We start from the raw sequence: 144,179 nt of genomic DNA on the forward strand, positions 1-144,179 counted from the left end.
AAGGCTCGTCTAGGCTTATTGATTCTTCGACTGCCATAGGGTGGTGAATCAAGCATTCGTTACCCCTTTTTCTGAGTTAGCGAGAACTAGGCCCAAAGCATCCTGAGGGTAGTACTCTGTTCTTCTTCTAGCGGCTGCGTGTTTTGTGTTGATGTTTCCGGCAGCTTGACGAAGAGTTAAAGATGACTTGCTGATGTTGATATGAGATTATATGAGCTTCGCATGAGAGCTTGGAGTGCGGGAGCTAAAGATCCACAAGTTTAGCAAATGAGAATGCTTGTGCTTGGCTTGGTGTTTGATATGCTTGAGTTTGGGTGTTGAGAATTTATTGTTTGTGGCTATCGCTATGGGGATTTAAGAGTTTCAAGAGAATGAGGATGGGAGGAAGAGCTTGAGGTTTGAAGGCTATGGTGTTTATAGCTTGGAAGGAAGGAAAAACTTGGAGTTATGCTTGGTGAGGCTTTATAGAGAAGATGATGGATTTCAAGGAGAGGAGATTATGGTTGGGGTGCTTGCAACAGCTAGGAAGGAGGTGTGATGATTGAAGAGGGGGTTGATGGCTGCTGGGATGCTTGCAGTAGCCAACGCAAGAAGTTGTTGTGATGCTCCAGTAGCTAAAGGAAGGGCTTGATGGCTGAAGAAGGGGGTTGATGGCTGCTGTGTTGCTTGCAGCAGCGGAATGAGGGGGCTTGATGGCTGAAGAAAAATTGGTTGATGGCTGCTGGGATGCTTGTAGCAGTCGAATGAGGGGTGATTTCTCATGGTTTTTGAGAGGCTTGGAACAATCAAGAGGGGTTGGTTTTGCTTGGGAAATGCCTCCCAATTTATAGAAGGTGAAGGCTCTCTTTGGTTTCCAATAGGTAAAAGCAAGTGTTGGAGCTAGTCTATTTCCAACGGGTAAAAGGGAGCATTTGGACATTCTTATTTCCAACAGGTAAAGCTAGGCTTTCAAAAATGACTATTTCCTATGGGTAAAAGGAAGTGTCGGAATTGACTTGTTTCTAGTGGGTAATAGGGAGTGCTTAAAGAATATATCATTTGCTTACCCACGTTCGAGAACTCCAAGTAATAGGCCTGGACTTTGGTGCTCCCGAGTAGCTAGCCCAAAGTCTCCATTATACAAGAGCTTTCATGGGCCTTGTGGACCTCTGTAACCTTCCACACCACAATCCTTCATGCAAGCCCCGTAAACCACATAACTTGGGTTCTTGTGAGCTTGATAGGTGATTGACATATGAAAAATGTATTATTGGCTTCGCAAGGCATGAATAATATTATTTATTTAATGAATTAATTCCCAAAATACAGATTGGATTAATGCATGACCAACATTATATGTTATATTGGGCTTTAAATGTCTTTGGGCTTCTCATGACTTTTTTGGGTCTCAACACATATATATATAGTCGTCTTAGTGGCATAGCAATCAATTGTACTTACCATGACAAAATGAAATGTATTTCCAAGCAAAAGTGAAAGCTATTGTTGAGGTAGGTAGGTGTATATGCTTCACTTCTAACAGAGATGGCTACCACCCTAATAGAGTGAAAGCTACCACATCAATGGCTTCCTATATTGTGAAGCTAGTACACCAATTTAGTAAACATGGAGAGGGATACCCATTGGGATTGTGTGAAAGCTACTATTAGAGTAGGTGAGCACTTAACTTCCAATGGAGAGGGCTACTGCCCTTATAGTGTCTCTAGTATTGCAATTGGAACTGTTTTGTGTCTCTAATATTGCAATAGGAACGGTTTTGTGTCCCTTGATGTTTATAGGGACGGTTTAATAAAGTTCCATGCCAAATAGCTGTTTTTACGGACTGTTTGTTTATCAGTCTCTAAAAAAGGGTCCCTATTGCCCAAATTTCTAGTAGTGGGTGACTTGGAATTCCAATGAGTCCATCCAAGAAACTTGGCCAAGCTCTACATGACTTCTTAGTTTCCAATATTGCCACACACACACATATATATATATATATATATATATATATATGTACATTTATATATTTAGATAGAAAAAGAGAGTTTGTAGGCCACTTAGTTGGCCTTTAATTCTTGTCTCTGATCTACCAGGCTGTAAGGCCTCCACAACATATAACATATATTTGAATGGATCAATAAGCTTTTCTAGCCCAGACTATGGGCAATCAAGTTTGGTTGGCCAAACAGCCATCTAATCGCCAATATGGCTTTTAACATTTCAATATCACAAATTCTTTCTGTCAGCATATTATTTAATGTCTTATCTCAGGTCAGGAATCCAAAACAACTTTCTCACCAATCCAACTCACCTTGGATTGTCAAACACGCACCCTACATATATATAAACACACACACACATATATATATATATATATATATATATATATATATATATATATATATATATATATATATAATTCATATCCAAAACTGATGGTTCTTTATTCAAACAGCGTGGGACTGCAGCATCTTTCATGTTTTCAGGGAGGTTAACTTTGCTGCTGACTCTCTGGCTAAGATGGGGCATGAGATGGAATTGGGTGTTCATTGCTTTGTTTTGCCTCCTGGTGGTATTACTGGTGTCCTCCAAGAAGACAGGGATGGCCTTTTAAGGTCTAGGTTGATTTATGTTTAGTTGTTGTTTGGGCTTAGCCCTCTTTGTTACCAAAAAAAAAAAAAAAAAAAAAAAAAAAAAAAAAAACAGCGTGGGTCCATTCAAAGTACTTGGTGTAGACTTGTAGAAGCCAAAGAACCTCCCGATAAGTGCATCTGTATCGAAAAGAATCAACAGCTACAACAGCCTTTCTTCTTTGTTCCAAACCATGGTCAATTTAAGGGGACTTTAACCCAAATCCGCCAAGACTTTATGTTGATAATTTCAACAACCTTCTCCATTGGGATTTCGATCCTTCATCTGTATTTGAGACCAATTGCAAGGTCTTCTAACGAAAAACCACGTCAGCCACTTGTTAGCCATCTCCAACTTCGCTAGTGAGATTTTCGACCAATATTGAAAAATCAAGTTGGAGAAGTTGCTTTGAAAGCTAAATATTGTCGCAGCAAGGTTTCAACCTGCGTGGAGGCTCCAATCTACACTACTACAAAAAACGAAATAGACGACGGGGATCCACAGTCGTTGTAATGCTTTGAAAACCGTCGTTAAATCGACCGCCATCTTTTTGGGTGTCAAACTACGACGGCTTTTCACCGTCGTTATTTATCTATAAAGACGACGGTTTTTAAAGAAAATCGTCGTTGTTTAGAGGTAAAGATCGTTAATTATATGAGGAAAGACGACGGTTTTTAATAACACCGTCATATATTGTAGGTTAAGATGACGGGTTTTTATGAAAACCGTCGTGTATTGTAGGTTAAGATGACGGTTTTTTATGAAAACCGTCATCTTTACATATAATAGACGACCCTTTATTTAAAAAACCGTCATATTTACTTCACAATAGACGATCCTTTTTTTTTAAAAACTGTCATCTTTACATATAATAGACGATCCTTTTTTAAAAAAACCGTCATCTTTACATATAATAGACGATCCTTTTTATAAAAACCGTCGTTAATTATCTGTAAAGACCATGATTTATTATGAAAACCGTCGTCTAATAAGTTCCCAAACTGCTATATTTTAGTTCTTTTTGATTTCATATGATGCTATATAACGATTTTAACTGGAAAACCAACCATAATGCTTTATTAATGAATATATACACTCAAAAATAGTTTCTTTCATAAAACTTGAAGATTCAATAGTTATTACATAGTTAACCAATCTTTATTCTACAACAAACATAATTCCTACCAATTAAGTAGTACAATCTTTTCCTAACAAGACCTACGTACTCCTAATTCAAGCCTTCCTCATCCAAACAGAAAAATGATGCACAACTGAAGTCTCCTCCATCATCCCTGTAAATAAATCAAAATGACAAAGAGAGAAAAAAAGCTAAGATTATAAACATATAAAATTAGGTGGAAGAGAAATTTTACCATTGGACCATATTTCCATAGAAAACTTGTAAAATGAGCATAAAAAAGACCATCGAGAACCTGCAAAAGGAAAAATATATAAAGAAAATGATGGTGAAAAGAGAAGGTAACAAATTTTCAACAAAAAAAAAAATACGACTCACATAGAAAACCTGCAAAAGAAAAAGTTATAAATCTGCAAGCTTCCTCCTCATCTCCTAAGAACAAAATAAGAAAATCTAAAAAGAAACCAGAAATAAAAAAAAATATGTAAACAAACCAAACAAATCAAGAGAGACAGAAAATCTGAAATCAGGGAGACAAAGAACATACCAGAAACGCAAAGAGACTAATCCAGAATTCACTAGCAAGATATAGAAGGGTATTGAGAGATTAGGTCACTTTCAAATCAAACCTTTCATGAGGGTGTTTTAGAGACCTCAGGAGGGTTTCAAGGAGGAAGAGATTAGGTTTTCAGAGACGGGGGAAAATCTGAAAATTTGTCGAGCGTGAATTCACTTAAGCGGCCTTTTTTTAGCGTGCTTTAAAAGACGACGCTTGTTAATGAGAGATAAGGTTTTCAAAGACGGGGGAAAATCTGAAAATTTGTCGAGCGCGAATTCACTTAAGCGGCCTTTTTTTAGCGTGTTTTAAAAGACGATGTTTTTAAAAAAAAAAGTCATCTTTACATATAATAGACGATCATTTTTAAAAAAAAACCGTCATCTTTACATATAATAGACGACCCTTGTTTAAAAAAACCGTCATCTTTACTTCACAATAGACAACCCTTTTTAAAAAAAAAACTTCATCTTTACATATAATAGACGACCCTTTAAAAAAAAACCGTCATCTTTACATCATAATAGACGACCCTTTTTATAAAAAAAACCGTCATCTTTACTTCATAATAGATGACCCTTTTTAAAACAAAAACCGTCATCTTTACATATAATAGACGATCCTTTTTAAAAAAAAACTGTCATCTTTACTTCACAATAGACGACCATTTTAAAAAAAAAAACCGTCATCTTTACATATAATAGACGACAGTTCTTTCAAAACAATCATGTCTTTACCAAAAAAAGGACACTTGATTTTTAAAAGACGACGCTTGTCATACCTGCTGTGGTTGTTTTTTGGTCAGATTTTAACTTTGAAGAAAACCTTTTTAATAAGACGACGCTTTTTAATTTGTGTGCGTCGTTATAAAAAAAAATTCAACAGTACCTCAGTTTTTTAGTTGTTTAATTCACTTGTCCACAACGGTTTTTTGTTATACCGTTGTCTTTTTAAACACAACGACGGTTTTTTCTTCTATCGTAGTCTTTTTCTGGTCGTCTTTTTCACTTTTTGTAGTAGTGCTATCTCAACCTATCTTTCTACCCAGCTGTTTTTGGGTCTCGTAGGTGGCTAGTAAGACAACCCAAAATCTTGGATTTTCGTAGCTAGTTACCTATCCCAAACCAAGACTACTTATTCTTTCACTTATTTATTGGCATTATAAATAATAATTTCTTTGTCTGGCTAGACCTTGTGGAGTTGAGTCCCACTTGACTTGGTTTGAGATTGGGACCATTTGACTTGGCTTGGAATTGAGACCACTTGACTTGGTTGGAATTTGGTTTCCTTGACTTGGCTTGGAATTGAGACCACCTGACTTGGCTGGAATTTAGTGACCACATCCAAACACATACCACAATCCTTGTATAACCAAGGTAATCATACTCAATCATCTCATCACAATTACAATTCTTTTAATTTATAAGAACTGTTTGGTCCTTAGCTGACCCAAAACCTGTTTCAAATCCATTAGAAACACAACCCATAAATGTCACTCTTGGACAACAGAAGTGAGAATACGCTCGACTCTCTCAACTCACAAACACTAAAGTACACATCCATTAGTGCCTGTTCACAAATCTACGGCGAAACCAAGTAACTATGTGTTACCCTCATGAACATCCGCAATGACGACAATTAGAGCTCTAATTGGTTTGGAGCCTTGCACCCCAGAGCTATAATCCCTAATTACTTGCCACGGTCAAAACCTCTCTACGAGTCCTCTTCTAATTGAAGGAGTCAGTGCATTCTCACATCTATCCTTCTAATCACAACATCAACACACGTCGAAAACAATAAATATGTCTTTCCACATCAATATTATTTTCTATCTCAAATACATCCGTCACATCAATATATATTTAATTATATATATTTACGTGACCATTCACTTATGAACACCACCATTCAAACACAACATAATATGGGAATTCCCCAGAATACCATTCATTTTGCAAAGACCTGCAAACTCATTTAAAATCAAAGCACATTTAATTGATTTTACACTCACACCAAAACTGTTTCTCAAAATCCACAACAGCATGTTAATTATATCAATTAACATTATTAGAACCACATTATATTAAATATAATAATATGTGATTTTACACACAATTGAGATGGTTTTACTCACCTCTCGTCCAAGCTGCATCTTCAACAGCTCAACGAATCCTTAAACTCAAAACTCAACTAATCGTGCACTTGCATGCAAAATGAGGCACACGTCACTCGGGACGCACCTCTCATGTGAATCGCCAACGTCATCGACAACTTCAAAAATGTCACTACCAACCATGTTGTCCACCTTATTCTCAATCTCACACAAATCCAAGATTTTGCATTCAATGACGAAAACGCCCTTTGGACCAACCGGGGGTCCAAAGCGATCAAATCTCATCCAAACAACAACAAAACTATTAAGTATGTATAGTCGACGTCAAAACATGACCAATGACCCGTATTGTCCAAAAAGTTACTATTTAGGTCATGTGGATCCCACACGTCCAAATGACACTCCAAAAATCCGCCCCATGCCAGCAACCTCATATTTCAAATCTGATCGCACTAATGGACTCCAAATAGTCCCGACATCACCCTACATCAATTGAAGCCTGATCCAACGGTCAGATCATTCTAGATCGCACAATCACGCACGCTCGAATGATGATCGCTCACCACAATTTTGAAACATAACAACTTAAGATTGGGACATCCGATCATCAATCCGTTTGTACCTACAGACTCATTTGAGCACACCACGATGCTTACCACCTCGTGTACTACAAACAGTCTCAACAATTTCGACTCAGAACCCCCACACGCACCACGACGCTCTACCACTCTGTGGTGGTTTGTGGTACTATTCTAGGGACGGACCAGCCTTAGAATCGCCGGTCAAGACTTATATCAAATCATTCGTAACACTGAGTATAGAAACTTTAATTCTTATCTCAAGGTCCGATTCAAAGCTGAAGTGGCTCAAACCGATGGTCGAAGTTGTTGACTTCACTAAACACAAGCAAACTTCACAGCGTCACTATGCCTTCACCGTTGCTTGGATTCCTTGGATTCTTATTGGGTTATGTTTACGGGATACCCTTGAAAACACCCTAGAATTCCCTCTTGAATTCTCTTGTGTCTCTTTCTTATATTAACCTAGCCCTAAAAGTCCTATTTATAATGCATAGCACTTTTGCTACAAGTTAACTAGGAATAGGAAACTTAAAACCCTATTAAATTAGGCTAGAAAACACCAAAATAATAGGAAAACCAACTCAAACATGCCAAAACGTCGAAATCATGTGTGACACTATTCACATGACGACCAGTCATCGGGATTGAGCGATCGGTCGCCTGGAGTTGAAGACTTGATCTTGTGCTCTCTGCCAAAAGCAACCGGTCCCCACTGCAACTGCACCCTTCTTTCAACATCTTCTTCTTTGCTGCTCCTCCTTACATCCACTGTTTGTTTCTACTTCCTTCTTGCATCATTTTGGCAAACCTATCTTCAACACATTGTGCATGGGTATGTCATGCCATAAGCAAACATTCATATGGTGGGGTTGAATTTCTTGCAATTCCTATGAACCAGGACTGCTTACAACCACTTCGAGAGGAAAAAAAATCGAACACAAGTCACACATTCCTCCTCACAATCCTCTTAGTTTCAAATTCACATTATTTAACTGTAACTTCTGAAAAAGCACGTGAGTGTGATTTCAATGAGAGTTAAAAATATTACATATATACAAGTGGTGAGTATATATGCTTGCGTCTCTGACTGGGAAAGATAAAGCGATTACATCATTATAATAATCTCTTCCACGTGCCTAGAAGAAAAATCCTCCTTATCAAACAAAAATATTATGCAGAGCATGCAAATCACAATTAGAGAAAGACAACATAGTCTCGTGTGTTTGTGAAAATATAAAGAAATACGGCATGCATTTGAAGTATTTTCAACAACATTTTTTGGAAAAAGAAAATCAAATTGCCTTATCAAACAAAAAGACTTGAACTTCATTAAAATTACAAAAAAAAAAAAGGGCAAATAGGTACTTCATTAAAAGCCACATACGAATGTACATAGTAAGTACTAACGACGGCCTCATTACATGAAGCCTAAAGGACAATAATTTTGCCTTACGTTTTAAATTTGGGATTTGTACTTAATTTTAGCTTTGGGCTCCGTTTACAGTCTTTAATAAAGACACTTTGACTAACGGATCCCGCCTATGACCGAAATAGTTCATCTTCACTAACGGAAACCCTTTGCTAACTTTCATTGGTGGCTGGCCGTTGCCCGTTAGGGTAGTAAAGCTAAAAAGACGTTGACCAAGGGCAAAGTGACAACAATTTTACTTTTGTTCGGAATACCAGAGTACCTTTTCTCAAATACCTTTCATTATAAATTTTTGTTTGTAAATTTTGATTATAAATTCATTTTCATAGGTCCTCATTCCCAAATTCTCATTGCATTCTCCCTAATTTATTTTCATAGCTCACAAGTCATCTTCCACTCAAAAGTAATTTAGAATAATACTTAGACGTTTATTATTCTCTCAATGAAGGATATATATACTTTACATACATAGTGAATACAAATAGAAAATATATACAAAGTTTCCTAATTCTACTCTTATTAGGCAATTACAATAAATACAAAATCTACTCCTAATGAATAGTTGTCTCACACCAACACTTCCTTTATTATTTAATTTTAGGAAATTGTGCATCTAACTGCTATATAGATGACTTTAGCACTTCGAATGCGGGATAATTGCCTTAACTACTTGAGCTAACATACCCTTACCTTATTGATTTTTAATTATTGTAACAATAAGAGAATAGAGAAAGAGGTGCATACTTGAAGGAGCAATTTTGTATTCCAGTAAAACTTATCACCTCCTAAAATAAGTTCTTCTGTTTTGATGATAATAGAGTATGATTTAGAAACTGGCAATGAACTAGGTAATATATATGTATGAGTAATGCTACTTAGACACACAAAATTGACCACCTTAGCTGACCACCTTATGTGGCAGCTGAGGTGTCTTGCCATGTCAATTAATGAATGTTGACATGTGTATTCTATTTTTTTATTTATTCTTTTTTCAATAATCCTTAAAAAACAAAACAAATTAAAAATTAAAAGACAAATGAAAAAACCCTAGCATCCTGGTTAGTTCCTCACGTCTGTTCTAAACTTCTTCCTCACGTCTCCATAGCACTCCCTTCCTCCATTGTTGCTGCACTCTAGTAGGAGTATCGCTAGAACGTCCTCCATTGTTGTTGTATCCTCAAATACCGTATTCTCTACTCTTCTTCTCTCATTGCCTCCCTTCCTCCACCAAATTTATCCATCCCCATCCTCCACTGTTGTTAGTGAGAGTTACAGTTTTCTCAATAAGAATGAAATTTGCAATCCTAGGAGATTGGGTGGGTTGAAGAATGGAGAGGTTCACTTGTCTATTCTTCTCCAACCGATAGAGAGGTTGAAGATTGAGGTACATACCCAATTTTTAGTGTAATTTTGTTGTAAAAATTGTTGTACAGGTTCTTAGTTTGTGTTTCTTGAATCTGCAATTTGTTTGTTGTAAAAATTGATTAGTGTAATTAGTTGGGTCTAGCTAGCGTGTGGTTCATGGGTACTGGGTGGCTATAATGTCAACTGAATGTGTATTACTGCATATGTATTGTGGGAGCAAATTTCCTCCCACGAGAATATTCGCCTAAAGATTCCTTCGTCTTCTTCGCACCTCTCTCTCCCTGCAAAACAGATCGGAGTAAAAGGACCACACCTGGGGGGTGTTGGCCAAAGGCCCTCCGATGCCTAAGTTAGGATGGGTGTTTCAAGGGAAACCAGGTGGCCGGAGCCGTGTGTGGAGGCCGGAGCCTTGTGTGAGAGAGAGAGAAAGAAGATGGTGGCTAGGGTTTGTGAAGGATAATTTCTGCAGAGTTTCAGTAGGAATTTAGACGTACCTGAACCCTTGTGTGTAGCTAGGTATTTATAGGAGCCTCGGAGGCTAGGGTTTCAGAGGAATAATTACGTAGATGGAAAGGAATTATTCCTCCCCGATTAGGCGAGATTTGATTAATTAGGGATTTGATTTAAATCAAATCCCTAATTGGGGTAGGAATCAAATCAATCCCCATTTCAATTAGGTAATTGCCAATTTAATTGGGTAACTCCCAATTAAATTGAGTAACTCCCAATTAGGGCAAATAATCCCCAAATGGAAGGAATTATTTGACCTAGGGTGATTTAATTCGGTTCCCACAAATGCCCCCCCAGCTTCTGCATGGCACGTGGTGGCATGTAGGAGATGTGAATTATCTGTTGGGCTGTCCAGCTGTAACTGGGCTTCCTTCTTGGATTTGGGCTCCTGAGTTGAGGAGGTATTTGACTTGCTAATCTTTTGACAATATGAGTCAAGGCGATCATGTGTGGCACACGAACGTGCTGGAAGTCATCGGCAGATGGGAAGGGGAGGTCGGCGACGGTCCGCTCGTTCCTCTCACCTACTGTGATGGTATGTTGTACCCCTTTGATCTGCCATAGTCTTTCTGAAACTTTACTGTGTATCTGACTGACTTCCGTCTTCTGCTTGCAGAGAATGATATCTGCAAGAAGCTCGATCTCGGCCCGGACATGACCAAGGTTCTGTGAATGGAGCTAGTTGTTGAACGAACATCGGAAGGAGGTTGGTGGTCTGCCCCCTGTTGAAGATGTTGGAAGATAGAAGCTGTATGGCTCGGACCTAGATGGTCTGCTAGTTGAGCAGAAGGAGTCCTCAACCAAAATTCCTCCTTTTGCCACGAGAAAGTCTTCCTCAAGGGCAGTCTCGTGTGCTGAGAAGACCCCATAGGAGTGGCTCCTTCTTCATCTGCCGGGATCAAGCACTTCGCTAGTGTGAACAGCAAAAAGGTGAATGCCATGCAGGAGGTCTGGATATTATGCTCAAGTCTCTGCCCAAACTGCTCAAAACCCGTGATCTACCTTATAAAGAAGCTGCAGAGAAGCAAGGTTTGGGTCACCTGCACCGATCCGGGGATCAAACTGAGAGGAATGTGCCTCTGTTCAGCAGTCACGACTCGTCTGCAAAGCTACAAACAGTCAAGCGCGGAGCTAACTCAATGTTGCAAGTTGCAGTCAAGAGAGGTAAAGAGTCATTTGCTCGAGCAAAAAGTCCTTCGGTTGCTCAAACTACCAATTTCGGAGTTGGTGATAGCTCGGCTGGTCAAGTTTGACACTCATGTTGAAGCCACGGAGGCATCCAAGCATGAAATTGCAGCTAATGCATACAAGCTGGGATACTTGGACTACATGAATGGTGCTTCTCCTTGTTGCCCTCTCGAACATGAAGATGGTGAGCAGCTCTATCTTGACTTGCCCCCTGCTCAAAGTGAGCAGATCAATGCTGTGGATGTAGAAGCAGTTGAAGAGCAGGTAGTTGATGAAGCTGCAATGGAGGAAGACGACACTAAAGGTGGCACGGCTGATGAGGTTAGGGCAGATGCGAAAGGAGGAGGCAGCTGGGGTTTCTGAGCAGATGGTGCCGGTTGAGCAGAATGAGGCTCATTTCTTGTTGAACTTGGCTGGTTGGCCTCTTTGCTATGGAATTTTCAGTTCTCTTTCAAACTTCAATTCTCATTGTCTCTTGTAAGTGTATGTCCGGAGGCATAGCTCTTGAAAAAGACTCCATTGAATTTGTACTCGAGAAGTAGCTTGCTTACAATGGAGGTAAGGCTTGTAGCCTGCGTGCGCATGTCGGGGACATAGTGCTTGAAAAAGGCTCCATTGAGTTCGTGCTTCGAGGAGCAGCTTGTCTGAAATGCAGGTGGGGCTTGTCGCCTGCGAGTGTATGTCGGTGACATAACACTCGAAAAGTGCTCCACTGAGTTCGTGCTTCGAGGAGCAGCTTGTCTGCAATGGAGGTGAGGCTTGTCGCCTGCGAGCGTATGTCGGGGACATAACACTCGAAAAATGCTCCATTGAGTTCGTGCTTCGAGGAGCAGCTTGTCTGCAATGGAGGTTCCATTGAGTTCGTGCTTCGAGGAGCAGGTTGTCTGCAATGGAGGTGGGGCTTGTCGCCTGCGAGCGTATGTCGGGGACATAACACTCAAAAAATGCTCCATTGAGTTCGTGCTTCGAGGAGCAGGTTGTTTGCAATGGAGGTTCCATTGAGTTCATGCTTCGAGGTGCAGCTTGTCTGCAATGGAGGTGGGGCTTGTTGCCTGCGAGCGTATGTCGGGGACATAACACTAAAAAAATGCTCCATTGAGTTCGTGCTTCGAGGAGCAGCTTGTTTGCAATGGAGGTGAGGCTTGTCGCCTGCGAGCGTATGTCGAGGACATAACACTCGAGAAATGCTCCATTGAGTTCGTGCTCGAGGAGCAGCTTGTCTGCAATGGAGGTAAGGCTGGTCGCCTGCATGTGTATGTTTGTGGGACATAATGCTCGAAAAAATACTTCATTGAAAAGCTTGCTCTTGTATTGATGTCGGTGTGACTACATCGCTTTATTGAATAAAAGAAATGGACAACGTAGATAACATCGAAAGCAGTTTGTCTTCAATGGAAGTAAGGGAGGCCTGTCGCCTGGTAGGAGCCCAGCTGGTGAGCGAAGGGCTTCATGGATAGTATCTCTGAAGGTGGTGTGCATTCCATTGTCTTGGAATTTCCTTTCCTTCTAGAGTGTCAAGGGTGTAACTTCCTCTGCCCCCAGGTCGGCTGATCACGTAGGAGCCTTCCCAATTGGGATTCATCTTCTTTGACCCTTGCCCTAGTGCTGTGATGAAACTCTTTCTGAGCACAAGGTCCCTAGGTCGAAACTGTCTGATCTTGGCCTTCTTATTGTAGTAAGACGTCAGCTGCTACTGGTAGGCTGCCACTCGAACAATGGCCTTTTCCCGTTCTCCTTCGAGCAGATCAAGGTTGACTTTCATCTGTTTGCAGTTTTGGTCAAGACTGCCCACCTCAATGCTCATGGAAGGGACTGTGATGTGTGGGGGGATGATTGCTTCTGTCCCATAGGCTAGAGAAAATGGTGTCTCGCCGGTTGATCTCCTTTTGGTTGTGCGATAAGCCCACAGGACTCCTGGTAACTCGTCGACCCGTTTTCCTTTTGCACCTTCCTCTCTTTTCTTCAAGCAGTCCAGCACGATCTTGTTGGATGCTTCTGCTTGGCCATTGCCTTGCGAGTATCTGGGGGTTGACAAGTGCTGTTTGATGCCATACTTCGCAAGGAACGCAGTGATCTGCCTGCCCACGAACTATGTACCATTGTCGGTGACTATCGACTGCGGGCATCCGAACCGGTAGATGATGTTCTTCCAGATAAATCGTTCGACATCAGCTTCCTTGGTAGAGGATAAAGCCTCAGCCTCGATCCATTTGGTGAAGTAATCCGTGGCGACGATCATCATCTCCTTGTTGGCAGGTGCTATCGGCATAGGTCCCACCAAGTCGATGGCCCATTGCATGAAAGGCCATGGACTGTTCTGCAGATGGTATTCCTCAGTTGGCAAGCCAGGGATCGGCTTATATCGTTGGCACCGATCACATCTTTGAGCATACTCCGTGGAGTCTTGGCGCATGGTAGGCCAGAAGTAGCCTATGCTGAGAGCCTTCTGGGTAAGCGATCTGCCCCCAGCGTGATTTCCACATTCGCCGTCGTGTATTTTGCAAAGAACCTCGAGCGTCTGCGGGTACTTGATGCAAGTATGGTGAGGTTCGAAGTATGATTTGCGAACAAGCATGTCACCTTTCATGTAGTACCTCACAGCCTTCTGTTTGATTTTTCGAGCCTCGGACTTGTCCTTGGGTAAGTTTTCGTCAACTAGGTAGTCAATGATGGGGTCTTGACAGCTAGGATCCTCGTCGATCTGCATCAGGTTTGGCTGTTCTGCCTCTTCTATGCTTGGCTGGTCAAGGTGCTCGACCGGGATAGAGCGTCTGAACTGGGTATCAAGCGCTGATCCTAAGCTCGCTAGTGCGTCTGCGTGTGCGTTCTCTGCTCGAGGCACTTGTTGGATGGTGAAGGTAGAAAACACCTTCAACAGCTCTTGGACTTTGTCAAGGTACAAGATCATCCTTGGGTGCTTCGCCATGTATTCTCCTGAGGCTTGATTTGTGATTAGCTGGGAATCTGAGTAGATGGCCAGCTTCTTGATTGACAGCTCCTTTGCCAAGAGCAAGCCAGCGAGCAATGCCTCGTATTCTGCCTCGTTGTTTGAGGCTGGGAAGCCAAGTGTGATAGCTTGCTCCAACAAGGTTCCATTCGGAGTGATGATGACAACACCTGTTCCAGCTCCTTTTTGGTTCGACGCTCCGTTTACGCGCAATTTCCACATGTCTCTAGGTTGGTCAGGTTCATCGGAGGTCTTGTCTGCTATCGAACTTTCCTTCTTTTTGCTGACCAGCTTCTCTTCTTCGGCCGATGGCGTGAATTCTGCGACAATGTCTGCCAAAGCCTGTGCTTTTATTGCAGTCTTCGGCCGGTAGAGGAGGTCGTATTGGCTTAGCTCTATAGCCCACTTCATGAGTCGTTGAGACGCGTCAGGGCTGTGCAGGATTGACCTCAAAGGAAAGTCGATCATGACGATGACTCGATGTGCTTGGTAGTAGGATCGTAGCTTTCTCGCGGAAACTACAAGGGCCAAAATGAGCTTCTCCAATTTTGGGTAGCGAGTCTCTGCATCGAGAAGGGCTTTTGACGTGTAGAATACCGGATGTTGGGCTCCCAGTTCTTCTCGGATGAGAGCTGAGCTGACGGCTGAGTTGGACACCGCCAGGTACACGAACAAGTCTTCACCAGGAACTGGCTTCGAGAGCAGGGGAGGTGAAGTGAGGTAAGTCTTTAAATTCTGGAAAGCTTCTTCGCACTCCTCGTCCCATTTATCTCTTTGCCCCTTTTTTATAGCCTTGAAGAATGGTCTACACTTGTCAGTGGATCTCGAGAGGAATCGGTTGAGGGCCGCTGCTCTGCCCGTCAGACTTTGTATTTCCTTTACTGTTGAAGGTGACTTCATCTCGAGAATGGCCTTGATTTGGCATGGGTGCGCCTCGTACCTCGTTGAGTTACTAGGTATCCCAGGAATCGGCCGGACGATACACCGAACGTGCACTTACTTGGATTCAACTTCATGCGATACTAGCGGAGCAGGCTGAACGCCTCAGTAAGGTTCTTGATGTGGTCTGCTCGCTTGGGGGCTTTGACCAGCATGTCATCCACGTAGACTTCCATGGTATTGCCGATTTGCTCCTTGAATTTTTTTTTTTCACGAGCCTTTGGTAGGTTGCTCCGGCGTTCTTCAGCCCAAAAGGCATGACCTTGTAGCAGTAGGTCCCTCTTTCTATGATGAAAGAAGTCTTCGCCTTGTCATCTTCGTACATTAGGATTTGATTATAGCCGGAGTAGGCGTCCATGAAGCTGAGCAGCTGATTGCCGGAAGTTGAATCCACGAGCTGATCGATTCTCGGCAATGGGAAGTTGTCTTTAGGGCAAGCTTTGTTGAGGTTGGTGTAATCGACACAAACTCTCCATTTGCCCTTTTCTTGCTTCGCCACCAGTACAACGTTGGCCAGCCATTCTGAGTAGGAGACCTCTTCAATGAAGCCGGTAGCTAGAAGCTTATCGATCTCGGCTTCGATGATCGCAACTCGCTCTGGAGCGAAGTTGCGTCTCTTCTGCACCACGGGTTTGCTGGCAGGGTTGACATGGAGTCGGTGGCAGATGATGTTCGGGTCGATGCCAGGCATGTCAGATGGCGACCATGCAAACATGTCTTTGTTCCTTTGGAGGAAGGTGGTCAGCTCCACCTTCTCGTCTAGGCTTAGGCGCGAGCCGATCCGCGCTTTTTTGTTTGGCTGGTCAGGATCGAGGGGTACTAACTCAACGTCTTCCTCAGGCTTCCAACCTTGTTCAAGGGAGCCTTCCGGGCAGATTCCCTCGTCTCAATCCTTCTCGTTTGGATTCTGGCACGAGCCGATCTGCGCTTCTTTGTCTGGCAGGCCAGGATTAGGGGGTACTAACTCAATGTCATCCTCAGGCTTCCAACCCTTTTCAGGGGAGTCTTCCGGGCGGATTCCCTCGCCTTGATCCTGGCTCCTTAATTGCTATTTTGAGATAGCAACTCCCTTCCTATTCGGGCTTGCTTGTCTGCTGGGAGTGTTTCCTGCCACGTCAGTAGCTTGCATTACTGGTGTGAACTGCAGCTGTTTGCTCTTCTTGAGCCCTTGGGCTGTGCATCTCCTTGCCATGGCTTGATCACTGTTGATCTGCCCGATACCGTATCCAGGGATGGGGTAGCGGATCTTCTGGTGTAGAGCAGATGTGATGGCTTCGATCTTGCTGATCCATGGTCGGCCCATAATCCCGTTATAGGGAGAGACCTCGTCGATGACCATGAAGGTTTGCGAGCAGACCACTGGGGGTGAGTAGACGTCTAGGTCAATTGTCCCAACAGTGATTGACGTGGCCCCATTGAAGCCAGTGAGTGATCTGGGAAGTTTGCTGATCTTGGGCTCGAATCCCATCTGTTGGATAACAGATAGTTGCAGGATATTGGCTGCGCTGCCCTAGTCCACGTGAACTCGCTCGATCACAGCTTGTTCAATTTGGATGCAGATTACTAGGGCGTCATTGTGCGGCAGATCAAGCCCGATCAAGTCCTTCTTCTGAAAGCCGATGATGGGTGTATCTGCAATGACTGGTACGCCCGTTGTGACTTGGGAGACATAAGTCGCCTGCACGATCTTTCTCTTACGCTCCTTGGTGGTCAGCCCGGACTCCTGGGAGTTAGCTAGAATGGTGTTGATCCGTATGACCTTTTGGGGAGGTTGCTTGGCAGCTGCATCACGATCCTCGATCTGCTGGATGACCTTCTTTGCAACGAATTCTGTGCAATGGCCGTCTCTGACCAGCTCATCAAGGTGCCTTTTCCAGGCGTTGCAGTTGTTTGTGTAATGACCATGCTCCCTATGGAATGCGCAGTACTTACTGGCGTCCCTCATAGAGGGATCTCCCCTCATAGGTCGTGGTCTTCTCACCCACGGCTTATTCTTCACTTGTGCCAGGATCTTGTGGATCGGGATAGTGAACTCAGTGAAGGTTCCTGTTTCCGAGCCTCCCTCTTGGGGCCGCGATCTGCGCTTGTCTCGGGCTTTATGCTCGAACTTGTTGCTTTTTTGGCTTGCCTACCTTGTCGGGTGATCAGCTTGCTTGCTGGCCTTCTTCGCCGCAGTACGGTCATCGTCCCAAAGTGCATAGCGCTCTGCCGTCGCGAAGACCTCTGCCAATGTTTGGCTTGGAGTTATAGCCAGCTCACGGTATAGCTCGTGTTTGGTTAGCAAGCCTTTTTTGAAAGCTGAGGATGCAACTTGGTCATTGCATCCTATGATGTTCGCCTTCTCAGCCTTGAATCGTCTGAGGTAGTCTCTAAGAGACTCGTCTGGTTTCTTGTGCAGGTTGAACAAGTGGTCTGTATGCTTTCTGACCGTCTTGTAGGAGATGTACTCCTTTGTGAAGATGAGGGCGAACTCCTTGAAGTTGCCTATCGACCCGGACGGTAGAGTGTGGAACCAGTCTTGAGGTGCTCCTCGCAAAGTCATCGCGAACACTTTGCACATTAGGGCGTCGTTTGCCTTGTACAGGATCATGGCACTCTTAAAGTGCCTCAAATGGCTCTCAGGGTCAGAGTCTCCCTTAAACGGAGTGATGGATGGCGTTGTGAACCGTTTCGGCGGTGCAGCTCTTTCCACCTCGTCCGTAAAGGGTGAGCAGTCGACTTGAGCAATTTCTTTGTGCAGGGCCTCATCCGTGCTTCCTTTAAGTTGGAGACTTTGGAGTCGGTCATTCACTAACTTCTCGACATCCTCTGCCCACAGGGCTAGTGGTTCGGGTCGATGTCTTCGGTGTCTCGAGCGCCGCTGGTTAACTTCCTCCTCGGTTCCCAAGGGTCGATCCTCTTGGTTGTTCTGCCTGTGGGGCAGATTAGGAGATTGAGCTTGTGAGGAGTCCTCTACGGCTTGTTGCCGTGTGTTGGTCCTCGAGCGGGCTGGTGAGCGTCGATTGTTGCGCTCGTCACGCGATTGTTCACGAACTCGAGCTCCTTGTGAGCCTAGCCTGGATTGGTTATTTCCTTGTGGGCCCAAGCGGGCGTGGACATTGGACTGTGGGCCCAGCCTTTTGCGTACATTGGTCCTTAGACCTAACCTCGAACGAATCGTCGACCGACTCAGAGTATGACTTGCAGATGTCTGTGTCTCTCCAGCACGATCTCTTTCTCTCTCCTGCCCGTTTGCCCTTGCTTGACCAGCTTGGGACCTCTCGAACTGTTCGCTGACATGCTCGTGCGTCCTCGTCTCCTCGTCATGGGGTCCAAGGTTAGGGCCTTGGTTCAAGTTGATCTGCCTGAGTAGCTGGCCAATCAGGTTGTTTTGATCGTCGACTCTTTGTGTAAGTTGATCAACCCGTGAGTTAAGGTCCACCTGACCAGAGGTGTGCATCGGGCCCAATGGCATATGGGCTAGGGCTCCATTAGACGTGTACACAGGTGCATACGTCAAGTGTGGTGGCAGAGGAGGGAGGGGATGGATCTGCTCCAAGACAGGGGAGGCGTCAAAGTAGCCGTAGGGCTGTGTAGCAAGTCCGGCAGTTGAGTGGTGTGGCTGCTGCTGTGTTCCGACAGTAGGAGGGCGCGGCAGAGCAGCTCCAGTCGCTGGCGCTTGCAGCTGCAAGGCTGTGCAGGTCACAAGACCACGTGGTGGCTGTTCTGCAATTCCAGCAGCTGTCTGCGGCGGCTGTTCTATAATTCCGGCAGTTGGAGGTGGCTGCGAAGCGCTTAGAGGCGGACGCAAGGCGTTGGCAGCCACAACACCGTGAGGTTGCAAAGAGGCTTCCACCACGAAACCATGAGACGGGCCCGTCGTGGTTGTGTTACTCTTCGAACGTCTTGTATCGACCATGGTTGATTGGAAAAAGTTGTGGAAAATGAATTTGGAGCACGCTTTGAGTATAATTTCGCGCTCTCAATGAAAGCACCAATTTGTGGGAGCAAATTTCCTCCCACGAGAATATTCGCCTAAAGATTCCTTCGTCTTCTTCGCACCTCTCTCTCCCTGCAAAACAGATCGGAGTAAAAGGACCACACCCGGGGGGTGTTGGCCAAAGGCCCTCCGATGCCTAGGTTAGGATGGGTGTTTCAAGGAAAACCGGGTGGCCGGAGCCGTGTGTGGAGGCCGGAGCCTTGTGTGTGTGAGAGAGAAAGAAGATGGTGGCTAGGGTTTGTGAAGGATAATTTCTGCAGAGTTTCAGTAGGAATTTAGACGTACCTGAACCCTTGTGTGTAGCTAGGTATTTACAGGAGCCTCGGAGGCTAGGGTTTCAGAGGAATAATTACGTAGATGGAAAGGAATTATTCCTCCCCGATTAGGCGAGATTTGATTAATTAAGGATTTGATTTATTTGATATAAATCAAATCCCTAATTGGGGTAGGAATCAAATCAATCCCCGTTTTAATTAGGTAATTGCCAATTTAATTGGGTAACTCCCAATTAAATTGAGTAACTCCCAATTAGGGCAAATAATCCCCAAATGGAAGGAATTATTTGACCTAGGGTGATTTAATTCGGTTCCCACATGTATTACAGGAAGTTTATATTAATATTTGGAATTATTTAGGGTGGAAGAATCTTCAAGAAGCCATTCAAATTTGGAGATGAGTGAAGAAAATGATGAGGTTGAGATTGGACTGGAAAATACAATGAGCCTAGAAGAAACAAAACAAGAACCTAAGGTAAATATGATTTTTAACACAGCTGATGAGGTGCTTGATTATTATAAAAAATATGCAAATCGAGTAGGTTTTCCAATGAAGAAGAGATCATCGAAGAAAGGAGATTGTGGGGAGTTGAAATATGTGACTTTATCATGTTCTCGATCAGGGATCCCACAAGGTATTGTAAGCAATGTCCTAAAGCCATATCCAAGCATAAAATGCAATTGCAAGGCTCAACTTAGGGCAGGTATATGCTTGGATGGAAGGTGGAAAGTGAACTCGGTCAAACTTGTTCATAATCATGGATTGAATCCAGATGATGCTCGATATTTTCGAATGAATCGTGCAATAAGTTCGTATATGAAAAGGAAGATTGAAGTGAATGATAGAGCTGGAATAAGAGTAAATAAGAATTATAATTCAATGGTAGTTGAAGCCGGAGGGCATGAGAATATGTCATTCATGGAAAAGGATTGTAGAAATTACATTAACAAAGTTAGAAGATTACAGCTTGGGGAAGGAGATGCAACTACAATTCAAAAGTATTTCTTGAAGATGCAAGCTCAAAATGCAAATTTTTTTTTATGCAATTGATCTAGATGAAAGTGGTCGGTTACGGAATGTGTTTTGGGCAGATTCCAGGAGTAGGGCAGCATATGAGGAATTTGGTGATGCCATTACATTTGACACGACCTACTTGACGAATAAGTATGACATGCCATTTGCTCCATTTGTAGGTGTCAATCATCACGGGCATTCAATTTTGCTTGGATGTGGACTGATTTCAAGTGAAGATACTGAGATATTTGTTTGGCTTTTTAAAGTGTGGTTGGCATGCATGTCTAGGCATGCTCCATGTGGGATAATTACTTATCAAGACAGGGCCATGAAAAATGCTATTGAGATTGTCTTTCCTAACACTAGGCATCGTTGGTGCTTATGGCATATAATGAAGAAGCTTCATGAAAAGCTTAAGAGTTATAAACACTATGAATCTATTAAATTTACCTTGGAGAACATTGTGTATGATTCATTGACCAATATTGAGTTTGAAGATCGTTGGAAAGAGATGATTGAGAAGTATGAGTTATATAGAGTAATGATTGGTTACGAGGCTTATATGATGAAAGACGTCGTTGGGTGCCAAGCTTTGTGAAAGGAAGTTTTTGGGCGGGCATGTCTACCACACAACGAAGTGAGAGTATGAATGCATTTTTTGATGACCACGTAAATTCTAAGACTACCCTGAAGCAATTTGTGGAACAATATGAAAATGCATTGATGACTAAGGTAGAAAAAGAGAACCAAGCAGATTATAAGTCTTCCTCTGCAGATATCCAATGTAGCACCCACTACTTTATGGAGAAACAAGCTCAGGGTGTGTACACTATTGCAAAATTCAAGGAGTTCCAAGATGAATTAACAGGTAAAATGTATTGTGAGGTAGTTGATACCAAGGAAGATGGTGTGTTTTTAAAGTATCAAATATCTAAAGATATGATAATTGCGGGAAAAAAAGAGAGTGTAAACTTTACAGTCATATTCCATGAATTTGACAGCGAAGTTAAGTGCAATTGTTCCAAGTTTGAGTTTAAGGGAATATTATGCAGACATGCCATTTATGTCTTGATTAAGCATAAGATGGATTTAATTCCAGATAAATACATCTTGCGAAGATGGAGGAAAGATGTGACAAGACGTCACACAAAGATTAAAATTAGCTATAATGAGTCAAATGCCACACTTGAAGCACATCAGTGTGATAAGATGCAGAAGACCTTTGATGAGATTAAGGAGTTGGCAACTGATTCTGAAGAAAAGTGTGTGATTGTGATGGCTTGGATGCAGAAACTAAAGGAGCAATTGTCTAACCAGGACAACGTTTGTGGGAGTACTCAACCAACTCCCGAGTCACCAACTGGTAGGAGCTTTGACAATTGTGTTAATGAAATTTCAAATTCGAAGAAGATACTTACCCCGTTAGCAGTCAGAAGCAAAGGTCGACCACCATTTAAAAGGAAGCAATCTAAAATGGAACAAATTGTTAGAAAGAGAAAACAAGGAGAAAAGAAGAGCACATCTCAAGAAAAAAATACTAATAAAAGAAAAGGAATGAAGGTATGCAAATAAAATAGCTATTACTTATTTTGTTATGTTAAGTGAGTAAATATTCATGGAGTACATGTGTTGTATTTGTATATTTTTCAGGCGTTCCAGATGGTAGAAAGTGATGTTCCACCCACTGACAAAATTAGTTGTGATATAGTTGGAACACAAGAGAGTATTCTTTTTATTGTAAGAATATTTAGTTGTGATTCCCATTCTTTATCTTGGCTTTGCTACATATGTATTTTTTAAATGAGATACTTGGTTTTTTTGTACTTCAGCATTACTCTATATGTATTATATAACCATCGATTTTTCCATCATTATACATTTGTAAATAGTGTTGAGTCAAAATTGCCCTATCAGTTTCTCAAATTCTTAAATAATAACAGTTATGAAATCTTTAGGAATAAATATCACAACAAATAAATAGTACCTTAAATTTTGTTTCCTCTCAAAAACGAATTTATACAATAAATGTTTCATTACATGCAGTGTTATAATGGGTGCGACATTGGCATATGAGATGATGCATGCATGATTACTTCTTAAAGGTTCGAACAAAAGATTAATTTTTTTTAATTTCATCCATTTTTCTCTTGTAATGAAACATCATTTTTTTTCTTTGAATGATTAATTTTTTCTAAGCTATTTTCCCCTCATAATTAGTGAAATATATAGCCTATATTTTATTCTATAAATGATGGTTTATGTACTTGTAAATTGTAATAGGTTGTAAGAAATTGGATAGCAGACTAAGCAGAGTGTGCGAAGGTATTTGCGAAGCGATGGCACACCTGTGGTTGGAATGGTTTTGTGATGAGGGAAAGAATAATTTGGACTCTTACACAATCGAGCAGGCTGAGTTTATGAAGATTTTGAAAAGGTTTCATGCGTACAAGATGGCAACCAGAGTTGACAAAATTTATGGAGATGGATTTAGAGAAGTTCAGTGCGCGGTTAGTACATCTAACCTCCATAAAACCCTGCAACATATCATTCGACACAAGACTCTCCCTCCTCGGATCCATAGCAACTCAACTTGTTAATATAGAGGAAATTAGTAGAGATGTATTTTTCCAAATGTGACAGGTAAGTGAAAAGTTGTGGGAGAGAACTTAGTGTTAATTAGTTTTGAATGTTTTTATCACTTATTCCTATTTCTCTCCTCTAAAATAGGTTTTTAAGGCTGCATGTGTTTTGACTATGATGAAATGCGCGTAATTGAATTGCTCATGACTGTAATTGGAACATAGAGATAAATGGGAGTTGAATGCATTAAATAATATGTCTCATATCTTTAAACTTGATTCTTAGTTATTTTATTTGTACTATTTTCCATTCTCTTTAGCATATTAATTAATCAAGTAAATTTTGCAAAATTTTACCTAGCTCTTGGGCTCTACTGGTCCCCTTTTCCTTGGCCACTTCCCACTTTTAAAGACAACCACACTGTCAATCACACAAAGTTTCAAACCTGCTTCAATGCCACCCAACTAAGAATACCCCTATAATTCCACATTTAGGTTTTTTTATATATTAATTTTCTAGTTTTCTAGTTTGTAGAGTAGAATAATATATTTTACCTAATCAACCACTTTTCTTACACAAAGAGGGAATCCATCCAGTCCATATAGACAAAAGAAGAAATAGAAATGGAGGGTATAGCATTAATTCCCCAACTCTAGTTAGCTAGCTATGGCTTTGCCAACTTTGTAAGACTGAAATTCAAAGCCCCATTGAACCAACCCTTGTTACTGTTTGTGTGTTTTCTGTGTATTTTAATAGAGATTTTCTGCAACCTTTTGAAACTTGCAGAGAATGTAGAGAGAATTTCAGAGAGAGAATGATGGAATCAAATCTGGAATTCACACACGCACTCTCAATGGAGAGTTTGTTGCCGTTATACATGGAAGAGGAAAGGAGATCCTTCAATCAACAACTTGAAATAAAATCTCAGCCCTTAATTGGTATCATCCCATGAGATGATGCCACATGTCTTAATCTATCACTTAAGCTAGATACAAAAGAGTATTGCCACATGGACTATGATCCAAGGGTGTACATTTAAACTGAAAACAACTATTAAAATAAACATTTTTATTGTTTCTTTGTCTCCAAGTTGCGGCTGAAGGATTACACACCAACAACCCTGTTTCCCTTTTGGGATGAACTTTTAAGGTTAGCTTAACATTCTATTTTGGAAAGTTTAAGAAAATTATAATAGCCCAATAGTCTCTTTATCTATACCTATATTTTTTAAAATTTTGAGACCTCATATAGCTTTGCAATTTTTTCAATGAATCATGTTAATCTATAGCAACAAAAAATATTGTATCTTCATTCATTCTCTATTGTGAACTATACTTGTTCAAAAGTGAAGGAAAAAGCAAAAGAAAATGGATTCGTCCAAGTGGTTTCTTCTGCTGGTTGTTGTTGCTCTCATGGTTGAAATAATCGATGCACCTATACTTGCACCACCTCCCACCCCTGCTACCCCCGATGTATGTATTTTCTCTTTTGTTTCAAGTTTATGGGAAATGTCTAATTGTTGCATGCTCTTCATCATATATTTCTTATTTGTTTCATATAATTGTTGCATGTTTTCTCTCTCCCCAAAGTTAGATTTGAGGTTAGAACTTAGTAGCAGATTGTGTGATTGTGGTTGCTTTATTGTTTGTTTCATTCAAATTTCTGGGAAATCTATAACTGCTGCAATTACCTCTTGAAGAAACACCTACATTTCATTTTCAAGAACCAAGTGTTATATGTCTTCTCTTTCCTTAGACCTTTTCAAATATATATCCAACTGTATATGAACACAATTATTATTTTTTTACATAAAAATTGTAAAAAAACTACTTACGAGTTTTGTTCAAACATATAAATTTGAAGTATCTTTTTTTACATAAAAAAACCCCTTTGACCAAGAGGTGACTCGAATAAGATTCATTTATCATGTTGTGGCCCCAACTCTAGTTATCTAGCTCTAGCTTTGCCAACTTTGCAAGATTGTAATTCATTCCCTCATTGAACTAGGCAACCGAACCAACCTATTTCTATTTTGGGATGAACTTTTGGTTCCTATGTAGCTTAATGTTCTATTTTGGAAAGTTTGGAACAATCTTAATAGCAAAATAGTATGTTTATCTATACATATATTTTTTCCATTTTGAGACCTCTCACAACCATGCAATTTTTTCAATGAATCATGTTAGGTCCTTTAAAGTACATAAATATTCTATCTTCATTCTTTCTATGTTTGTATCTAAAAGGGGGGGAGGGGGGGGGGGGGGGGGGGAAGTAGGCTACAGGTCAAGGACGAACAAATTCAAAAAGTTCTTGTTAATTCACACACACACATACAAACAATTAAGTGATTAACAAGGTAAGACAATTAACGGCTGAAAGTAAACAACACACAAGAGTTGTTGACCCTGAAAACCCAAGTGGGTAAAAAACTGGGAGCACCAAGCTAGGAGAGATCCAATCCACTCATTAAGAAATACAAGAAAATGAAGGAAGACTTAGCTCAATCTATCACCTATAGGCAGCTTCAATCAACCTTTCAGCAAGCACCATTTCTTCTTCTCTTAGCCGCAAATCCTCTCAAGAGCACCAAGCTCTAGTTGTATGTAATTTGATGTATGGAGTGAGTTATGGTTTCACAAATTCATCTATCTCAATCATAGAGCATGATTGAGCTAGACGAATGAAACATAAGTGTTGTGATGAATAAACTAGAAGTAATGTATTTAAAGCATAAAGTTTAATTCAACATAACAACAACACAGAAATAGTTTAAAGCCGAAATCTTGTAAATTTATACTTGGAGAAGTTTATATGTATACTATCAATCGTATACTCTCAAGCAACATATACTAGCTGAAACATTTGTAAAGATTGAAGTAAAGAAAAACAGTCAGCCATTAAAGATTTAAAGTCATCTTGGGGAAGCACTTATTTGAATGCAATCATTCTCATAACCCTCAAGAATATGAACTTAGGCTGAAAGGAAAGAAACTATTTTCAGAGTTTTATTCCCACTCGGTTTTTCAGTTGAAAAGCATGACTAGAAGGAAGGCAAGTGACATCTATTCAAAATGCATGATTTTCCCTTTTAAAACCCAAGTCTATCCAACACGTAGCTTATATAGAGAGTTTTAAAAACATATTTTAATTTAAAGCTACTGTCCTAAGCATTTCAACCAAGGAGCGGTGCAAGACACAAACAGCAAGCTCAGAGAATAAAACAGAAGGCATGTGTTTGTCTTTTTAATAAACCCAAGGAGCCGCACTTTTGAATCAAGGTCTGAAGAGTGGAATTAAAAAAATAGTTTATAACCCATCTCTTGGAGAAGGTGGTAGACAAGAAGATAACAACCAAGAGGTATGGGTTAAAAACTAATAAACAAATGAAATGCTTGAATCTTTAGAAAACAAAACCGTTTGAGAGTAAGTAAATTATTCTCACATGTTTGTCAGCCCTTTTTGGAAGGGAAGGATTAAAAAAGCGTTAAACCTGAAATAAAGAGAAATGTTGCAGCAAACAAGCAAAAATGAAAGTTGGATCAATACATGTGAACATGTATTAATCCAGTGAAAATGCATGTGAGTTTTACCTTTGGCAGCAACGTGAGGACTGGGATGATCTTCAATCTATTTCAGGCTTAACCTCTAATCTATCTTAGAAACTAAGAATTAATACAATGGTTTTGTAAAATTACAAGAGAAGAGCCAAACTTAAAAATACAATCCTTACAATCTCCCACTTTGGCCTTTTCTTAAACAAAACCATAAGATTCAATTCTAGTATAACAACAGTAATAACCTATTGATTTTGACAAAGTACCTGCACAACCTTCACAAGAAGAGTTAAATGATTCCACCATATACACACAATCCATAAAAGCCATTAAATATAAGTTTAACAGATAGTTTTATAAAAGCAACACAGAATTGAAATTGTCCCCCAAAATTGTCCCCCTTTTTGTCTTAGAAAAGACAAAGGGACAGCAGCTCCAACTTAGTAGGTGCACATAGCTCCCCCTTAGTATGTGCACATAGCTCCCTCTTAGTATTAGATCCGACATTTCCTAGCAGGAAGCTTCCTCCTCATCGTAGGAATGTTTGGAGAAGCAGCAGGAGTTGGGGAAGGATTACCAGATTCACCAAGAGCTTCTTCAGTAGATTTTCGCTTGTGAGATTTGAGAAGCGTGCTAATGAAGTCCTCATCCGAGGCAAAATCAGCAATGTCTTCCTCAACAGAGTTGGTAGGATCAGAGGAATCAAGAGAAGCAAAAGGGACAACAGTTTTTGAAGAGGGAACAACACCCTAGAGACCATGAGACACCAACAAGTTTTGAATGGCAATGATGGAGGCTTGGTTGGCAGAAATGGCATTGGACATTTCTTTTAACAGATTATGCATGGTGTCCAGTTTGGATTGTAGTGCAAGAATTGCAGTGTTAGAGGAAGAACTGGAAGAAGAAGCAATGGTAGGCGGGCGTTTTGATCTGGTGGAGGCAGCATCACTGCGTTTGAAAGTGGTGGCATCCACAGTGAGAGGAAGACGTCTGGAGTTAGAGAAAAACACAGGACACCCGGCTTGAAGAGCAAGAGATGTAATCAAGGAGGGAAAGACAAGACAAGTAGATTTGTCATTCTTGTTTTGAACTCCAGCATGTAAGATACTGTTAAAAATGAGTCAGCTTATGGGTGCAGGGTCTGAGGAAGAAGTCATGAGATATGCCATGCCAACAAGGGATTCGGCATTCTGGATTTGTTGGTAGGAGCAAAGACATTGGATTTTAACAGATAACACAGACATCTACCTAAAGGGGTCATATTGCCAATGGTGAAGGGACCTTTAGGTTTGACAGGACTGTCAGGTTTGAATAGAGCAGAATTGATTTGCTCTAAAGGAACTGACTCGGCTTTGTTCCAGAACACAAGAGATAGGGCAGCAGAGGTGTGGGGTAGTTTGAAGAAGGAATCGATGATAGGGACACTGACATAGACATATTTTCCTCTACGAAGGACAGAAATGGATTGATCTTGATCATCTATGTCAATATAAGAGGGAATATTTGCATAAAATTCCTTCACAATGTGTTCATTAAACTAGTGAATGTGTGTGCATAGAAGTTTGAGAGAGAGCCTATTGATAAGTGCTAGAAAATCTTTAGGCATAGAGCGGAGAATAAACACACATTCAAACAGAATTTTTCGAAAGATAGTGACAGAGTCGAAACGAGTTTGCACAGAGGAAGTAGAGAACCTTTTAACGATCAGAGAGGGAGGATCGCTCGGAGCAGAAGGATGAGCGGATGGACCAGCAGGAGGAGGCTCTTGAGAGCCCGAGGGAGCCGAGTGTGTGACGTGAGAGGGGCTAGAAGCAGTTTGTTGCCTCAGTCTTCATTTAATCCATTTTGTCATGTTTCAGGTATGTTATTAAACTTTTAATCATTTTTTTTACCTCATAAAGATCAATTTGTGATAATCGTGATTAAAATTTTGAGTTTGCGTTTGAAATAACATTGAAATAAGAAGCCACTTTCTGTTGTGTGTAAAATTTAGTTCAATCACTTGTTTCTTTATTTCAGTTAAGGCATATATTATGTATTTTGATTCCTCATAATATTTTTTTCCTTCCAAAAGAATATTTATATGTTTTCAATTCAGGATCATAATTATTTGTATGTACTTGAATCATGAGATAAGGTTTTGCATTTCAAGGAAGCCGTATTTACATACAAGTCACATGAAGACCTGAAAGCTGCATTTAAACACCTTATTCGGTTGGAAGTGGTCTTCGTGGACTAGTGATATAATGTATCTTAGGATTGTAATGAGTTTTTGGAATTTGTTACATTGGTCTTTTACTAATAATAATATATATTATTTTTCAGACAACAATTTTTACTTGGAAATATTTTTTTATATTTCTTTTACAAAATATTCGTACATTCCGACAACTTTTTACCCTTGATAATTGATATAAATGTGGTTGGAAAAACATTTTTTTCGACACACTTCCATGTTGGAAATGCACAATTCTGACAAATTATATTGATCACAAATAGTAATTTAGGGTTGGAAATACTATTTTCGACAAATAGTCATTGGTGGAAAATATAGCGTCGAAAAAATAAAGATCTTGATTAAAAAAAAAAAACTATTCCTAATAGTTGCGTAAGTTTGTGTGACCAAAGTTATGGTTGGAAATGAATTTGTATAGTCGTTTTGAAAATTTATTTCCGATAGAAATTTAAGCAATATTGACGAAATATGGGAGTTGGAAATATATTATTTCTGACGGTGTGGTCGGAAAAAAACTATTTCCAACCAACGTTTTTCCGAAAACTTCCGACTGCAAAAGACCTTTTTCGACCACAAACCGCTCTCGCTAAAAGCATTCTGTTTTGTAGTGGTTGTACACTATACTATTTCAAAATTGACGGAAAAAGAAAAGAAAATGAATTCATCTAAATGGTTTCTTGTGCTAGTTCTTGGTTGAAATGGTTGCATCTGCATATTGTCTTTCTTGCTTTATATTTTCATAACATCTGAGACTATGGAGGTTAGAAATATTATTGTTTAATAATGTGGTGCAGGGGAATGTGATTTTTGAAGAGGCACCACTGCCTTGCTTACCACCAAGAAGCAAGACCAAGATCCAACATGTTCTCATTTACCTCGTCATGGTAGTAATTGGGGCATTTCTTCTTTGGTTGTTCTCACCGGATTGCACTCACTATATAGTGAATGGCGAATGAGAAAGCATGGGGAAATTCCAAGGACGCCGTTTCTTGTGGATTCTTGGAATATCGAACCCTCACCATCTGCTGCTCATGGATCCATTCAATACCAACAACACCTCTAATCCCAAGTCCTCCACGTGTCCTAAGCTGCCTTGGATGTGGATATCTCAATTGTCATTCATATGTGTCTTATCCATATTGTGGCAAGACTTGGACATTATCCGTAACTTAATTAGTTTTTGGTTTCCTATTATGATAAATACTAAGACTTATTGCTTCATCTATATGGGTTATTCGTAGCATGGGTCCTGATTCGGTTCATACTCTATTTTTTCTAAGAAGTGGAAATGTATGATAATATATTTGGACTAATCTATCAACTGTAAATCTATAGAGGAAGTGAAAAATCGAGAAAGTGAAGGGGGGGTTAATAAACAAGTTAGAGAAAAGGAGCGGCCATAATTATAATAAGATAAGAGGAAGTGGAGAGGAGAGGAGAAGAAGGGTTTAGGGTTTGGTTTCGTGTGTTTTTTCTTAGAGTTTTAATCATTTTCTTCTTCTTTTTTTCCTTTTTTCCCAAATGCCCTATGACAATCTTTTTAGTAAAACGTTTTGGGTTGTAAGTCGGTGCGATGTCCTCTTTCACTTTATGCCTTGTAATTGATATAACACAAAGAAGCAATACTAACCGAACTTGTTTGCACCACAAATCACAAACACACTCACTACCAACCATTAAATCAACCGTGTCCTTGTCATTCTCATTAATAATTAAACAATTTTGACATTTTGTAACCAATCTTCAAGTGTAAGATCATACTTATCGTAACAAATTGAGGACTGATCTTCAACATGGCGACCAACATGCTGAACAGGCGCATATAACCAAAACTACCTTAAAATTAAAAACAAAATAAGATTATGTGTCCTATTTTTATGGAGCACAACTATTTCACAAATTGTTCTAACAATGAGACATGAAATTAAGTGCAATAAGTCTCAGTATTCATCCTAATAGTAACATCATTTTTTTGTTATTTAACCAAACACTAGCTGATTAAAGAACATAAGCATCATGTGCCCAATTATTATCCTAATATGAACAAGACACAAATGAATAATATGTGAGACAATTCAAAAATCCACATTCAGGGTAGCTGATGAGGACACATGGAGCACTTGATATTCGTGGTGCTATTAGTGTGGGGTTGGATCCATGAGTACCAAATAGTGTGATATTCACATACTCAAGAAGAGATGACATTGTTCGAATCCCCTTCTACCTTATGATTCACCGTTCGCTTATATAGAGCCTACGAACAACCCCATAAGACCCACACTAATAGCTGCTAGAATAAGGCACAAAACAACAAGCTGGATCTTGCTTGTAGGCATGGAAGGCGATGATCTAGTGGGTGCCACTTCAAAAATCACATTCGACTGTACTACATGATCAAACAAAACATTAAAACCATTCTAGTTAATTATTTAGACAATTCACTATAACAAGAAATTCATAGACTTGAAATAAATTTTAAAACTAACTGAAAACTGGTCCATAAACCAAAAAACTAACAACATGCCAACATACCCATCTCTGCAATTATTTGATTGGATTTAAATCAACAGTTTAAATCCTCAAAGTCATATCATAATTTGGCAGACACACCATAATCATAAAACTATTTTAACTACTTTCACAAATTGTTCTAACAACCAGACATGAAATTAAGGGCTATAGGTATGAATATTTAGCGTAATAGTAATATAAGTTAATTATAGAAAATAAGCATCATGTACCCAAGTCTTGACACAATATGGACATGACACAAAAGATTAGTATGTGATTTCTTATGCTAGTTCTTGGTTGAAATGATTGCATATGCATGTTGTCTTTCTTGCTTTATATTTTCATAACATATGAGACTATAAATGTTGGAAACATTATTGTTTAATAATGTGGTGCAGGGGAATGTGATTTTTGAAGAGGCACCACTGCCTTGATTACCACCAAGAAGCAAGACCAAGATCTAACTTGTTCTCTTTTACCTCGTCATGGTAGAAATTGGGGCATTTCTTCTTTGGTTGTTCTCACCCGGATTGCACTCACTATATAGTGAATGACAAATGTGAAAGCATGGGGAAATTCCAAGGACGTCGTTTCCTGTGGATTTTGGGAATATCACACCATCACCATCTGTTACTCATGGATCCATGTCAACACCAACAACACCTCTAATCCCAAGTCCTCCACGTGTCAACACCAACAACACCTCTATCCCAATTTTCATTCATATGTGTCTTGTCCATATTGTGGCAAGACTTGGACATTATCTGTAATTTAATTAGTTTCTAGTTTAGAATTAGAATAAATATTAAGAATTATTACTTAATTTATATGGGTTACTCATAGCATGGGTGGTACTCTTTCCTTCAGGAAGGATTTGGTTCAAACTCTATTTTTTCCAAGATGTGGAAATGTAAGATAATATATTTGGACTAACCTATTAACCGCAAATCTGAAGAGGAAGCAAAAAATTGAGACAATGAAGGGGGCTTAATAAACAAGTTTGAGAAGATGAGCGGTCATGATTATGATAAGATAAGAGGAAGTGGAGAGGAGAGGAGAAGAAGGGTTTAGGGTTTAGTTTCGTGTGTTTTTTTCTTAGAGTCTTTACTCTTTTTCTTTTTCTTTTTTTCCCTTTTTCCTAAGTGCCCTATGACAATCTTTTTAGTGAAATGTTTTGGGTTGTAAGTTGGTGCGGTGTCCTCTTTCACTTTATACCTAGTACTCATGCTTTGAGCTCTATAAGGGTGGCCATCTTTAAAAAAAAATTGTCAGCCACGTGAGAATTTTCTTTTAGCTGGCCAGAACCTTGATAGGGGCATGTCGGCTGCAAATTGTCATACTGTCATGCTCTGAATATGCTTGAAATGTTTACTTTCATATCTTATTTTTAGTCACATGATAAATTAATTGTACCCATAATGCAGCAAGGAGAAAGAGAAGAACCCTAAGGGTAAGGCTAGAAGGGAGTAAAAAATCAATAGAAAAAATCCCTTCCCGGTGGACCGGGACTCCACGTTTGATAGGAGCAATCAGAGTTTGCTTATTTAGCATAAAGAATGAAAATGTCAATAATACCCTGAATTTTTGAAAAAGAACAACCTCAAAAGAACATTGGACGTGTGATGTGCCTTGAAGACAATGGTAGTGATGTTGTAGTGGGAGTGTTAGTAATGGATGAAAGAACTATATAAGATACATTGTGGAGGTTATAAAATGGCAATGATGAATAGTTTAGTTGAGAAATTGTCTGCATGCGAAGCTCCCGATGAAAATTTGCCATGACTAAACATCCGGTGGATTTACTTTTGGTGGCGCATATCGAGTTTTTCATGTGACTCGGTACACCATTTTATGGCGTAGGGGTTCATCGTGCAGAGTAGTTGTTTAGAATGTAGAGGTGATGAACTTCTGAACGTGTAGATGTGTCAAGTAATTTGATCTAGTGAGCAACTCTAGAGAGTTGAACTCCCTTTTCCTTATTTTTGTTTTGTAACATTGGTTTTTTTATCATAAATGGTCCTTGACGTTTACGAAATTATCACGAATGGTCCTTGAGGTTTTTTTGTGACACTAATAGTCCTTAACGTTTGGACTTTTTATCACAAATGGTCCTTGCCGTAAAAAATTCTATTAAGTGTACGATGTGGAAGATAAGTGGAGCCCACATGTCCAATCACATCGTGACATGTGGATTAAATAAATAAATAATTTTTTTTTAATTTTATGAAAATCCATTAAAAAACCATTAGCCTCTCTCCCTCTCTCTCTCTCTCTCTCTCTACTCTCTAAATGGTTTTTTAATGGATTTTCATCAAAAAAAATATTTATTTATTTATTTAATCCACATGTTACGATGTGATTGTACATGTGGGCTCCACTTGTCTTCCACATCATACACTTAACAGAATTTTTGACGGCAGGGACCATTTGTGATAAAAAGTCCAAACATTAAGGACTATTAGTGTCACAAAAAAACCTCAAGGACCATTCGTGATAATTTCGTAAACGTCAAGGACCATTTGTGATAAAAAGCCTTGTAACATTTAACTCTAAAGTTAAAGTTAAGAGTTAAGAGTTGACCTCTAAACCCGATTTGACTGCGGTTGGGTATCGGGTGGCATCGTATAAATCGAGTTTGATTCATCGGAACTAGACGACAACGAAGATGAAGATGATAATGATGGAGAAGATGGTGATGGCGAAGATGGGTTTGGTTATTGTTCATTGGTTGCGATGGAAGGTGGAGAATTTCTTGGTTGATTGGAGGGAAGACAGAGTAGTCTCTAGTGGCGACCACAGACCAATTAGAGAGAGATATCATAGATTGAGCTCTTGATGGGTGGTAGGTGGTGGGTGGGAATGTGGGATGGGTAGAGATTTTTTATTCTATAGTTTTTTTTTATTTAAAAAATTGTCCAAGTATTCAATCTTTATTAATTTATCTAAATGTGCCAAGCATGTAACTTTTTTAGATGGAAAAGTAGATGAAATTCGAAAAATTTGACATAAGGGGTTAAATTTGTTATTTACATATGTTTAGATGCTAACCGGATGAAACATTAGTTCGAAGGGTTAAGTTCCATTAGAGCCCTTCCATCCATTGCCTCCAGCACGGGTAGGACAGGGACCAAGCCCAGGGAAGAGCTTCCAGCGGGCCACGCTTGCCAAGGCAAGCTATGGGATCCACGTAACCGGGCCAGCCCGCAGGCTAAACCAGCTTGACCTCCAGCCTGAAGGCTGCTGACGTCCCATCGTTTTTTCCCTAAAATCCAACTGCTTAAAAAATCTGAAACAAATTATCAAAAAATTCTAATTTTTTTTATCTATAAATACCTACCAATGTTGATCACTTTCAACACCAAATCCTCATACATTTTCTTCTCCTTATATTATTTTTCACTTTCTAAATAAATTTTTCTTCACTTTCAATTTTCATTTTTATTCACCATCTTATGGCATCTTCCGTCGAAGCCGAAGGCACGTGGACAACCATGGAAGATGTTCTGTTGTGTGAGTCTTGGGTCCAAGTTGGTCATTGTCCAGTCACGGGCAATGAGATGAAATTCTGTCATATGTGAAAAAAAATTCATGCGGTATTTTGTGAAAAATTGGGTTCGACTTGTACAGAAATGGCCTCAGATATTTGGTGGAAAATTTTGAATAAAGAGTTGGGGAAATGGAGAGATGCGTTGTCAAAAGCGAGGGACAACCATCGAAGCGGCGAAAATCTTAGCAATGAGGTAAATTTTTTGTAATTTCCGTTTTATTAAATTTAATGTCCTAATTTTTTTTTAATGTTTCTTGCATTTCCAATATGTTTTTTTGTTTCTTGCATTTTCAATATTCTTTTTAACGTTTCTTGCATTTGCAATATTTTTGTAATGTTACTTGCATTTCCATTTTTTTCTTCTTCATAGATTATGCAAGCTCAAATGTGGTTCAGTGCCATTGGACAAGGCAAAAAATCTTTCAACCATCAACAATGTTGGGAGGTGGTGAAAAATTGCAAACGATTCAGAATTATTCCCACGGGTCCGACCGTTGTGTTGAACGAGACGTCACTCCATGATTCAACGACATCCGATTTGCCTTTGGATTCCCTAATGAGTCAAGACTCATCAATCCAAAAGGAGCCAAGGCCTATTGGTCGAAAGGCGGTGAAGGCAAAGAGAGGGACTACTTCCAACAGTGATGTTGCAAACTTTTTGGAGCAAATTGCAAGGAATGGCAACATGAGAATTGAATTAGACATGAAAAAAGATGCGGACGAGAAGACAATGAATGAAGAATATGCAAGAGAAAAGGAGTATGTATGCAAACAAGACATTGAGAAGAATGATTGGGAAACCATGGCCATGGATACAAGCCATATGTCCCCTGAAACAAAATAATTTTGGAAGCTAGAATGAAGGGATGTTACGAGAAGAAGACTTTTCCGTGACGATGGACCTAGCAACACCGATTGGTTAAATGATCAAAACCATTAAGTTAGGGGGTATATTCAATTAGGTTTGTATAAGATTTTGAAAGATTTTTTTTAAGTGATAGATTTCCTATAGGTTTTACCCGGATTTTTAATAAACTTGCATAAACTTTTATTATAGACTTCCATATTTTTGTATGAACTTTTGTTATAGATTCAGAGCAATTTGCATAGACATTATCACTTTTGTTACAGGCCTACTGAACCACACTTGCAGCTTGGGCAGCCGTAGAAGCACCGGATACTTTCAAGAATGGACTCCACTGAAAGCTGTTTTGGTTATATGATTCAAGTGCGTTGAAACTTGCGGAGGTGGCATTACTCCTCCTTGTATTAAATGTGTTTTTATTAGTTGTTTCATGCTTTGGAGTCTGTAGCTACTGTGAGGAATTCCATGCAGTGGCTGACTTGGAACCATTCATAGGCGGTGGAACTATTTCTACAGTAAGAAATGGTTCATGGCAATTGGGGCAAAGAAGATTATGACTAAGATAAATTATGAGATACTCATATTGCATTTTGTATTTTGTCGGCTGCGCAAATCTCAAGGCCTGGGGTTCCGGGCCGAGGGGATGTGCGTTAACACGTGGCTTCCTGCTTTTGGATGCGGTGCGGTTGTGGGCGGGCGTGCCAGCACGGTCTACCGTGCGTCGAGATGGTGATGCGGATGAAAAATGGTTAAGTGGTGCGCCTGTTTGGGTTCGACTCCTAATCAAACGATTGTGGCTGAGAGAGGAACTGATCTCGGCCGTCAGGTTCACGGCCTAAGCTAGAAGGCCGTTTAATGGTGGTGTTGATGGTGGATTTTTGGGCGTTGCTCCGGCACGTTGCTCAGGGAGCGACGGTCGTATGATATATGGGGTGAATGAGAGAGTAACAGAGATGGTGCTCCGGCGCCTTGAAAATCAAGGGTCGTATGATATATTGATGAACGGATTTTCCTTACAATCTAACGCTACTCCTAGGAAAGCAAGTAAAGATATTGAAAGTGCATTACGGGAAAATATAATTTGCTCCGTGGGAGGCTTTTGTTTGGTGTTTGAACCCTTTGAATGTAGCTTGAGCCTTGTATTTATAGGAAGAGTTCTTGGAGGAGTAATCAAGGCTGAAAATCTGCATGGTGGAGCCTGATTAGAGCAAGTGGGTAGTCCAATCGACATTTGGGATCGTGAAGCATGGTGGTGTGACCCCATAAATCCTGGTGAATCTCGGCCGCCGCCCTAATAGTGGGTTCTGCGCTTCTGGCCATGGAGACGCATTTATTGTTCTGATAGTTGGTGACCTAATCTCTTAAGCTGCAAGAATTCTTGTGAGAATGTCTGCGTCTAATCACTCTGATTCCTATCACCAAATCCTGACTTCAATCACTTCCCACCTTCCCTCGTGCATTAAATGCTTATTCGTGGCCAGTGGATTTGCTGCAATAAACAGAGGCGTTGCTTCATTAAATGAAGCGTGGGACCCTGCTGCCACTTGATGATCTGACGTTAGTACCTTTGGCTGTGATTTTGTTCGACTTCGGCCTCGGCCTATAATCAAGGGCGAGATGATCATGCCTTCGCAACTTTTCCTTTGCTTTTTAGGAAGGCCAAACATCTTGGCGAAACGCCGCGTTTTAGTTTCACGAGCAAGTGTCAGGGCCGAGAAAAGGGGCTCCTTCGGTCAATTCATGGCTGTGATTTATTAGGCACAAACATATTTATGACACACAGTCCAAAAGGTACTAGGCCTTGCTTTATGAGAAGAAGCAGGAGCTGAAGAGCGGCTAGCCTGTTTCTTCCTTCCAATCCAAAGAAAAAAAGATGATTAAACACTCACATGGTGAAAGAAAAAAAAACGTATAGCTAATTAAAAAAAATAAAATCATGTTTCTTCCTTCCAATCCAAAGAAAAAAATAGAGACAATCATATTTTCACCTTGCTTGACAGTGAACTCGAGAAAGCTTCATCACCGAAGTACCAGTAAACCCTAACCCCAAGAGAAACCCTAAAAACAAGCTACACTCAAATAACAAGCAAAACCTCCATAAAAACAAGAAAAACATCAACCAATAATCATCAACGAACAGTAACAAACAAGAAAAACCATGGAAGAAGAAGGAAAACCAACAAGAATATTGAGAGAGTGTACCTTTGGAGGGTGGTTCGTCTTCTGCAGAGAGAAAAAAAGAACACGTCGTCTGAAATCTTTGGGGTGGAGGTTGGACTTATGCTGGCCTTTATTATTTATACCTAAACCCTAAAAATTCTTCAAACTCCAACACTTAATTAAATCCTTCCAAATCTATCTCCTTTTGAATACAAGTAAATTTAAATGGACTTTTTCCAAGTTCTAATTGAATACACCCACATTTAAATGGACATTTTAAAATTTCAAACAAGTCTAGATTGAATACACCCAAACTGTTATAGACTTTTTAAAAGTTTATATAAATCCAAATTGAATACACCCGGATTTTTAAAATCTTTTTAAACACTTTATAATCCTAATTGAATACACCCCCCTTAGTTTGGTTGCCTTTTATTTCATTGTATTTTAATGTTTTGTATTAAAGTAGTTCTAATTCTTGTCTTTTATTTAATTAGTAGCAATTCTTAATTAGTTGTATTGCTTTTCTTTGAGTGAATAAAGAAATCATTCAATAAAATACATTTTTATTCAACACATTGCATACATCAAACAAAGCATAATTAAAAATAAACCACAACCAAAGCATAATTAAAAATAAACCACAACCGAAGCAAAATTTAAAATAAACCACAACCAAAACATAATTAAAAATAAACCACAACCAAAGCGTAATTAAAAATAAAACATCAACACAAAGCAAGGTTAAAAAAAGCATCTTCACTTCACTTCATTCACAGTCATTGCCTTTCACCGCCCATAAATGCTCCATCAAGTCAACTTGACGTCGTTCATGAATAAAAGATGATTGAATCTCCGTATATCGATCAATCATACGGTTCATGAAACGACCGTCCCTAACCAACGGTTCATGCTCCACTGGTTGTCTGTTTGGGCCCATGGGCCTTTCATAAATTCTTGTCAATACTGTGTTCATGGGATCTGGTTCGTACACGTCTGGAGCATCATAATCATAGTCATCCTCCACAATCATGTTATGGAGGATGATGCAAGTCATCATAATGCTCCTCAGCACCTCCTCATCAAACATACGCACAACACCCCTAATAATTCCCCACCGAGCTTGGAGGATACCAAAACACCTTTCGACATCTTTCTTGTAACCCTCTTGATAGGCAGAAAATAATTTTTCCTTCTCGGATCGGGGATGCGGAACTGATTTGACAAATGTGGTCCACCTCGGGTAGATGCCGTCTACTAGATAATACCCATTCCAGTAGACGGTATTGTTGATTTCATAGGTGATATTTGGGGCTTCACCTCTCAAGACATCATTGAATACCGGGGATTGACCTAGCACATTCAAGTCGTTTTGAGATCCGGCAACTCCGAAGAAGGCATGCTAAACCCATATATCGAATCCAGCAACGACTTCGAGGATGATACTTTTTTGCCCTTTCATGTTTCCATAATCTCCTTTCCAAGTAGTTGGGCTTTTCTTCCATTGCCAATGCATACAGTCAATGCTTCCAATCATGCCTGGAAAACCTCGAGCTTCGGCTTTCTATAGAAGCCTTTGGAGGTCCCTAGAAGTAGGTTTGCGGAGGGAGTCCTTGGTGTAGAGAGTTTCGATTGCATCACAGAATCTAACCCAGCTCTCTAAAGTAGTGAACTTCCCCATCCTAACAATCTCATCCACCTAATTAGCAGATGAACCATACGCCAGCATTCGTATAACAGTTGTAAGCTTTTGCTCCGGAAGAAGGCCCAAAACCCCAACAGCATCACACTTTTGAACGAAGTATGCATCGTAATTGCAAACATCATGCATGACTTTATTGAACAAATGGAGTTGCATTCTATATTGCCCTCGAAAATCAACATTAGAGTACACAAAATTTGGGATAAAGTAATCTTCCAAAAGATTCTTACCAAGAGAATGCCTATAACCACGATGGCAGCCTTGGCTTGGTTGATTGAGCAAAGCCACTGCCATGGCAACTTGTTCATCTTCTTCTTGCTGCACTCTTTTTCTTCAGCTCGTCTGCTTGACATTAATATCTCGCTCTTGCCTCTCTAAGCATCTCCTCATGTCTAACATTAAGACTGGAGTACGAAATCTAAAATTTGAGAAATGAAAAGATAGAGAAGATCTGGTGTGAGAGGTATGAGTTGAGCCTCTGGTTTTATAGAGAGATTTAGAAGATAGAGATGACACGTGGCGCGATTTTAGAAGGTGGAAATCTTATTTGAAATATGAGATTTGTATTTTATAATAAATATCGACATGTGGCACCCGAGAATTTGATCCTAAAATCTGAATTTGAAATTTGAATCTTATACCAAAAAATTCATTCGAATTATGATATATGAATTTTATAATAAATATTGACACATGGGAACCAAAAATCTTATCTGAAAATCTCCTCCAAATTATTTGTTTAGGTATAAAAAAAAAAGAAAAAAAAAGAAAAGTGAATAGTATTTTCTCTTTGTCATGGCAAATGGGTGGAAGTGCTCTTAGGGTGATAGTTGTGGGGGGTAAAAATGGCTGAAATATCTTTTTAGAAATTATATCTATTTAGTTGTAATTTGATATTAGAATTTATTAGAGATGACCAAAATCCTTTTAGAAATGACGAAACCAATTATTGATCGAAAGCCTTTGGTATGGCCAAAATCGTAAAGGCCAAATGTCGATTACCAACGATTTCGATGTCGGTCAGTTACCACCACAACCTATCAACCAGCAACAACTACCATTGAACTAGCACAACCACCACTCAACTACCACAATCGAACCACCAACAACCCAGTTTGAAACCCCCAACCACAAAATCAAAACTCAAACCCCCAAATTGAAGCAACCACAACATCAAACCACCACAACAAGAGAGAGAGAGAGAGAGAGAGAGAGAGAGCGAGCAGGCCTGACCCTAGCTTGTGCAGGCTGGGCGATTGTACAGGGCCCCCAAAAATTTAGGGCCTCCAAATTTTTTTAGGCCCATTTGCAAAAGAAACCAAAACAGTCCCTTTACTTATCCAAACTTCACTTTTTGAAAAGAGATTTTCTATTTAAACCCCACACTTCTCTTAGTTCACCCCAACTTTTAATTTAAATTTTCACAATTTCTAAGAAAACCCCACTATCTTCCCAAACTACCCTTAAATATACCCCAAGCTGAAAAAATAAGAAATAAAAGAGATTTTCTGTTTAAACCCCATAATTTTCTTTGTTCACCCCAATATTTAAATCATTAAACAATATTTGTAGTATACATGAGATTTTGTTTAGGGTGAAAGTTTGAAGCAAAAGTATGTGCTAGGCATCAGTTTAAGGACGGTTTGAAGGAATAAGTTTGAAGCAAAAATACATAAGATTTTCTTCTTGTGCTAGGCATCAGTTTGAAGCAAAGGTATTTGTAGTATACATGAGATTTTGTCATGATTGATCTTTCTCTTCAAGCCTTGGAAAGAATCTTCTACAGTTGTGGAGCCTAATAGTCTAGCAGCACACGGTGCTTTAATACATTGGATCTCAAGGATATAAAGAGTGGTGAGGAGTTTGTATTTTTCTAAAACTTAATATGAAGAGTGGTGGGGTGTGTGGGGTGTGTTAATGCTAGGGTTAAGTATTATGTTGGATGACCTTTTTTGTCTTTTTACACAATTATAAAACTTACAGTTTAATGATTTAAGTATTGGGGTGAACAAAGAGAAGTGCGGGGTTTAAATAGAAAATTTCTTTTGAAAATAAGGCATTTTGACAAAAGAAAATAAGAAACTGGGCCTCTTTTGTTTTCAATTCCCTAATCCAATCTTATAAAATAGATGAAATTACAAATATAATATTAAATCCAAAAAAATGGGGTTGTAGCATGATGTTGATAAACCATCACCCATTAATTAATTCATCGATTATTGATACCATGTTGATGTACTTTGCATTATTATTTTTTCAACGAAGACATAAACATTATTATTATTACCAATTTTATTGCTAAAATATTATTTAGTTTTTTTTATTATAGATTAACTGTCATATTGTCAATTTTGTTGCTAAACATATTAATTTGTTTTGCAACAGCAGGAGAAGAAGTGCGAGAAACCATAGCTGGAGAAGGGATATTCTTATTAGCAACAACAGATTTAGGGGGTGTATCCAATTCAAACTTTTAATGACTTTTATAGAGTTTAAAAGTCTGGAGGTATTCAATTTAGACTTTTAAAGAGTATATAAAAGTCTAGTGGTATTCAATTGTGACTTTTAAAAAGTATTTAAAAGTTTGATGGTATCCAGTTACTACTTTTAAAGAGTATTTAAAAGTTTGGTGGTATCCAAAAAGTTAATGACTTTTAAAAAGCTTATTAAATGAATGACTTTTCCATACTTTTAAGACTAATTGTTAAGAGCAAAAGTCTTGCCAATTTACTAGTGACTTTTATCAACTCTATGAAAGTATTTAAGAATTTGTCAACTCTATGAAAGTCAATCACTTAAAAAAAGTCTTTATAAGTATGAATTGGATACACCCCTAGAATTAGCATTGGACTTCTTCTTTCCAGATCAAGCCTATTTATGATTTTGACTCAACACTTGTGTTTGTAGCTTCATTTTGCTGTTTTTTTGGTTAGTTTTTGAACTGTTTTCACTTAAAAAAAAAATTAAATGTAAAAGACAATTGAGTGGGCTATCAATATGGGAAAATAAATGTAGTTGATGCAATTAAGGATGGAATTGGTTCTATTTATGGATTATGGTGTAATTGATGCAATTAAGGATGTTTTTGGTTCTACTTATTGATTGTGAGTTGTTTTTTTTAAACTTGTATGTCTAGGGTCTCAACATCTCTTTTTGTATAGGGCCTCCAATATCAATGGACCAGCCCTGGACCAGAGTTGTGAGAGATAGTAGTGGCATGCGTTGTTTGGACGTGGAGAAGCTACCGTCGTCTAGAGTGAGATGAGAGAGAGAGCGACATAAAGATAGAAGATGAAGGAGACGAGAGAGAGATTGACATAGGCTGTTGGCGATGGCTCCATTGTAGTAGGACCCTAGAAATTAAAATGATTAGAGAAGAGACAATGACTGATTTGATCCCTCAAATAAGCTTATTTGAGAGACACTTTTGTAGAACCCGCTTCGTGTTGTAATTTACTAATCCAAACTGTCTATTTTGTACATATTCATTCAAAGATCATTTATATAAAAAATCACTTGAATTCGATATCATTTGACCACGCGATCTCCAGATGCATTGAGAGAGAGAGAGAGAGAGAGAGAGAGAGAGGTAGAAGAAGATAGGGGAAGAAGAAGAAGACAAGAGAAGGGAGATGGCGAGAGATAAGACATTGGGGTTAACTTGGAAAGAAATCCTAGATATAATTTAATTTAATTTATTTTTAATTTCAATGGGCATTGAAAAGCCCTTAAATATATTTCATTTTATGAAGTAATGTTTGGAGTTTCTGAATTTCAAGTTGGTGGTCAAGGTACGAATCCCCTTGACACAAACCTTATCAATATACCGCCTTTTTAATAATTGTTGGTTCGGTTCGCTCATACTGATGGTTTAGAAAAATCAAATTGAAAACCAAACTGATGAAGGGCAGTATCGAAAAATTAAACAATTGGTTCAATTTGAATCGGTTCGGTCGATTTGGCTGTTTTTAGATTTAAAATTCTAGCCCTAAACTGATGCATGTCAATTTTAAAAATAAAAATTGAACTTTTCTCCAAATTCTATTTTTATTTTCCTCATGGAAATGGATGAAAAGAAAAATAAAGATTTACTCAAAAATAGAAAAAGAAAAGAGAAAAGAGTCCAAAAAAGAAAATGAAAGGAAAACAAAGTAGAGTAATGAAAACGAGGGTGAACTTTTTTTTTGTTTTGAAAAAGCCATGAGAGGATCATAGACGCAAGAACCCGTGCTGCAATCCGTGAAATGAAAATAACCTCCATTTGCTCTCTGTTCCTTATAACCGAAGGCATACAACTATACCTCGCATCCACGCATAAACGCAAAACCTTGACCTTCTAATCTTTAAACATATATACCCAAATCAATTTCCAATATCTCCAAATTTTTGTATACATAACATTTTGCATTTTTGCTGATCAGAACCAGGGTTTGATCAACACCACGATCTTCAATCCGCAACCGTCGGATTTGATGACTCCCACGTTGACATGTCGTCGCCGTTGCTAGAGACCAGAGCTCCGGCGCACACCCAACAACACCAAAACCTCAATAGCGGTCAGATTTCTCACCCTTTCTCGTTCGACTTTTCTGGGTTCTCGTTGCAAAATCAATCCGAGCAATATCAAAGCTTGTCCCACACCATGAACCCATCAAATGCTGGTGATGTAACTTCTGGTTTTTCGAATTCTAACGACATAAACTCCAATTTTGGCTTCAATACCTCGTCCCTTTCGCGGCAGGGGTCCGGTCTTGCGAGACCGAGGTTTGTGAAGGTGAGAAGAGGCTTGAATGCTCAGAATTTTAAACCCCCAGCGTCCCCAGAAACCGGGTTTCGTCCTGGATTCAATCCGTTTCGAACCAATTTGGAGAGTTCAAATCCAGTCCCATCCGGGTTAGAAACGGGGACTTCAGTCTCTGGGGAATTTGGGACCCCTAAGAGTGGGAATGAGGGAAAAATGTTCGGGGACAATAGGAGCGATTCGAATGCGAATTCGGGGAAATGGGATTCTAATGCGAGTTTGGGGAAAGGAGTGATTGATGAAATGAGGAATTTGAAAATCAGGAGTGGCAATGAGTTTCAGAATACCAAAGAGGGTCCTTTCAGTTTTAATGCAAGAAGTAGGGTGAGTTCGAGTTCAGTTGCGGGGTTGGATAAAGGTGGTTTCATCTTTGGTAATGATTATAGGAAGAATTCTAGTATGGATGAAAGCATTGGGTCAAAGCTTCCCGAGGATATGATGAAGTTGAACATTGAAGGTCCCGATAACGCTGAATCTGTTGAGAAAGGTAAGGATGTAAAGTTTAATGTAACTGCAACTGACAAGACCAAGTTTGGGCTGGGGAATAATGACAATGTGGGTGGTTCTTTGGGCCAAAACCTGGAATCGGAACTCCCAAATGAGTTGAAGAAGTTGAACATTAAAGAGACTGTGCAGCTGGATCGCAGTACTGACACACCTAATGCCGATTGTGTGAATAAGTTTGCCTTTGGAAATAGTAAAAAGGATAGCTATTCATTTTCTGGAAGCTCGGAAAATATACTTCCAGATTTGATGAAGAATTTGAACATAAAGGACTATGCAGATATGAGTGACAGAGGCAATCCGGCCTTTACAAGCGGTAAAACTGTTGGTGATACTTTTGATGGAAGAAAAGGAACTCTTCTGTCGAGAAAGATGGAGAAGCGGAGTCTAGGAAGTAGGGCTGGAGACTCTACTCAATCACATGCAGGGACTCCGTTGCATCAAACATCTATAAAACATGTGGAAACTGGAAATTGTGGTGACAAGTTATTTCACAATCTTGATAAACCAATACCAAGAGAGTTCCCTTTTCAGGTGGCAATGCAGGGCAGGAATGCAGGTGGTTGTGATTTTTCGTCAGACCAACCAAAAGATGAGGCCAAATCATGCGGAACCACTCCGTCTAGGGGCATTCATTTTGAACCAGTTGGAGGAACTTCTGAAATGCCTGCTGTTGACAGACCTGAGAAGAGGGATGAGTTTTACTTTACAAGCAAGCAAGATGGTTTAGGGGGACACTCTGTAGAATTTAAAACACCAAATCCCAAAGCAAACCTGTTCTCTGGCACAAATAAGAAACTAGAATTCGGCGCAAGGGGGGAATCATTTAGGGACACTAGAAAGAAAAAAACAACCGGAAAACCAAGACGTTCTAGCTCAGCCCATCTGGGCCCTGGGCATGATTTTGTTTCAAGGGAAGGCAGTTCTCAGGAAAATGTTGAGGCCTCTGCATCCTATTCACCAATGGACGTTTCCCCGTATCAAGAAACATTAGCTGATAACCAGTGTGCAAAAGAAAATTCTGTGGCATCTGGTGAGTCATTTAGTATACTCAACAACTATTCGGCAGCTGATTCAGTACCAACAGTTTCAAATGATCCTATTGATGAAGATCTGGCTATGGCAACAGGACGTCTGGATATAAATGAAGTTGATGCAACAAGCAGAGAAACTAGAGCGGACACTTTTGAGTACGGTTTGAATGGAAGTGTTGATGTTGAAGGCACACTTGAAGGATCCGTTTCTGAGGTTGAAACTGAAAGCTTTAAGTCTGCTGCTGAGGAGGTTGACTTTAGTAGCGATAACTCCCTTACCGCAGCAGAAACTGAAGCCAGTTCGAGCTCAAACATGGAAAGACATGATATTGATACCAGGATACACTTTGGCTTTCCTTCAACTTCGGAAGATAGAACTCGGTCTAACTTCACCTTTGCTGCCTCTTCTGCTGCTCAAAGTAAATTATCTGCATCAAAACGCCTCCACAAAAAGAAAAATTTGGTAAAGGAAGGTCAAGATACCAATGTTATGGTTCCAAATGTTAAGGTTCCATATGCATCATCCTCTGCAAATTTTTTTCCATATCCTGGTGCTTCAGCACTTATGTCACCTGGACGTTCTCAGAAAATAGACTCGTCTATCCCACAACATAAATATGGAGATAATTCTGGGGTCTGTAAGGAAAAGGAGATAAAGCAAGAATCAGGTTCTCCATCCGCTGAAACGGCTGCAGCTCAGGAAGCATGTGAAAAGTGGAGACTCAGGTTAGAACTTATAATCAAATGAATCATTTTTGTCCGTGCTTAAAACTCGCTGTATGATTCCTTTGAGTTATACTTGGACCTCTATGTGGAGTAATATAACCCTGGCTAAAGATCAGCTTTCTTTTGTTGAATGTGAATATATCAGGGGAAACCAAGCATACTCTAATGGGGATCTGTCTAAAGCCGAGGACTGCTATACGAAAGGGGTGAATTGCATTTCTAGAAATGAGACATCTAGAAGCTGCCTTAGGGCATTGATGCTGTGCTATAGCAACCGTGCAGCAACACGTATGACTCTTGGAAGATTGAGAGATGCACTTGGGGACTGTATGATGGCTGCGGGAATTGATCCCAACTTCCTCAAGGCGCAGGTTAGAGCTGCCAAGTAAGTATTTGCTTCTTACTATTTGATATTTTCTTTTGACTTTCCAGTATGAAGTTCTATGCTAATGCAAATTTATTTAATTCTCACAAATCCAAAATCCCAAAACACCCAAAGCACTCTCTCACAAAAGAGCAAAGGACAAACCCTAAACCAAAGATGAGAAGATTATCAAAACTCTTCATAGTTTTCTCTCTAACATTCTTCAACAACAAATAAGAACCTCGTGTGCCTATTATATACTACTCATGATAGGCCAAACCCTGTAAGGAATAGGAATCCTTATAGGATAAGAAACAAAAAAACCATTGAAGTGAAAGTGCTAACCTTAATGTGCTAATGGGACCAAAAACGCTAAGTAGTAACCTTAAAATTTAAGCCACATCACAACGAAAGTCAATTGGTGGACTTAAATTTTTGAAAAGGACTACATAACCTTATAGAACTAAAGTAGTTTTTGGTTTATGTGGGAAATGTTTTCTTACGTCAGATTTGTCAATGTGGACCACACATTTAAACAAGATTCCGTGCAATCATGGATTAGGATTGATACTCTGCAACATAACATGCCAGACTGTTGACATGATAAAATTTCCCTTCTATATGTAATCAATTAGTGGGATGGAAATCACTTTTTCACTTTTTTGTTTGTTTGGAGGGGATGGAACCTTGAACCTATTCTAATTTTAACCAATTACCCCTCCCTCCCTCACCACTTGGGCTAACCCCAAGGACTTTTTTTTTTCTTCACTTTACTCATCATGATTTTCAGTCTCAGTATCAAAGGTAGCCATCACATCTATGTGGGGTCCAAATTGTTCTATAGGTGATTTGATAGGCGTCTGTTCTCATTTTTTGTATCCTGTATGTTTTCTAACTGGACTTCTTGTCCACAACGTTGTATGTTTTGTCAGCATTCAATGAAGTTTGCTTCTTCTTTAAAAAAAAAAAAAGCAAAAGAGAATTAAAGTCAGGACACCTAAATGCATAAATTCCCAAAAGCAAATCCTTTTAGATGAACTAAGTAATGTCAAGGGATAGGCCTTTAAAAATGGTGTGAGCTTGATTAGCTGGCCTGTTTGTCTTTTATTTTTGGTCTGCAGGCTGCATGTTGCTCTTAAAGGGCCAGGGGTATTAATAAAAGTATATTTCGTTTCATTAGAAAACGGGTGTTTGTGCAATTAAACCTATAAAAACATGTTAACTTGTCTCATCTTATTTTGGTAACCTTTAATTGCACAAGTTTATTAATAAAAGTTTCTTTCATTTCATTAAAAAAGAGGTATCTGAACTTAAACCTATAAAACATGTTATGAACTTGTATCATCTTATTTTGATAACGTACTTGTATTTTTATTCATTTTCAATAATAAAGCTTGTTGTTCGTATAAAAAAATATGTAAACAATTTGCTATAATTTTCTTGGTGAATTTTGAGCGTAATTGATTGTTAGATTTTTGTTAGTTATCAGTACATGTGCAATATTGTGCAGTTGTTCTTGGATTGTCTGGATCCAAGTAAGATATTTTTCTGGTCCTCAAAATTCCACTCCTCAAAATTTCCGTGCACATCTGTTATTCTGCTAGTTTTGTAATTATGCATTTTTTTAATTTCCTATTGAATGCGCATTGGTTCTTTGATTTCCGAGCTGTGGCATAGGGAGTATCCTCAGTCTTAATTGCTTTTAATGTCAAATAACATGCATTCCCTAATTTTATTTCTTGTTAAAATTCTTAAAGCTGTTATCTTGCCCTTGGGGAAGTTGAAGATGCTTCAGAACATTTTAGGAGGTGCCTGCAGTTGGCAAATGATGTCTGCGTGGACCGAAAGATTGCAGTAGAAGCCTCTGACGGCTTACAAAAAGCACAGGTACTGTAATTTATTTGATTTTATATCATATACAAGCCAGATCGTCTCATAGGGTATTTTTTTCGTGGGGAAACAATGGTCCTTTTCTAACATCACTTAATAATAAACTAATAAATTCCAAATTGTAAATTGTGCACATGAAATTGGTCAAACTCTGGAAACGGTGTAACACTTCGCGTCTTCTGAGCAGTAGTTTAAGTTGCCCATCACATGATTCTGTAGGGTGATTGAGGCAAGAAGAAATATTGAATTTCTGATTATCAAATCCCTCTTTTGGCTCATAAGGGGCAAAGGACAGGAGATAAAAAAAAGGATTGAAGGTGGGGTCTTAATTAAATCCTTTCTTTTCATCTAAAGTTCATTTAGTCTGAAGGCATTGTAGATTTTAAATATGCACAAAATTATTATTGCTCATGGTTGATAAAGACTCGGTGTTGAGTGAGTGTGGTCAGGGAGGTCTCACTAAGGGAATTGTAAAGGCTGTTTATTGGATAAAGACTTGTATTATTAGCCCTTATGGGGTTTTCGAGAGATTAAAATTTGGGTTTGGAGTTTCTTTTGGGATTAGAATGTATTTATTTTGGGGCAGTTTTGGGCCCCACAAGGTGTCCCTCAAATAAGATTATTTCAGGGATCCCTCAATAGAAAAGGACTCTATATATATATACATACATATATCAATATCTGAAACATTACGCAGAAGTGTTTGTAGAAAAACTGATTAGATTTTTTTATTTGCTGGCAGAAAGTGTCTGAATGCCTGAATCTTTCGGCTGAACTTTTACAATGGAAGATATCTACCAATGCAGAGAGAGCTTTGGAACTTATTGCTGAAGGCTTGGTAATGAGCCCTAGCTCAGAAAAATTACTTGAAATGAAAGCGGAGGCCCTTTTCATGGTTAGTGTTTTTCTTTTCTTTCTAATATTGTTTTTGTGATAATGTGAATCTTTATTCAGTGGTTTAAAAGTCAGTTATACCGTATACTTAAGCATTCCCAGAAACTCAGAATGGTTTTCACTCAGTTGTGGGTTGACTTCTGTATTCCCTAGCAGATGCGGAGGTATGAAGAGGTGATTGAGCTGTGCGAGCAGACCCTTGGTTCTGCTGAAAAGAACGACCCTTCAATAGATACTAATTACCAGGCCCTTTCTTCAGATGGTTCTGAACTGTCCAAATACTTTTACTTCCAACTCTGGCGGTGCCGTGTGATTTTTAAATCATATTTTCATCTAGGGAAACTTGAGGATGGTCTTGCTTCACTAGAGAAACAAGACGAAAAGGTGTCCACATACAGGTAACTTACAGACCAGATTTGTACATGTTTAATTATGTTAAAGATTACTGCTTTTGGTGCTTGCAGCTCCTAACGCTAATTAGAATATCCAGGAATTGGAGAAAAACTTTGGAATCATCTGTACCCCTTGTTCTCACTGTACGTGAACTTTTATCTCATAAGGTATGTCAATCTGTGCCATATTTCTATATAGTGCTCTCAATTGTGTATTTCTATATGCATAGCATGAAATGTACAAAGCCAATGTGTTTCTATTGTCATGAGTCATGATAGAGGTACGAGCATGGTTACGTAGAAGACGTTTGATATTCAAAAGATCAAAACTGGAGAGGAGATTAGGTGCAATTTTTATTTATTTATGGTTTTTAGAAACATTCAAATGTATTACCTATTTGTCTTTAGAATCCCGAAGAGTGTGGGATAGATTGGAGAAATTAGTGAGAGATTTCCTGCGGGAGGCAGTCGGGGACGGGAAAAGGGATTATTTGGTGAGGTTGGTAGTTGCTTCTTGTTTACTAGAAAAGAGTGGTGTAGGAACAGGCAACTTGGATAAAAGAAAACGCCTCCTTGAGAAGTTGTTGTGGAGGTTCCTTTTGGAATTGCCACTAGGATGCTTCCATCACAACTAAGTAAATACGGGAAGTGTGGTCAAACGTATGAGTAGATGCCCTCGGAAAGAAATTACAGCATATTAATATTCCCTATCTGTATCTTCGTGAAGTGGTGGGGAATGGGGTTTGAGGGTGGATAGGGGAGTCATCTTTGTGTGCACCTTTTCTATGTCTTTATAGAGTTCCAGCTTTCTCTAGTTGGGAAGAAAGCTGGGGCTTGAACGATGCGTTTCTTCCCATCTTTGTGTGCACCTTTTCCATTGCATCTGCTAAGTATGCATTTGTTTTTTAGTCTGTTTCTCTGTCTTCTGTGGTTTCCTTATCCACTGCTGTATTTTGCTCCTTTCTTAATACATTCGTTTCTATTCAAAAAAAAAAAAAAAAAAAGTATGCATCTATTCCATATATAGGGGACAGCATGTCCTCTATACTGTTTATTTCTTTTTTAATGAAGTACGTTTTTATACTATATATGCATGCTGCTTATGTATTGATATCTTTGTTACTCTTCATCACAGGCTGCAGGGAATGAAGCATTTCAGGCTGGAAGGCATACTGAAGCAGTTGAGCATTATACTGCTGCTTTGTCATGTAATGTGGAATCACGTCCATTCACAGCTGTTTGTTTCTGCAATCGTGCTGCTGCGTACAAAGCGTTGGGCCAAATGACTGATGCTATTGCTGATTGCAGTCTAGCTATAGCTCTTGATGGAAATTATCTAAAGGTTTGCTCAAAACTGAAGTTTTCTTAACGGCTGTTTGATATGACATTGCTGATGATTTTATTTATTTATTACATTTTCCTTAGGTAAAAGGAGGGGCTGGTTTTGTTTCTTGTTTGGTTGATAACACTCTTTGGTAACTGACACATGGTTTGTACAAATAAATTAGTAGTCTTCTTCAGGTCATTAAGCATACTAGTATTCTAATCAATTTATATTTCTTTTGTTCTACATAGTCACACAGGTTTCCTACTTGTTTGTGGGGGGCATTAGGAATTTGATGTGGTATAATATTTTTGCTTGTTTGTGTGGTTTCTTTCTGTGGAAATGTAGCAAATGGATCTTTTATGTCTATCTATCTAATTTTCAAGGAAATCTTAGAATATTTGATTGCTTTCTATGTCAATTGTGATGCACAAACATCTAAATTCCACAGTTAATTTTAAAAAATCACATGTTTAAATTCAGATTTCTGTCTTCTGAACTTTTCCAATTTCTGTGCAAACTGTGATAAGACTCAAGACTGGTCCTTTTTAGTTGAACTTTGAGAACTTTAGATATGTTAAATTTGAGTATTAGACTCTGCTTAAAAGAAATTTTCTGGATAAAGAATGAAAGAAGAAAATTTTAAATAAGTTCAGTTTTGGCATCACTTTTGACTCCAGTTGTAAACTTAAATTTCTAATTTTAAGTTCCAAATGAGTTCTTCCCTCTTATTGGTTCTGTGGTTAATATCAATCTCAAAGTGCAGCTTCTGCAGTGTTGCATTTTTTATTTACTTTAGATTCCTGGTGTGCGTTGCTCATGGTGTCCTCATGTATTTTCTTAGGTTATACATTGTTACGTTTTGCTTACGTATATGGATTAAACTGCTTCTGTCTGCCACAAATGTGATGGCAACTGGCTGGGCTAAAGTGACCTGAGCATTCAGAATGTTGTAGAACTATTGTTGGTAGTTTAGAATATGGTTTGTAGATATTTCCTCCTGAAACCTTGGTCTTTGAGCCTAGTTTGGCGTTGGTTGCTTGTCTATGAGGGATTAAAATTTGAAGTCCGAAATGAGGTTGTTTTCGGTGTTAATGCAAGAAGATTGCACTAATGTAATGAAGTTGTCAGTCCTCGAGTAGTTGGCACTTTCACAATACTTATTAAAAGTACTTTTCTTGTGGTTTATTGCATTTCGGAATGATTATTTTCTTGGATTGGGTCCTTTTGTATTGTCAAGTCAGTCCATTTTGTAATTACTAATTATTTTTATTTCCATTTGTTTTTGGTTGACTAGATCTCTTTCCTTTTTCTCAAATATTTTTCTGAGATGATTGCTATGCTCTTTTTAAGAAGCATTTCATATTCATTTGTATGATTAAACTAATACAGTGATATTCTAATCTGCAGTTTTATAACCTTGCTTTTTACGGTTTTGCATTTACACTTTCACAGGCTATTTCTAGGCGAGCTACATTATATGCGATGATCAGAGATTATGGACAAGCAGCTAGAGATCTTCAGAGACTTGTATCTCTTCTCACTAAGCAGGTAGAGGGAAAAACCAATCATTGTGGAATATCTGACAGATCCATTAGCTGCACAAACGATTTGAGACAAGCTCGCCTTCGTCTTTCTGAAATAGAAGAAGAAGACAGAAAGGACATCCCCTTGGATATGTACCTGATTCTGTAAGTTTATCTGTCTAGATTTATTTCCATCATGATTGTGAACTGGCCCCTACTTAGGATGCGTGAACAAATCAAACATATATGATTGATGCCAGACCATACAATAAAATACTTTGTGGAGCCTGAGTAGTTATACATTCATATAGTTATGTTTGTTAATTAATATGACATGTACCTTTATCTAATAATTCTGTGGAATAAGATAATTAATTAATTATTTGAAACAAGCTCTTTGCTATGCTCCATGCCCTGGATTTTTGGTAGATAGTGAAGAACCCATGCAATCTAGGAAATATACCATCACATGCATTTTATGATTCTCTTAAAAATGTAAAGATTTTTAATCCACAGTCCAGACAGTTAATTCCGAGTAAAATTAATTGTATCAATCATTTTAAGCTATTTTGGTTATAATGGCAGGGGAGTCGAACCATCTGTTTCAGCAGCAGAAATTAAGAAGGCCTATCGGAAAGCTGCACTTAGACATCATCCTGACAAGGTATGTAATATTTTGTGATTTATTGCTTGCTTACTGCTATTCACCCTTTAACATATTCTTTTATAGGCTGGTCAATTCTTTGCAAGGAGCGATAATGGTGATGATGGGGTTTGGAGGGAGATAGCAGAAGAAGTGCACAAGGATGCTGAAAGGCTTTTCAAAATGATCGGGGAGGCATATGCAGTACTTTCAGACCCTACCAAGGTCGCAAGACACTTTAGCTATGATGCTTTATTTTTGTCTCAAATAAACAAGTTTCTGTGCAGCACCCTTTTGGTAGAAAAGGACAAACTTTTATGTATTGCAACCATCTTTTTAATTGAGTTATCAGAGAATTTTTCCTGTTAGACATTGGTATACCATGCTCTTTGACAATATTTAAAGAAATTTTGGTGTTTATTTTACTAATTTTGCAGCGTTCAAGGTATGATGCTGAAGAGGAGATGAGGAATGCACAAAAGAAACGCGGTGGAAGCAGCACATCTAGAATGCCTGCAGATGTTCAAAATTACCCATTTGAAAGAAGTAACAGTAGGCGACAATGGAGCTACGGCAACTCATCTGCTAGAGGGTCAGAAGCAACATGGTCAAGTAGATATTCATGAAATGTGGTCGGAAGAAGTTTTTATTTAGTTGCTGCATATGTAGTTCCAGTTCAAGGATCCACCAATGTTTGCAATTGTTTCAGCCCCGCATCTGAATGGTAGTGACTGCCTGACCGTCAACAGCTTGAGTGACATCGTGATTGTATTCGCAGGAAGGGGAAAAAAACAAGGCTGTAGTTTGCTTGGAAATTCGACAGATGGTCACAAGCTTTAGTGGGGCAATTGTAGTCTGAATTCCCAAATGAGGTGATGCCTTCTTTTCGATGTGTGTATGTGTGTAGAAAAGAGGAAGAATGTGTGCAGTAGAGATGATATGCAAAGACGCAAACCAGAAAGTGGTCTTCTCAGTTTGCTAGTCATGGGTATTGACGTCACAATGAGATTGGAGGATTTTCTAGTCAGATATTTTTTTTTGGGGTCTGATCTAAAGTCAGAAATTAGGAGTGGAAATTTATGTTTTTCATGCTTTGGCTTCAGATACTGTTTGAAGAATAATTGAGCTTGAGGAAACTAGTGCCACAATATATGGTCCAAACACACCCGGGGCGGTGGGGAAGGGGGATTTTTTTAAGATTTTTTTTAGATTTTTTTTAGTTTTTTTGTACAGTCACTATTTCTGGGTGGGAAAGTAGAAAGAAATTTATTAAATTTTTTTTCCAATTCAATACATTTAATGTTCTTGTTGAATTTTTGCCTCCAAGTATTTAAAGGACAGGTAAAAAGTACATATGTGAACTTTGATGTTTCCAAAAGGAATGGGTTGATTTTCGTATCAATTGGACTAAAAAGAGTTCATAAATTCTTCATCACAGCATAAGAGAAATTTGTGTAAGGTTTTGGCGACAAACGGGCATCATATGCTAATAAGCATTCAGAGCCTAAATTATGTGAGATGGCCTTCTATGCATGTACTCCAATCTGTCTCGTACCGCAATCTCTATCTCAGCAAAACCTTAATTCAATCTGGGTGGGCATCAATTACAAGAATAATTAACCGACTAGCTTTTGGTTTAGTGATATTTTTCTTCAGAATAATAGAAGGCGTTCCCAAGTTCATATCGTCATTCCTCCATCGAGAGATATATAATTAACAAAGAATTACACCCAACTACTAAATTTCATGGAACAAAAGAGGTTAAAACTTTAAGGCTTCATTTGAATGTAAGGATTCCAAATCTTTGAATTATAAGGTAAAATTGTATGTATAGACTATTACACTCTATGTATGTCAAGATTTGAACAAGGAAGAAAGAAAAAAAAACAATGAATTTCAAATAATTCCTTACATGTAGTCATTTCAAATGTACTACATCTTATTATTTCAAATACATTCAACCTGATATGGAACTTATTGTTGTAACAAATTTAGGCTTGTTGTCAAATCCAAATTCTTTCTTACAAATCCCTCCCACTTGGAGAAGCCAAATCCGACCGAAATTATACCATATACTATGATTTTAGGTCCCCCCCTTGGAGAACTACTGAATAATCTACATCAAAGCAATTTTTTTCTTCATTGTAGTGCTCAAAGTATCATCATGATGACAACTATTTACTGAAACAAACTACTAAATCTACCTCAAACTTTCTGCTCAACTTGAAATTTAGATATAGATATATATATATATATATATATATATATATATATGAGGTTTGTACCATGTTGGTGAAAACTAAACCATTTCTCATTGAAGATACCTTGTTTGGTTTTCTCTTTTAACTTTAGGAAGTTTTTTCTTCTTCTTAATTAACAAAAAATGCGAATTCGAACTTAGGATCTCTTAATTATAATTTGTTTGGATGTGTCTTTTTATTTATGATGGGCAGTGCGTTGAATGTAAATTTTAATGGTATTGTAAGATGTTTTGTTTATGTTATGTTTGATATATACATTTATATTTTTTCTGTTTTAATGGCCGAGGAAACTGAGTTTTAAATTCTTTTAAAGAAACTCATGATCAAAACCATGTTATAGTGTGTATAATATTCATGTCAGGACATATAAATGTAAAACTAATAGACAATTACTAGATACTCCCTACCATTTTGTAATATCACGTTAGCAAGTCAAACATAAAGCCTTGAGTTATGCATGAAGGCCGAAATGGGTAGAAAACAACTTCAATATCAGATTACGTTTAGAAGCACATAATTCCGTTCACATTTTACAATTAGGCAAGCAATTTTTTTCGTCATGTGGGAGGTCACAGCAAGCTCGCAAAAATGCACCGGTTCTATAAGAAGCTTATTGCCTCGTCAAGTGTTTACCTTGCACGACCTTGAACCATTGCAAAACAGCGAAGTTTGAGCACAAGTATGTGAATAATATGCATGCTTAACAACCATCCTATTTAGTGTCAAATCACCCAACAAGCTTAAGGGGGTTCAAGCCGCGTAAATGCATGGAGCTTGCTGAGTGGGTTGTGGTGTGGATGGGTACGAGGGTCTATAAGGTCCATTCAGGGTTCAAAAGGTGGAGATTTTGAGCTGATTGGGAGCACCAAAATCAAAGCCTACTTTCTTAAGCCCAACTACATGAGTAAGCAAGAAGAGAGAGGTTTCAACACCCTTTTAACCAAACCAGAGCCTTTAAAAGTCTCGTTTCCCTAGGTGCACAAGTTGCTGGAAGAAAAGCCAACATCCTTTTCAATTTGACCAGCGCCTTCACCCAAAATTGCCTCTATAAGTTCTCATAGGAAAATAAGGAGAGAAAGCGTAAAGGAGGCGTTGCGAAGAATGAAGGTTACTGGAAGGCTTAGTTGCAGGAAAGCTTTGGGGCGCTAAAAATCTTTGTCCCGATGCGCTTGGAATCAACAAGTTTCACTCAAAAGGGCTGAGTTGGGGAAAATGAGAAGAAAAGAAAGGAAAAGACCTGGCCAAGCTCTCTCTTTCTCTTGCTAACTTTGTGGAGGCTCAACTCCCATGCCACGAGGTTGGTCAAGCCAAAATTTTGAATCATAATAATCATCAATCTTCTTGGTGAAAGAGACCAGAGTACTCCCTAGGGATCCACAAACTTTTTGAGTTGTTTGGGGTCTGATACTTGAACTCAAGCACAAAGGCAACATTGCTCACTTGTTCTTTGCAGCACCCCATGTCCATCTGGAGCTGCTAGAACAAAAGGCCCCTACACTTCTTAAAATTGAAGACGAGCTCCTCCTAAAATCAATGTGATTTTGACACTTTTCAAATTCAAGCAAAAACTATCAAGTTCCAACATAAAAGAAAAGTGAATATTAAGGAATTTGTCAAGTGTCAAAAACCATAATGGTTTTAAGTAGGAGATCCTCCTAATTTGAAGGAATCAAAAGTTTTCCTAATTAATGCTAGTTTACTTTTATAAAAATATTAATTGAATTGATAATTAATATTAACAATAAATGAGTCATTAATTTTTTTAAAAATATTCTAATTATATGAAATAGTTATTAATATTTTCTTATTTTATAAATATATTATCTATTAACTTAAGAGTAATATGCCGAAATGCCCCATGAACTTGTTCTTTATTTTTGATTTACCCCTTACCTTTTTCTTAAGAAAATTAAGTACTTGAATTAAATTTTAACACAAAATTTCCCCCCACCGTCATTTTTGTAGACATTTCATCCATCTTTCCGTCAAATTAGTCACATGAGAGGCATGTGATGACCTTTGTGAGGGCAAAACCGTCCATTCTGTGGGTCATATAAAGTTCAAGTCTTTGAGCTCAAACTAAAAGGCTGTTTTCACATGACTTTCAAAGTTTCCTAGGGCTTTAACTTTTGGGGAATTGCGGAATTAGCAAATCTAGATTGTAGGTGGGCTTTGTAGGTGGTTAAGTTAGAGACAATATTAGTATTGCTAGTAGTGGCTTGGTAGTCTGTGTTGAGCCTTTATCCTTTACTCACATGTGGGGTCATGTTGTGCTTGAACGTTTACCCTTACCTAATACATGGTGTTCACATGTTAGGCTTGAATGTTTGACTTTGATGTGGACTTGGCCGTACGTGTTGTGTACTATGTGGTGGTCCCATGTGAAGGGGCGTGTTGAAGACTATAAGTCCCACATCTAAAACTTGGCCAAATAAAATACAACATATCATGAATGGTTCCACTACTAATATCACCGATGCCTTTCATGATAAAATTCCAAATTTACTAGGCTTTGTAGGTGGTTAAATTGGGGGCAATATTGGTGTTGTTAGTAATGGGCCGCTAGTCCCTATCTATGAAATTTAATAGATTCGACGAAGCTAATGGAGGATTTAAGAGTCCTCTTGGGGCTCTTTTGGTACGGCGGACTGTTATGGACAGGACTAAATCCTGAGACTATCTTGGATTAGCTCGGATTGGCCTAAGCTGGATTAAGTACTGACCTACGTTTGGTGCTACGTCGAACTAAGAAGCTGGATTGTAAAAATAGTGAAGAACTATGTTTGGTGCTCTGTCGGACTAAAAAATAAATATTTAATATTTAAATTTAATTAAAAATTTTAACCTATAAATAAATAAATAAATAAATAAATAAAATTATAATATTTATTTTTTTGTCAATTCATCATTTCATTAACTTGTCTGATTTCATTATTTTTCAGCTTTTCTCTATTTGGAACTTCTACGAATTGGAACTGCTTTTCTCTTCTTTTTTTTTGGGTTTCATTATTCTCTGTTTCTGGTTTCTTTATTTTCTGGTTCTTCTCTTTTACCAATTCCCTAAACCCTTTTTGATTTGTGTTTTTCTCTTGTGTACAGACAAAGATGACGAAGAGAGATGGTTCTGGGTTCTGCGGGTGGCTGGGGTGGGGAAGAGAGATGGGTCTGTGTGTGGCTTGCGGGTGGTGGTCATGAGGGAGAACAAATTCGGGGGAGAAGGGGGGAGCACTGGGTATTGGGTTTTGCCAGAGTCTGTCGATTGGGTCTCTGGTGGTGGGGTTTTGATTCAAGGCGTAAGGAAATCCAGTCGGACTTGAGTGTTCGAAATAGCGATGGTGCTATTTTGCGAAGTGCATTTGGGGCTCGCTGTGTAAGACATGCGAGTCTGGTTATTTTTTCACTGTTGGACTATGGAATCTCATTTAAGTTAATCCCCTTCCTTACCAAACATGGGTTTTAAGTGTTATTTAGCCCAATCCAGTCCAGTGAGGCATAGTGAGGCCTACCAAACATGGGAAATCCTCCCAAGTACAATAAGTGGTCACTTTTCCCTTTTTTTTTTTTTTTTTGGCAATTGTTTAAGCTTTTGTGATCCAATGTGTGTAGGTTGAACATGACTTTTTCTCTCCGTTTTGGATTTGACTGAGATTCTCATTTTGTTTTCAAATGCAAGTGTTGTCCCAAGTTGTCGGTGTGTGGTATGTACTTGCTTGTACCTTTCTTTGCCTTGAGTAAATATGTGCATAAGTTCAAAATCAAATGGGGTCAATTGGTAGGTAGTTGTAGCAAATGTAATTTGCTACAAATAGTTGATTGTTGTCAATGCTTGTGTGTTTTTTTAGGTGATCCTGATCTTTTCACTATGGAGGTGAAATTAAAAGGGGGAGATATGTTGGTGGTGTTGTCCAGTAGGCTGACAACTGTAACGCTGACCATATGTCAATGCTTGACATATTTGATGTCGTGACATCACTTGGCCATGACCATTTAAACACTATGTATTCAGGGATGGCAATGGAGCGAATCGAGGATGGGTATGCCACATATATGTTAAGCATTTTCCCCCATCCCCGTCTTCATACTTGCAATAGCGAAAGCGGGGATTCCCCATCCCCGCCTTCATTGGGAACGGTTTCCCCGCCTCGCCCTATTAAAGAAAAAATAAAACCAATTAAAACTAATTTTTGAATAGAAAAGAAACACTATGAGTGCAACATATATAAATTCAATTTGTATTAATTAGAAATCTAGACATGACAAAAATACTAAAAATTTAGACTATTTGTTTAAACTAATACATGTGATAACTACATCTGAAACATATATCAATTCATACACGACTTATATATATATATATATATATATATATATATATATATATATATATATATAATAAAGAAGGAAACATGTATTTAAAACTTTAAAATGAATTTTAGCCACAAAACATATGAATCATCTAGCGAAAGCATTTTACTTAAAACTTGTTGGGCTAAGTCTATTTCATTTTTACCCATGTATCTTTGAGGTCTAATCTCTTTATACACAAAAGAAAAAGGGAAGAAGGATGAGAATATACCCTTGAAGCTTGTCTTGGCCAAGTTTGAACACCTTTAAGGAAATGCCTTATCTTCCTTGAGGTTGTAGAGATTCTTCAACAAAGAGGCCCCAAAGGAGATGCTATCTATTTCACCACACCAAATGTGAAGGAGGTGAAGAGGACATCAACCAAGATGATAGAGATACTAGACTCCCTCTTCATGGACTGATTTTTGGCAAAAGATGGAGGGAGAAAATTCTCACCTTCAACGCCAACACCTAAGAGCTTAGGAGGTCAAAACCTAACTTGAATGTCATAGTGTGACTTAAATAGATGAGACACATAAGAGAGGAGAGACTTTCTCCCTCTATGGCCGGCCATGGGTTCATGGGCTTTCTTTTGGGTCTCAAGAATTTGTGTTGTCATACAACACTTATTCTTGGGCCCAATGGGTATTTGGGCATTTTGCCTTTTACACTTAAATGATTTAAAACCCTAATGTCAAAACTAATTTCATAATTAACTTTTAATTATGAATTATAACTTAACCATTAAGTCACATTCATAGTCTAAATCAATTGCATGGGTCAAACATGTTAACCTTTGACTTGACCTGTTGACCTGTTGACCTTTGATTTTTGATCTCAAGTTTCTTTCCTCTTCATTTGTTCCTCTAATTACATTTTTCTTTGTGCGATCCTTAGGTTCCTTCTAGCAAGGTAGTGGGTTCTCTCAACTTCTATGAGTTTACTTGTGAATTAAATCTCACCATTTAATTCTTCCTATTAGTGAAGGTCCAGTGTGATTGAACCTTTTAGGACTTCCACAAACCATGGTTGACGCCTCGCAGCATGTCATAGTTATCCAAGCTAAATAAGATATAGTGAAGAACCTATTCAAGTTGGTATGATTGTGCAATTGAATCCTTATCTTGAATAATACTCCTTATTCACATTATTAGATTATGGAATCTCATGTCAAATACTGTAGTGTGAATTATTCCTTATATAATTATCCTAGTAAGATTGAAAACTTCTTTTTTCAAATCTTATCCACTACTTTGAGCAAAAATTTTGATCAATCATATCTTAGGAGTATTCTCTCTCCTTACTGAGAGTAGAGATCTATTGTTGTACATTCATTTGCCCCCTTGGTTTTGTTTTCTATAACATAGCGGTATAGTGCCTTCAAAGGCAAACAACATAGTTACAAGACAATTATGTTGTTTAAGGTCTAAGGATTAGTTTGCACCATTGCAACTTATGAATTCTAGTTTGAGATGTGAGTAAATACTTCCATTCTAGAACTCATATATTTAATCGCATTCAATGTACTTGTTCCCCTACAAGAACCTATACACTTATCTTGGTGTCACCAAACTTAATAACTTGAAACATTGTCATCCTCTAATTAGAGAAGATATTGTGTGTACTGGTTTTAGTGGAAGATCAATGCCCAATTGATAATTCTATGACGAGGAACACTTTTAGGATATGACTAGGGACCATGAGAAGTCTCAATGTATGTAATCTCATAACATAGTTCTCATCTCCTCTTTCATATTCCTAAGACTATTGTTGTTTTACATTTCTTAATATAGAATAATAATCATGATTTGAAAACAAATGTTCTTGCCCATAAATAAATTAATAAGTCATTACAAAAGATATTCTCAACATTAACTATTACATAATTAGTTGGCTTTAAGGGCATACTACTAACACATAATGGGGAGGTTACGGGGCGGGGATGGAAATACCATCCTCGACCCACCCCAAACACAAAAACCGAAAATTTCCCCAACCCTATCTCTGTATCCGTTTTTTTGTCCTTCATACCAGACTCATTAGGAGTGAAGCACCGGAGGGACCTGAACCCTTGGGGAAATTGCCATCCCTATGTGTACGAGCTCAGGCTAGGCCATTAAGCTTAGGCCATTTTTACAGGCCTATTGCTGTATATTGATGTTGATCCTTAAATTAATTGTTGGATATGCATACATGTTGGTTTATCTGATGTTGTTAAAAGTAGGGAGCTTGAAAATGCGAAGAAGGTCCCATCTATATCCTCGTCCTTGTCTCTTTCCGTGTCGCCTATAGTATAACATCTAGAATGTGAATCTAGTAGCAATTTCTTCGGTTGTAATCCTCATAACTGCAATAATTTTGTGGGTGGAGCATTCCTCATCACCTTTTAGGGTCTCGATTTTTCTAGAATTTGTGTAGATTATGAAAGAAAAATGAGCATTAATTTTATAAATAAGGAGTCAATAAATAGCTTAATCTAACAACTTAAGACATTACCATAACATGGTTTCATAATTTGAATAAATAGGCCCGTGTCATATTATATAATTTTCAATAAATAGGCCCGTGTCATATTATATAAAGTTTACTATAACTAACACCCCAACTTGATTTACTCTAGCGCTAGTGTGGCAAAAAAAATATCGGTTTGGGTCAACCCATTACCAAAAAAATAATGTCGGGCTTCAGGCATTTTTACATACCAATTCATGCACGTTGTTTTTTATCTTCATATAAATTGTTGGATATATACATGCAATCTGGGCCAACAGATGTGTACACACACAAAGTTGTTCTTCCACAAGGATTGGGGAGTGTGACTCAACCATCATACTAAATGGATGGTTGTCCTCACAAAGGTCGTAACATTTAGTTTTTGTTTAATTATATGTTTTTATAATTTTATATAAATTTTTAAAAGAACTGGTTGGTTAGTAGGTGGGTCCCACAATAGACACGTCAGCATTTAACGATTGATCCAGGGACGGACCCAGGATTTCAAACTTGACTGGGCTAAATTTACCTTACATATAAACATACTAAGTACATAGAAAACTCGATAATAATGTAATTTCATTGATAACAAAATAATAATAATACATCTACTCAAGGGGGGACATAATGAGCCTTACCTCTCAAATAACACTATATAAGTTGCACCCTTCGAGTCTTCATAGAATTAAAATCATTAATTATCGACTCATTATCTATATTATCAGCAAATTCTCTTTCAATGTGAAGTAACATACAATCAGCAAGAAATTCATCACCTATCTTGTTTTGAAGCCGATTTTTGATCAGTCTCATACAAGAAAATGCTCGTTCTGTTGTTGCTGTAGAAACAGGAAGAGTTAACACCAAACGAATCAATTTGTCAATCAAGTAGTAGGTTTGTGCTAATCTTGTTTCCACTAAGCGCTCAAGTAATATAGGAATGGAATCAAGATTCTTGAAGGTTGGATTGTGATCCATATCAATCTTATAAAATCCCAGTTGTTGATTTAAAGCCTGCAATTCAGTTGTAGTGAAATCTTCAGGATAAAATTTATCAGCAAGAGTGTATATATCATCAATGTAAAATCGCTTGAAAGCATCACGGGGATCCAATGATGAGCTAAGACGAAGGAGTTCCACAGTTTCATATGGAAATCTAGTATTTAACTCCCCCAATTGATAATCTATTACCTCATTAAATACATCCATATGATAATAATGCTCCACTGTGATACAATCTTTTTGTTGACAAGAACGCCCAGTGCCCATTGTATGACGAGTACCCATATCAGGCATACTAATTTCATGTTTTTCACAAAATGATCGTACACTCTGTATAAAATCATCCCAACCATTGTTTCTCAACTCATCAAGCTCCATTTTTGTACTTGCAACCAAATTCAAAGCACTTACAATGTCTTGAGATTTTCTTTGAAGTTCTTGACAAAGAAAATCAGTGAATCCCATAGTTTTGTCCAACAAATTCAAGGCAAAGACAAAGTCAAAAGACAACATAGAAATTTTAATACCTTCTGCTTCCCCGTGAAATTGTGCGGTAGGTCCATTATGACTGATATCCTTTAGAAGTGTCTTGGTTGCACCAAATAAATCAATTAAACTCCTAATAGAACTAAAATGTGAGCCCCAACGAGTAGTTCCAGGTCGTTGCAGACATCGAATTTGATTAGCCCCTTTACCTGTTCCAAGTCTTCCAGTTGCTAAGAAGTCTTCAATTTCAGCTTGTCGAGTTAATTTTAACTCAGAATGGCGTTTGGCAAAAGCACCAACAAAATTCACAATGTTATTCAACATTGAAAAAAATCTCCAAACAAGTCCTACCTCTTTAGCAGCAGCGTTTAAAGCTAATTGAAGGCGATGAGCAAAGCAATGAATATAATATGCATACGGACAGTCATTGAGAAATAATGCTTGTAAGCCACTCCATTCACCACGCATATTGCTAGCACCATCATATCCTTGACCACACATATTGCTTACTAAAAGACTATGCTTACTAAACACTTTACAAATATCACTTTTAAGAGTTGAGGAATTAGTGTAATGAACACTCACAATATCAAAAAACCTTTCTCGAATATGCCCATCACAACTAACAAACCTTATGATAATAGCCATTTGTTCCTTCTTAGAATCGTCAAGTGCTTCATCAACGAGAATACAAAATTTCCCATCTTCCCCAATTTCATTGCGTATCCTCTTCCTCACTTTGTTAGCATAGATATTTAGGATCTCCTTTTGTATCTTATGTGAAATATATTGGGCATTTAAAGGAGCATTTTGTAACACAACTTTTTCAACTTCTTCATTCATTCTTGCAAAAGCCTTTACCAACTCAATAAAATTACCCCGATTAAAGGAGTCATGAGATTCATCATCACCTCTAAAAGCCATTCCTTGATTTGCTAGATACCTAATGGCCTCTATTGTGGTTGTAAGCCTCAACCTATTTTTCGCAACTTCTTGTGGGGGTTGCACAACTCTGTCAATATGGTGAGTTGGGTTCTTTAAATCCATCCACTTTTGAATAGCAAAATGATGTGGTGAATTTATAATGCCTACATGAGTAAGGAAAGCACACTCTTTGCCACCAACTCTTCTCCAATTTCTAAATCCTTCTATAGTGAATGTCTTATGTGAGTGATCAATGTCAAAAAGAAAGCATGGAAAACAAAACACTTTATCTTTATGAACAGAATACTCAAGCCAAGGATATTGGTTATACCAACTACCTTTAAATTGACGCATTTGTTTCCCTTCTAAGTGTGATGGATATTCCTTTAGTTTTGGTTGACATGGTCCTAAGAGAATATATGCTCTTCGAACATTATCACGTTGATTAGGCGGAAATGTGTCTATTTGAGGACGTAATCCTGGATCACGCTCAAGAGAATTGGTATCAACTTCTTGATCAAAATTAGCACTTTGAGACTCAACTCTTAAACTTTCAGATTCAACTCTTTGAGATTCAGAATGAGGTTGCTCCTCACAAATTGGAGGAGGTAGAGAAGGGTTGGAAGGCATGCTAGTTGATTCTTCATTATTTCTTTTGAAAAAATCCATAATAGTCATTGATCTCTTAGGATTTGGATGATGATCCGACATTATAAAGTAAAAGTATAACCTATTGGATAAGCAAGAACATCAAAATCAATTACAAATCCTATTTGATAATTCATAACTCATAAACTGAAACTGATAAGCTCCAATTGTAAATCCCTAATTGATAAATAAATCATAAGTCTCAATTGCAAATCTGTAATTGATACTAAATAAAATCTTAAAAAAATCTCAAATTTCAACATCAACAAATTGAGATAAGCTTACCGTACCTAACCAAGTCGACAACTCTAAGAAACAGTTATACAATTTCTTCAACTTTTCTTCCTTTTTTTCCACCAGCTGCGTGCATTCTCTTTTTTCTGTTTTTTTTAATTTTTAATTTTTAATCCTATGTGCTGTAGGCTACAGCTTTCCTATTCTCCCTTTTATAAGTTTTATTCCCCACGTGAAGGCATGACTAGGATATTCAATTGGATTCCTAAGAAGGGTAGGACTAGAATAATAGGATATTCAATTGGAGCTGGCTGGGCTATAATTATTTTTTGGGCTGGGATTTTAAAAGTCACCTGGGCTGTAGCCCAGGTTAGCCAAACCTGTGTACCGTTCCTGGATTGATCACACGGTCAACTTAACGGTGTTGAGGCCCAAAAAAGTCACGAGAAGCCCAAAGACATTTAAGGCCAGATATAACATATAATTTTGGTCATGCGTTAATCCAAGCTATATTTTGGGAATTAATTCATTAAATAAATAATAGTGTCCATACCATGCAAAGCCAATAATACATTTTTCATATGTCACCTATCAAGCTTACATGAACCCAAGTTATGTGGTTACGGGGCTTGCATGAGGGATTGTGGTGTGGAAGGTTACGGAGGTCCACAAGGCTCACGGAAGCTCTTGGATAATGGAGACTTTGAGGTAGCTACTTGGGAGCACCAAAGTCCAAGCCCATTACTTAGAGTTCTCCAATGTGGGTAAGCAAATGAGATATTTTCCAAGCATTTCCTTTTATCCATAGGAAATAATCATTTTCCAAATGCCTAGCTTTACCCGTTGGAAATAAGCCTTTTCCAGCACTCCCTATTACCTATTGGAAACAAGCCAATTTTGACACTTTCCTTTACCCGTTGGAAATAGTCATTTTCCAATGCTTAGCTTTACTCATTGGAAATAAGAATGTCCCAATGCTCCCTTTTACCCATAGGAAATAAACTAGTTCCAACACTTCCTTTTACCTATTGGAAACCAAAGAGAGCCTTCCCCCTCTATAAATTGGGAGGCATTTGCCCAGCCAAAACCAACCTCTCTTGGTTGTTGCAAGCTTCTCAACAACCATGAGAACTCATCTTCTTTTCTCTTTTTGGCTGCTGCAAGCATTCCAGCAGCCATCCCAGCCATCAATCTCCATCTTTTGGCTGCTGCAAGCATCCCAGCAGCTGTCAACCAACATCTCTTGGTTGCTCAAGCACTCCAGCAACCATTGAACCACTTTCCTTTCTCCCTCTGGCTGCTGCAAGCATTCCAGCAGCCATCCCAGCCATTCCTCAACCATCACAACCAAGATTTTCCTTCCTCCTCATACCCTTCCAAGCTATAAATACCATAGCCTTCAAGCCTCAAGCTTTTCCTCCCATCCTCATCTTGAAACTCTTAAATCCCCATAGCCATAGCCATAGCCATAGCCATAGCCACAAATAACAAATCATCAACACCCCAAACTCAAGCATATCCAACACCAAGCCAAGTACATGCATTCTCATTTGCTAAACTTGTGAATCTTTAGCTCCCACACTCCAAGCCCTCATGCCAAGCTAATATAATCTCATATCTACATCAGCAAGTCATCTTCAACTTTTCGTCAAGCTGCCGGAAACGTCAACATCAAACACGCAGCCTCTTGGAAGAAGAACAGAGTACTCACCTGGGACATGCTTTTCCCTCAGGATGCTTTGGGCCTAGTCCTCGCTAACTCAGAAAAAGGGGCAACGAAGGCTTGATCCACCACTCTATGGCGGTCAGAGAATCAACAAGCTCGAACGAGCCTTCCGACGGAAAAAGACCCCAACATAAATGGCGACTCTGCTGGGGACTAGGCCATTAGTCTTGTAGTGGCTCCTGAAAAATCACAAGCTTTGAAATCAGTATTCATGCAACTGCACTACAAGAAATTTTGAAGATAATAGCATTCTCTTTGATTCTGCTTTGTTAAGTTGTTCTGAAAAAATAAAAAAGGATGCAAAAGCATTTCTAATATTTTCTCTTATGTTGTAGACATACTTTCTCAGACAAAACATCTTGCAAAAGGCCTATGGAGGCTTAGGCAAATCCATCACAGCAAACTACACATGCAAACTCCAAATGACTTGGGGGCTTCATGCCAAGCAAAAGAAAGAGACAAGAAGCCATAAGTTGCTGTAAATTTCAGTTTTCCTCCTGGAGGGAAGCAAACTATTTGTTACTTATCTGGAGGAAAACAGGCCGTGTGTATCTCTTCCAGCAACTTGCTTCACTTCTTCCTTCTCATCTTTAATTTGCTTCTTCCAGAGATCTTCTTTGAAGCTAGTTGTAAAAAAAAAAATATAGAAGCAAGCCTCTACTCTGTTTCTCGACCCCGAGTAAGCCAAAGAGAACATAACCCAACTCTGCAACCAATTGCTGACCCCAACAAGCTGACTTGGGGGCTTTATGCCAAGCAAATTCAAAGAAGGACACCATGCCATCCAAAAAAGCAAACCCATCCACCCTTTTGCCATACAGTAGAAATCATCTCTTTAACTACAACAAGCCTAGACAATCATACATTATGATGACAAACAGTTTTCTATTTCCCCTTTTTGAAATAAGCCAAGCACTGCCAACTCAACAAGCCATCTACCTCTGAGTTTCCACCAGAAACCAGCACACCTAGCCTTTGTCAAAAATCAATTTTGCAATTCACTGCCAAACACTATGCCTTTTCGAGACCACAACCTCTTGGGGGGCTTATCCATGTTAAAACATGGTGCCATTCAGACTCATGCAACATGCCGAGAAGGAAATTACAACATGCCAAGCAAATCAATCAAGCCAAATTTACATGAAGAGAATAAAAAACTTGAGTAGAAGAAGGTTGAGCTCAACATTCATTCACATACTGGGGGCTTCAGGCAACATGCAAGCCGCTGACCACCGTTGTCAACCGTCGAGGCTAGCTCTGCCGTTCACCTCCCCACCATGAAACATCATCAGCAAATCTGGCGATCGCCGTAAATCACCTTCATGGCAGGCCTCACCTCTCTAGAGCTGTGCAAACACGATGAGAAAGGGAGGAGGAACACTTGCTCAATACTCTAAGCCTCATCTCTGCAAATTGCTTCAGCAAGATAAGATTTTTTATCTTGCCTCGTTGATCTCAATATAGCATATATATTGGTTTACTGTTATAATATATTCATAAAATTTATGTTTTATTGAGTTGTCTTAAGCATAGACAAAAGCAAATGCGTTTGGTCTGCCCAAGTAAAAAAGGATTGATTGATTAATTACTATTATTGTACTCTGATGAAGTATGTGGTGCACAGCTTGCATCATTTTCGTATTATATATTGATTCACTTACCACTTGCATTATTATATTGTATCATTTTAGTGCTTGAGTCAAATAGTCACATCACCTTTTGACTAACACATGCTATTCTATCAACCTACTTATGGCTATGCAGTATATTATTTATATGGAGCATGCTATTATCTGCTCCATAAAGTTACTTTTGTGGATCATGCCATGTAGAAGTTACACACTGCCAAAAACACATTATCGCTTGTTTGGTTATTATTTTAATCAAGTCTTAATTATATATATCTTTTTCAGAAAAAACTTCACCTTTGCAATCCAAGCTTAATTCATTTGCACTGTTAATCTGAATTAATATATCATTCAAGCATATTGATCTATCCTTCAAGTGGAGTGATCCATATTTAATATGTATTTCAGTTTTACATCTCCAGCAAACTTTCTCAGGGCCTTATTCCATGCACTATTCACTTATCTTATACTCCTTATCATTTTGTATTGATCCACCTTTGTGTTGATCATGGGTGCCAACTATGCATGCTCAGTACTAAAACAATACCTGCTTGGCATGCTTATGTCAATTATGTTAGTCATTTGCAAGCTACAATGCTTATATTATTTTTGTAATCATCGTATGCTTTGGTCATGCAACATTATATCAGTCAAGTGCAAAGGACCCAAGCCTCCAAACAGCAAACAACCTATGCTCTTTACAAGGCTAGGTCTCACATCCACATGAAACAAGACTCGTGCCTCAATTCTATATCTACACAAGCAAGTTGCGACCGACAGAAACAAAAAAAAAAAAAAAAAAAAAAAAAAAATCTCCAAGGAGGCAATGCACCCAGCTCCTAATATCTCTTAGAGCAGCTTTTCCATGTTCCCTCAAGATTCCTTCAATACACTCTATATCAATATAATTGTCTGTGGGTCAACCCACATATGCAAGCACAACATGCCATGCAAAATTGTCAAACCAACATGCCGTTACAATAGCAAGGGGCCTCCTGTTTCAGTTGTCTCCTACTTGGATAACATATCCACCAGCATGTGTGAAGACATAGAGGCTATTTCTTTTATGCTCTCATGTATCGGATGTAGAGGAGGTGGTCTCAAGATAAATCGTGCCAAGAAGAAACAATCCATCTCTAAGACCATGCAACTCAAGCATTTCACTTGATACAATCATTTTAGGCAAACCAAACCAGATATCACAATATCAAGCTTTCCAAGCAATACAACCATCATAAAAAAATGGCAATGTCAAAACTTGGCAGTTCTGGCTACTGGAGGCACAGAGATGATGTTGCTGAGAACCATCTTTAAAATTTTATTCATATATTTCAAATATAAAAAACTATGTCATTTCTATAGCTATTATTATTTTGACATAAATATTAAATGCCACTATATCTATACGTGACAAGTGTATTCGTGATTAGCATAAATGAATGCATGATTGGTGTTAGTGTGTATGTGACTACTGCATTTGTCAATTTATATTCTTACTCGTAGCTAGTGCATGTATCTGTGACATCTCTTTAAATTGCATCTGCATTTTCCAATTGACTTGTCAATTTTTGTTATGTGTTCGATACGCCCTTCTTTCCTCCTTCAATATCTCTAGTATTGTTATAATCATATGCGCATAGATTAAAAACCCAACAATCAACGATAAAACGAAAGATTATGATTCAGAATTTTCAATAGCCACCACCACCTTGACTCAGAATTTTCGAGTCTCTCCTTGTCGCTATTACTAACACCTGTATCCTTGTTGCTATCCTTTCAAAATAAGTATTATATATATATTTGAAATTTCAAACTGATTTAAGAGCCTCCTTCCTAGTCCTTGGTACGTAATAAGCACTCCAAACACATAAGCAATTTTAGATCATATGCGTCTTCTGTCTAAGTCAACTGTACTGGACGGAAAGGAAAGAGTGTGAACCCAAAGACTTTTCAATAAGGAAATTTGGAAATGCAGACAACATCAAGGACTGTATACAAGGGGCCATGGGTACAGGATGAAAAAATTTATATGTGAAAGGGGTTTTTTTTATCACAAAATATCTTTGAGGTTTACAAAATTGTCAGCTTTAGTTTTTTTTTTTTTGGTCAGGAATGGCCCTCCACATTAACTCCCATGTCAAGTAAATCCATGCCATTTGATTCTGTCAATATATCTTTTAATTTACCATGGCACACATGTGAACTATGCTTATCAAAAGCATTTTTTATCAATATGACGGATATTTATACAATATGACGGATTTCATATAAATCAAAGGTTAATTTAATGGCAAGGTGCTTGCACACATGCTATTAATCTACTCTAGAAAAAAGGGAAATTTGAACTTGGATGGCTTGAAACTCACTTTCCTTTATGTGTCTGTCGAGTCTTGTTAATTTTCAATTTGGTTGATCAATTTGACTTGAACTCTTTCTGCAAAACGTGTCTGGCAGGCAGGTCTTGTTGTTATCATAATTTTTTTCTTCAACAGCAAGTCATTGTCATTATTAGTCAATACATCCGCAGTGATTGACGGGATAATGGGTAATTGCTTAATTTCTAGATAGCTTGGGACCTCCTCTAAACTCTACCGCCTAAACATAAATGACTATGGGATGTGTATATTTATAGCGTAAGGGGTATGTTAATGGAGGGAGTGAGTTATTTATACAAGTTCCTCTTCTTCATGGATTTCCCTACACAAGCTAGAACAGTTCCAAAAACTCTTATGGCTTCCATATTGCTGCTACTTGTTTTGTTGATGCCTGCCCTGCAAATAGCAGGTATCATTTTCTGCTTCTGAATTTATATATAGGTATCATTTCCTGCAAATAACAGGTATCATTTTCTACTTGTTATGGCATGAAGCAAATATTATAGGTTTGATGCTATTTCATCAAACCTGTTTTCTAGCGTACGTGGGTAGATTGATGTGAGGTTATTTCTTCAATCATGTTCACAGTACAAGAGTTTGAGGTAGATTATATTAAGTAGTTCTGTTTCATTATATAGTTGAAATTATGATATATTAAAGCATATATATGTTAGTGTTTTCGTGTGTGTAGAAGGAGTGTGATGAAGGAGAGAAGAGAATGAGAAAAGATAAGATGAATTGGCAAGGATTGCTCTGCTATACGTGTAGCAATTTCATTTAGTCTCGCTGCCTCACGCATTTGGAGTGAGGAAATATAACCGTTTGGCACAGTAGCTGGATCCCTTACATCACAAGGTGATCTCAGCCATTCACTTAGACATCCAATAGGATGCTTACACTTGGCTTACAAAGTGAGTTAAAAGAAAAACTGTTTTAACTAACTAATAAATCAGCTTTAAGAACTTATAATTCAACACTCCCCTTTAAGTCTTGAGCTGATTTAACTCCAAGCATACTCCTGAGATAATTAAATCGATCCTTGGCTAATGATTTCGTGAAGATGTCAACAAGTTGTTCACTTGTAGGACAGTACACCAAATCAATAATGCCTTCTTGTAGAGCATCTTTGATGAAGTGGTATCTTCTATCAATATGCTTTGTCTTTTGATGAAACACAGGATTCTTAGTGATGGCAATTGCAGATGTGTTGTCACACTGCAGTGGAGTTGCTTATGTCTGAAGTTCCCCAAAGTCTTCTAACACAAATATAAGCCAAATGGCTTGTGCAGTGGCTTCTGATGCACTAATGTACTCTGCCTCTGCAATAGACAATGCAACACAGTTTTGCTTGACTGAAGCCCAAGAGAAAACACCACTGCCAAAATAGAATGCATATCCAAATGTGCTCTTACTGTCCTCAATTGATCCACCCCAGTCATTGTCACATAAGCCAATCAACATTGCATTTTTCCCTTTCACATACTCTAGGCCATAGTCTAGAGTCCCCTTGATATATCTTAGCACTCGTTTGGTAGTTCCATAGTGTTTGCTTGTAGGACAGTGCATGAATCTAGCAAGCAGGCTAGAAGCATAGATGATATCTGATCTAGTGGCAGTTAAGTACAAGAGACTACCTACAATGCTTCTATATTGCTCTTCACTTGTTGCTCCACTTCCATCCTCTTTAGTTAGCTTCTCAGTTGCTACAAGAGGTGTGGTCATAGACTTGCACTCATTCAAACCAAACTTGTTCAGTAGAGAGCTTGCATATTTCTTTTGGTGGATGAATATGCTAGAGCTTGTTTGAACCACTCCCATGCCAAGAAAGTGATGTAGAAGACCCAAGTTTGTCATCTCTTATTTCATCATCATATCTTCCTTGAATTCATCCAACAATTCCTTGCTACTTTCTATATACACAATGTCATCAACATAAATAGAGACAATTAGGATGTCTTTGTCTCCCCTTGTCTTGGTATACGAGGTAGCTTCACTTAGGCTTTTCTCAAAACCACACTGGGTGAAGTAGGTGTCTATCTCTCCATACCAAGCTCTAGGTGCCTATTTTAATCCATAGAGAGCTTTGTGCAGCCTACAGACTTTGTCTTCTTTTCCTTTTACCACAAAACCCTATGGTTGGTCTATATAGACCTATTCTTGCAGTACACCATTTAGGAAAGCTAATTTTACATCAAGCTGATATAGCTTCCATTCTTTCTAAGCAGCTAGAACAATGAGGGTTCTAATGGTGTCCAATCTAGCCACAGGAGCATAGGTTTCATTGTAGTCCAATCCAGGTTTCTGAGCATACCCTTTGGCAACTAACCTTGCTTTATTCTTTTGGACTGAACCATCTAAGTTTAGCTTGGTTTTGTAAACCCACTTGACTCCAATAAATGGTTTCTCAGTTGGTCTGTCCACTAGTTCCCATGTACCATTTTTCTCAATCATTTCATCTTTCATAGCTTTTAGCCATGATTTGTCTTAAGCTGCCTTTGCATATTTCTCTGGTTCTATGATGCACAGATTGCACTGTGCAAGCACATCATCTAGCCTTCTCCATTTCAATGGTGAGTGATCATAAGCTTGAGTATTCCTCTCTTCACTGCTTATACCACTTGACCTGTGATGTGAAGAGGTTTGAGATAACATTGGGCTCCTTTCTTGTTGAATTTGAGTCTAAGAAGATAGAGTAGCATTTTCATCTTCATTTTCCACACCAAAACTATGCTCATCTTGGATTTCATTTCTAAATAATGCCACTGCTTTATTTGAGTGCTCTGACCAATTCCAAGAGCTTTCTTCATCAAAGATAATGTCCCTTGATAGAGTGAGCTTCTTGGAGATTAGATCATAGACCCTATAGCCTTTCTCACAGGTTTCATATCCTGCAAACACTCCTTTCACAGTATTAGGCTCGAGTTTATGCCTTAGTTCAGTAGGCACATGAACATAACATAAGGAGCCAAAGACTTTTAGATGAGCAATACCAGACTTTCTTCCACTATAAGCTTCAAATGGAGTGATATTATTCAGAGCCTTTCTAGGACATCTATTCAAGATGTACACAGCTATGTGAACAGCTTCAGCCCGTAGGAAATAAGGTATTCCCTTCTCATGTAACATAGACTTGGCCATTTCAACCACAGTCTTGTTCTTCCTCTCTACCACTCCATTTTGTTGAGGAGTGTAGGCCATTGTGAGCTGCCTTTGGATGCCATGATCATTACAAAACTGTACAAACTCAGAAGATAGAAACTCTCCCCCTCTATCACTTCTCAAACATTTCACCTTGTATCCAGATTGCAATTCAATCATGGACTTCAATTTCTTGAAACAATTGAAAGCTTCAGATTTGTTTCTTAAGAAATAGACCCAGATCATCCTTGTAAAGTCATCAACGATCAACAGAAAGTATTTGTTGCCTGCAACAGATTCAGTTCTCATAGGACCACAAAGGTCAATGTAAACTAACTCAAGTGGAATACTTGCTCTTTGAGCTTGACTCTTTGGAAAACCATTTCTATGCTGTTTTCCAAGTTGGCAACCTTCACACACACCATTTTTCTCTTCTAGTTGAGGTAATCCATGCACCATATCTTTGTCTCTCAGTTGTCTTAACCCTTTGAAATGTAGATGTCCTAGCCTTTTATGTCAAGTCCATGTGCAATGAGTGACAGTTGCTTTCATGGCTAATTGGTTTTCAGCTAATAGACATAAAGGATAGCACCTATTCTTATTCATTGAAACTTTGATGATGAGACAATTCATTGAGAAACTATCAAACACTTTGCACATTCCTTCTCCAAACACCAAGAAGTATCCATGCTCATCCATTTGCCCAACACTCAGCAAGTTCTCCTTTAGGCCTGGTAGATACATCACTTCCCTGATATATTTTTTGCCTTTAGTTGTGTCAATAACTAATGAACCCATGCCAGCCACATTCACAAGTGCACCAGTTGGCATTTGCACTTTCCTAGCCACATTTGTCCTTACATCAACAAGCAAATCCACATTTCCAGTCATATGATTGCTACAGCCACTGTCAATGTACCACTCCCCTTGTGTTTTTGTCTCAGTGATTGCACAGTTAGCATAGAACAAGTTCCTAGACACTTCCATTTGACTTGCACAGTTTGCCTTCTGCACAGACTTTCCTATAGTGCACTCCTTTCAACCGATCGAATCTGTCATAGTTGTAACACTTTGGCTTGCCTTTATACCTGCATTCTCCAAAATGGTACTTTGAGCACACCTTGCACTGAGGTTTTACAGTTTCTTGACTTGCTAGTTGTGATGAACTGAAATTGTGATTTGATGCAGGATTGTTCTACTGAGGCTTTCCTTTTTACTCTCACGGTTTGCCCTTAGGATTCCAATTTTTCTAAGACTTGGATGGACCAGATTGAACTGCATTCTTGTTCTGGCCTTTTGGACTCACAGTGAATGAGGCAAACGCCTTCTCAGTTGCATCAACATTATGCGATTCAAATCGTTGCTCTTGACTTTTCAAAATGGCAATTACCTCTTGCAATTCCACAATCTCTAGACTTTTAGTGTTCTCAATCACCAAATAGATAGGGTCATATACCTTGCTAAGACTAATCAAGACCTTTTGAACAAACCTTTCATTCGAGAGCATTTCACCATATGTTTTCATTTGATTAATCAGATCATTCAGTCTAGTAAGGTAAGCAAACAAAGACTCATTATCATGCATTCTAGTGTATTCAAATTCACATATGAGGTTTTGAAGTTTTACCAATCTAACATGATCTCCACCATGGTATTCTCCATACAACAGCTCCCAAGCTGCTTCGGCAGAGTCTGCATTGGTGATAAAAATTTGGTATTAGACTGCATTTTGGATGATACCTAGAGCTTTTTCATCGTTTTCTTCTTCTGAGATTTCCTCAGATGCCATCTTCTTCTTCTTCTTCGAATCGGAGATTTGAATCCCCTTCTTTACCAAATTCCAAAGCCCATATGATTTGAATAGGGTCACCATCTTAATTTTCTACTCATAGTTCTCACCGGAGAAAATCGGAGTTCTCACCTCAGAGCTTCTAGATCCAGCCATGTCTGATCTCAGATGCTTCTGAAAACGAGTTGTTTTAAGATTGGGGAGAAATCGGGCTCAAGTAGCTTCGTGAGCTTTGAACGAGCTTCAGAATACCCCGATCTTTTCTTCATAGTTTGAACACCCAACTTTCAGATGACAGAACTTGGCTCTGAGGCCATGTTAGTATTTTTGTGTGTGTAGAAGGAGTGTGATGAAGGAGAGAAGAAAATGAGAAAATATAAGAAGAATTGGCAAGGATTGCTCTGCTATACGTGTAGCACAGGAATGTTCTATTTCATTTAGTCTCGCTGCCTCACACACTTGGAGTGAGGAAATATAACCGTTAGGCATAGTAGCTGGATCCCTTACATCACAAGGTGATCTCAGCCATTCACTTAGACATCCAATAGGATGCTCACACTTGGCTTACAAAGTGAGTTAAAAGCAAAACTGTTTTAACTAACTAATAAATCAGCTTTAAGAACTTATAATTCAACAATATATACCATGCAGAAAACTTCCGGTTTCTCTAACCAATTTTAATTTATGTTTATTTTAAAATACAGGCCATATTGGGGGAAGGGGGGTTCGAACATAGGACCTTAGATGCAAGGGTGACTACTCTTAACCACTTGAGTTACATGTCCCTTGTATGTAATTTCTTTGGTCATTTCATGTATGAAATTAAGATTGTCATCCTTTAAAACATTCTTTAAGCAAGTTGTTTCTCTGGTTGCCAATCATGCTTTCACAAGCTGAAACTTTGATGCTTGTATTTCAGGTGCACAATCTGTTGGCGTTTGTTATGGACGAAATGGCAACAATTTACCATCCGAAACAGAAGTCGTTGAGTTGTACAAAAGCAATGGCATTGGAAGAATGAGAATTTATGAACCCAATGATCCAACCTATCAAGCCCTTAAAGGTTCCAACATAGAACTCACCGTGACCATCCTCAACAACAATCTTCAAGGCCTCACTGATGCTGCTGCTGCAACAGATTGGGTCGAAAAGAATGTACAAGCCTACTTGCCTGACGTCAAGTTCAAATACATCGCGGTCGGGAACGAAGTACACCCCACCGATCCAGTTTCCCAGTATCTCCTTCAAGCCATCCAGAACATTCATAATGCAATTGTAGTAGCCAATCTGCAAGGCCAGATCAAAGTCTCAACAGCAATTGACACAACCCTTGTGGACAATGCCTTCCCTCCTTCAGCTGGAAAATATCGTGATGCTGCAAAGTCATTCATAACCCCAGTTATCAACTTCCTAGTCAGCAAAGGGGCCCCTCTTCTTGTCAATGTGTATCCTTACTTCAGCTACATTGACAATCCTGCTCAAATAGACCTTGCCTATGTCTTATTCACCTCAGATGGGATCACGACGCCCGACGGTGTAAAGTACCAAAACCTGTTTGATGCTCTTTTGGATGCTCAGTACTCGGCTCTTGAGAAAGCCAATGCTTCCAACATGGAGATCGTTGTGTCGGAGAGCGGTTGGCCATCCAAAGGTGGTGATGCTGCAACCCCTCAAAATGCACAAACATTCTACCAGAATTTGATCAACCATGTGACAGGTACTAGTGGGACTCCGAAGAGGCCTGGAAAAGCTATAGAAACTTACCTTTTTGCCATGTTTGATGAAAATACCAAGGTCGGTGATGAAGTTGAGAAACACTTTGGTATTTTCTCCCCCAAAATTCTATCATGCGCTAGGTGCATGGATGCGCCAATTATATGGGCCATTGGATGAGCTGTTGTGAGATGTGGGATAATATACACCCAAAGAAATGCACCAGTCTCTAGGCTTCAGTCAATTGTCTATTACTTTTTCAATCCTGCTCGGTTGGTAAGATTTGGAAAAAGATTCTGTAATGTTCCAAGGACGAGAAAGTTTCTTGATAACATGTTAAAGGGTACAAACTTCCAGTTCATTTCAATTCTAATTTTTTTGTAAAAATCTTGTATATTCCAAGAATAATATTGTTTTGTTATCACAAATTAATCAAGTTTCGCCACGTATAAGGATTCTATTCTACATAGTGTAACATGATTGAATAAAAGTAACAAGATATTATTATCCTCGTCACATGCAACTTCTTCTTTAATTTCTTAGGCCTCTTCATTATAACATGAAAAGCAACAACTACAAGACAAGAGAATTGTACGCATAAATAAATTACAAGATAAGGGCAGACGCAGTAAACAAAAACAACTTTCTCACATTGCATGTCCTTTTTTATCAACATAAAATATTTCATTCATTATGTCACTGAATTCACAGTGCATCGGGTCATAAATTAATATGATGAAGAAGGATATATCATTTCGTCAGTTCACATCAATGTTCATAATTTCAAATACATGTGTTCGTCTTCAGGTGAGCACTCAAGGCCATCCTTGCCTTTAGAGTTCAAGAGGAATTTTCCGGAGCTTTAAATTGAAAGATTTTTTTTTATAGGTAAAAGGAGTATTATATTAAGAAGAATAACACAACAGTCAAGGGTTACAAACAAAAAAGACCAACCAGAGAGGCCAGTCACAAAACAGTAAACAAAATAAACAAAAAAAAACTGAAAGAAGAAAGCTTAATTAGAAAAGCGTTAAGTTCGGTGGGCAAGGTAAACCATCCCGTGAAAGTATGAATAGGGCGGTTGGAGGTCGAATGACCCAAGCCTCAGTGCACAACCTCCTTCTTGCTTGCGAAGCCACCCAGTCAGCTGCATGGTTCGCAACAGGAGGAGTCCATGTCCACCAGAGAGACGAGAATGAAGCTTTTTGCATTCTAATGTCATAGAGGGTAAATAGTCCAATTTGAGACAAAAATATCTCCCTCGACAGCAGCAAAACAATCCTTGGAATCAATTTCCACAATAGCATTAGTGAAACCTCTTACATGGACCAGCTCCAATCCACTCCGGATCGCATGACACTTAGCCTACACAATTAGTAATGGATGAAAACAATGCACAACGCCATCAAGCAGCCTACCAGTATGAATCCCTTATCACTACCCCTACAGAGCCTGCATTCGTAACTTTGTCCCAATCAACGTCACATTTAATTTTGACAGTCCCCACTGGAGGATTGACCCACAGATGACTGTCCAAAAATGGAGTGTTGAAATGGTTTCTATCATCTTTCAATCTCATATGTGATAGGAATTCCACAACACTTCTATTAGCCAATGAGGCCATGAGCTCTGGCGATGGTAGGCATAAATTTGATTTGTCATACACCAGATTACAACGAGTTTTCCAAATAGCCGAGCTAGTAAAGACAAAATGAGTCATAATCCATCATTTCTCTCCTCCGAATTAAAAGTCTCACACAACCAAAGATCATTAATCCACCTATCCAACGAAGTGAAAGCTTGAGGCAGAGGTCTGTAAGCAATACAACTGGCAAACCACACTCTGGCAGCCCAAGGGCAAAGGAAGATTGTATGCTAAATGGATTCAGGTTGTTCCATGGAAAAAGGGCAAGTAGGAGACTGGAAGAGCTTGCGCCTGAAAAGGACCTCAAAAGTGGGAAGGAAACCATTGATTGCGCACCATAGAAAAAATTTGATTTTAGGGAGCGTTTGGCAATTCTGAATGCAAAGCCAGACTTTAGAATCAATCACATCGGAAGAGCTTGCCTTCATCACAATATGATACTTTTTATGCTCCATGAGGTAGTAATATTCTGATTTGACTTGAGTATCTCCCATTCATGGTGTATGGCCAAATAAGTCTGTCAGGGATATCAAAATTGCTGATAGGAATTAACATGATTGCTTGGGCATCCAGCGGCAAAATAAACGCCTTGATTTTAGAAAGGTCCCAAGTATGATTATGTCTATCCATCAGCTCAGCAACAACAGTTTGAGCATGTTGAGGCACACGACAAGTGGGCCTAAGGTACCCAGGGTCATTTTAAGGTAGCCAAGTATCAGACTACATATTAATGCAATTGCCACGCATAACTTGCCATCTTGCTCTTCTAACAAAGAAGCTCGCGCCACACCAAAAGGCTATTCTAAGTGTGTTCAGATCCTCTGTCCATGTTTTTGTCTGTCCCTCCCTATTTGTAACACCTCGACTCTTTTTAATTATTTTATTTATTTATTTAATTGTGAAATTACATTTTTATCCTTGCGGTAGGAAGCATTTTAGTCACTTTTTTCCGAAAAGAAATTTAGAGAATTGAGATGCACTGTTGCAAATCAAGTTTTAATCAGATCACATTATTAAAAGGTGTTGAGATATTCTTGGTAGTTGAACTAAGAATATTAGGACTCCTTTAATGGTGGGATTATCATAAATTTCCTTTATTGGGTTTTTAGTTTCCTATTGTTTTGGGCTTCACGTGTGATCATCATTAGAATAGGAAAATATCTTGTTGATTTTATTCAAATTGTGCAAATTAAGTAATTTGGATTTCAACGTGTTTTCTTTCTTGTAAAAAAAAACAGTCTATAAAAGAAGACCTTTGTCTTCTTTGTTTGCAGAGCTTTCACGATCATATTTTTAGTCCATAAACTTCAGAAAACTGAGTTTTTATTTGACATAAATCATCAAGTGTTCCATGTTTACTTGGTGATTTATCAAACACTTTTATTATTCATATTGCATTCAATGGCATGTTTGGTGACTCATACAGTTGAGGGCACCCAGACCATTGTGGCGGTTTTTCTCCGGTGAGCTTGAATCAATCGTGACCAGTATCGGATTCAACATAAGGAGAGTTGGAAGAATTCTGGCGAGCTTGAAGCAATCATGACCAGTATTGCATTCAACATAAGGAGTGTCGAAAGATCATCCTGTGACAGAAGTTGAGTTACGAAGAACTTGGTAAACTTATCTAGAATGTGTCTAGGATAAGTGTGTGAGTACTTCTTGTAATCATCGTTCTATAGTGGATTTGTTTTGGACTGAGGAATCCCGTGAATTTTCCCCAGAGGTGGGGTTTTACCACGTAAAATAATTCTCTGCATGTTTCTTTATTTTATGCTCTGCACTTTTTCCAGGGTTGATAAGTGTTGAGGCCCAAAAAATCCAAGGATACGCCCAAATATATTCCCTACCCAATGCGATACCTTACTAAGAAAAAATCGAATTTGGGCACTTGAAAGTTCGTCATACACGCTCGCACGAGTCATGATCCACATGCCACGCCAAGTACATAACCTGCCACAAAGAAAGGTTGTGACAAGCCTGTAAAATGTATTGGTTCTATGAACCCATGCTCATTATCCCGTCAAGCGCCATTTTGGCCCCAACCATAGCCCTTACAATAAGGCAAAGCTCGAGCACAAGCATGCCAAATAAACATACCACGCCAAGCGGAAAATTCTTATTTTTGCACCAAGCCGCACTACAAGCTTAAGTGGGCCCAAACCATGCAAATGCCTGGGGCTTGCTGAGTGGGTTGTGGTATGGATGGTTACAACCATCCATGAGGCCCATTGATGAGCCAAGAGGTGGAAGTTTTGGGCTGCTTGGGAGCCCCAAAACTCGAGCCAATTTCTTGAGCCCAAATATGTGGGTAAGCATGAAAGAGAGAAAAAGGTAGCCCATTACCTTAGAAAATTGGCCCATCACCTTAGTGAAAATAGTCCATCACTTTAGAAAGTTGGTCCATCGCTTTAGTGAACTAGCCCATTACCTTAGGGAATGGCCCAAGTGACTTAGAAAATATCTGAAAGTCTCCAGCACATGGCTAGAGACAAAACTACGACAGAAAACCAAGGGATGCTTGTATGTGCAAGCTGCTGGGAGTCTCCAGAACATGGCCAAAGGCAAACCCAAGACAAGCCATCTGAAAAACCAAGGGATACTCAAGCACCCTTCAGACCAACACCATTACCCACTTTTTTCTCCTACTAGCTCTTGCCATGAAATAAGGGAGGAAAGAAAGAAAGATGGTAGCCAAAGATAGGAGATTGCCACAAGGACAGTTGCGGGAAGACTCTAGAGCTCCCAAAAATCTTGTCTCTGTGTATTTGGATTGGGGAGATTTCATAAAAAGAGGTTGAATCGAAGGAAGAGAAGAGAAATGGAGGAGAGAAGACTTGGCAAAATTTGAGAGAACCAACTAGGGTTTCTTGGGAAGAAGAAGCCTCCAGTGCCTATAAAAGGGGGCATATCTTACCCATTAGGTCTACCACATCTAGAGAGAGCAAGCATCATCTCTCATCCCTGGAGCCCTTCAATTTCGAGCCCTATTCCTCCATCTCTTCCCATTTTCTCTTCTGGCAAGCCATTCCAGAGCCTAACAAAGCTTTTGTCAAGCTGCCAGAAAATTGCTTAAACCACCCACTTTTCTTCCCTCATCTCTTTCTCTCTCCCTTCAACAAATCCTCTCAAAATTCCTTCTCGCCTCACTTTAAACCCCTGTTTCTCGTAGGAAATCACAACACTCTCTCTCTTTAATGCTAAACTCATGAATGCTTAGCTTCTATGCCACAAGCTTCTCAAGCGAAGCCATATATTTATCTGTAAGCAACTGTTGGTTTTGTTGGTGAAGGTGACCAAGGTGTTTCCTAAGGCTCCACGAACTTTTCAAGGCACTCTTGGGGCCTAGTTTTTGAACTCAGACACAGGGGCAATTTCACCCATTTGCTCTTTACAGCAGCCCAGGCTCATCTGTAGCTGCCGGAACGAGAAATCCCCTACATAAATTGGCAACTCTGTTGGGGATCAGGTTGCTATCTTCGCCAATACCTCCAAGAAAGAAGACCTGAAGCAATACCATGGCTTCCCAAGACTGGCCGATCCATGGTGACTAGGAATCAAGGCAAAATTCCTCTCATAGAGAGGAAGAACATGCAAGTGAATGAGCTTTCACCCTCACAGACCTCGTTGCAGCTATCCATGCTATGAGGGAAACCCATAGGGAAATTGTGGAAATAATCAAAGAACTAAAAAGCTCAGTCTCCAAGCCGAGCGAAAAAAAAAACGAAAGACCACCCCAATAGGAGTCTGCTGTTGTCGGAAAGGGTTCTGAACAAAATGGGCCATCTTTTGTCACCCAAGATGATTTCATTGCCATGCTAGAGAAGCTAAGCCGAAGCCAGGAGGATTGGAAGTATGTTCCTCAGCCACCGTATCCATCAAGCTTACTCCAGCAGCCGTATCCTAAAGGCTATAAGGCCCCAAGCTTCGTCCTTTTCAACGTAAGGAAAAGAATCTAGAAGGAGCATGTCAACCACTTCATTGATGCTTTGGGACCACACGCTAATGATCATAATCTCCGTCTCCGGGAGTTTTCAAAAAGTCTTACCGATCGTGCTTATACGTGGTACACGACATTGGCACAAGGCTCTATTCGCTCTTGGGAAGATTTGGCATGCAGGTTTTGTAAGAAATACTTCTAGCATGAGGAAAGAGGCACTACGACTCAACTCAACAACACCGGCCAAAAGCATGCGGAAGACCCTGTGGACTTCATGCGCCGATTCCGGGACCTGGCTCTAGACTGCTATGATGAGAAGGATGAAGAAGCGCTTGTAGAGATCTGCATAAGCAACATTCTAGCAGACTACAGAGTTTATCTGGAGAATATTGTCATATTGGCATTAGCCAATTTTCCTGGCTACTGGAAGCAGTGAGGAAAACAAGCATGTTAGTCAAACTAACTGGGCATGAAGCTTGGAAGAGTGAAGCGACAAAAGCACACCAGACATTAGTTGAGGATTCCAAATCATCCAATGACTACAATTCATGCAAAAGAAAAGATAGGGAGACGTACCCGCCACTTCCGTGCAGAGATGAAGAATTGCATGCCATTCTTGATACAATGTTAGTTCATGGTACAATCAAACCCCTCAAGCCTTACAAAGTACCTACCAGAGAGGAAAAGGGTGATCCTAGGTACTGCTGTTATCATCAGTTTGTGGGTCATCCAACCACCGCTTGTCAAACTTTGAGGAAGATCTTGCACGTCGAGACGGAACTCTTGAGCTACCCTTTAAGAGGCAAACTATTAACGAAGACCCCTTGCCAAAACGAAAGGGGAAGGAGATGGTTGTTGTCATTACATGCTTTGATGACTTGCTCAACGACGATGTATTGTGCCACCCGTGGAGGAATGACCCAAAGCCATCGAAGGCTATTTGGGAGCCTTGTGGAAACATGGAGAAAGCCTACTGGCGTAAATATTCAAAACCCTTAAGCTATAACACCCCATGGCCACTTGCTAATGGATGAGAGGATGGTTCCAACAATGAAGTATTCACATTGGAAATGCCGGAAGAATGCCACTCGTGGGCTTCATTTGGTTAGAAAGATTATCAAGAGACAACTGTCGTAGCCTCTCATAACCTCACAGAAGTCGAAGAAAGTGTGATGGGTTATGAGCCGCAAATCACTCTTTGATTAGTTGGGTTATGAGCCGCATGCAAGTAAAGCAGCAGCTGTGGCTCTGTTAAATATCTCTGCAGAGCATGGCATCCTAGTACTACACATGCCAAATACATGCCAACCTAAGCCACAAGATTTCATGCTATTGCAAGTCATGCACACTCCTTGGCCCTTTCATACTTGGGGGCTTGATTTGATTGGAGTATTCATCAATGCAAAGTGGCTCAAAGCTACTGATGAGTTGCTTTGCACCTATCCTTTTGTTTTTGGCTTTTCAAATTTATTTCAAAAATGAACTCCTTCTGTGTTTTCACCATATGCTTTCACAAGTTTTGTAGAATGCACCACCATTATAGCATGCCAAGGTGTAAGATGATATTTGCAATGAGAATGGAGTATTTTGGAAAAAGCAAAAAGCCTCTAAAATTCTTTCCTTTCTTTTACCTTCTTCTGTTTTGCAAAACATGTTCTTTGAAAAAAAATACATATATAAACAAGCAAACTTTTCTTTAAAAAACTAAGCCTCTCAACAGTAACTATACCAAGCAAAGCCACTTAGATGGGATCCTAAGCTGTTAACAAGCACCATGCATAAACAATATCATGTGTTAATCTTTAAAATAAAAATAAAAAATAAAAAAAGGGAAGGTCATGCTATCAAGGAAAATCATTCCAATCCTTGCAATATTTGAAGAGAGTGTGCGTGTTGGGGTGCTGTGAAAGAGAAATCAGATCACATAAGGAAGGCCCTATAAAAACAAACATAGAGGCAATGGGGCAAACACTTGTGTGATCTTGTAAAAATTGGCAGCATGTACCTTACACCTAGCACAACCCAACTTGTTAAAATCTCAAGCAATTCATGCATTTCATCATTTAAAATTAGGCAAAGTGTACAGAACAAGTTGGAAATCATTATCTCAATGCATTCCAAAACCCAACAATTCATGCATTTCATTGTTTCCAACCAAGCGAAGTGTACAGAACAAGCTGGAAATCATTATCTCAATGCATTCCAAACCCCAAAAATTCATGCATTCCATCATTTCCAACCAAGCAAAGCGTACAAAACAAGCCGAAACTTAATATCTCAAGCATTCTAAATCAAAAGTTTTGGCAGAAAGTATGTAACAATGTTGTGCTTCAAGGTTCCAACAACATGAGCTTTAGACTCTAAAAAAAAAAGCAGTACAACTCAAACCTAAATGCAACCAACTGTGCTAAAGATCAATACACCCTGCGGTTTCAAAAGGAAAATCTATTACGCACCAAGCCAGCCAGCCCCTCACAACAAAGAAATGCAACATGCAAGGTGACATAAGGATAGGTGTTAGAGAAAGTTGGTATTTGGATTGGGGGAGATTTCATAAAAAGAGGTTGAATCGAAGGAAGAGAAGAGAAATAAAGGAGAAGACTTGGCCAAATAGGAGAGAACCAACTAGGGTTTATTAGGAAGAAGGAGCTTCCAGTGCCTATAAAAGGGGGCATCTCTATGAGAGTCCATTTTCTTAAATGTTAATTAAAGAAAAATAAATGTTATTATATATTCTTAAGTAATTATCTTGATAAGAAGGAAATGTATATTTATAATTGTTTTACGTTTATAATACCATTTCAATAGTTATATGTATATTATTTCACTAAATATTTATATATACATATGTTCTTTTGAATTTAAAAAAAAAAGGTTAAATTATATATTTGTTCATTATTTGTTGAGATGCCATCTAATGGCTATTGGGTGCATTATATCCATATATATATATATATATATTAATTTCATTGGTTAAGAGCTTAGACGTGGCATCCTTACATTGTTTTCCCAGAGAGAAAAGATTGTTCTCTCTTAGAGATATTTAGATTAGTATGCTGGAGGTGGCTTGTTTTCCATTAAATTAGTTGATGCATTACCATACATTTGGACAGCTCATGCTTACAATTTGGTGAGTAAGCTTCCTTTTAGCTTGAGGTGGAGTTTATAATTTCAATAGGTGTCACAGCCCTTAGAAAGAAATCTCCTGGCGTTGACACATAGCATCTTATATAAAAGAGTGGCAACCAAGTTATCTGTTTGTTTAGATAAGATAATGGTCTTTGTTATTATCCTCTCCATTGTTGCCGCCAAGAGTATTAAGAAGGATTCTTGTTGCCTACTTCTACTACTATAAATAGGAGTTTATGTTTACAAATGGTTTACTACATCTAGAGAAAGGCATGCATAGTTTGCTTGAGAAACGAGGGAAAAATAGTGGTAGAGAGGAAAAGAAAGAGAGAGTAGTAATAATATTCTTGGAGGAGTTAAGAGGTTAGAGCTTGTGTTTTCTTACCTTGGAGCTAGCTTTGGAAACGAGGTAGGGATTTCTTGGGGAGCCTTTACGGAGATTGATCTAATTAAATTTCGTGAGCAATATATCAAGATGATATTAGTATTTGATTATTATTAATATTTGGTGGTTAAGTGTTGTTAATTATCATTATATTATCTTATTAATATTTACATGATCATATGTTATCGGTGATGGTTGGAATTCTTGGGTTGATAAAGAAAGTATGGAAAAGATGGTAATGGGAATGATCTTTTGTGTAATTGAGTCTAACTCTTGGCAGGTACCAGGTCTCAGGGATCCCATAGTGCACATGATTTTTATTGGGTGATTCGGGACTGGCGAAAGGGAGTTAGACAAGATGACTAACACAAGGGGAATTATGGGATGGTTGAAATGGGTGTTAGTTCATATAAATGGGCATTCGGGACCAAGTGATATAAGCATGGTATGGGACGTGTAGGTCTGCTTGTCCAGTTATATGAATTAACGGGAGTAGAATTGAAGCTCATTCATGCATTAATATTTATAATTTGATATTTTGTTGTGTGATTGCATGTCACTTAATTTAGTTATATCAATCTGCTGTGGTAAGGTCTCATGTCCCTACTGAGCGGTGGTTGCTCATCCCTCACCTTGTTTAATTTTTCAGATGAGTTAGTGGGCAAGACAAGGACTAAACCGGTTCAGGCTGAATTAGATGAGAGTGGTTGAGCTTTATTTATTTATTGTAAAGTTGTAAAGATTTTTTTGGGATCTATTTTTATAAGAAAAGTTTATTTTATGTTTCGGCTTTCTTTTTATTTTATTTTATTTTACTTTTTATTTTCTCACGTACCGGGTGCGGGATTTCCACCTACCCCTGGGTCCAAGGCGTGACAATCTCTTACTCATCAAGTCAACCACATCCAGAAAGAGCAAGCATCATCTCTTATCCCTATAACCCTTCAATTTCGAGCCCTATTCCTCCATCTCTTCCCATTTTCTCTTCTGGCAAGCCATTCCAGAGCCTGACGAAGCTTTCGTCAAACTGCCGGAAAATTGCTCAAACCACCCACTTTTCTTCCCTCATCGCTTTCTCTCTCCCTTCAACAAATCCTCTCAAAATTCCTTCTCCCCTCACTTTAAACCCCTATTTCTCATAGGAAATCACAGCCCCCTCTCTCTTTAATGCTAAACTCATGAATGCTTAGCTTCCATGCCACAAGCTTCTCAAGCCAAGCCATATATTTATCTGTAACAAACTGTTGGTTTTGTTGGTAAAGGTGACCAAGGTGTTTCCTAAGGCTCCACGAAATTTTCGAGGCACTCTTAGGGTCTGGTTCTTGAACTTAGAAACATGGGTAATTTCACCTATTTGCTCTTTACAGCAACCCAGGCCCATCTGTAGTTGCCAGAACAAAAAAGCCCCGACAATAAGCCATATCAATCCTGCTACTAAATTTTATTTTTATTTATTGATTACAATTTTAAATTTGCCTATTCACCCCCTCTAGGCATTCTTAGTCATCCTACAGGTAATTTCAAGACCTCCCGCTTTCTAAACGGGTGTTTTAACCAACTAAGACATGAGAACCCTTTATGTTCATCTTTCTTTAAAGCCCCAGAATAAGAAAGATGATACAAAAAGCTAAAAGCTAGCATAGTTAGATCGTCTTTTCTATTCCAAAACTTTTATGTATTTATTTTGTTTTTAAGAAAGAAGAGCACTAATAGCTCTTGTAGCTCAGTTGGTTAGAGCACCCGTTTAGTAAGCGGGAGGTCTTGAGTTCAACTCTCAACGAGAGCATATTACCAATTAAAAATCTTCTTTTTGGTATAAATGTTTAATATACTATCTAAAGTCTTTTATTTTATTTTTTTATATAAATGTTTATCATGAAATTTAATTTATAAAAAAGTTGATAAAGATCCAAAAATCCAAACAAGAGTTGAGTCCACACATTTGTTGTCCTTGACACCAGTCCCTTGACTTTTGTGCCACATAGGATTATATTCATTTGGGTTAACTGTCGATTTACCCACTGAACTTGTATGCTACTTTCAATTGCACCCTCAACTTTTTTTTTTTGGAAAATTAATTACACGAACTAATTTTTAAAGTGATTTATTTATTCATTTTAGATTTCATATTATTTAACATATAAAATGACCAATTTACCCTTATATTTGACGCCAAATTGGATGAAATGTTGAGATTTAGACGATAGGGGGGAATTGGTGTAACATCCAAAATAATTATAAATTAATTATTAATTAGGAAATTACAATTTTACTTTTGGGGTAAGGGTGTTTCGGCCACTTTTTTGTTGGGAAAAGTATTTGGGGAATTGAGTTGCACTGTTTCGTAGAGCCCGTCATTATGAGTCTATAGACAGGCGGCACGCTCAATTCCAAGTTATAACGAAGAAGTTGTGGTCAACGGAAGTGTAGTGGCACAACCGTAAATATTTCGAAGTTGGTTTTTAAAATAGATAAGCTCTCTCTCTCTCTCTCTCTCTCTCTCTCTCTCTGATCTCTCTCCTCCCCCGCGTGCTCTCTCTCTCTCCTTTGCGAAACAGACCGGCCACTTTGGCCGGTGTTTTCTCCTCTGTTCGACCACCAAATTCGACGATTCTTGTTGCAACAAAATTGTGTCTTCCTCCTCTACACGTCCATACCCATTTCCACCTTCAAAACTCCAAGATTGGTGGTGTTTATGTGATTTCCGACGTTTCCGACAACCAAAATAGTCAAACCAGGTATGAAACTTCATCCTCTCATTATGCTCTACTTATCTATGTGTTTTGTTTGGGTTAATTTTGAGGTTTTAGAGATCGATTTCTAACTCCCAATTGTTCCGACGGTTTCAGCTTCGATCCGACTAGTACACCGATCAGTTTTTAGCCGTGGTCCAAGAACAAAGGTTGATCCCCTAGGTAGTCTGATTGTAATAGTATGGGTATTGACCGACGATTCGGAGTTTTCTAGGTGCCGGAATTTTCTCAAGACACCTACGCATTGCTAGTGGCGGATGGCGGCGTATAGGCCACTATGTGGTAGCTCATTACGTTCTAAAATGTTCGCCTTATCGTCCTGAGCACTACGGTATGCTCGGATTTGAATTTGGTTATCGTTTGACAGTCGAACGGATATTGCACCTAATATGCAATGCGATATCCGGGTTTGATGGGTTCGGACCATTCGATCAGTCCCAATTTCAATTATGTTGTTCTCTATATCTCTAGGACTGTGTAGGAACTCATGGATCGAGAATTGGAGTCCCGGATACTTCGATTCAGTGAGTTTAGGGTTAGGAAAATCAATTACCGTCCGATCGAGAGCAATCCGACCGCTTGATCGAGACTAAACCCTCGGAACTTGTTTAGTAGACTATGTTGGACGTATAGGAACTTTCAGATCGGTAATCAAGGGTCATGGGCCCCACATGCCTAATTGACCGTCAGATCGTGACAAAACTTCTAGGATGAGCTTAATGTATGACCATGGGCCAATAGGAACTGTTGGATAGAAAATTGGAGGTCGTGGGCCCTGTGAGCCCTGTGACTTAGGTAGTGAGCCATGTCGACTCGATTGAGGTCGTGTAGTAATTGGTAATTATGAGGATTTGGGCATGTCATCACTACTACAAAAAGGGCAAAAGACGACCAGAAAAAGACGACGGTAGAACAAAAAACCGTCATTGTTTTTAAAAAGACGACGGTAACAAAAAACCATCGTGGATAAGTGACTTAAACAACCAAAAAATGGAGATACTGTTGAGAATTTTTTTATAACGACGCACACAAATAAAAAAGCGTCGTCTTATTAAAAAGCTTTTCTTCAGAGTTAAAATATGACCAAAAACAACGACAGCAGGTATGACAAGCATCGTCTTTTAAAAATCAAGTGTCCTTTTTTGGGTAAAGACATGGTTGTTTTGAAAGAACTGTCGTCTATTATAAGTAAAGACGACGGTTTTTTTATAAAAAGGGTCGTCGTCGTCTATTATATGAAAAGATGACGGTTTGTTTTTAAAAAGGGTCGTCTATTGTGAAGTAAAGATGACGGTTTTTTAAAAACAAGATTTAACGGTTATTTCAACTCTGATTTTGATGATTTTTTACAGCTACACTCCTTGAACCTATATGAATACAATGACTGCATTCGATCGCCCATTTAAAATATTTACACTAGTGGATACCACAAAATCTTATGTTATATTTAATGAAAGTATAAATAAACTCTTAATTGTTAGTGAATATATTGTTTTGATGGCATACGCATTCTACGAAACTAGTTTCAACGATCCAACCGTCAAATTTGTTTGTTTACACTTCGAGATCATATACGCCAAAAATTGGAAAAAATAAACATTCAGAGATTAAGTAATAGGACAAAACTTTTCGACGGTTATAAACGAAAAATCACGATTTAACGGTTATTTCAACTCTGATTTTGATGATTTTTTACAGCTACACTCCTTGACCCTATATGAATGCAATGACTGCATTCGATCTTCAATTTAAAATATTTACACTAGTGGATACCACAAAATCTTATGTTATATTTAATGAAAGTATAAATAATCTCTTAATTATTAGTGAATATATTGTTTTGATGGCATACGCATTCTACGAAACTAGTTTCAACGATCCAACCGTCAAACTTGTTTGTTTACACATCGAGATCGTATACGCCAAAAATCGGAAAAAATAAATAAATCAGAGATCAAGTAACGTGACAAAACATTTCGACGGTTATAAACGAAAAATCAAGATTTAACGGTTATTTCAACTCTGATTTTGATGATTTTTTACAGCTACACTCCTTGACCCTATATGAATACAATGACTGCATTCGATCGTCAATTTAAAATATTTACACTAATGGATACCACCCAATCTTATGTTATATTTAATAAAAGTATAAATAAACTCTTAATTGTTAGTGAATATATTGTTTTGATGGCATACGCATTCTACGAAACTAGTTTCAACGATCCAACCGTCAAATTTGTTTGTTTACACTTCGAGATCATATACGCCAAAAATCGGAAAAAAGAAACATTCAGAGATTAAGTAATAGGACAAAACTTTTCGACGGTTATAAACGAAAAATCACGATTTAACGGTTATTTCAACTCTGATTTTGATGATTTTTTACAGCTACACTCCTTGACCCTATATGAATGCAATGACTGCATTCGATCTTCAATTTAAAATATTTACACTAGTGGATACCACAAAATCTTATGTTATATTTAATGAAAGTATAAATAATCTCTTAATTGTTAGTGAATATATTGTTTTGATGGCATACGCATTCTACGAAACTAGTTTCAACGATCCAACCGTCAAACTTGTTTGTTTACACATCAAGATCATATACGCAAAAAATAGGAAAAATAAATAAATCAGAGATCAAGTAACGTGACAAAACATTTCGACGGTTATAAACGAAAAATCAAGATCTAACGGTTATTTCAACTCTGATTTTGATGATTTTTTACAGCTACACTCCTTGACCCTATATGAATACAATGACTGAATTCGATCGTCAATTTAAAATATTTACACTAGTGGATACCACAAAATCTTATGTTATATTTAATAAAAGTATAAATAAACTCTTAATTGTTAGTGAATATATTGTTTTGATGGCATACGCATTCTACGAAACTAGTTTCAACGATCCAACCGTCAAATTTGTTTGTTTACACTTCGAGATTATATACGCCAAAAATCGGAAAAAATAAACATTCAGAGATTAAGTAATAGGACAAAACTTTTCAACGGTTATAAACGAAAAATCACGATTTAACGGTTATTTCAACTCTGATTTTGATGATTTTTTACAGATACACTCCTTGACCCTATATGAATACAATGAACCAATTCGATCGTCAATTTAAAATATTTACACTAGTGGATACCACAAAATCTTATGTTATATTTAATAAAAGTATAAATAAACTCTTAATTGTTAGTGAATATATTGTTTTGATGGCATACGCATTCTACGAAACTAATTCCAACGATCCAACTGTCAAACTTGTTTGTTTACACATCGAGATCATATACGCCAAAAATCGGAAAATAAAAATAAATCAGAGATCAAGTAACGGGACAAAACATTTCGACGGTTATAAATGAAAAATCAAGATTTAACGGTTATTTTAACTCCGATTTTGTTGATTTTTTACAGCTACACTCCTTGACCCTATATGAATACAATGACTCAATTTGATCTTCAATTTAAAATATTTACACTAGTGGATACCACAAAATCTTATGTTGTATTTAATGAAAGTATAAATTAAAAAGGGTCGTCTATTGTGAAGTAAAGATGACGGTTTTTTTAAAAAAATGTTGGTCTATTATGAAGTAAAGATGACGCTTTTTAAAAAAAAAAAGGTCGTCTGTTGTGAAGTAAAGATGACGGTTTTTTAAAAAAAGGGTCGTCTATTATGAAGTAAAGACGACCCTTTTTATATGAAAATGGTCGTCTATTATATGTAAAGACGCCTCTTTTTATATGAAAATGGTCGTCTATTATGAAGTAAAGACGACCCTTTTTATATGAAAATGGTCGTCTATTATGAAGTAAAGACGACCCTTTTTATATAAAAAGGGTCGTCTATTATATGTTAAGATGACGGTTTTTTTTTAAAAAGCGTCGTCTTTTAAAACACGCTAAAAAATGGCCGCTTAAGTGAATTCGCGCTCGACAAATTTTCAAATTTTCACCCGTCTTTGAAAACCTTATCTCTCATTAACAAGCGTCGTCTTTTAAAACACGCTAAAAAAAGGCTACTTAAGTGAATTCGCGCTCGACAAATTTTCAAATTTTCCCCCGTCTTTGAAAACCTTATCTCTCCCTCCTTGAAACCCTCCTGCACTCTCTAAAACACCCTCATGAAACTCTCTACAAAATCATCAAAAAATCGATATCAATGAAGGAGTTGAGAGATTGAGTTCTTCGCAGATCCATAAGATGTAGAGGGAGGTTCTGTATTTGAGAATCAAAGCTGGTTGAAAGGTTTGATTTGAAAGATCTCGACCTTCACTTTCTTCAAAGAAGATCTCGCTCTCAGGCACTCAACTCGCTCATCAAACTCAGCGACTCGATCTAGAAAGACTTATGGAAATCGGTCTATATATATATATATATATATATATATATATATATGTTTGTTCATGTATTGTGCTAATTTTGTGGGATTTAAGTGAGTTTCTCATTTGGGTTTTTTATAAATATGCACAGCCGTCCCACAAGGCCTTCGTACTCAAGAAGAAGCTGACGAAGAAGATGAGGCAAAACATACCCATCCCTCACTAGATCCGTTTGTTTTTGGACCGACAACATCATCAGGTCCAAAATACTTTTTGTTTTTGCTGTTTACTTTAATTACTTTGGAATTTCATTGTTAATTTTCTGAATCTCTGATTTTTCATTTGTTATGGTGCCACCACAAGAACAGGTACTTTGCCAATTATGCCAATTGTGTTCTGCTGTCATTCTAGAGTTGCATAGATCTTTTTGCTAAGGTTAGGTTACTGCTAAACAAGTTTATGTTTAAGAGTATTGGGGTCTCTTTCGTGCAGGTCTTTCCTTTTCCGACACCAACAACTTGGAAAATGTGCAAGAAGGCAGAGCTAAGTCAACCCAAGAACAAATTGATGAAGTTAAAATCAAATTAGTAGAATATGTGAGCTCCGTTATTTCTAATTATAGGTAGGAAGTATGTATGTAATAGAATAAAGATTGGTTGACTATGTAATAACTATTGACTCTTCAAAAAACTAAAGATAATAAAACGATGGTTTTATTGGAAAAACCGTCATCTGTATATATTATCAATGACCTCTTTTAACACCATAACGTCTTTTTATATACAATCAACGACGGTTTTACTACAAAATCGTTGTCTTAGAGTTAATAGACGACAATATTTCAAGAAATCGTCGTCTTCACATTTAATAGATGATGGCTTTTTAACAAAACCGACGTCTTTTGACATAATAAAACATAGTTCTTTACTTAATAATAGACGACTCTTTTTATAAAAAAAACCGTCGTCTTTACATATAATAGACGACCCTTTTTATATGAAAAGGGTCGTCTTTACTTCATAATAGACGACCATTTTCATATAAAAAGGGTCGTCTTTACTTCATAATAGACGACGGTTTTGAGTAAAAGCGTCGTCTTTACAAATAATAGACGACGGGGATTTACCTTCGTGGTTTTATGCATCAAAAGATGTCGCTCGATTTCACGACGGTTGAAAAACCGAATACACGACGGTGGATTACTGTCGTCTATTTTGATTTTTGTAGTAGTGTATATTTATATAATTATGACTATGTGTCTAGAAAGGTGTACTGTTCGGTTCATTTTTACACATGATTTTTCATGTTATTCACCCACTATTTTGAGTTAGTTCTTGACATTTTATAGCTTTTTACTTCTTTTTTGTGTTTTAATAGGTTTTACCTTGGTTTGTATGAAAATGAGCTAAAAGTGCATTATTTGATATAAATTCTGTTTTTGTTCATTTTCGTAGGTCAACTTCGTGGCCTTGGATCAGCATATTCCGGTCCTTGGATGAGGTGATGATCTTCATAAGACTTGTTCCAATGGATGTTAACTACAACATATCCAAATTTGAGCTCCATTGGGCAAGTGTAGCCTATCCAACTGATCGGACAATTGATGCTGGCTCTGGATGTTTGTTTTGGCCCAGTTTTCACCCCCACTTAATAGCATTTTATTTCTACTTGTTACCACACCTTTTGGCTAACAATGGATTGCATTTGAGTGGCATTTCCTGAGTCAATTGGAGCCTTGGATTATACCTTAAAACAAGGCTTCATCATTTGCAAGGGGACAATGGGCAAAAGCTTTAGAGAAAGAATAAGTTTTATATTAAAAGTGAGCTGGAAAGAAGGGGCAGAAGTCAAAAGGGATTGCAATCAGATTTGGGGGAGCTTTGCAACGGGAGAGAGGAACACATCATTCCAGACAACTAGAGAGCAGATTTTGGAGATTTGGAGCTAGGAGAAAGCCAAGGTGCAGCCAAGAAAAGTGGAGAAGAAGACTTCCACCATTGATGATCTTGAAGCTTTCATCATTTTCTGAAAATCTGTAAACTCTTTCTAATTTCATTTTGAGTTTGTATTTGAAATAAGTATGAGCAACTAAACTCCATAGCTAGGGCTTAGGTTGAAGCCCTAAACATGATTACCTTATTGTTTTGATGCTTGAGTGTATGAATTTCTAGATATTGTTGATGAATTCCAATTCACCAAATTAATCTATCCTTGATGTGTGTTTTTCCTTGGTTGGCCATCTTTGAAAGCATGCTTCTTGAGATTGTTGGGATTATGTGTATCTTCATGTTATCCTAAGCAATAAATGGATGAAGTAAGAATCATCCATGTGATTTGGTTTCTTGAATACCTAATGTAAACACCATGCTATTAGGATTCTTGTGATGTTCATATTCTCTTTGAACTTAATGGGTTCTCCTTGTAATTGAATCGAAGTACGAACCATACCTAGGTTCGGTTATGGGGAGGGCACAAGTATTGTAGCACGAACCATGCACTTTACGTATATTAGAGAGAATCAATGCGTCTTGAGCCACGACCCATGGTCTTGATTGCGAACATTTTCATCAACACGTTTAGAGTTCATCACTTGAGTATCCATGAACATTGGTAGAATTGTTTAGGGTGGATTCCGAAACCCTAGTGTTTGTTACATTTTAATTCCACTCTTTGTTACTTCATCCCTGCTATTCTCATTTAAATTCAAAGTTCATTTACTTTCATGCAATAGAATTAGGTCACTTGAACCAAACCAAACCCCCCCCCCCCCCCCCCCCCCAATGTGTGTGTGAGTTGTGTGTTTGTTACATTGTGTGTCTTGTTTACTGAATTCTGTTTATTTTCGTAACTGTTTTGGACTTTTGGTCCGCTCTGTGTTCTTGAATTTTCTGTGCTGAATCCAACCGTATAAAGAACGTGAATTTTGGACGTACGGTTGGAAAGTTATAGGCAAAACACTGGACAGAGGTCGAAACTGAAAAACAGAGAAAACGAATCTGCCCAAAAACGACCGGTCGCTTTTACCTGACGACCGGTCGCTTTTCACGTCAAAATTTGAGTTTCGACTCTGCCCAAAAACGACCGGTCGCTTCTGCCTCACGACCGGTCGCTTTAGCACTGTTCATAGGTGATAAAAGGGTGATAAAAAGTGCTATTTGTGTTTTTCTTTAGTTTTCTTGTGTTGTTTCATTTCTTTTACATTTCTTTACTCATTTTTAGTTTCCAATTTGCATTTGTGCATTTGTGGTGTGTTAAATTAGTATTCTTTACGTACTCAAATTAGAACTTATAGGAAGCCGACAAGTTCTTCGTGGGATCGACCCCGTACTTACATAATCTATACTTCAATAGATTCGTGCACTTGCGGGTATTTTTAATTGGTTGTTTGCACATTAATTTGTGTCCTCTTAGGAATGCAACATGTACTAGCCGCACGGGCGTTGAGGATTCCATCGTGTGTGTCTGGGAAAGGATTTGGAAGGTATTGCTTATGAGTTTATAATCAGCTTGAGTAGCCTGATTCCGTTGAGTTTGGATTGATGGGATTTGGGGATGTTAATGTGAGTTAAAGTTGTGGAAGAGTTGAGAAAGGATTTTGCTTTCCTATATCTTAAAGTTTACTTTTCCTTTTCCTAGACTAAGAAGGGTTTTGCCTCTATAAATAGAGCTGTTTGTAATCTTTTAAGGTAGATTCGATTAAAGATAAATTTCCTTACTTTAAACTCTCTAATTCCTTCCCTTTCCCTTTGTCTCTTCGATCTATAATTCTTCTCCTCAATCTCTTATTTCTTCTATGTTCTATTGCTTAAGTTTACTCTAATACCTACGAGCTGTTCTACATCACCTGCAAATGTTCAAAATTACCCATTTGAAATAAGTAGCAGTAGGCGACAATGGAGAGAGGTTTGGAGATCGTACGGCAACTCATCTGCTAGAGGGTCTGAAGCGACATGGTCAAGTAGATATTCATGAAATGCAGTCGGAAGAAGGTTTTATTTAGTTGCTACATATGTAGTTCCAGTTCAAGGATCCACCAATGTTTGCAATTGTTTCAGCCCCGCATCTGAATGGTAGTGACCGCCTGACCGTCAACAGCTTGAGTGACATCATGATCGTACTCGCAGGAGGGGTATAAAAAAGTTTGTCGTTTGCTTGGAAATTCGACAGATGGTCACAAGCTTTAGTGAGCCTATTGTAGTCTGAATTCCCAAAAGAGGTGATGCCTTCTTTTCGATGTGTGTATGTGTGTAGAAAAGAGGGAGGGAGAATGTGTACAGTAGAGATGATATGCGAAGACGTAAACCAGAAAGTGGTCTTCCCAGTTTGCTAGTCATTGGTATTGACGTGACAATGAGATTGGAGAATTTTCTAGTCAAAATTTTTTTTTTGGTCTGATCTAAAGTCAGAAATTAGGAGTGGAAATTTGTGTTTTTCATGCTTTGGCTTCAAACTATTTGAAGAATAATGGGAAATACGCGGCTTTACCCTGGCTCACCTAATTTATTCACTAATGTCCTTATTTTGAAATTAAATCACAAATGTCCCTTATAAAAATCCCTATTGACAGCCAATTGCCCATTCTAGTCTCTTCCTCTTCCTCTTCTTCCTTCTGCCCTCTTTCACTTTTGTTTAGTCGTTCTAAGCTCTCCTAAGTCCTCTTTGAAAATTTCTCGGTCTCACTCTCTCAGCCCTCCTCTCCTCTCTTCTCTCTCTCTCTCGCACCCACATTGGCGGCGGTCACTGTCACCTCCTCAGAAATCCTAACCCACATCGGCGACAACAACCTCACCCTTTCCACCTCCATCTCTCACTCTCTGTCACCTCTTCCATGCGTAGAGATGGCGTCTCAGGTAGCCAACTCGGCTTTTATCCTTCACATTTTGGTTTTCTTCTCCTTGTTTCAATTTCGTATATGGATTTGAATTTTTGGTGCTTAATGTGAGTTCAATCCCACCAAGTCAAATTTGAGTGAGATTGTATAGAAATTTGTTGAAACGTAATTGTGGGTTTAATTGTAATAACCCGATCCTAAATTAATATTTAATTATTAATTTATTCAAGTAAAAAACAATTTTACCATGGTAAGAGAACTTTCTAGAATTTAAAAAAAAAAAAAATCAATAGAATGCGCTGCACGCGCTTGGGTTTTTCAACGGATTTCTCGATCTTTTGGCTCTTCGTTGTACTGTGACCATTCCACCGTCCGTGGTGGCGGATGGGATATCTGAGTTTGTGTTCGCTGCTGGTGGTGGCTCGAAGGAGGGCCTAGTTGCTGGAGAGAAGCGTGGTCGTACCCAGGAGATGTTGGTTGTTGGTGGATTGGATTCTGATGTGTTTCCTCCTTCTTTGCCCCCAATTTCAATGAGCTTCAAAGATAAAGTCTTTGGAGATTTTGGGATGGTTGAGGATAAGTTTGAAATCAGTGATGATGATGTTGTAATCAAGCATGGGGCTATTCCATCCACTGAATTTTCTGAAAGGGTTGATGATTGCTTGTACAGGCCTTGGAGGACTGCTGTGATTATCAAGCTAATGGGTCGCCCTCTTTCGTATACTTTCTTGCGTGATCGTTTGCTTCGATGCTGGGAGTTGAAGGGTCCAATGAGTTTAATAGATCTGGAAAACAATTATTTCATTGTCAAATTTCTTCTTGAGGAAGATAAGAGGTATGTGCTCACTAGCGGTCCCTGGCAAATTGCTGGACAATATATTGTGACTCAAAATTGGAAACCTAGGTTTAATGCTAAAGAAGAGAGGGTTACTCACATGACAGCTTGGATTCGAATCAATGGGTTGAATGTGGAGTATTTTCGTATTGATGTTATGATGAAAATTGGAAATGTCATTGGTACAACCGCTAAGGTGGATGCGCATACTATGGGTCAAGCTCGAGGTAAGTTTGCTAGGCTGTGTGTTGAACTTGATTTATCGAAGCCTCTTATTCCCTTTATTGAAGTTGAGGGACATACTTATGGGGTTGTTTATGAGGGGATTAAGCTAGTCTGCTTTGAATGTGGTTGTTTTGGGCATGGTAGAGATACATGCCCTGTTATTGTGGAGGCTAAGCAAAAGCAGTCTGCTGAGGAAGATGCTTAGGAGAATATGGAGGGTACTCCTCCTGCTCCAAATGAGGATGTTGTTGTTGTTGACCTTGCTAATTTGGTTGCTGAGATTCCAGCTAAGATGCATGGTCAATGGATGCTATAATGAAACCGAAAAATTTCAGAAAGAAGGTTCCACATGAACAAGGGCAGTTGTTCTCTTCTACCAAGAAGTCTTATAAGGCTAGTGGTGTGAAGATTGCCACTAGCCAGTCTGGCTCCAGATTTAATATTTTGAGGGATGATGATGGTAGGGACGATGAGGATGCGGGTTTCACTCCTGGTCCTTTTGGTTCCAAGAAGCCTTCTAAATCGGTTGCTCAAGCTCCTGAGCGTGCCTCCCCCATGTCTAAGTCTTCTGGGAAACAAGCTGGCACAGTGCGTAATGTTTCTACTTGGGTGTTTAAGAAGCCTATGAGAGATATCACTAACTCAGCAGATTTTGGAATTGTTGTTAAGCCTGATTTTGGTGCTCAAAGGGTTGGGAAGAATAGGGTCGGGAGTGCTTTTAATAGCTCTAAAGGGCTTAATGCTGTGGGAATGCAAGTTCGTAGGGCTTCTGTGCAGGATGATGTTCTTGGGAAGTTTTCTTTCAATATGGAGGGGCCTTTCTTTTCCGAGTCTTCTCTAGGGAAAGGTGGGCTGCTTCATGGTCATGAACCCCCTGACATTGGTCAAAAGGTGCTCAATGAAGCTTTCTGTTTTGGTGTAAGTTTAATTTCTGAAAATATGAACCACCATGGTGACTTTGTTGATCAAGGTGATACAGAGTTTGGTAGTGATACAGCTATGGTCGTTGAACAAGCTGCCCCCACTAGTGGTGAGGTTGAGCAACTGCAGAATTAGGTTTATCCGAAGTTCTTCCCTATCCTACTTTTTTATAATGATTATTGTCTCATGGAATGTTAGGGGTGCTGGCAAGGAAAGTTGTGCTCGTACTATTAAAGATTTAAGAAAAGCTTATGCTATTGATATTTTAGCTATTCTTGAGCCTAGAATTGGCGTGGTTCTAAAGCTTTGCAAATTTATAAGAGTTTGGGTTTTTCTAATTATCATATTGTAGATGCCACTGGCTTTTCTAGGGGTGTTTGGTTGTTGTGGAATGACAACTCTATCTCTATTCAAATCATTGCTCATTCTAGTTTTCTTTCAATATGGAGGGGCCTTTCTTTTCCGAGTCTTCTCTAGGGAAAGGTGGGCTGCTTCATGGTCATGAACCCCCTGACATTGGTCAAAAGGTGCTCAATGAAGCTTTCTGTTTTGGTGTAAGTTTAATTTCTGAAAATATGAACCACCATGGTGACTTTGTTGATCAAGGTGATACAGAGTTTGGTAGTGATACAGCTATGGTCGTTGAACAAGCTGCCCCCACTAGTGGTGAGGTTGAGCAACTGCAGAATTAGGTTTATCCGAAGTTCTTCCCTATCCTCCTTTTTTATAATGATTATTGTCTCATGGAATGTTAGGGGTGCTGGCAAGGAAAGTTGTGCTCGTACTATTAAAGATTTAAGAAAAGATTATGCTATTGATATTTTAGCTATTCTTGAGCCTAGAATTGGCGTGGTTCTAAAGCTTTGCAAATTTATAAGAGTTTGGGTTTTTCTAATTATCATATTGTAGATGCCACTGGCTTTTCTAGGGGTGTTTGGTTGTTGTGGAATGACAACTCTATCTCTATTCAAATCATTGCTCATTCTAGTCAATCGATTACTGCTCTAGTGCAATTGGGGACTAATTGGTGGTTGCTCACTGTGGTGTATGCTAACCCTTGTCCAGGTATTTGTGAGTCTCTTTGGGCTTATTTCGATGGTCTTGCTCAGGCCTCGAAGTTGCCTTGGTTGATTTTAGGGGACTTTAATGACATTGTTTGTGCTGATGAAAAGTCTGGTGGCAACTTTGATTCCAGTGGATAGAATTTTATTGATTGGATTGACCGTAATCAGCTCATTGATTTAGGTTTCTCTGGAGCCAAGTTTACGTGGTGTAATAAAAGGAATGCAGAGGGTATCATTTGGAAAAGGCTTGATAGGGGTTTGAGTAATATTGCGTGGAGATTTTTGTTTCCTGAGGCCCATCTTTCTCACTTGCCTAGGGTGAATTCAGATCACTATCCTATCATGGTTAGATTGTCTTCTACTCATCTCCCTGATAAAGATTGTGTGCCTTCTCGGTTTCAAGCCATGTGGTTCACCCACCCTGAGTTTTCTGAGTTTATTACTGATCTTTGGCAGTCTAATAATGGTAATACGGTTCTTAAATCTGCTGGGCTTGTGTCCCCTCTTGTTTCTTGGAATAGGCAGGTTTTTGGTTGTTTCTTTCAAAAGAAATGAAGACTTTTGGCTAGACTGGTAGGCATTCAAAGGAAGTTATGTTTGAATTATAACTCTTATCTCAATGAGCTTGAGAATGAGTTATCTACTGAGTATAATTTGCTCCTTGAGCAGGAAGAGTTGTTTTGGTTGCAGAAGTCTAGAAATACTTGGTTGAAGGAAAGGGGTAGAAACACTCGCTTTTTTCACTTGTCTACTGTCATAAGAAGGAGGAGGAATAAACTTGAAGGTTTGAATAATGAGGCTGGAAATTGGGTCACTGATAAGATTGGAATGAAGATGATTATTGTCAATTATTTCCAAGGGTTGTTTGGTGATTCTGTTTTGGTTGATGACTATAGTTTGCTCCTCATCTTTTTTCAAGGTTGGCTGATACTGATTTAGAAGGTTTAAGTTGTGAGGTTACTGATGATGAAGTTAAAAATAGTCTGTTTGCTATTGGGGGATTAAAAACTCCCGGATCTGAGGGATTTCCTGCCCTCTTTTATCAGAAATATTGGGGGATGTGCTATGCTGATATTATTGCTTTGGTGAAGGATTGTTTTTTAACTGCTTCTCTTCCTGAGAATATTAATGAGACGTTGATTGCTTTGGTGCCTAAAATTGAGGGACATGTTTCCATGACTCAGCTTCGCCCCATTAGTCTTTGCAACACCCTCTATAAAGTTATTTCTAAGATTCTTGTTGCCAGGCTTCGGCCCTATATGGCTAGTTTGGTCAGTCCCAATCAAGTGAGCTTTGTCCCAGGGAGGCAAATTGTTGATAATATTGTTGTGGCTCAAGAAATGCTGCACAAGTTTAAAATTTCTAAAGGGGGGAAGGGTTTTATTGCTTGGAATTTTATTGCTTGGAAAGTTGATTTATCCAAAGCTTATGATCGATTAAGTTGGGATTTCATTAGAGAAGTGGTTTGGGAGGTTGGGATTTGTGGTAGAATTCTTGAGCTTTTGATGCAGTGTATTAACTCTGTGCGATATAAGGTGATTCTCAATGGTGAATTAACTGATACTTTCTCTCCTAAGTGTGGCATCGGCAAGGGGACCCTCTTCCCCCTATCTCTTTGTTTTGTGTATGGAGAAGCTTTCGCATATTATTCAGCAGTCTATTCAAGACAAGGCTTGGAAGCCTGTGCAGATCTGCCAAAGCGGCCCTTTTATCTCTCATCTATTTTTTGCTGGTGATTTGATTCTCTTTGGAAAAGCTTCAGTCAATCAGGCTATTGTTATGAAGAATTGTTTAGATGGTTTTTGTAGGCTCTCTGGTCAGAAGGTGAGTTTTGAGAAATCTATGATCTATGTTTCTCCAAATACTTCTTTTGAGTTGGCTCATTCTATTGCAACTAGATGTGGTTCCCCTCTCACCACTTGTCTTGGTAAGTATCTTGGTGTTCCTCTTATTCATACACAAGTCACTAAAGCTACGTATCAAGAGATTATTGATAAAGTCCAAAGGAGGTTATCTTCTTGGAAAAGCCATACTCTCTCTATGGCTGGTCGTTTGATCCTTTTGCAGTCTGTCACTTCTGCTATCCCTATTTATTCCATGCAATCTGCTAAATTCTGTTTCTATCTGTAAGAAACTTGATCAGTTAAATAGGAATTTTTTATGGGGGCATACTACTGATCAAGCGAAGGTTCACTTAGTTAATTGGGACACTGCTTGTAAGCCTAAATTTGCTGGTGGTTTGGGTATTAAGAATTCTGCACCGATGAATCAAGCTCTTCTTGCTAAAACTGGTTGGCATTTACTGCAATGTGAGCAAGGTCTTTGGGCTCAAGTGTTTAATGCTAAGTATCTAAGGCATTGCGATATCCTTGCTGCTAAAGATCTTCAGTTCCAGAGTAGCTCTAATGTTTGGAGGGGTATTTTATATGGTGCTCAAGTTCTTTCTGCAGGGATTAAATGGTGTGTAGGTTCTGGGGATGATATCTAAATGGCTTAGTTGTGGTCCTTTGCAGCAATTTGCTCTAATTGATTTATCTGAGGACATGCTTCAATTAAATGCTAGTGACTTTTTGGAAGATGGGGTTTGGGATTTCAATTACTTAGTGGAATGCCTGCTTATGAATATTGTCAACTTGATTCTTAGTACTCATGCTGGGTACAATGGTAGTGGGGAGGATAAATGCATCAGGCAGTCCACTTCTAATGGCCAATTTTCTGTAAAAACTGCATATAGTACCTTTTATCTGGATGAGGGTAATGCTAATTGGAAATGGGATTTTATTTGGAAGCTTCATGTTCTGCCGAAGGTTAAGACCTTCCTCTGGGTTCTATGTCATAAAAAGTTACTTACGAACGCTCAAAGATTGAAGAGAAAGCTCACTAATGTTGCTGTTTGTCCTATATGTGAATGTCCTTTGGAATCTTGTGTGCATCTCTTTAAGGATTGTACTGCCACTCTTGCTATTTGGAATAGACTTGGGTTTGGGAGAGTGGAATCTGGTCAATTGATGGATGATTATGATGACTGGCTTTTGAATAACTTGAAATTGAAGAGGTTTGTTATCCATGGCCTGCGCTGGTATTTGGTTTTTGCTATCTTTCTTTGATTTATATGGAAATGGAGATGTAAAGTGGTCTTTGATCATAATTTTCTTTTGCCTGCTGAGCCTCATCTATTGATTTATCAATTTGCTTTGGAGTGGTTTTCAGCTTGTAATCCAATGGCTTTTCTCCCTGAGCGTAGTGTTGTTCATCTCCATTGGATGGCCCCTCTTCCTGGTGTTTGTAAAATCAACACTGATGGTAGCAGAATTAATTCCTCTTGTCTTATTGGGCTAGGGGTTTGTTAAGAGATTCTTGTGGGAGTTGGATCAAGGGTTTCTCTATGAATCTAGGCTAAGGTTCCATCATTGAGGCTGAGTTATGGGGGCTTAATATGGCTTGGGATGCTGGTTTTCGCATGGTGGAGACTAAGTGTGATGCTACTTCTGCGGTGACTTTGTCAAAAAGTCCTACTGTGTCAACACACCCTCTCTTTAGTATTATCAATTGTTGCAAAATGAAGATTCATGAGGATTGGTGTTGCTCTGTGAAGCATATTTTCCATGAACAAAACTGTGTTGCGGATGCCTGTTGGAATTTTAAAAGGTTTTAAAAATTTAACCGTTTTATTTAATTAATTATTTTGGCTGTTTTATTTGATTTATTGTGGGGGTTATAAATATTTAATATTCATGTTTTATTTCTGGTTGGTGAATGCCTTAATTTTTGGTTGGTGAACTTTTATGGTTGGTGAAGGTTACTTGTTTGGATGCCTATAAAAGGCCACTCCTCCTTCACATTTGAAACACACACATTATACCATCAGAATATCACATACCACAATCACCACCATAAACTGATTCTCTCCTTTTCTACTTTTATATATATTCTCTACTTTATATTATTATTTTGGCAATGGTTCTGTGACTTGGATACCCATATCCGTCTATGAACGTGCTCATAGCGGATCTTGAGTTTGTGTACAAGGGGTCGTATCTTGGAGTCTTGTAGACCGTCAGTACCTGCACGTAGGGAGGCTACAAAGGCTTTAGGACAGCGTCTTTGACGTGCTTCACCGTACCAAACTCACCTTCTTACTTATTATTTATTTTCCTTTTACTTACCTATTATTTTGTTTTCTTCAATTTCATTATACCTTAAAAGCTTTCTTATTTATTTATTATAACATTATTTATAATATAATGCTTTGTGTTTGGCTTTATGGAAAAGAAAAACTATATTTTGTATATATTTTTTATAACAATGCCATGGCTGCGAAGAGTTATAATTTTGGTCCGGGCCTCCATGTGTTTTTGGAGGCTCCGGCCTTTCTTAATACCATGTTAGCTGCTGATGTTTGAGGTTTTGCTAGACCTTGTCTAGTTTCAGTTTAGTTTCTTTTGGTTTGGGGCTTTAGCCCCCTTCTGTACCAAAAAAAAAAAAAATTTTACCCTGGGAATATTTTAATAGTTTAAAAGTTGACTTTTTGTTTGGGAAGGAATCTAGGGATGTTAGTAGTACTGTTGCATAGAGCACACCGAGATGAGTCCGTAGACATGTAGTGGGCTCAAGTCGGAGTTGTAACGAAGAAGTTATGATCTATGGAAGTCCAATGGCATAATCGTAAATATTTCGAAATCAATTTTTTAAAAACCCTGCCATCTTTCTCTCTTTTTCCAGATTCAGCCCCTATCTCCCCATTTTCGCAGCAGATTTTCAGACGGAGATATCTTCGCCGTCCGGCCACCAATTCCGGCTCCACAACTTGCAAACTCTTCACCTCTCTCTCCTCTTCACATTCATACAAATTTCCAGCCCCCAAATCCAAGGAATTAAACTCAAAATTCGAGCCAAAGTGAGCCCAAAATCGGGCTGTTTCAAAACAATCACTTTCGAGGGCTTTTCCGGCCAACTCCGGCCACCACCCGCCACCAAATTACTCCCAAAACACTCCCCTACCTCCCCTATGTGATTTCCCCTTAAACACCTGACCTAATTTCATGTAGAATTGACAAAATTAAACCAAGAAATTTCTAGGTTTTTCAAGGGACAAAATCGTTCGTTTGAGGGCTTTAATGGTGTAATTAATCTTCGAGCCAAGGTATGGGTTCGATATGTTGAGACTGTTGGATCAACTTCATTGTCAAATATGTTGATCTAGGCACCTCTAAGATCGTATAGGAATTTGCAGATCGAGAATCGGAGTCTCGGATACTCCGATTCAATAATTCGAAGTTTAGGTAAATGTTAACCGTTCGATCGTGTGATCACGAGCGATCCGACCATTCGATTCGGACCAAACTTGTAGGGCATGTTTAGTAAAGTGTGTTGAACCTATAGGAACTCTTGGATTGGTAATCAGAGGTCGGGGGCCCCACAGGATAACGGGTTGACCATTATGGGAAATTAATTGCTTATTTAACCTCGGGTCTTTTCAGACCATTCTACCTATCAGAAATGTTGAAAATGGGCCTAGGAACTTTCTTAAATTATGTACACACACTTTTGAGGCCGGGGGTTAAGGTTTGATTAAATATTTGTGGTTGAGCTATATTATTAATTAAATAATTTTAATCGCTTAAATAGGTACTCGGGCTTCATTGAACCCGCACGAAGGACCCTCGAAGGGTCAGGCTAGCTCGGACGCACAGTGAGTGGATATTTGTTTTCTAAATAGTTTTAAGAAATTCTTGAACTATGGTTATTAATTGTGTTGCTTATGGAATTGATAATTTATGATTTCGAATATTCTAAATAGTACTTTATGCATGTTCAAATTTAGTTTGAGAACGATTTTGAAGGATTTTTCCTGATTGATTTAAGTTAAGGATTTTTGAGTTATTTTTCATGATTCGAATATATATATGGAGATTCCTTGGCATAACATATTTTGCAAGCATACAGTTTTGGGAAGGATATGTTTTGCAGAAGAAAGTCAGGTTGAATTATATTATATTATAATATGGAGTTTGGATTTACAATTGTTTCGAGTAATGATTTCTATATATGTAAAGATGGATTTCATTGCATGGTTTACATCGTTTTTCTAAAACGGTGGGGTTAGTATGTTCGGATATAACTTATGTTAAAATTTTATTTTTGTCCACTCACATTTTCTCTGTTTTGCACCCCCCCACCCCCCCAATATATAGTTAGCTGAGGTCCGCCACTATACGTCAAGGCATCATCGGCATTCGTTCCACCACCTTCTATGATTTTCCTTGTTTCTTCCCTTACCCCGTTCTGTTGAGTTGTAAATTAAATCTTTAATTGCTCTGAGTTGCTTGTTTTAAGTTTAGGTAGAGGGCCTGAGGTCCATTGAATCATCCTAGCTGTCTTGTGTGCCTTTACCTTTGTGCTTGTTGAAAGTGGGGATTATTTTGTGCTTAACTGCAGATGTTTGTAATTTGGGAAATGTTCCAATTACAAAGGAGACTTTGCCGAATCTTGATAGAAGTCAAAATCGATTTTTTGTTAAAAATAAGAGAAAATGGCATTTTAATAAAATGAGTTCGGCATCTGCCGGATGTGGGACAAAAACATGATTTGTCACAGATTCTAAGGGAGATTTCAGGGCGGGTTCTGTCAAGAAGTGATCCATTACTTGCAAGGGTACACATTGGCCAGAAGTGCTAAACCACTTCTTCCCTTATTATAGCTACATGTAGCTAAACCCATATATGAAACATTGTCGTTGTATGTACCTATTTACCTAAAAGCATTTGTTGATGAGGAAAGTACTTGATAAATCCTTCTTTAGGAAAGCACTTTTAGAGTGTTGTTGTATAGCCTCAAAAAAGCAGTTTTGTATATTCCTACCATGTTCCATATACGAGATAGTTTATAATATATATTTGCACTAATAATACGGGTGGTGTAGGAAAGCTAAAGTTGGAGATTTATTATCGCTACCCTTTGAAATTGGTTTTTAGTTATTTGAAAGCCCTTAAATATATATATACAATGACACTTGAAATGATGTACCTATCACAAAACATCCTTAAGATTTACGAAACTATCATATTGCATCCTTAATGTTTTTTTGTGTCATTCGTGGTCCTCAAGGTTAGTATATGTGATCACAAATGGTCCTTGCCGTTAGGTTCTATCAAAAACTCCGTTAGTTTGCTGACGTGGGATATATATATATCACAAAATATCCCTGAGGTTCACGCACCTATCACAAATGGTCCCTGCGAATTTTTTTAATTTTTTAATTTAAAAATATACATTGTATTTTAAATACACGTGACACTATATTATTGGAGATGTGGGCTCCACATATATGCCACATCAACAAACTAATGGAGTTTTTTTTTCGGTATGAACAAACTAATGGAGTTTGTAAAAAATAATTCAAAATTTATAAAACTTAAAAATGAAAAAACCAAGGGTTTAGGGTTCATAAATGGTCCTTAAGATTAAAATCCTTCAATAAATGGTTTTTTCATTTTTAAATTTTATGAATTTTAAATTATTTTAAAAAAACTTCATTCGTTTGTTGATGTGACATATATGTGGAGCCCACATCTTAAAAAAAAAACTGTGTCACGTGTATTTAAAATACAATATATATTTTTAAATCATTTAAAAAAGAAAACCCAAATTTTATGAAATTTAAATTAAAAAATTAAAAAAATTCACAGAGACCACTTGTAATAGGTGCGTGAACCTCAGGGATGTTTTATGTTGTATATGCCATGTTAGCAAACTAAAGGAGTTTTTGACGGAATCTAACGGCAGGGACCATTTGTGATCACAGATACTAACCTTGAGGACCACGAATAACACAAAAAAACATTAAGGAAGCAATCTGATAGTTTCGTAAACCTTAGAAATGTTTTGTGATATTAAGCCTACTTTTTATTAACTTGGTTGGGACATTTTGGTAAAATGTATGGTTAATTATGGTTTACTTTTCAACTTTTCTCTAATATTTAACTAAAACATTAGTAGTTAATCAGAAATTCCTGTGAGATTTAGTATTATTTAATCTCAAATCTCCCACATCTTTCAAGACCAAAAGTAAGAAAGAAAATAAAATAAAAAACTATGTCATTTCTATAGCTATTATTATTTTGACATAAATATGTGACAAGTGTATTCGTGATTAGTATAAATGAATGCGTGATTGGTGTTGGTGTGTATGTGACTACTCCGTACCCTTTGTTTAGCTATTGTTTTCCTACAAACACTCAAACTAACTTAGGCATCGGAGGGCCTTTGGCTAACACCCCCCGGGTAAGGTCTATTTACTCCATTCTTTTTTTACAGAAATCGAGGAAGAGAGAGAAGGAAAATCGAAGGTTGAAGGATCTAAGAGCGAATATTCTCCCGTGAGATTAATTTTACAAACAAAACCCATATATGAAACATTGTCGTTGTATGTACCTATTTACCTGAAAGCATTTGTTGATGAGGAAGCACCTGATAAATCCTTCTTTAGGAAAGCACTTTTACAGTGTTGTTGTATAGCCTCAAAAAAGCAGTTTTGTATATTCCTACCATGTTCCAGATACGAGATAGTTTATAATATATATTTGCACTAATAATAAGGGTGGTGTAGGAAACCTAAAGTTGAAGCTTTATTATCGCTACCCTTTGAAATTGGTTTTTAGTTATTTGAAAGCCCTTAAATATATACATACAACGACACTTGAAATGATGTACCTATCACAAAACGTCCCTAAGATTTACGAAACTATTGGATTGCATCCTTAATGTTTTTTTGTGTCATCCGTGGTCCTTAAGGTTAGTATATGTGATCACAAATAGTCCATGCCGGTAGGTTCTGTCAAAAACTCCGTTAGTTTGATGACGTGACATATATATATCACAAAACATCCCTGAGGTTCACACACCTATCACAAATGGTCCTTGCGAAAATTTTTAATTATTTAATTTAAAAATATATATTGTATTTTAAATACACGTGACACTATATTATTGGAGATGTGGGCTCCACATATATGCCACATCAACAAACTAAGGGAGTTTTTAATAAATAATTTAAAATTCATAAAACTTAAAAATGAAAAAACCAAGGGTTTAGGGTTCATAAATGGTCCTCAAGGTTAAAATCCTTTACTAAATGGTTTTTTCATTTTTAAATTTTATGAATTTTAAATTATTTTAAATTATTTTTAAAAAAAACTTCAGTAGTTTGTTGATGTGGCATATATATAGAGCCCACATCTCCAAAAATATAGTGTCACGTGTATTTAAAATACAATATATATATATTTAAATAATTTAAAAAAGAAAACCAAAATTTTATGAAATTTAAATTTAAAAAATTAAAAAATTTCACAGGGACCACTTGTAATAGGTGCGTAAACCTCATGGATGTTTTATGATATATATATATATGCCACGTTAGCAAACTAACGGAGTTTTTGACGGAATCTAACGGCACGGACCACTTGTGATCACAAATGCTAATCTTGAGGATCACGAATAACACAAAGAAACATTAAGGATGCAATCTGATAGTTTCGTAAACCTTAAAGACGTTTTGTTTTGTGATAGCCTACTTTTTATTAACTTGGTTGGGACATTTTGGTAAAATGCATGGTTAATTATGGTTTACTTTTCAACTTTTCTCTAATATTTAACTAAAACAATTCCTGTGAGATTTAGTATTATTTAATCTCAAATCTCCCATGTCTTTCAAGACCAAAGTAAGAAAGAAAATAAAATAAAAAACTATGTCATTTCTATAGCTATTATTATTTTGACATAAATATGTGACAAGTGTATTCGTGATTAGTATAAATGAATGCGTGATTGGTGTTGGTGTGTATGTGACTACTGCATTTGTCAATTTATATTCTTACATGTAGCTAGTGCATGTATCTGTGACTTATCTTTAAATTGCATCTACGACTAGTTTAAGCGTATATAACTAATCGACTTGTCAATTTTTGTTATGTGTTTGATTCCCCCTTCTCCTCTTCTTCAATATCTCTAGTATTGTTATGATCATTTGCGCACAGATTAAAAATCCCACAATCAACGGGAAAACGAAAGATTATGGTTCAGATCAATTCAGATCAAAGATAAAGATGTTGCAACCTTGGAGGAAAACTTGCATACTACTCTTTCAATAGCCACCACCTTGACTCAGAATTTTCGAGTCTCTACCTGTCACTATTACTAACACCTGTATCCTTGTTGCTATCTTTTCAAAATTAGTATATAATTGAAATTTCAAACTGATTTAAGAGCCTCCGTACGTAATAAGCACTCCAAACAAATACGCGATGGCATGACCGTATGCTCAAAATCAATCAAAGATTACAATTTGACTGGGTCAGTTTTTCGACTTGTAGGGAGAAAACGGGCCGCTTATTTCAATTGACCAATTAATATTAACTGGACCCAATCCGTCCACTAAGGTGTTAAAATCCTAGAGGTTCTAGACTTTCAAACAGGGACCCCTAGCAATTAAGATCTATGCTTCTTCTGTCTAAGTCAAATGTACTGGATGGAGAGGAAGGAGTATGAACCCAATGACTTTTCAATAAGGAAATTTGGAAATGCAGACAATATCAAGGACTACATACAAGGGGCCATGGGTACAGGATGAAAAATTTTATATGCGAAAGGGGTTTTTATCACAAAACATCTTCGAGGTTTACAAAATTATTAGCTTTAGTCTTTTCTTTTTTTGGTCAGGAATGGCCCTCCACATTAACTCCCACGTCAAGTAAATCCATGTCATTTGATTATGTCAATATATCTGTTAATTTGCTACCGTGGCACACATGTGAACTATGCTTATCAAAAGCATTTTTTTATCAATATGACGGATATTTATACAATATCACGGATTTCATATAAATCAAAGGTTAATTTACTGGCAAGGGGCTTGTACACATGCTATTAATGTACTCTAGAAAAAAGGGAAATTTGAACTTGGATGGCTTGAAACTCATTTTCCTTTACGTGTCTGTCGATTCTCTTTAATTATCAATTTGGTGGATCAATTGACTTGAACTCTTTCTGCAAAACGTGTCTGGCAGGCAGGTCTTGTTGTTATCATAATTTTTTTCTTCAACAGAAAGTCATTGTCATTATTAGTCAATACTTCTGCAGTGATTGACGGGATAATGGGTAATTGCTTAATTGCTAGATAGCTTGGGACCTCCTTTAAACTCTACCGCCTATACATTTATGAATATGGGATGTGTATATATATATATAGCTTAAGGGGTATGTTAATGTAGAGAGTGAGTTATTTATACAATTTCCTCTTCTTCATGGATTTCCCTACACAAGCTAGAACAGTTCCAAAAACTCTCATGGCTTCCATATTGCTGCTACTTGTATTGTTGATGCCTGCCCTGCAAATAACAGGTATCATTTTCTGCTTCTGAATTTATATATATATGGCATCAAGCAAATATTATAGTTTTGATGCTTTTTCATCAAACCTGTTTTCTAGAGTACGTGGGTAGATTGATGTGAGGTTATTTCTTCAATCATGTTTAGAGTACAAGAGTTTGAGGTAGATTATATTAAGTATTTCTGTTTCATTATATAGTTGAAATTATGATATATTCAAGCATATATATACCATGCAGAAAACTTCTGGTTTCTTTATCCAATTTTTATTTTAAAATACAAGCCATATTGGGGGAGGGGGGATTCGAACATAGAACCTCGGATGCAAGGGTGACTACTCTTAACCACTTGAGTTATATGTCCCTTGCTTCTCTATCCAAATTCTGAATTAGAAGCAACTGGAGTTGTATGTAATTTCATTGGTCATTTCATGTATGAAATTGAAATTGTCATCCTTTAAAACATTCTTTAAGCAAGTTGTTTCTCTTGTTGCCAATCATGCTTTCACAAGCTGAAACTTTGATGCTTGTATTTCAGGTGCACAATCCGTCGGTGTTTGTTATGGACGAAATGGCAACAATTTACCATCCGAAACAGAAGTCGTTGACTTGTACAAAAGCAATGGCATTGGAAGAATGAGAATTTATGAACCCAATGATCCAACCTATCAAGCCCTTAAAGGTTCCAACATAGAGCTCACCGTGACCATCCTCAACGACAAGCTTCAAGGCCTCACTGATGCTGCTGCTGCAACAGATTGGGTCCAAAAGAATGTACAAGCCTACTTGCCTGACGTCAAGTTCAAATACATTGCGGTCGGGAACGAAGTACACCCCGGCGATACAGTGACCCAGTATCTCCTCCCAGCCATCCAAAACATTTATAATGCAATTGTAGCAGCCAATCTGCAAGGCCAGATCAAAGTCTCAACAGCAATTGACACAACCCTTGTGGACAATGCCTTCCCTCCTTCAGCTGGAAAATATAGTGATGATGCAAAGTCATTCATAACCCCAGTTATCAACTTCCTAGCCAGCAATGGGGCCCCTCTTCTTGTCAATGTGTATCCTTACTTCAGCTACATTCTAAATACTGCTCAAATAGACCTTGCCTATGCCTTATTCACCTCAGATGGGATCACGACGCCCGACGGTGTAAAGTACCAAAACCTGTTTGATGCTCTTTTGGATGCTCAGTACTCGGCTCTTGAGAAAGCCAATGCTCCCAACGTGGAGATCGTCGTGTCAGAGAGCGGTTGGCCATCCGAAGGTGGTAATGCTGCAACCCCTCAAAATGCACAAATATTCTACCAGAATTTGATCAACCATGTGAAAGGCACTACTGGGACTCCGAAGAGGCCTGGAAAAGCTATAGAAACTTACCTTTTTGCCATGTTTGATGAAAATACCAAGGACGGTGCTGAAGTTGAGAAACACTTCGGTGTTTTCTCCCCCAACAAACAACCCAAGTACCAACTCACCTTTGGCTAGAGGAGTGACACAATCATTTGTCTCGAGTATGTAGAATATTTAAGCTGAATAAGAGTGCCTTGTCCCTGTTCTTCTAATACAATAAAATAATAAGATGCACAAGATTATTATGAATTCTGATGTTGATCAAGTTGTTTTTGAAAAACAAAACCAAAAATAAAGGAAGAAGGTGATAAAAAGGGATTCATGGTCTTTATGTCATGAAATTAATTCATAAGAATAACTTTTTTTAGGGATAATTGATAAGAGAAACTGATTTTATACAAATACTTTTCTTGATTAAGAGAGGATCATATATTATTGGTGAACATTCTATTTCAAGTCTATCATTACACAATCTACTTCTTTTTTCGATTACATTCACAATTTAATCTTATTAATTGATCAATGACATCCCCAAGCGCAAACAAGTTAATAAATGAATAGTATTACTTTACTTTTAGACCACTACACAATATAATCATATGATCTGAACTTTCATCTTTTAGATCATCCCTAAAAATATTTACGTAAATCATAAATTGCTTAGCCAATTTTTTATTTATCAAATATATAAACTTTATTAGATAAATTTCAACAATACTATTCAATTATTATTGTGACTATTTTCATTATATTTATCAAAAATATTTTGTTTTCATATTTATCTGATTAAAATTAGATAACTAAAAGATCTTTGATTTGACTGAATTTTTTGAGGGTTGATCTTTCAATTACGAGCTAATAAATAAATAGTTCGAATTGCAGTAGAGCTCTATTATTCCTTATAGAATGTAATTGGATACAAATATTACAATCATGTTTGTAAAATAATAAGTTTATACAATTTAGGCTTAATTACACCAATGCCCCCCTGAAACTACAGTCAAATTTCACTTTGCCCCCCAAACTTAAAGTGACCCACTTTCCCTGCTTGACCAAGGTTTGGTGATTCACTTTACCCCATGCCGTCAATTCCATCCAAAACTTTGTTAAATCTGATGACGTTGCAGGGGTGTTTTTGTAATTTAATATATGAGCACAGTTTTTTAATGAGATGGACTCCAAGTGGGGAAAATAAATAATAAATAATTCTTCAATTCCAACAAAAATAAAATAAAAATTACCCAGCAACCATTCTCCCCTCCCCTCGAGTATCAACCCTAAACCCATCCAGCCCCCAGCAGCATTCCCACCCACCCATCCCCACCTCTTCTTTCCGATGCGCAACCTCCTCATCCCCCTCCCTCTCTCTCTCTCTCTCTCTCTCTCTCTCTCTCTCTCTCTCTCTCTCTCTCTCTCTCCACAAAAAAACTGCCAACCTTGATTAATAGTATTTCTCTCAAATCATATGCCTTGCTTGGTTTTGTACAAGATACAAATCAAAGGCTAATCAGCACTTAATAAATACAAGATTAAGTCCACTAATCAAGTGCTGGTTTTTCTTAAAGTCGTTTTTTGATTCAACTTCAAATCACTTGGATTGTCTTTCTTTCTTACTCTCTGTGGTCCAAATTAAAGAAAAAAAGTTGCAAACTTTTCTTCCAGGTTGCATTTTTTCAAATCACTTGAATTTTCTTTCTTTCTTACTCTCTGGTGGTCCAAATTAAAGAAAAAAAGTTGCAAACTTTTCTTCCAGGTTGCATTAAAACACTGCCGTATTAATGTCAACCAAAAAGCTATGCGTGGCTGTAAAATATAGAGCAGTAAATTGAAGACTTATTTACTGTAGTGCCTCCTGAAATTATGGTAAATTCTCACTTTATTCTTTAAAAGTAGGCTTTTTATCACAAATGGTCCTTAACGTTTACCAAATTATCACGAATGGTCCTTGAGGTTTTTTTGTGACACTAATAGTCCTTAACGTTTGAGCTTTTTATCACAAATGGTCCCTACCGTTAGAAATTCTGTGAAGTGTCTTATGTGGAAGATAAGTGGAGCCCACATGTCCAATCACATTATGACATGTGGATTAAATAAATAAAGAAATTTTTTTTTTTATAATGAAAATCCATTAAAAACCATTTAGCCTCTCTCTCTCTCTCTCTCTCTCTCTCTCTCTCTGCGGCTCTGCCCTCTCTCCTCCCTGTGGATTCCAATTTACATCTGTTGGCATTGATTTTGGTGTGCTCATGTCCATTTAAACACAAGACTTTGATTCCAAAAGCTCCCCGACAACAGCATGGTTCTCTCTCTGAAGAATTATGCAAGGGAATTTAGTTTCAACGTTAAAACTATAGGCTTTACTTTATGTACATAAATAAAAACCTAAAAACTAGAAATAAGAACACATTAACAATCAGAAAGTAACTCACACCAAATCCGAACAGCATCTAAAATTGAAGCAAGAAGTTCTTTAGCCGTGGCCTGTGCTTTCGTATGGTTGTATATAGGATGGGCATGGCCGCATGGGGTGGTTGGGTTGTAGAGGCAAGAAAAAAAACAGAGGGAGAGGGAAAGCATATATATATATATATAGAGAGAGAGAGAGAGAGAGAGAGAGAGAGGCTAAATGTTTTTTAATGGATTTTTATCCAAAAAAAAATTATTTATTTATTTAATCCACATGTCATGATGTGATTGGACATGTAGACTCCACTTATCTTTCACATAAGACACTTAACAGAATTTCTAATGGCAGGGACCATTTGTGATAAAAAGTCCAAACGTTAAGGACTATTAGTGTCACAAAAAAACCTCAAGGACCATTCGTGATAATTTGGTAAACATCAAGGACCATTTATGATAAAAAGCCTTAAAAGTAAAGTGATCAAGAGTGCCTCTTTGACCAAGATTTGATGGTTTACTTTGCCCCTCACTGTTAATTCTTTTAAAAACGATGACATGGCATAAATAGGACCCACATTTTTTATGAAATGTATACTATGTAAGTGCCACATGTGAAAAACAAATAAAATATTTTATTTAAAAATATTTTTCAAATAGGAAAAAATATTTAAAAATTACTTCCCTCTTCTCTCTCCCTCTTCTCTTTCTCTCTCCGTACAAAACACCCTCCCCCACCAACCCACTTGGGGGCAGCCATCCCAGCCCCAGCCCCTCTCTCTTTTCTTCTTCCACTGATTTCCAAATCTCTAAATCTAAATATGTATATCCATGACAGACAGAGCACCCAAAAGCCATGCCCGGTGACTTGTCTTTCTCCCTCACATGAATTCCATTCTCATTGCCAAAACCCACTACCTTCCAGAATCAAACAAACAAATCCAAAATCCCAAAACCCACTACCTTCAAAATCCTCAAATTGACCCATTAATTGTGCACCCAAATTCATAACGCAACCAATGATGCAATAACCACCCATCATCTTAGAAAACCCATAAAGCCACCATGTTGTTCTTCATCCCCAAACCCAAACTCCACTTTCTCTTTATCTCTTTCTTTGTCTCTCTGGGTCTGATGAGAAAACAATTCATATGAACAATATGGTGTTTTGGTGGTGAGAATTGAGAAATAAAAAAGTAGGGCTGAGAAGTTTTAGATATGGGAGGATATGGCAAAATTCTTCACGAGGATGTGGGAGGGGTGGGTGCGTAGATAAATTTCGGTAGGTAGGGAGCAGAGGGGAGGTGGTCAGGGGAAGGGCGAGGGGTATATTGAGTCGGTGGGTTGGGAAGAATGGAGAGAGACAGACATGGGGAGCGAGAGATGGAGAGAGAAAAAACAATATTTTTAAAATATATTTTTGAAAAGAAATATTAATTATTATTATTTTTCATATGTGATGCATTTGTGGTACACATTTCGGCTTTATATATTTATCTCTTTAATATGAATTAGTTGTGTTTTGAAATTTTTCTTTTAAATTATTAGAAAATTAATTTAGTCATAAGGATATCATATATAGATATATAGAAACAAATCAAACTGGAAAAGCCTAATCCAATTTGGGAATTCTTATTTGTTCAAGTTAGCGAAAGCAAACCCAGAAAAGAGATTTATTTTCGTTGTGTTTTTACTCTGTTACTAATTTTAACCTAAAATTAGTGGCATCATGATTCATGGATTCATGGGGAGCAGAATAGCAGTGCTGGATGCTTCGGTGGGATATGGACATGCGGGCGGGCAGGCAGGTCACAAGCCCATGGCCCCAAAATCCAAGGGGCAATTTTTTGCCAACTTGATGCACGACTTCTCTTTGCCAAGAAATGGAACTTGGCCAATTTCAACAAACATTGTTAAAGCAAACTTTTATGTTTGTTTCTCTCTCTCTATTTTTTATACGACTTGTTCATATTTTGATGGCTCAAATGATGCAATGTAAATTAATTGAGGGTTTTTCAAATGTTCGCTTTAATTGAAATATTGATGGTTGTAATTATGTGTACAAAAATTGGAAATTCGATTTACAGAGCATTATTGTTTTTTTGATAAAATTGATGGTCTAAAGTACCAAAGATTAATCTAACATATGGGAAGGGAGACCCGAACTTAGGTACAAAGGGGCGAGCTCATTGCGCCTAACCCAATCCAAATTTGCAAGATATATGTAATATGTAATTTTTATATGACTTGTTCATATTTTGACATAGATCAAGAAACTATTAAGCATTTAATCCAATGGCTATTAGCATTTAGGCATTCTAACATAGATCAAGAAACTATTAAGCCATATATAAAGGGAATAGACACAACCACAAGTAATGCAAACAAGGGAGGGAGAGGAGGAAGGAACTAGTTGATGAAGAAATATCGTGTTCTGTTCAAGCATTTCATTGACCATGAAATTTACGTTTAAGAAAGAGTTGGACCAAAATCGGAAAGACTAGTTTTGGCCCTTAACGAATGATGACCATTTAGTTTGTTTATTACACGCGTAGAAAGGTAGGTCAACTGTAATGAAGAAATTATATTTTATTTTCGGTGTGTTTTTACTCTATTACTACTTGTAAGTTGTAACCTAAATTAATAAAACACAAAATAGTATTTGAAGCTACGGAAATGCTAATGGATTGAAGACCTCTAGTCTCCTCGACCCCTCAACTTGCAGTTGTTTTTCTTTTTTGCCTGTCAACATTTTTCATATGAGTTTTTCAGATTTTGATATGGCTGAAATTATATATATACAAGAATGAAATATTTTTGGTCTGTTTTTCGGGAGTTTTTCAAATTTTATTTAATTAAAAAAATTTATAGTTGTAATTGATGCGTATAAGAATGGAGATTTTCGATTTATCGAAAGATATTAGATGGCCGGAAAAACCAACCTTTATGTGTTGAGTATATGGTTATATGTAAGGTAAGGAAAGGAAGAGTTGCACTCTAACTTTGTGAGGGAATGACTGGGCCTGACGGACCCAGGAATTGAAAAGTGGGTGGGCTAAATTTATCTCACGTACAAACATAGAAAACTTGACGGTACGAGTGAATTTCATTAAAGTATGAATTTTAAGGTCAATTAGCAATTACATGATAAACTTCTCCATGAAAGAAAAAAAACTGAAAGCATTTATCATCCATTACAAAAGAAGAAAAAAAAACTAAATCATTTTAATCCATCGAAGCCAACTTGGAAAATAAAAATGAGAAGAAGTAGCCAAAATTTATATATATAAAAAATGAATTGACGTTTTATGTACACTAGAAGGTAAATGTTTCTTTTTTTTTACAGAAAAAAGTAAATGATGTTTGCTAGGAATGTGTGTTTTTATGAAAAAGGTTGAGTAATAAATATTAATTAACTAAAGAAAACAAATGAGATTTTATGTGGGTGGGATCACATCAAGTCGCCCGGGCTATAGCCAATGTTAGCATGGATGTAGGTCCGTCCCTGGGCCTAACATGATTGCTTCTTCTCTTAGGGCTAGGATTAGAGGAACCCATTGTTGGGGATTTTTGGAGCCTAATTAGCTCTTTAATGTTTTTGTTTATAAGAGATAGAAATCTTCTTAAACCAAGTGAAACACCCCTTGACTTCATCAATGAGATTGCCATCTGATGCAAGTTCCTCCTCTCTTTTTCCAATTGACAAATAACTTCCCCTTTGTCATTACGAATGACCACACCAACACCACCTCCTCCGAATGAAAACCCCATCAATATTTAGCTTAAAATTTCCGCACTCATCAAACAAATTCCTAGCTTTCTCCACCAACATACACTACTACAAAAAACGAAATAGACGACGGGAATTCACCGTCGTTGTAATACTTTGAAAACCGTCGTTAAATCGACAGTCGTCTTTTGGAGTATCAAACTACGACGGCTTTTCACCGTCGTTGTTTATGTGTAAAGACGACGGTTTTTACTAAAACCGTCGTTGTTCTTACTAAAGACGACCCTTTTTTGTTCAAAACCATCGTTATTTATGGGTAAAGACGACTATTTTTAAAAACCGTCGTTATTTATGGTTAAAGACGACGGTTTTTGTTTAAAACCGTCGTAATTTATGGGTAAAAACGACGGTATTGTGTTGAAAATGGTCATTAATTATATGCACAGACGACAGTTTTTCCAATAAAACCATCGTTTTATTATATTTAAATATGTCGTCTAATAAGTTCTCAACCTTTTACATTTTAGTTTTTTGTTTCCTATGATTCTATACAATGATTGTAACTAGAAAACCAATTATAATGCTTTATTAACAAATATATGCACTCAAAAATTATTTCTTTCATAAAACTTGAAGATTCAAAAGTAATTACATAGTCAACCAATCTTTATTCTATTACACACATACTTCCTACCAATAAATTAAAATAAAGGAGCTCACAAATTCTACTAATTTGATCTGAACTTTATCAATTTGTTCTTGGGTTGACATAGCTCTGCCTTCTTGCACATTTTCCAAGTTGTTGTATTCCCCTCCCCTGTAACAATATCAGCAACAGCAAGCCCTTCTACAAGACTTGCAAAATTAACATCAAACTCCACAAACACAAATCTTACTTCAGCAGTCATGTTGTTTTTGTCCATGCACAGTGCGTCTTGTGTGAGCTGCTTTGAGAAAAGATAACCATAAACAAAGTATTCCTGAAAATAACAATAGGGATAAAAAGCAGAGCCAAAGTAAGAGAATGGGTTTAATTGAACTACTCCAATTATCTATAATCAATACCTAAATCCAAACCTATAACCCATACCAACAGCAGCAAATCTGAACTCAAAAACAAAGATTCCTTTAATTCTTTTAAAGAAACATACATATATATGGTAACAGCCATTCTCTGTGGCCATTTCAGCCACTTCTTCTTTCTCCAATCTGCCAAACTAAAGTGTATTAGAATTGCTTTGAGTATTTTAAGTAACCCTTTTCTTGATGATCTGATAATTGCTTTTAGTTCGAGCTTTACCAGTGAGATGGTCCACCAAAGAGCCATTTGAGATGTTCTCAAGAACAATAAATACAATGCTAGTTGTAGTTAGATGGTCCTGATAAGTGACAGTGCAGTGTCCAAGAAGGCTGACCAAATGCCTACTCCTCAGCTTTGACAAGGCTTCCATGCTCTGGTTCAAGTTTTGGGGCAACTGCTTCTACTTTAATTTCACACATTTCACTTGTACCGGTAAACCATTTCTGAGCCAGCCTTTGTAGACCTGTAATGTAAATATTGCACATAAATAATGCTATCAAGTTGATGAACAATAATGTTGGCTCAATCAAATAATGCATTCAAAGCCAATAAACATCACAAATTCAATGTTAATACCAGTCCCTGAGATCCTTCTCCCATCAAATTCGGGCATCGAAATTGTTTGTTGCATCATCAATTTCTTCTAATGTAAATACACGATATGGTGGGAGCCCAAGTGTTGGCAACCTCATCATATGGGGCACACGCCCTGAAAAATCCAAATCAATATAATCAGCTTCAATGCTTCACGAACTAAAAACCATAAAGCATGCATCTTTGTTTTCTGTTTTTTTTTTTCAGTCATTAAAATTAGGGACTTTCAAAGGAATTAAGGAAACAAAGAGGGCCTTACTTGCATCGATGTTCGGCTTTGGGGAGCTTCAAACGGAAATTTTCTCAACCATGGATCTATTAAATTTATCTTCTCTGTTCCTCTGCCCTGCCCTGCTCTTTTGATAATTACCAAAATCAACAACCCAATGAGTGCAGCCGCACACACAACACGAAGAGAATACAGAGAGAGAGAGAGAGAGAGAGAGAGAGAGAGAGAGAGAGAGAGAGAGAGAGAGTTAGTTTGGCTACCCATGAGAATCCCGGAGAGTCTGAGATCCATGGGAACTGAAGGATTCAAAAGATCCTCGCTGCAAACAAAAAAATCATGAAAATTTGCATCGGATTTTTAGACAACAAATCAGAAGAAGCCTAAGCAAACTCCTAGAAAAGTAACTTCGTACCTTTCTAGTCCACGAGGAAGAAGATCTAATCTAAAGCTTATGAAATGGAAGATGGGAATCCAGATGGGGGCTTAAAAATGGTCGCGATGAGGAAGGGTAGCTTCCATGGGCAGCGCGAGGGAGATGACGAACACGGCAAGATCGGTGACCTGAACGGATCGACGGAGATGGCGATCAAGGCAAGTTCGGTGGACGGCGCGAGGGAGATGTGCTTCATAGATGTGAGAAAGGGTTTTCTTCTGAAAGGTCGTGATGTAGTACAGTGTTTGAGAGAGCGTGGGTTTTCTGAAAAGCTCCGCGCTCGCGAACTCAAAAGTTAAATTTTGTTTAGCGCCTCCTAAAAACACGACGGTTGTAATAAGGTATCGTCGTAACTTTATAAATTAACCCAAAGCATCAGCGTATTAGGCACCTTATCACGACGGTATTATAACACTCGTCGTCTTTTAAAATACCACGACAGTTTTTATATAAACGGTCGTCTATTGGGTGTCGTTGTTTAACATAATTGTAGTAGTGATAACCAGAGACTCAACAATATTTTCATGAACCAGTTTATTTCTAGTATGCACGAGCATCCATAAAAAATAGCCAAATCTCCCCAACTCACACTTAGACAACACATTGAAAGCCCAAGAAAACAAATTTATAACATTACGAAAAATGGTACATGTGAAAAGACTCCCGAAAACCAGCCAACTTCCAAAATTCACGAGCGTATATGCACTCCCAAAGCGTATGAAGGGCATATCTTTCTTCAGTAAGCATATTTAACAATTATCCTAGAGATGAGATTCTCTTTAGATGGAAAAATATTATGTAAGAATAAGCTTATGATTTTTACCTTATTCTTTGTTTTGAAATATGCAAAGGTTGATTTCGAATAATTTGAGATTAAGGAGCTATGCCGATTGGGATAGAACGACCAAAGTTAAATGTGGGATATTAAATACCTTCTCAGTCATGTGCGTTAAATGTGGGATATTGAATACATTCTCAGTCATGTCCCCAACTCTTCTTGATTTTGGACTAGCAAGAGTTGAATATTGTTGGCGAGTAGAATATATCCTATTCTATTTGGGTTTTATTTATTTTTCCTTTTGTATAGATATTATGTAATTAGGATTCCACTTATTTCCTAATTAAACCCTATTAGGGTTTGTAACCTGTATTATAAATACCTCCTTTCGGAGAATAAAATATATCTGAAAATATTCTACCCATATTGTTTGACTTGGTATCAGAGCCAGGTTTCTGGTGACCTGTGTGTGTTGTGCCCACCCGTATTCTACTGTGTGCCCTAATTTCTTTTAGGGTTCTTGTGTCTGTGCCTTTGCCGTGTTCCGTTGTGTGCTCTGTCGTGTTTGTGCCTCTACTGTGTTCGTGCATCTGCCTCTACTGTGTTTGTTCCTCTGTTGTCTTCGTGCATCTGCCATATTTGTGTCTGTGCTGTGATCTGTTGTATACCCTGCGTGATTTGTTGAGTTTCTGCTACAATCATGGGTGATAATTCCATTGTTGGTGCTGCTGCTGCTTCTGCAAATTTGCGTGTTTCTGACTCTATTCCAGGTACTGGCTCTAATACTTGGATAATTGACACTGGTGCTTCTGATCATATGACTTATAATGCTAAATTTTTTGATGAGTTGTCTAGTAACACCCGTGACCCATATATAACTAGTGCTAATGGTTTGCCCTCTCCAATTACTGGCGAGGGCACCATTTCTCTCACCCCAACTCTGTCTTTGTCTCGTGCGTTATTAGTTCCCAATATCCATTGTAACTTGTTATCTGTTGGTCGTTTACTTGATACACTTAATGCTTCTGCTACTTTCTATCCTACCCATTGCTCTTTTCAGGATCTCAAGACTCACGAGGTGATTGGGCATGGTAAACGGATAGGGGGGTTGTATTATTTGACATTACCTTCTGCACCAGTTCGTGATCGTGTCGTTAATACTGTTCAACGTTGCAATGTCAAAGACAAACAGCAAATTTGGTTATGGCATCGTCGCTTGGGACACCCGTCATTTGGCTACCTTAAGCGTCTGTTTCCATCTTTATTCCACTCCTGTGATGAGTCTAGCTTCAAATGTGAGACTTGTGTAATGGCCAAGAGTCACCGTACTGTTTTTCCCTTAAGTAATAATAAAGCTGCCTTGCCTTTTGAGTTAGTCCATTCTGATGTATGGGGTCCTGCTCGTGTGACTTCAAATGGTTTCCGTTGGTTTGTTACGTTTATTGATGACTGCACTCGCTTAACATGGGTGTATTTGATGAAGAATAAACATGATGTTGCCTCTATTCTCCCTGATTTTTGTGCCATGGTGTCTACTCAGTTTCATGCTCATGTTAAAGTTTTTCGGACCGATAATGGCGGTGAATATGTGAATCATACATTGAATCAGTTCTTTCGTGATCACGGTATCATTCACCAAACTACCACTCCATTCACTCCTCAACAGAATGACGTGTCTGAAAGGAAGAATCGTCAGTTACTTGAAGTTGCCCGCTCTCTTATGTTGGATATGTCTGTTCCTCATCATCTTTGGGGACATGGTGTCTTGGCCGCGGCCTACCTGATTAACCGTACTCCTAGTCGGGTTCTTGATTTCAAGACTCCACTTGATGTGTTGTGTGCTCTTACTCATCCGGTTTCGGTCTCTAAGTTACCTCCGAAGGTGTTTGGGTGTGTTGCGTATGTTCATGTCTACTCCCATCAACGGAGTAAACTTGATCCTTGTGCTCTCCGCTGCGTCTTCATTGGTTATTCTACTACTCAGAAGGGTTATAAGTGTTATCACCCGCCTACTCAGAAGGTACATGTCACTTTGGATGTTACTTTTCATGAAGAAGTACCCTACTATGTCTCTCCCTCCTCTTCAATTCAGGGGGAGAGGGGGAGTGAATTGAAGAGTTTCGGAGTGAAAAATATGGAAGTTTTTGGACCTGATGAAGGAATTTCTGGCGAACAGGAAGCGACCGGTCGCAGGGAAGACGCGACCGGTCGCCAACGACTCTGTGATGAAAACGACCGGTCGCACATAGGAAGCGACCGGTCGCTCGCGTCGACGAGCGACAACAGTACCGATACGAGTGACGTGACCGGTCGCGAGGAAAGCCACGACCGGTCGCCAGATGAAATTGTTGGTGTTTTCGAGCCTCTCTCAGAAAAACATAACAGTGATATTGGCGACTCTCGTACAGATGAAGAGCCTCTCTCAAAAGGACATAACAGTGATATTGGCGACTCTCGTACAGATGAAATTGATAATAGACCCCCCTCTGCCCTGCCATTGCCTCAATCAAGTTGTGATAATGAGGTACTTTCTAGTGATGTGCCTACCTATTCTTTGCCCCCACGTACTACCCGTGGGAAACCTAAAGTGCAATATTCTCCTAATATACATGCCAAGTCTAAATATCCCATTAACCATTATATGTCAACTCATCGTTTATCTAAGTCATATGCATCATATTTGTGTCAATTATCTAGTGTATGTGTGCCAACTAAGTTGCAGGATGCTCTTTCTGATCAAAACTGGGTAGATGCAATGCATGTTGAAATGGAAGCCTTGAACAAGAATGCTACTTGGGAGTTAGTTCCTTTACCAAAAGGAAAAAAGGCAGTTGGGTGCAGATGGGTGTTTACTTTGAAGCACAAGGCTGATGGTTTCATTGACCGTTACAAGGCAAGATTGGTAGCAAAAGGGTATACTCAGACATATGGAGTGGATTACACAGAGACTTTTGCTCCAGTAGCTAAGCTCAACACTGTACGCGTACTCTTATCCTTAGCTGCTAACCGTTACTGGCCGCTGCTACAATTTGATGTCAAAAATGCATTCCTCCATGGTGACCTCAAGGAAGAAATATATATGGATCCTCCGCCGGGTATCCCTGTGACTTCTAAGGAGGGTGTAGTGTGCAAGCTATGGAAATCCTTGTATGGATTAAAGCAGTCTCCAAGAGCGTGGTTTGGAAGATTTGCTGCATCCATGAAGAAGTTTGGGTATGTGCAAAGTAACTCTGATCATACTTTGTTTCTGAAGCGTCATAAAGGTAAATTGACGGCTTTAATTATTTATGTTGATGATATGATTGTTACTGGAGATGATCATGTGGAGATACAGAGTCTTCAGAAGTATCTGGCTTCTGAGTTCGAGATGAAATCATTGGGTGATTTAAAGTATTTTCTTGGGATTGAAGTTGCCAGATCTAAACATGGTATTTTTCTATCCCAAAGAAAGTATGTTTTGGATTTACTTGCAGAAACTGGAATGTTAGATTGTAAACCAATTGATACTCCTAGTGAGCAGAATCATAAGTTGGGGATATATCCCGATCAAGTTCCGACTGATAAAGAACGTTATCAACGACTTGTGGGGAAATTGATTTATTTAGCTCATACCCGTCCGGACATTGCGTATGCTGTAAATATAGTGAGTCAGTTTATGCATTCTCCTAGTGTGGATCATATGGGGGCTGTGACTCGTATTTTAAGGTATCTGAAAGTAACTCCTGGCAAGGGGTTAATTTTCTCCAAGTATGGCCATACGAATGTAGAAGGGTATACAGATGCTGATTGGGCAGGTTCAGCCACAGATAGGCGTTCGACATCTGGGTATTTTATGTTTGTGGGTGGCAATCTTGTTACGTGGAGGAGCAAGAAACAAAAGGTGGTGTCTAGATCTAGTGCTGAGGCGGAGTATCGGGGAATGGCCCATGGTGTATCTGAGTTACTATGGTTGAGAAGATTGTTGAAAGACCTTGGTTTTGGGCCTAATAAACCCATGGATTTATATTGTGACAATACAGCTGCGATTGCAATTGCTCATAATCCTGTACAACATGACCGTACAAAACATGTGGAGGTTGATCGAAATTTCATTAAAGAAAAGTTGGATGCGGAGATTGTGTCCTTCCCCTTCATCCGTTCAGAGTATCAGTTAGCTGATGTTCTTACGAAAGCTGTTTCTACAAGTATCTTTCTCAACTCGCTTGACAAGTTGGGCATGCGTGACGTCTTTGCTCCAACTTGAGGGGGAGTGTTGGCGAGTAGAATATATCCTATTCTATTTGGGTTTTATTTATTTTTCCTTTTGTATAGATATTATGTAATTAGGATTCCACTTATTTCCTAATTAAACCCTATTAGGGTTTGTAACCTGTATTATAAATACCTCCTTTCGGAGAATAAAATATATCTGAAAATATTCTACCCATATTGTTTGACTAATATTAAATGAATATTGAATACCTTCTCAGTAATGTGCGTGAGGCCGAAGCAAACAAGAGTTGAATGTGGGACATCCAATCAAAGCACTCACTTCTATCATTTTCATCTCATGAACAATTAAAACTTCAACTCCAAAGTCAAGAGACAAAGAATTTGACTCAAGTGTGAAAACCCCAAATGTCTTCCCAAACCGTCTTCTGATTAAGAAAATAAGATACTGGAAGGACCTTTCAAAGTCTTGAACTCTGAAGACTCCCAAGTATTATAATAAAATCATGATAGCTAATGAATATATGGCACTATAAATAATGAGACTCACAAGTATTATAATAAAATACACAAAACAATATTTTATAATACAACCATGATATCTTTTAATTTCTATAAAGTATGCTCTCTAGCTTCTTGCCTTCTCTTGTATGTTCAGCTGCTTTCATCATCAAATTACCTTCAATTGGCTTCTGCTAGTTCTACTGGTGAGGCAGAGGCTCTTCTCAAATGGAAAGCCACCTTTCAAAATCAAACCCAAAACAATCTGTCCTCATGGGCTTACCCTCCCAGTAATGCCACCAACAATCCTCAAATCCCGTGTACTTGGGCTGGTGCTTCATGCAATGCTGCTGGAAGTGTCATCAAGATAAACCTTACCGAGTCTGGTTTACAAGGTACGCTAAATGCATTTTCATTCTTGTCCTTCCCTAATCTTGAATATCTTGATCTCAGCTTCAACAAACTCTTTGATGCCATTCCACCTCAAATTAGTTACCTTTCCAAACTAAACTATCTTGATCTCTCTCTAAATCAGTTTTCTGGGACAATCCCACCAGAAATCGGTCTCCTGAGAAATCTTACCTTTCTCAGTCTCTCTAGGAACACATTTTTGGGAGATATTCCCCACCAGATGGGCAACTTGAAATGTCTTGTGAAGCTATATTTGTCTAAGAATCAACTGAAAGGTTCAATTCCAGGATCACTAGGTGATCTAACAAGCCTTACCCATCTTTATCTCTTTGGAAATGAACTTTCTGGTTCTCTTCCTAAGGAGATAGGGAATTTGAAATATCTTGTTCATTTAAGGTTGGACAATAATCAACTCAATGGTTCGATTCCAAGATCACTAGCTGAGCTAACAAGCCTTACCCTTTTTTTTTTACATCGCAATCAACTTTCTGGTTATATTCCTAAGGAGATAGGGAATTTGAAATATCTTGTGCAGTTAAGGTTGGGCAATAATCAACTCAATGGTTCAATTCCAAGATCACTAGCTGAGCTAACAAGCCTTACCTATGTTTCTTTACATGACAATCAACTTTCTGGTTCTATTCCTAAGGAGATAGGGAATTTGAAATGTCTTGTGCATTTAAGGTTGGACAATAATCAACTCAATGGTTCAATTCCAAGATCACTAGCTGATCTAACAAGCCTTACCAATGTTTCTTTAGGTCAGAATCAACTTTCTGGTTCTATTCCTAAGAAGATAGGGAATTTGAAATTTCTTGTGCGTTTAAGGTTGGGCAATAATAAACTCAATGGTTCAATTCCAAGATCACTAGCTGATCTAACAAGCCTTACCTATGTTTCTTTACATCACAATCAACTTTCTGGTTCTATTCCTAACGAGATAGGAAATTTGAAATATCTTGTGCATCTATTTTTGGGAAGTAATAAACTCAATGGTTCAATTCCTGTTTCATTTGGTGACCTCAGCAACTTGGAAAGCTTATACCTAGAGCATAACCAACTTTCCGGCCCCATTCCCCAAGAGATTGGGAATCTCAAAAAGTTGAGACTCTTGCTTTTGTATAAAAACCAATTTTCTGGTTATTTGCCCCAAAATATTTGCCAAGGTGGAAAACTGGCATACTTTATAGCAAGCAACAACCATTTCACTGGTCCAATCCCAAAAGGCTTGAAAACCTGCATGAGCTTAGCCCGACTTCGTCTTCAACGAAATCAATTGACAAGCAATATATCTGAGGACTTTGGAGTTTATCCAAATCTTAATTTTATAGATGTAAGCCACAATAACATGTACGGTGAAATCTCACAAAATTGGGGACAATGCCCACGGTTGGCAACTCTACAAATGGCAGGAAACAACATTACTGGAAGCATACCACTTGAGATAGGCAACGCAACCCAAATTCATGTGTTGGATCTGTCTTCAAATCATTTAGTTGGGGTGATTCCAAAGGAATTCAGGAGACTGGCTTCTTTGGTGAAGTTGATGTTAAACGGAAATCAACTTTCAGGTCCTATACCCTCAGAATTTGGATCCATGACTGATCTTGGATATCTTGACCTATCAACAAACAAATTCAATGAGTCAATTCCGAGCATTCTAGGTGACTTGCTCAAATTATACCATCTGAATTTGAGCAACAACAAATTATCTCAACCAATCCCACATCACTTGGGGAACTTAGTTCATTTGACCAACCTTGATTTTAGTCACAACTCACTTGAAGGTAGGACACCATCAGAAATGAGCAACATGCAGAGTTTGATGACGCTCAATCTTTCCCACAACAATCTTTCGGGTTCCATACCATCAACTTTCAAAGAGATGCGCGGTTTGTCGAACGTTGACATATCCTACAATCACTTGGAAGGTCCCCTTCCCAACATCAGCGCATTTCGAGAAGCTCCGTCAGAAGTATTAAAAGGGAACAAAGGATTGTGTGGCATAGTTGGAGGTTTGTCACCATGCAATAAAAGTGGCTCAAAAAAGGACCATAAGTTAATATTTTCTCTTGTAGCAGTAATTGTACTTCTATATGGTTTCTTTACGACCATTTTTCTAGTGAAAAGAAAGAAGAAGCATCAGGATAAAGCACAAAAAAACATGCATGAAGAAATTTCCTTTTCAGTTTTAAATTTTGATGGAAAGTCAATGTATGAGGAAATCATAAAGGCAACAAAAGATTTTGATCCCACATATTGCATCGGGAAGGGAGGACATGGAAGCGTTTACATAGCAAGTTTGCCATCTGCCAATGTAGTGGCTGTGAAGAAACTCCATCTGTTGCAAAATGATGAGAAGAATCCTCATAACGGGTTCTTAAATGAAGTAAGGGCACTAACAGAGATACGGCATCGGAACATTGTGAAACTCTATGGTTTTTGTGCCCATAAACGACATTTGTTTTTGGTGTATGAGTATCTTGAAAGAGGTAGCTTGGCCGCAATGTTGAGCAAAGATGAAGAAGCTAAAGAGTTGGGGTGGAGTAAACGAGTAAATATTGTTAAAGGTTAGCTCATGCCTTGTCTTACATGCACCACGATTGCTTGCCACCGATTGTACATCGTGACATATCAAGCAATAACATTTTGTTGGATTCTGAATATGAAGCCTATGTTTCAGACTTCGGTACTTCTAAGTTTTTGAACCCAGACTCAACTAATTGGACTGATGCTGTAGGCACATATGGCTACATGGCACCAGGTAATATTTTCATCTCTATTCTCTGTATTTAAAACTTTTTATGCATTTGTTTTTACACCAATGTTTCATTTTCGTCATTGGGAGGGGTTAACATAAACACATCCAGCTTTCATTAAATTCCGTTTTTGTTAAGCTGGTTTTATTAGGTTTCAAAAAGAACTAAATTTCTTGAATCTGTAGGTGGTGTTTTTCAATGATTTTTATTGGATTGGAAATTAGAAATTAATCACCCTGCACTCTCTTGTTTATAAGAGGTAATCTTTTGAGCACTGAAATCTCAATGTTTTGTATGTGGTGTGTGATTTATGCAGAGCTTGCATATACAATGGAAGTGAATGAGAAGTGCGATGTTTATAGCTTTGGAGTTGTCACATTGGAAATAATTATGGGAAGCCATCCTGGAGATGTTTTCTCATCTTTATCAACTGGGGCGTCATCGTCATCCGCATCTGCATCAGCTGGCCCTGAAATGCCAATTTCGGATGTTCTGGATCAACGCATCTCTCCACCCACAAAACAAGAAGCGGGGGAAGTGGTTTCTTTGGTGAAGATAGCATTTGCATCCTTGAATCCCAGTCCACAATCTCGTCCAACAATGACAAAAGTTTGCCAGCTCCTCTCATCAACTCAGACGTTGCATTTGTCAAAGCCATTGCATATGACAACATGTGGTGAATTGCTTGCTCTTGGTGGTTTCACTACCTGATCAGGATATTTGCCGCTTTTCTATATTTCACTTCATTTCTGTTTGTCTTGTTCTAATTCTTCCTAGATGTATTGGGAAGGGAGGGCATGGAAGTGTCTACAGAGCAAGTTTAACTTAGGTGCAGCTGCAAAGTCAAATAAACACGCATTCCCCCAGATTATGTTCCTTTGTAATTTTAATAAAAGGGTTTTCTCTTGTAATTCGTAACAAGGGTTGTAATTAAGAAATGCATCATCTCGAATGGGTCGAACCTTAAATAAATAATAAAACCCCATTACTTAGGTAGTGGTGGTGAAATTATGTTGGAGACTCACATTTTCCCTCAACAATTCATGTGCAAGAAGACCTCATAGCAATATTTTGGTTTGTTCGGTTTTGTCTTTAAGGCCATCTCCAACTATGTTGGGATAAACTCATATTTGCCCCCTCTAAAATACAACTATTCATGTATTGCTCAAACTCAAACTGTTCTTTTGTCCAACCATGCAGACTCATAATTTGAGTCCACAGTTTTATTAAATTGCTTAAGAATGATTAATCTCTTCTTCTTTTTTTGTCGTTAATTTTTCTTGATATTATTTTTGTTTCAACATTCATGATTTAATTTTCTGAACATTTTAATCTTAAAAAATCTAAATTCTAAAAAAAAGGACCTGTGGTTCAAACATAACCGTTGGATTGCAATGAGGAGAGGCGCACACGTCCTAGACAAAAAAGGGTTGAAAGCTAATGCAGCCAGACAGTGGGCTCCACCATCACGTGGGTTGTTTGCAGCTTGCTTTTTGGGCTCCACCGAATTTAGATCCAGGCAATAGAAGGGCGCTATTCCGCCTGAGCTTTTGCCTGAATTGGTTTTAGGGCCCGCTTGTATATACTTGGTTGGAGAAGATTTTCAGGCTAAAACCCAAAGTATATATTTGAAGTATGTTTTTATGTCATAATTTAATGGTTTTTTTTTTGTTTTAGCGTGGGAAGGATGTTGGGTTTGTGTGGAAGTATGCTCCTCTTCGATTGGCATTCATCGAGGGGAAAGGGTGAATGGTATGACTTTTCTGTTTTCTAAAAATTCTTTTAGGGGCCTTCGTTAGTAGTGGGAGAATACAATTTTTTCATGAAAACTTCAATGAATTCCTTATTAAAAGTCAGGATTCTAATTAGAAAGCACACACATTATACTGAATCAAGATGATCTGTTCTTGTATGTCGAGAGCTTCATCTTTGTTACATCTATGTACATTGCACAATACTATTTCAATGACAAGTGTGTTTCAATTGTTATGTCTTGAAAGCAACTCATAAGATGGCACCTTTATTTTTTAATTTTTTTTTTTTATGAGGAGATGGTACCATTTAACTAGGCTAACAAAGGAAGGTACATATAATATAAATTTTTAATGCGTTGGACGTTGCACCCCAAACTACACTCCAAGTTAAGACAAGTTTTCTCCTTAAGATCCAAAAAAAAAAAAAAAAAAAAAAAAAAAAAAAAAAAAAAAAAAACACTCGAGTCTCTTATGGAGAGAAACTTTCCCTCTTCTTAAGTCGACAACATCTTGATCTGCTATTGATTCCCCCATTTGAAACAAGTCATTTTCAAAATACATTAGCACATATTTCCTAAATAATGATTTGAACGAGAAGTAGTAGAGAGAGACCAGATTACCAGATGATTAAGTTTCAAAAGGACTTTGGATGATCCTAGCCGAAGTAGTAGAGATAAACCTTGTGTAAGCTTTTATTTCTCCTTTTGCCCCCCATTGCATGCATAGTCCCAAAGTGCTTTGATCTCAAAGAGGCAAAGTTCTGATACAATCCCGATCTCTTGGACCACAGGGGTCTAAGAGATTTGTGGTCACTCACCGTTGGATGTAAATTCAACGGTTCACTCACTCTTGCACTCCTTTTAAGAAATTTTTTTGAACCATTGGATTAATATCCAACGGTAGGTGACCACAATTTCTTGGACTCCTGTGGTCCAAGAGATCAGGATTGAGTTCTGATAATATGATTATTGCATTTGAGACTATGCAATGAGGAGATTATACATGCAATTTTGAACTCATTAACAAAGTGGGAATAGCCATTGATAATAAATTGGTGCTACTATACCCAATTGTCATTGACAAAGTCAAATAATTTTTTTTATTAAAATAAAAGTACTATATAGTTATATTTACAACATTTTTGGAGGACATTGGCCGACATTGGTATTATCAGATTTTTTTAATTAAAAAATTGGTATTAATAATAAAAATATATATAAAAAAAGGTTAGGCGTGTTAAAATAAGGTTTCAGCCTTAACATGCCAAATACATAAATATCCCTAATTGATTCTAAAGCCTGTTAGCATGATATAAATAGTTATTATTATCTATATATATAAAGCAAAAAACAAAGAATGGTGAAACATTCAAAATACCAGAAAATGCCCTTGGTTAATGCAAACATTAAGAATTGAAATTATTAATTAAATGAGGATAATATGGTAAATTCACACTTTTTCATATTAAAAAAATTTAAAATTAAAAGAAAAATCAAATAATGGATCCTCTTTTTATGGAACACAACTACCCATTATCTTTTTTAATTCTAAAATAAATTTAAATTTTTTTAAATATGAACAAATCTAGCCCTATTCGGACCTAGACCTTTATCTTAGGTCCGAATGACAAATTTAAAAAGTGTGAGGGCGGGAAATTAAATTAAACTATCGAAACATTCATAATATATAAAGGCGATTATATAACAAATACTTAATGAAGCAGTTAAAATAAATTTAGAAATCTCTTTATCTAATTTTAACTTGACAGCAAAAGGAAGATGAGAGTTCTGAATTTATCCATTTCACTAATTCAAAATATAAATTACAATGCAAGGAAGGATTGGAGATTTCTCTATCCAATTGGATGGATACATTAATTCAAACTGATTGTTTAAGAAGAAAATCACACCATGAAGATGGCAGAGCAACAAAAGATGAACGCATGAGTTGTCAACTGGTTATTTGGAAATTAAGCAGGCTGATTTGAAAATATCTTTAGTTTTTTCAAGTGTTTTCGAGACATTGCGTCTAATTTGGAGAGAGAGTCCTCTTCTTTTGTGGTGGAGGCCCTTTATTTATAGGCAAGGAGAGAGTTTCAATGATGAAAATTGAAAAAGGATATTTGGTTGCTATCCAAAGTCAGATATTGATCTGTTGATCTGGATCGGTTCATAGGCTGAGTGATGAGATGTTTTTGACAAGACCGCTGGTCCCTAGAGATATTCCCCTTACTTGAGTCTTTTGTACCCAGAAATCTGGTTGGTAATTTGCCTCCTTCTGGTTCTGGTGGCTTTTGTCCAGCTTGCTTTCTTGTTAAGCGAGAAGAAGGTCAAGTCATCATTAATGGTGACAATCTTCTTCAGACCCTCACGTGGGTCAATGTACAACGGTTACCGATCTTTTTAACTTTTAGTCTGATCCAAAGGCTTGGGCCTTCTGACTTTGTGGGCTTCTATTAACTTCCTTTTTCTATTGACGGCCCACTAGGCAAAAGGATTTCTATTGTATTTAAAGAAAAAAGAAAGATATTGGGCCTGGGTCTTAAAATATATTCTTTTGAGAAATAGACCATTTTTGGTCCAATTACAAAATATGGTACAAACATATGCCAATCAGTTTCATTCATGGCCTCGTTTTGTGAGATTATAAGCAACAAACCCTATGTGGTTTCTGCATTCCTACTATGGGCTTTTGCCATTAAGCTCCAATATCTCAAAGTACGTTTTTATTGAAGGATTTCAAAGAAAAAAGAGTTCTTAATGTTAAAAAAAAACGTTTCGCGTAACATTTAAGACCTGTTTAGGACTACTTCTGTAGGGAGCATTTATGCTCCTAAGTGCCTAGAATGGTTTTAGAAATGTTTTTTTGTTGGTAGAAATCACTTTTGACTATTCCAGAAATAGTAGCACACCAAAGCAGTTACTTAGGCTCAAAACAAATTTATGTGATGTAGTTCATATTTGGTTTTGATTGAATTTGAGACAGTTGCAGAGCCAATGGGAGTTTGTTATGGTCGGGTTGCCAAGAACCTACCACCTGATCCACAAGTTATAAGTCTCTACCAAGCAAATGGCATAACAAGAATGCGAATTTTTTATATGAATCCTCCAACTCTGCTAGCTCTATCGAACATCGAACTCATCATCAGTGTTCAAAACCAAGACATTCAGTCCCTTGGAAATGACGTTGCAGCTACTACTGCTTGCATTGAGAATAATGTCCTAAACTACTTTCCTGATGTCAAGTTTAGGTACATTGCAGTAGGAAATGAGATCAATCCCACTACAATGTAAAACAGCCATGCAAAACATTAAAACCACAATTGCATCTGCTTATTTACAGGACCAAATCAAAGTTTCAACAGCCATAGACATGTCTCTGTTGGGCAGCTCTTACCCACCATCAGCAGGCTCATTTAGTAAGGCTGCAAGTTCATACATAAACCCTATTATTACCTTTCTTGCAAGTAATGGCTCTCTTCTTCTTGACAATGTGTACCCTTATTTCAGCTACATTGGTGACACCAAAGACATCAGCTTTGGCTATGCCCTATTTTTGTTGGTATTAAACTAAGTTTTGCTTGAGAATATGATTGAGAAGAATAAGTTTTCTCACAGTGTTTATTCAAGATAAAAGAACTAGGCTATATAGCATTTACATGAATTGAAACCAACGTAAAAAGTTGAAGCGTTATCCCACGAATAACAAGTCCTAATCTCATCGGATACTGGCTAGAGAAACAATCAAAGATAAACTTCTACAACTACGTTCCTACAACTTAGGGGTTATTCAAACAACTCATAAATAAACGACTAATAATAATATCTTCACATCCTCCCTTAATTGAATGTGATTAAGAGTTTACATCTGAACTTAAACAGACTCCAAGTGAACTGCACATCCTTCTGAAAATCATCCAGCTTCAATGGCTATGTTAGAATATCTACAACCTGTTCTTGAGTTCGGCAATGAACCAAGTTCACCACTTCTTTTTTAGTGAGCTCTCGCAAAAAGTGAAATCGAACATCTATATGCTTACTTCTTCCGTGCATAATTGGATTTTTAGATAACTTAATAGCCGAACTATTGTCACAATATATCAAAGTAGATTCATACTTTGAACAATGCAACTCATTAAGTAATCTCCTTAACTAAACAGCCTAACATGCGCATGAGTCAGCAGCAATGAATTCAGCCTCAGTTGTTGAAAGTGTAACTACTGGTTGTTTCTTTGAGGAACAAGCAACAGCTGTTGAATCGTACCAGAAAACATACCCAGAAGTACTCTTTCGATCATCTAAATCACCAGCATAATCACTGTCACTGTATCCTAATAGGAAAATCTCCTTAAAATCCTTTCTTGTAGAACAAGCCATAATCTGTGGTTCCCTTCAAGTATCGAAGTATCCTTTTTGCTATTTGAAGATGCACTTCAGTAGGTGATTCCATGAACCTGCTTATTAGACTAACTACATACATTAAATCTGGACGTGTATTAGTCAAATACATTAGGCTCCCCACAAAAAGTTGGTTCCTGGGACAATTGGGTTTTGTACAACATTGCAATCAGCCATACAAAACCTTTTGAGAACTTATTCTGCATATTTTTTCTACCCAACAAAGATTCCATTCGTAGATTGCTTCACTTCAATACCTAAGAAGTAATGCATCTTTCCTAGATCTATCATCTCGAACTCATTCATCATGGAGGTCTTGAACTCAGTGAACATAGCTTAATCATTTCTTGTTTATATTAAATCATCAACATAGAGACAAATAATCAAGATTTTACCTCCCTCTTGATGCTTTATGAACAAGGTATGTTCATACGGACACTTCACAAAACCTGTTTTCAGAAAATAGCTTTCAATACAGTTGTACCAAGCTCTAGGAGCTTGTTTCAATCCATATAGAGAGCTTTCTTCAAATGATAAACCTTCTGCTCTTGCCCCTTCTATTCATAGCCAATGGGTTGATCCACATAGACTAGCTCATTTAATTCTCCATGCAAGAACGCTGATTTTACATCAAGTTGGTGGATATCCCAGTCATTTTTTGCAGCTAAAGCAATTACTAATTGAATGGTATCATGTTGAGCTACAGGTGCAAAAACTTCTATATAATCAATACAATGCTTTTGAGAGTATCCTTTAGCTACTAACCTGGCTTTGTACTTGTCAATCTCACCATTTTCTTTGATCTTTGTTTTGAAGATCCACTTTACTCCAATCATTTTTCCTCCCACAGGCAAATCAGTAAGCTCCCATGTATTGTTTCTTTGAATGGCGTCTATTTCAACATCCATGGCTTTCTTCCATTTTGAGGTTTTAACAGCTTCATCAAAGGTGATTGGATCACTATCAATGAACAAAGCACAGTGAGCACCATTTTCTTCATCTATTAGTTCTTCTCTAGTCACATAATCAGTTCGCCATCCAGGAGCTCGTCTTGTTCTGGTTCCCCTAGTCATTGCTTCATCAGGTTCTGAGGAGTTGTTCTCTATTGAGTCATTTTCTGGTAACTCATTTTGAGAAGCTTGATGTGTGGCATCTTCAATTTCTTCAGGTGCTTCTAGGTCAACAGTGACATGTTGATATTTTCCATTACTCCAATCCCATCCTTCATCTTCACTAAAAACAACATCTTTACTAATAATAATCTTCTGTGTATTTGGGTTGTACAACTTGTAAGCTTTTGATTCCTCACTAACACCAAGCATTACACATTTCACAATCTTATTATCAAGTTTAATACGTTGAGAATCACTTACATGAGCATATGCCAAGCAGCCAAATATTCTGAAGTAGCCAACATTAGGTTTTTTTCCGCTCCAAGGTTCTTCTGAAGTAACATTCTTCACTGTTAGGGTTGGACATCTGTTGAGGATATGGTTGCTCCAGTTCACTACTTCTAGCCAAAACCTTTTAGGAACTTTCTTCAAAGCGAGCATACTACGGACCATGTTCATGATGGTGCAATTCTTCCTCTTGGCTACTCCATTTTACTGTGGTGAATAAGCTGGTGTCAACTGTCTTTTAATTCCATTCATTTCACAAAAATTAACAAACTCTTGTGAATTGAATTCTCCTCCATGATCAGTTCGTAATGTTTTGATGAACATTAAGAAGGATGCGCAATTCACTTGGAGTCTGTTCAAGTTCAAATGTATACTGATTGCTTAATCGCATTCAGTTTAAGGGAGGATGTGAATTCTACTCCACGATCACTTCGTAATGTTTTGATGAACAAACCGGTTTCCTTCTCCACAACAACTTTGAACTTCTTGAAAACAGCCAGGGCTTCTGACTTTTCAGCTAAGAAATATATCCAAGTCTTCCTGCTATAATCATCAATAAAGGTAATTTAATACCTTTTGTTGCTGTTGAAAATAGGATTTATAGGTCCACAAATGTCCAAATAAACAAGTTGTAATACTAATGATGCCCTCCAAGTGCTTTCCTTTGGAAAAACTTCTCTGTGTTGTTTTCCTATTATGCATTCTTCAAAAAACCCAAGCTGGAGGTTGCAACTAAGGTAGTCCTCCCACCATGCTTTTCTACTGTAAAGTCTTTAGGCCCTAGGAATTCAGATGTCCATATCTAAAATATCACAACCAAGTATCATCTGGGATAGTTGATTTCATACATACTTTCTTGGTGTTGAGGCCCAAAAAAGTCACGAGAAGCCCAAAGCCATTTAAAGCCCAATATAACATATAATGTTGGTCATGCGTTAATCCAAGCTGTATTTTGGGAATTAATTCATTAAATAAATAATAGTGTCCGTGCCATGCGAAGCCAATAATACATTTTTCATATGTCAATCACCTATCAAGCTCACATGAACCCAAGTCATGTGGTTTACGGGGCTTGCATGAGGGATTGTGGTGTGGAAGGTTACGGAGGTCCACAAGGCCCATGAAAGCTCTTGGATAATGGAGACTTTGGGCTAGCTACTTGGGAGCACCAAAGTCCAAGTCCATTACTTAGAGTTCTCCAATATGGGTGAGCAAATGAGATAATTTTTCAAGCACTTCCTTTTACCCATAGGAAATAGTCATTTTTCAAATGCCTAGCTTTACCCATTGGACACAAGCCATCTCCAGCACTTCCTTTTACCCATAGGAAATAATCAGTTTATGGTACCTAGCTTCACCTGCTGGAAAATAGCATGCCCCAGTGCTCCCTTTTAACCATTGAAAATAGGCTGGTTCCAGCACCTCTCTTTACCTATTGGAAATAAAGGAAAACCCTCACCCTCTATAAATTGGGAGGCATTTGTTAGGCAAAATCAACCATCTCTTGGTTGCTGCAAGCCTCCCGGCAACCATGAGAACTAATCTTCCTTCCTCCCTTCAGCTGTTGCAAGGATTCCAGCGGCCATCCCAGTCATCAACCTCCATCCTGCTGCAAGCATCCTAGCAGTCATTGACCAACATCTCTTGGTTGCTCAAGCACCCCAGCAACCATCAAACCACTTTTCTTCCTCCCTTCGACTGTTGCAAGCATTCCAGCGGCCATCCCAGCCATTCCTCAACTATCACAACCATGTTTCCTACTTTCTCACCTTTGAAATCCTTCATCTTTCCTATAAAGCCTCACCAAGCATAACTCCAAGCTTTTCCTTCCTTCCAAGCTATAAACACCATAGCCTTCAAATCTCAAGCTTTTCCTCCCATCCTCCATTTGAAACTCTTAAATCCCCATAGCCATAGCCACAAACAACAAATTATCAACACCCAAACTCAAGCATATCCAACACCAAGCCAAGCACATGCATTCTCATTTGTTAAACTTGTGGGTCTTTAGCTCCCACACTCCAAGCTCTCATGCCAAGCTCACACAATCTCAGTTCAACATCAGCAAGTCATCTTTAACTCTTCGTTAAGCTGTCAGAAACGTCAGCACAAAACACGCAGCCGCTGGAAAAAGAACAAAGTACTCCCTTAGGACTTGTTTCTCCCTTGGGATACTTTGGGCCTAGTCCTCGCTAACTCAGAAAAAGGGGCAACGAAGGCTTGATCTATCACTCTATAGCGGTCCAAGAATCAACTGACGGAAAAAGACCCCAACACTTGGTTAATGCAGCTTGTGTTTGTAATGGAAACCTTCTATTATAAGCCATTTCAACATGCATAATTAAAACTTTGATGAATTTGGTAGCGATTCTTTTGAATTAGAATGGCGAACTCCTTCTCTTGAAGCTGACCAAGGCTGATTAGATTACTTCTTAATTCAGGCACATAGAACATACTTGATATGATTTGTACAACACCATTGACTTTAATTTTGACATCTCCTTTTCCTTGTACTTTTAAGCTTGAACCATTACCAAGCTTTACATTCTCCCTTAACTTCTCATCAAGTTTGGTGAACATCTTCTTGTTTCCACTCATGTGATTGCTACAGCCTGAATCCAAATACCATGTGTTGTTGATTTGATTTTCCTTGACTTCCACATATGCCATCAGCAACAACTCTTCTTCAATTTCAGCTACATTGGCTTTTTTTTCATTCTCCTTTTTGGGACATTCATAGTGAAAGTGTCCCATTTCATGGCAGTAGTAACACTCCACATTTGATTTATCAAATGATCCTCGGCGTCCTCTTCCACATCCTCAAAAGCCTCCTCGACCTCTTCCTCTTCCTCTCCCCGGAGAGTGATTCTCTTGGCTCACCTTCAATGCTTGTTCTTCCATTGCATGGCCATTCATCCATTGTTCATGTACCAGAAGACTGCTTTGTAGTTCATCAATAGAGGGATTATCAAGATCTTTTGATTCTTCAATCAAACACACCACATAGTCAAACTTTGGTGTCATTGATCTCAGAATCTTTTAGATAACAGCTACATCTTCCAGCTTCTCTCCATTGATCCTCCTCTTGTTAGCCACAATTAGAGTCCTTCCAAAATACTCATCAACTGACTCTCCAACCTTCATATTGAGCATCTCAAACTCTTTGCGAAGAGCTTAAAGTTAGGCACACGCTTGACTTTCGTTGTGCCTTGATATTTCTTCTTCATTGAATCCCATATATCCTTCGCTATATCTTTCTTCAAGGTGGTCTCCAATATAGCTGTATCAATGGCCTGAAAGAGATAGTTCTTGGTCTTCAAATCTTTGAGCTTATGATCCTCTGGGGCTTTCAATTGAGCTTCTGTTAACTCTACACCCTCTGCATATTGCGTGACTCCATTCTCCACTGGGCCACAATATTCCTTGGACCTCAAGAAGTTTTCAATCAACATGTTCCAATGTTCATAATGGCCATCGAAGCGTGGAATCACTGGTTGCACGAAGCTACTTCCTTCTCCTGCCATTAATTCTTACTACGGCAAGCTTCCTTATGCTCTCTCTACGCCAGTTGGGGCTCTGATACCAATTGTTGGTATTAAACTAAGTTTTGCTTGAGAATATGATTGAGAAGAATAAGTTTTCTCATAGTGTTTATTCAAGATAAAAGAACTAGGCTATATAGCGTTTACATGAACTGAAACCAACATAAAAAGCTGAAGCATTATCCCACGAATAACAAGTCCTAATCTCAATCTCATGGGATACTGGCTAGAGAAACAGTCAAAGATAAACTTCTACAACTACGTTCCTACAACTTAGAGATTATTCAAACAACTAATAATAATATCTTCACAATTTTCTGCACCTGGGGTGACAGTACAAGATGGTACATTTGGGTACACAAATCTCTTTGTTGCAGTTGTGGGTGCTCTCTACTCTGCTCTCAAGAAATCCAGCGTTTCAACTGTGGAAGTCGTTGTATCGAAGACCGGTTGGCTATCCCAAGGTAGGGAAGGAGCCATAGTTGAAAAT

At 38.1% G+C, this 144,179-nt stretch overlaps 9 protein-coding genes, 1 non-coding gene and 2 pseudogenes across 11 annotated transcripts; 9 read left to right on the top strand and 3 right to left on the bottom strand.

The window, feature by feature from the left end:
• Nucleotides 1-13,183: 13,183 nt before the first annotated feature.
• Nucleotides 13,184-14,908, bottom strand: LOC110753948 (uncharacterized). The gene is made up of 3 exons (XM_088252308.1): nucleotides 14,471-14,908; nucleotides 13,626-14,362; nucleotides 13,184-13,571 (listed from the first exon to the last, which is right to left on the bottom strand). Exons 1-3 carry the CDS (start codon nucleotides 14,906-14,908, stop codon nucleotides 13,184-13,186), a joined length of 1,563 nt encoding a protein of 520 aa, XP_088108434.1.
• A 1,519-nt stretch (nucleotides 14,909-16,427) lies between these two features.
• LOC110753949 (uncharacterized) lies at nucleotides 16,428-17,342 on the bottom strand. Its single transcript, XM_021954946.1, has 2 exons — nucleotides 16,944-17,342; nucleotides 16,428-16,847 (listed from the first exon to the last, which is right to left on the bottom strand). The coding sequence occupies exons 1-2, from the start codon at nucleotides 17,340-17,342 to the stop codon at nucleotides 16,428-16,430; spliced, it is 819 nt and encodes a 272-aa protein (XP_021810638.1).
• A 2,688-nt stretch (nucleotides 17,343-20,030) lies between these two features.
• On the top strand, nucleotides 20,031-23,420 carry LOC110753950 (protein FAR1-RELATED SEQUENCE 6-like; annotated as a pseudogene).
• Nucleotides 23,421-43,969: 20,549 nt separating this feature from the next.
• Nucleotides 43,970-55,175, top strand: LOC110753930 (uncharacterized). Of its 2 annotated transcripts, none has more exons than XM_021954922.2 (11): nucleotides 43,970-46,868; nucleotides 47,014-47,253; nucleotides 48,990-49,119; nucleotides 49,865-50,017; nucleotides 50,170-50,414; nucleotides 50,507-50,576; nucleotides 51,544-51,750; nucleotides 53,188-53,423; nucleotides 53,844-53,922; nucleotides 53,989-54,126; nucleotides 54,339-55,175. In XM_021954922.2, the coding sequence occupies exons 1-11, from the start codon at nucleotides 44,293-44,295 to the stop codon at nucleotides 54,525-54,527; spliced, it is 4,263 nt and encodes a 1,420-aa protein (XP_021810614.1). In that variant the 5' UTR covers nucleotides 43,970-44,292; the 3' UTR covers nucleotides 54,528-55,175. The 2 variants fall into 2 exon arrangements, with proteins under 2 accessions (XP_021810614.1, XP_021810615.1); XM_021954923.2 differs by having other exon boundaries at nucleotides 43,971-46,868; nucleotides 50,173-50,414.
• Nucleotides 55,176-63,650: 8,475 nt separating this feature from the next.
• LOC110753952 (uncharacterized) lies at nucleotides 63,651-65,135 on the bottom strand. The gene is made up of 2 exons (XM_088252309.1): nucleotides 64,549-65,135; nucleotides 63,651-64,029 (listed from the first exon to the last, which is right to left on the bottom strand). The coding sequence occupies exons 1-2, from the start codon at nucleotides 65,133-65,135 to the stop codon at nucleotides 63,651-63,653; spliced, it is 966 nt and encodes a 321-aa protein (XP_088108435.1).
• Nucleotides 65,136-72,235: 7,100 nt separating this feature from the next.
• On the top strand, nucleotides 72,236-79,108 carry LOC110753933 (glucan endo-1,3-beta-glucosidase-like). Its single transcript, XM_021954927.2, has 2 exons — nucleotides 72,236-72,431; nucleotides 77,869-79,108. The coding sequence occupies exons 1-2, from the start codon at nucleotides 72,290-72,292 to the stop codon at nucleotides 78,840-78,842; spliced, it is 1,116 nt and encodes a 371-aa protein (XP_021810619.1). The 5' UTR covers nucleotides 72,236-72,289; the 3' UTR covers nucleotides 78,843-79,108.
• Nucleotides 79,109-89,473: 10,365 nt separating this feature from the next.
• TRNAT-AGU (transfer RNA threonine (anticodon AGU)) lies at nucleotides 89,474-89,547 on the top strand. The gene has a single exon. It is a non-coding gene; the product is annotated as a tRNA-Thr (tRNA).
• A 10,143-nt stretch (nucleotides 89,548-99,690) lies between these two features.
• LOC110753953 (uncharacterized) lies at nucleotides 99,691-100,948 on the top strand. The gene is made up of 2 exons (XM_021954950.1): nucleotides 99,691-99,702; nucleotides 99,977-100,948. The coding sequence occupies exons 1-2, from the start codon at nucleotides 99,691-99,693 to the stop codon at nucleotides 100,946-100,948; spliced, it is 984 nt and encodes a 327-aa protein (XP_021810642.1).
• Nucleotides 100,949-103,070: 2,122 nt separating this feature from the next.
• LOC110753955 (uncharacterized) lies at nucleotides 103,071-105,835 on the top strand. The gene is made up of 6 exons (XM_021954951.1): nucleotides 103,071-103,253; nucleotides 103,398-103,538; nucleotides 103,625-104,263; nucleotides 104,364-104,552; nucleotides 104,860-105,135; nucleotides 105,242-105,835. Exons 1-6 carry the CDS (start codon nucleotides 103,071-103,073, stop codon nucleotides 105,833-105,835), a joined length of 2,022 nt encoding a protein of 673 aa, XP_021810643.1.
• An 8,133-nt stretch (nucleotides 105,836-113,968) lies between these two features.
• Nucleotides 113,969-115,720, top strand: LOC110753938 (glucan endo-1,3-beta-glucosidase-like). Its single transcript, XM_021954931.2, has 2 exons — nucleotides 113,969-114,128; nucleotides 114,654-115,720. The coding sequence occupies exons 1-2, from the start codon at nucleotides 114,032-114,034 to the stop codon at nucleotides 115,604-115,606; spliced, it is 1,050 nt and encodes a 349-aa protein (XP_021810623.1). The 5' UTR covers nucleotides 113,969-114,031; the 3' UTR covers nucleotides 115,607-115,720.
• A 14,337-nt stretch (nucleotides 115,721-130,057) lies between these two features.
• On the top strand, nucleotides 130,058-133,307 carry LOC110753957 (MDIS1-interacting receptor like kinase 2-like). Its single transcript, XM_088252548.1, has 3 exons — nucleotides 130,058-130,133; nucleotides 130,494-132,601; nucleotides 132,913-133,307. Exons 2-3 carry the CDS (start codon nucleotides 132,430-132,432, stop codon nucleotides 133,305-133,307), a joined length of 567 nt encoding a protein of 188 aa, XP_088108674.1. The 5' UTR covers nucleotides 130,058-130,133; nucleotides 130,494-132,429.
• Nucleotides 133,308-133,990: 683 nt separating this feature from the next.
• LOC110753958 (glucan endo-1,3-beta-glucosidase pseudogene) lies at nucleotides 133,991-137,923 on the top strand (annotated as a pseudogene).
• The last annotated feature ends 6,256 nt before the right edge of the window (nucleotides 137,924-144,179 follow it).

This window comes from Prunus avium, chromosome 4, assembly GCF_965620075.1.
Source record: "Prunus avium chromosome 4, drPruAviu1.hap1.1, whole genome shotgun sequence".
NCBI classification, from domain to species: domain Eukaryota; kingdom Viridiplantae; phylum Streptophyta; class Magnoliopsida; order Rosales; family Rosaceae; genus Prunus; species Prunus avium.

Excerpts from the sequence above, each read along its gene's own strand:
- LOC110753948 (XM_088252308.1), bottom strand. The coding sequence starts at position 14,908 with ATGATCGACTTTCCTTTGAGGTCAATCCTGCACAGCCCTGACGCGTCT. Across the intron at positions 14,363-14,470 it reads AGCTGTCAATCAAGAAGCTG|GTGTTTTCTACCTTCACCAT; the intron begins GCCATCTACTCA and ends GAGCTGTTGAAG. Across the intron at positions 13,572-13,625 it reads TGGAAGAACATCATCTACCG|GCAGATCACTGCGTTCCTTG; the intron begins GTTCGGATGCCC and ends GTTCGTGGGCAG.
- LOC110753949 (XM_021954946.1), bottom strand. The coding sequence starts at position 17,342 with ATGAGGGGAGATCCCTCTATGAGGGACGCCAGTAAGTACTGCGCATTC. Across the intron at positions 16,848-16,943 it reads TGCCGCACAATGACGCCCTA|ATGGGATTCGAGCCCAAGAT; the intron begins GTAATCTGCATC and ends GTTATCCAACAG.
- LOC110753930 (XM_021954922.2), top strand. The coding sequence starts at position 44,293 with ATGTCGTCGCCGTTGCTAGAGACCAGAGCTCCGGCGCACACCCAACAA. Across the intron at positions 50,018-50,169 it reads AAGCGGAGGCCCTTTTCATG|CAGATGCGGAGGTATGAAGA; the intron begins GTTAGTGTTTTT and ends TGTATTCCCTAG. Across the intron at positions 54,127-54,338 it reads TACTTTCAGACCCTACCAAG|CGTTCAAGGTATGATGCTGA; the intron begins GTCGCAAGACAC and ends CTAATTTTGCAG.
- LOC110753952 (XM_088252309.1), bottom strand. The coding sequence starts at position 65,135 with ATGGCTATTATCATAAGGTTTGTTAGTTGTGATGGGCATATTCGAGAA. Across the intron at positions 64,030-64,548 it reads CATAATGGACCTACCGCACA|TACAACTGAATTGCAGGCTT; the intron begins ATTTCACGGGGA and ends TGAAGATTTCAC.
- LOC110753933 (XM_021954927.2), top strand. The coding sequence starts at position 72,290 with ATGTTAATGGAGGGAGTGAGTTATTTATACAAGTTCCTCTTCTTCATG. Across the intron at positions 72,432-77,868 it reads GCCTGCCCTGCAAATAGCAG|GTGCACAATCTGTTGGCGTT; the intron begins GTATCATTTTCT and ends CTTGTATTTCAG.
- LOC110753955 (XM_021954951.1), top strand. The coding sequence starts at position 103,071 with ATGGTTAGATTGTCTTCTACTCATCTCCCTGATAAAGATTGTGTGCCT. Across the intron at positions 104,264-104,363 it reads TTAACTCTGTGCGATATAAG|CTTTCGCATATTATTCAGCA; the intron begins GTGATTCTCAAT and ends TGTATGGAGAAG. Across the intron at positions 105,136-105,241 it reads AGTTCCAGAGTAGCTCTAAT|CAATTTGCTCTAATTGATTT; the intron begins GTTTGGAGGGGT and ends GGTCCTTTGCAG.
- LOC110753938 (XM_021954931.2), top strand. The coding sequence starts at position 114,032 with ATGGATTTCCCTACACAAGCTAGAACAGTTCCAAAAACTCTCATGGCT. Across the intron at positions 114,129-114,653 it reads GCCTGCCCTGCAAATAACAG|GTGCACAATCCGTCGGTGTT; the intron begins GTATCATTTTCT and ends CTTGTATTTCAG.
- LOC110753957 (XM_088252548.1), top strand. The coding sequence starts at position 132,430 with ATGCACCACGATTGCTTGCCACCGATTGTACATCGTGACATATCAAGC. Across the intron at positions 132,602-132,912 it reads ATATGGCTACATGGCACCAG|AGCTTGCATATACAATGGAA; the intron begins GTAATATTTTCA and ends TGATTTATGCAG.